At 37.4% G+C, this 118,997-nt stretch overlaps 2 protein-coding genes and 146 non-coding genes across 150 annotated transcripts; all 148 read right to left on the reverse strand.

Annotated features, from left to right (window-relative positions):
• Positions 1–262: 262 nt before the first annotated feature.
• LOC106580566 (prostaglandin E2 receptor EP4 subtype) lies at positions 263–11,711 on the reverse strand. 3 transcript variants are annotated; one of them, XM_082966416.1, is made up of 3 exons: positions 10,578–11,711; positions 8,785–9,193; positions 263–8,752 (listed from the first exon to the last, which is right to left on the reverse strand). In XM_082966416.1, exons 1-3 carry the CDS (start codon positions 11,391–11,393, stop codon positions 8,640–8,642), a joined length of 1,338 nt encoding a protein of 445 aa, XP_082822542.1. In that variant the 5' UTR covers positions 11,394–11,711; the 3' UTR covers positions 263–8,639. The 3 variants fall into 3 exon arrangements, with proteins under 3 accessions (XP_082822542.1, XP_014017237.2, XP_014017236.2); XM_014161762.3 differs by having other exon boundaries at positions 263–9,193; positions 10,635–11,711; XM_014161761.3 differs by having other exon boundaries at positions 263–9,193; positions 10,578–11,710.
• A 2,951-nt stretch (positions 11,712–14,662) lies between these two features.
• Positions 14,663–14,774, reverse strand: trnal-caa (transfer RNA leucine (anticodon CAA)). Its single transcript has 2 exons — positions 14,737–14,774; positions 14,663–14,708 (listed from the first exon to the last, which is right to left on the reverse strand). It is a non-coding gene; the product is annotated as a tRNA-Leu (tRNA).
• Positions 14,775–15,581: 807 nt separating this feature from the next.
• On the reverse strand, positions 15,582–15,693 carry trnal-caa (transfer RNA leucine (anticodon CAA)). Its single transcript has 2 exons — positions 15,656–15,693; positions 15,582–15,627 (listed from the first exon to the last, which is right to left on the reverse strand). It is a non-coding gene; the product is annotated as a tRNA-Leu (tRNA).
• Positions 15,694–16,043: 350 nt separating this feature from the next.
• trnal-caa (transfer RNA leucine (anticodon CAA)) lies at positions 16,044–16,154 on the reverse strand. Its single transcript has 2 exons — positions 16,117–16,154; positions 16,044–16,089 (listed from the first exon to the last, which is right to left on the reverse strand). It is a non-coding gene; the product is annotated as a tRNA-Leu (tRNA).
• Positions 16,155–16,500: 346 nt separating this feature from the next.
• On the reverse strand, positions 16,501–16,612 carry trnal-caa (transfer RNA leucine (anticodon CAA)). Its single transcript has 2 exons — positions 16,575–16,612; positions 16,501–16,546 (listed from the first exon to the last, which is right to left on the reverse strand). It is a non-coding gene; the product is annotated as a tRNA-Leu (tRNA).
• Positions 16,613–17,419: 807 nt separating this feature from the next.
• Positions 17,420–17,530, reverse strand: trnal-caa (transfer RNA leucine (anticodon CAA)). Its single transcript has 2 exons — positions 17,493–17,530; positions 17,420–17,465 (listed from the first exon to the last, which is right to left on the reverse strand). It is a non-coding gene; the product is annotated as a tRNA-Leu (tRNA).
• A 346-nt stretch (positions 17,531–17,876) lies between these two features.
• Positions 17,877–17,988, reverse strand: trnal-caa (transfer RNA leucine (anticodon CAA)). Its single transcript has 2 exons — positions 17,951–17,988; positions 17,877–17,922 (listed from the first exon to the last, which is right to left on the reverse strand). It is a non-coding gene; the product is annotated as a tRNA-Leu (tRNA).
• An 807-nt stretch (positions 17,989–18,795) lies between these two features.
• On the reverse strand, positions 18,796–18,906 carry trnal-caa (transfer RNA leucine (anticodon CAA)). Its single transcript has 2 exons — positions 18,869–18,906; positions 18,796–18,841 (listed from the first exon to the last, which is right to left on the reverse strand). It is a non-coding gene; the product is annotated as a tRNA-Leu (tRNA).
• Positions 18,907–19,252: 346 nt separating this feature from the next.
• trnal-caa (transfer RNA leucine (anticodon CAA)) lies at positions 19,253–19,364 on the reverse strand. The gene is made up of 2 exons: positions 19,327–19,364; positions 19,253–19,298 (listed from the first exon to the last, which is right to left on the reverse strand). It is a non-coding gene; the product is annotated as a tRNA-Leu (tRNA).
• A 350-nt stretch (positions 19,365–19,714) lies between these two features.
• On the reverse strand, positions 19,715–19,826 carry trnal-caa (transfer RNA leucine (anticodon CAA)). Its single transcript has 2 exons — positions 19,789–19,826; positions 19,715–19,760 (listed from the first exon to the last, which is right to left on the reverse strand). It is a non-coding gene; the product is annotated as a tRNA-Leu (tRNA).
• Positions 19,827–20,633: 807 nt separating this feature from the next.
• Positions 20,634–20,744, reverse strand: trnal-uaa (transfer RNA leucine (anticodon UAA)). Its single transcript has 2 exons — positions 20,707–20,744; positions 20,634–20,679 (listed from the first exon to the last, which is right to left on the reverse strand). It is a non-coding gene; the product is annotated as a tRNA-Leu (tRNA).
• A 346-nt stretch (positions 20,745–21,090) lies between these two features.
• On the reverse strand, positions 21,091–21,202 carry trnal-uaa (transfer RNA leucine (anticodon UAA)). Its single transcript has 2 exons — positions 21,165–21,202; positions 21,091–21,136 (listed from the first exon to the last, which is right to left on the reverse strand). It is a non-coding gene; the product is annotated as a tRNA-Leu (tRNA).
• Positions 21,203–22,009: 807 nt separating this feature from the next.
• trnal-caa (transfer RNA leucine (anticodon CAA)) lies at positions 22,010–22,120 on the reverse strand. Its single transcript has 2 exons — positions 22,083–22,120; positions 22,010–22,055 (listed from the first exon to the last, which is right to left on the reverse strand). It is a non-coding gene; the product is annotated as a tRNA-Leu (tRNA).
• Positions 22,121–22,466: 346 nt separating this feature from the next.
• Positions 22,467–22,578, reverse strand: trnal-caa (transfer RNA leucine (anticodon CAA)). The gene is made up of 2 exons: positions 22,541–22,578; positions 22,467–22,512 (listed from the first exon to the last, which is right to left on the reverse strand). It is a non-coding gene; the product is annotated as a tRNA-Leu (tRNA).
• An 807-nt stretch (positions 22,579–23,385) lies between these two features.
• On the reverse strand, positions 23,386–23,497 carry trnal-caa (transfer RNA leucine (anticodon CAA)). The gene is made up of 2 exons: positions 23,460–23,497; positions 23,386–23,431 (listed from the first exon to the last, which is right to left on the reverse strand). It is a non-coding gene; the product is annotated as a tRNA-Leu (tRNA).
• An 807-nt stretch (positions 23,498–24,304) lies between these two features.
• trnal-caa (transfer RNA leucine (anticodon CAA)) lies at positions 24,305–24,416 on the reverse strand. Its single transcript has 2 exons — positions 24,379–24,416; positions 24,305–24,350 (listed from the first exon to the last, which is right to left on the reverse strand). It is a non-coding gene; the product is annotated as a tRNA-Leu (tRNA).
• An 807-nt stretch (positions 24,417–25,223) lies between these two features.
• trnal-caa (transfer RNA leucine (anticodon CAA)) lies at positions 25,224–25,334 on the reverse strand. The gene is made up of 2 exons: positions 25,297–25,334; positions 25,224–25,269 (listed from the first exon to the last, which is right to left on the reverse strand). It is a non-coding gene; the product is annotated as a tRNA-Leu (tRNA).
• Positions 25,335–25,680: 346 nt separating this feature from the next.
• trnal-caa (transfer RNA leucine (anticodon CAA)) lies at positions 25,681–25,792 on the reverse strand. The gene is made up of 2 exons: positions 25,755–25,792; positions 25,681–25,726 (listed from the first exon to the last, which is right to left on the reverse strand). It is a non-coding gene; the product is annotated as a tRNA-Leu (tRNA).
• An 807-nt stretch (positions 25,793–26,599) lies between these two features.
• On the reverse strand, positions 26,600–26,710 carry trnal-caa (transfer RNA leucine (anticodon CAA)). Its single transcript has 2 exons — positions 26,673–26,710; positions 26,600–26,645 (listed from the first exon to the last, which is right to left on the reverse strand). It is a non-coding gene; the product is annotated as a tRNA-Leu (tRNA).
• A 346-nt stretch (positions 26,711–27,056) lies between these two features.
• On the reverse strand, positions 27,057–27,168 carry trnal-caa (transfer RNA leucine (anticodon CAA)). The gene is made up of 2 exons: positions 27,131–27,168; positions 27,057–27,102 (listed from the first exon to the last, which is right to left on the reverse strand). It is a non-coding gene; the product is annotated as a tRNA-Leu (tRNA).
• Positions 27,169–27,518: 350 nt separating this feature from the next.
• trnal-caa (transfer RNA leucine (anticodon CAA)) lies at positions 27,519–27,629 on the reverse strand. Its single transcript has 2 exons — positions 27,592–27,629; positions 27,519–27,564 (listed from the first exon to the last, which is right to left on the reverse strand). It is a non-coding gene; the product is annotated as a tRNA-Leu (tRNA).
• Positions 27,630–27,975: 346 nt separating this feature from the next.
• trnal-caa (transfer RNA leucine (anticodon CAA)) lies at positions 27,976–28,086 on the reverse strand. The gene is made up of 2 exons: positions 28,049–28,086; positions 27,976–28,021 (listed from the first exon to the last, which is right to left on the reverse strand). It is a non-coding gene; the product is annotated as a tRNA-Leu (tRNA).
• A 346-nt stretch (positions 28,087–28,432) lies between these two features.
• Positions 28,433–28,544, reverse strand: trnal-caa (transfer RNA leucine (anticodon CAA)). The gene is made up of 2 exons: positions 28,507–28,544; positions 28,433–28,478 (listed from the first exon to the last, which is right to left on the reverse strand). It is a non-coding gene; the product is annotated as a tRNA-Leu (tRNA).
• A 350-nt stretch (positions 28,545–28,894) lies between these two features.
• Positions 28,895–29,005, reverse strand: trnal-uaa (transfer RNA leucine (anticodon UAA)). Its single transcript has 2 exons — positions 28,968–29,005; positions 28,895–28,940 (listed from the first exon to the last, which is right to left on the reverse strand). It is a non-coding gene; the product is annotated as a tRNA-Leu (tRNA).
• A 346-nt stretch (positions 29,006–29,351) lies between these two features.
• Positions 29,352–29,463, reverse strand: trnal-caa (transfer RNA leucine (anticodon CAA)). Its single transcript has 2 exons — positions 29,426–29,463; positions 29,352–29,397 (listed from the first exon to the last, which is right to left on the reverse strand). It is a non-coding gene; the product is annotated as a tRNA-Leu (tRNA).
• Positions 29,464–29,813: 350 nt separating this feature from the next.
• trnal-caa (transfer RNA leucine (anticodon CAA)) lies at positions 29,814–29,924 on the reverse strand. Its single transcript has 2 exons — positions 29,887–29,924; positions 29,814–29,859 (listed from the first exon to the last, which is right to left on the reverse strand). It is a non-coding gene; the product is annotated as a tRNA-Leu (tRNA).
• Positions 29,925–30,270: 346 nt separating this feature from the next.
• On the reverse strand, positions 30,271–30,381 carry trnal-caa (transfer RNA leucine (anticodon CAA)). The gene is made up of 2 exons: positions 30,344–30,381; positions 30,271–30,316 (listed from the first exon to the last, which is right to left on the reverse strand). It is a non-coding gene; the product is annotated as a tRNA-Leu (tRNA).
• A 346-nt stretch (positions 30,382–30,727) lies between these two features.
• trnal-caa (transfer RNA leucine (anticodon CAA)) lies at positions 30,728–30,839 on the reverse strand. The gene is made up of 2 exons: positions 30,802–30,839; positions 30,728–30,773 (listed from the first exon to the last, which is right to left on the reverse strand). It is a non-coding gene; the product is annotated as a tRNA-Leu (tRNA).
• Positions 30,840–31,177: 338 nt separating this feature from the next.
• On the reverse strand, positions 31,178–31,288 carry trnal-caa (transfer RNA leucine (anticodon CAA)). The gene is made up of 2 exons: positions 31,251–31,288; positions 31,178–31,223 (listed from the first exon to the last, which is right to left on the reverse strand). It is a non-coding gene; the product is annotated as a tRNA-Leu (tRNA).
• Positions 31,289–31,634: 346 nt separating this feature from the next.
• Positions 31,635–31,746, reverse strand: trnal-caa (transfer RNA leucine (anticodon CAA)). Its single transcript has 2 exons — positions 31,709–31,746; positions 31,635–31,680 (listed from the first exon to the last, which is right to left on the reverse strand). It is a non-coding gene; the product is annotated as a tRNA-Leu (tRNA).
• A 347-nt stretch (positions 31,747–32,093) lies between these two features.
• On the reverse strand, positions 32,094–32,204 carry trnal-caa (transfer RNA leucine (anticodon CAA)). Its single transcript has 2 exons — positions 32,167–32,204; positions 32,094–32,139 (listed from the first exon to the last, which is right to left on the reverse strand). It is a non-coding gene; the product is annotated as a tRNA-Leu (tRNA).
• Positions 32,205–32,552: 348 nt separating this feature from the next.
• Positions 32,553–32,663, reverse strand: trnal-caa (transfer RNA leucine (anticodon CAA)). The gene is made up of 2 exons: positions 32,626–32,663; positions 32,553–32,598 (listed from the first exon to the last, which is right to left on the reverse strand). It is a non-coding gene; the product is annotated as a tRNA-Leu (tRNA).
• Positions 32,664–33,009: 346 nt separating this feature from the next.
• Positions 33,010–33,120, reverse strand: trnal-uaa (transfer RNA leucine (anticodon UAA)). Its single transcript has 2 exons — positions 33,083–33,120; positions 33,010–33,055 (listed from the first exon to the last, which is right to left on the reverse strand). It is a non-coding gene; the product is annotated as a tRNA-Leu (tRNA).
• A 347-nt stretch (positions 33,121–33,467) lies between these two features.
• On the reverse strand, positions 33,468–33,579 carry trnal-caa (transfer RNA leucine (anticodon CAA)). Its single transcript has 2 exons — positions 33,542–33,579; positions 33,468–33,513 (listed from the first exon to the last, which is right to left on the reverse strand). It is a non-coding gene; the product is annotated as a tRNA-Leu (tRNA).
• Positions 33,580–33,916: 337 nt separating this feature from the next.
• On the reverse strand, positions 33,917–34,027 carry trnal-caa (transfer RNA leucine (anticodon CAA)). Its single transcript has 2 exons — positions 33,990–34,027; positions 33,917–33,962 (listed from the first exon to the last, which is right to left on the reverse strand). It is a non-coding gene; the product is annotated as a tRNA-Leu (tRNA).
• Positions 34,028–34,373: 346 nt separating this feature from the next.
• Positions 34,374–34,485, reverse strand: trnal-caa (transfer RNA leucine (anticodon CAA)). Its single transcript has 2 exons — positions 34,448–34,485; positions 34,374–34,419 (listed from the first exon to the last, which is right to left on the reverse strand). It is a non-coding gene; the product is annotated as a tRNA-Leu (tRNA).
• A 348-nt stretch (positions 34,486–34,833) lies between these two features.
• On the reverse strand, positions 34,834–34,944 carry trnal-uaa (transfer RNA leucine (anticodon UAA)). Its single transcript has 2 exons — positions 34,907–34,944; positions 34,834–34,879 (listed from the first exon to the last, which is right to left on the reverse strand). It is a non-coding gene; the product is annotated as a tRNA-Leu (tRNA).
• Positions 34,945–35,752: 808 nt separating this feature from the next.
• Positions 35,753–35,864, reverse strand: trnal-caa (transfer RNA leucine (anticodon CAA)). The gene is made up of 2 exons: positions 35,827–35,864; positions 35,753–35,798 (listed from the first exon to the last, which is right to left on the reverse strand). It is a non-coding gene; the product is annotated as a tRNA-Leu (tRNA).
• Positions 35,865–36,201: 337 nt separating this feature from the next.
• On the reverse strand, positions 36,202–36,312 carry trnal-caa (transfer RNA leucine (anticodon CAA)). The gene is made up of 2 exons: positions 36,275–36,312; positions 36,202–36,247 (listed from the first exon to the last, which is right to left on the reverse strand). It is a non-coding gene; the product is annotated as a tRNA-Leu (tRNA).
• A 347-nt stretch (positions 36,313–36,659) lies between these two features.
• trnal-caa (transfer RNA leucine (anticodon CAA)) lies at positions 36,660–36,770 on the reverse strand. The gene is made up of 2 exons: positions 36,733–36,770; positions 36,660–36,705 (listed from the first exon to the last, which is right to left on the reverse strand). It is a non-coding gene; the product is annotated as a tRNA-Leu (tRNA).
• A 346-nt stretch (positions 36,771–37,116) lies between these two features.
• trnal-caa (transfer RNA leucine (anticodon CAA)) lies at positions 37,117–37,228 on the reverse strand. Its single transcript has 2 exons — positions 37,191–37,228; positions 37,117–37,162 (listed from the first exon to the last, which is right to left on the reverse strand). It is a non-coding gene; the product is annotated as a tRNA-Leu (tRNA).
• Positions 37,229–37,578: 350 nt separating this feature from the next.
• trnal-caa (transfer RNA leucine (anticodon CAA)) lies at positions 37,579–37,689 on the reverse strand. Its single transcript has 2 exons — positions 37,652–37,689; positions 37,579–37,613 (listed from the first exon to the last, which is right to left on the reverse strand). It is a non-coding gene; the product is annotated as a tRNA-Leu (tRNA).
• A 347-nt stretch (positions 37,690–38,036) lies between these two features.
• trnal-caa (transfer RNA leucine (anticodon CAA)) lies at positions 38,037–38,147 on the reverse strand. The gene is made up of 2 exons: positions 38,110–38,147; positions 38,037–38,082 (listed from the first exon to the last, which is right to left on the reverse strand). It is a non-coding gene; the product is annotated as a tRNA-Leu (tRNA).
• Positions 38,148–38,493: 346 nt separating this feature from the next.
• On the reverse strand, positions 38,494–38,605 carry trnal-caa (transfer RNA leucine (anticodon CAA)). The gene is made up of 2 exons: positions 38,568–38,605; positions 38,494–38,539 (listed from the first exon to the last, which is right to left on the reverse strand). It is a non-coding gene; the product is annotated as a tRNA-Leu (tRNA).
• Positions 38,606–38,955: 350 nt separating this feature from the next.
• On the reverse strand, positions 38,956–39,066 carry trnal-caa (transfer RNA leucine (anticodon CAA)). Its single transcript has 2 exons — positions 39,029–39,066; positions 38,956–38,990 (listed from the first exon to the last, which is right to left on the reverse strand). It is a non-coding gene; the product is annotated as a tRNA-Leu (tRNA).
• Positions 39,067–39,412: 346 nt separating this feature from the next.
• Positions 39,413–39,524, reverse strand: trnal-caa (transfer RNA leucine (anticodon CAA)). Its single transcript has 2 exons — positions 39,487–39,524; positions 39,413–39,458 (listed from the first exon to the last, which is right to left on the reverse strand). It is a non-coding gene; the product is annotated as a tRNA-Leu (tRNA).
• Positions 39,525–39,874: 350 nt separating this feature from the next.
• trnal-caa (transfer RNA leucine (anticodon CAA)) lies at positions 39,875–39,985 on the reverse strand. Its single transcript has 2 exons — positions 39,948–39,985; positions 39,875–39,909 (listed from the first exon to the last, which is right to left on the reverse strand). It is a non-coding gene; the product is annotated as a tRNA-Leu (tRNA).
• A 347-nt stretch (positions 39,986–40,332) lies between these two features.
• trnal-caa (transfer RNA leucine (anticodon CAA)) lies at positions 40,333–40,443 on the reverse strand. The gene is made up of 2 exons: positions 40,406–40,443; positions 40,333–40,378 (listed from the first exon to the last, which is right to left on the reverse strand). It is a non-coding gene; the product is annotated as a tRNA-Leu (tRNA).
• Positions 40,444–40,789: 346 nt separating this feature from the next.
• On the reverse strand, positions 40,790–40,901 carry trnal-caa (transfer RNA leucine (anticodon CAA)). The gene is made up of 2 exons: positions 40,864–40,901; positions 40,790–40,835 (listed from the first exon to the last, which is right to left on the reverse strand). It is a non-coding gene; the product is annotated as a tRNA-Leu (tRNA).
• A 350-nt stretch (positions 40,902–41,251) lies between these two features.
• On the reverse strand, positions 41,252–41,362 carry trnal-caa (transfer RNA leucine (anticodon CAA)). Its single transcript has 2 exons — positions 41,325–41,362; positions 41,252–41,286 (listed from the first exon to the last, which is right to left on the reverse strand). It is a non-coding gene; the product is annotated as a tRNA-Leu (tRNA).
• A 347-nt stretch (positions 41,363–41,709) lies between these two features.
• trnal-caa (transfer RNA leucine (anticodon CAA)) lies at positions 41,710–41,820 on the reverse strand. The gene is made up of 2 exons: positions 41,783–41,820; positions 41,710–41,755 (listed from the first exon to the last, which is right to left on the reverse strand). It is a non-coding gene; the product is annotated as a tRNA-Leu (tRNA).
• Positions 41,821–42,166: 346 nt separating this feature from the next.
• On the reverse strand, positions 42,167–42,278 carry trnal-caa (transfer RNA leucine (anticodon CAA)). Its single transcript has 2 exons — positions 42,241–42,278; positions 42,167–42,212 (listed from the first exon to the last, which is right to left on the reverse strand). It is a non-coding gene; the product is annotated as a tRNA-Leu (tRNA).
• Positions 42,279–42,628: 350 nt separating this feature from the next.
• On the reverse strand, positions 42,629–42,739 carry trnal-caa (transfer RNA leucine (anticodon CAA)). Its single transcript has 2 exons — positions 42,702–42,739; positions 42,629–42,663 (listed from the first exon to the last, which is right to left on the reverse strand). It is a non-coding gene; the product is annotated as a tRNA-Leu (tRNA).
• A 346-nt stretch (positions 42,740–43,085) lies between these two features.
• On the reverse strand, positions 43,086–43,197 carry trnal-caa (transfer RNA leucine (anticodon CAA)). Its single transcript has 2 exons — positions 43,160–43,197; positions 43,086–43,131 (listed from the first exon to the last, which is right to left on the reverse strand). It is a non-coding gene; the product is annotated as a tRNA-Leu (tRNA).
• Positions 43,198–43,547: 350 nt separating this feature from the next.
• On the reverse strand, positions 43,548–43,658 carry trnal-caa (transfer RNA leucine (anticodon CAA)). The gene is made up of 2 exons: positions 43,621–43,658; positions 43,548–43,582 (listed from the first exon to the last, which is right to left on the reverse strand). It is a non-coding gene; the product is annotated as a tRNA-Leu (tRNA).
• A 347-nt stretch (positions 43,659–44,005) lies between these two features.
• On the reverse strand, positions 44,006–44,116 carry trnal-caa (transfer RNA leucine (anticodon CAA)). The gene is made up of 2 exons: positions 44,079–44,116; positions 44,006–44,051 (listed from the first exon to the last, which is right to left on the reverse strand). It is a non-coding gene; the product is annotated as a tRNA-Leu (tRNA).
• A 346-nt stretch (positions 44,117–44,462) lies between these two features.
• On the reverse strand, positions 44,463–44,574 carry trnal-uaa (transfer RNA leucine (anticodon UAA)). The gene is made up of 2 exons: positions 44,537–44,574; positions 44,463–44,508 (listed from the first exon to the last, which is right to left on the reverse strand). It is a non-coding gene; the product is annotated as a tRNA-Leu (tRNA).
• A 351-nt stretch (positions 44,575–44,925) lies between these two features.
• trnal-caa (transfer RNA leucine (anticodon CAA)) lies at positions 44,926–45,036 on the reverse strand. The gene is made up of 2 exons: positions 44,999–45,036; positions 44,926–44,960 (listed from the first exon to the last, which is right to left on the reverse strand). It is a non-coding gene; the product is annotated as a tRNA-Leu (tRNA).
• A 346-nt stretch (positions 45,037–45,382) lies between these two features.
• trnal-caa (transfer RNA leucine (anticodon CAA)) lies at positions 45,383–45,494 on the reverse strand. The gene is made up of 2 exons: positions 45,457–45,494; positions 45,383–45,428 (listed from the first exon to the last, which is right to left on the reverse strand). It is a non-coding gene; the product is annotated as a tRNA-Leu (tRNA).
• A 350-nt stretch (positions 45,495–45,844) lies between these two features.
• trnal-caa (transfer RNA leucine (anticodon CAA)) lies at positions 45,845–45,955 on the reverse strand. Its single transcript has 2 exons — positions 45,918–45,955; positions 45,845–45,879 (listed from the first exon to the last, which is right to left on the reverse strand). It is a non-coding gene; the product is annotated as a tRNA-Leu (tRNA).
• Positions 45,956–46,302: 347 nt separating this feature from the next.
• trnal-caa (transfer RNA leucine (anticodon CAA)) lies at positions 46,303–46,413 on the reverse strand. The gene is made up of 2 exons: positions 46,376–46,413; positions 46,303–46,348 (listed from the first exon to the last, which is right to left on the reverse strand). It is a non-coding gene; the product is annotated as a tRNA-Leu (tRNA).
• Positions 46,414–46,759: 346 nt separating this feature from the next.
• On the reverse strand, positions 46,760–46,871 carry trnal-caa (transfer RNA leucine (anticodon CAA)). The gene is made up of 2 exons: positions 46,834–46,871; positions 46,760–46,805 (listed from the first exon to the last, which is right to left on the reverse strand). It is a non-coding gene; the product is annotated as a tRNA-Leu (tRNA).
• Positions 46,872–47,222: 351 nt separating this feature from the next.
• trnal-uaa (transfer RNA leucine (anticodon UAA)) lies at positions 47,223–47,333 on the reverse strand. Its single transcript has 2 exons — positions 47,296–47,333; positions 47,223–47,257 (listed from the first exon to the last, which is right to left on the reverse strand). It is a non-coding gene; the product is annotated as a tRNA-Leu (tRNA).
• A 346-nt stretch (positions 47,334–47,679) lies between these two features.
• On the reverse strand, positions 47,680–47,791 carry trnal-caa (transfer RNA leucine (anticodon CAA)). The gene is made up of 2 exons: positions 47,754–47,791; positions 47,680–47,725 (listed from the first exon to the last, which is right to left on the reverse strand). It is a non-coding gene; the product is annotated as a tRNA-Leu (tRNA).
• Positions 47,792–48,141: 350 nt separating this feature from the next.
• trnal-caa (transfer RNA leucine (anticodon CAA)) lies at positions 48,142–48,252 on the reverse strand. Its single transcript has 2 exons — positions 48,215–48,252; positions 48,142–48,187 (listed from the first exon to the last, which is right to left on the reverse strand). It is a non-coding gene; the product is annotated as a tRNA-Leu (tRNA).
• A 346-nt stretch (positions 48,253–48,598) lies between these two features.
• Positions 48,599–48,709, reverse strand: trnal-caa (transfer RNA leucine (anticodon CAA)). Its single transcript has 2 exons — positions 48,672–48,709; positions 48,599–48,644 (listed from the first exon to the last, which is right to left on the reverse strand). It is a non-coding gene; the product is annotated as a tRNA-Leu (tRNA).
• A 346-nt stretch (positions 48,710–49,055) lies between these two features.
• On the reverse strand, positions 49,056–49,166 carry trnal-uaa (transfer RNA leucine (anticodon UAA)). The gene is made up of 2 exons: positions 49,129–49,166; positions 49,056–49,101 (listed from the first exon to the last, which is right to left on the reverse strand). It is a non-coding gene; the product is annotated as a tRNA-Leu (tRNA).
• Positions 49,167–49,503: 337 nt separating this feature from the next.
• On the reverse strand, positions 49,504–49,614 carry trnal-caa (transfer RNA leucine (anticodon CAA)). Its single transcript has 2 exons — positions 49,577–49,614; positions 49,504–49,538 (listed from the first exon to the last, which is right to left on the reverse strand). It is a non-coding gene; the product is annotated as a tRNA-Leu (tRNA).
• A 346-nt stretch (positions 49,615–49,960) lies between these two features.
• trnal-caa (transfer RNA leucine (anticodon CAA)) lies at positions 49,961–50,072 on the reverse strand. Its single transcript has 2 exons — positions 50,035–50,072; positions 49,961–50,006 (listed from the first exon to the last, which is right to left on the reverse strand). It is a non-coding gene; the product is annotated as a tRNA-Leu (tRNA).
• Positions 50,073–50,422: 350 nt separating this feature from the next.
• Positions 50,423–50,533, reverse strand: trnal-caa (transfer RNA leucine (anticodon CAA)). The gene is made up of 2 exons: positions 50,496–50,533; positions 50,423–50,468 (listed from the first exon to the last, which is right to left on the reverse strand). It is a non-coding gene; the product is annotated as a tRNA-Leu (tRNA).
• A 346-nt stretch (positions 50,534–50,879) lies between these two features.
• trnal-caa (transfer RNA leucine (anticodon CAA)) lies at positions 50,880–50,990 on the reverse strand. The gene is made up of 2 exons: positions 50,953–50,990; positions 50,880–50,925 (listed from the first exon to the last, which is right to left on the reverse strand). It is a non-coding gene; the product is annotated as a tRNA-Leu (tRNA).
• Positions 50,991–51,336: 346 nt separating this feature from the next.
• Positions 51,337–51,448, reverse strand: trnal-caa (transfer RNA leucine (anticodon CAA)). The gene is made up of 2 exons: positions 51,411–51,448; positions 51,337–51,382 (listed from the first exon to the last, which is right to left on the reverse strand). It is a non-coding gene; the product is annotated as a tRNA-Leu (tRNA).
• Positions 51,449–51,786: 338 nt separating this feature from the next.
• On the reverse strand, positions 51,787–51,897 carry trnal-caa (transfer RNA leucine (anticodon CAA)). The gene is made up of 2 exons: positions 51,860–51,897; positions 51,787–51,832 (listed from the first exon to the last, which is right to left on the reverse strand). It is a non-coding gene; the product is annotated as a tRNA-Leu (tRNA).
• A 346-nt stretch (positions 51,898–52,243) lies between these two features.
• On the reverse strand, positions 52,244–52,354 carry trnal-caa (transfer RNA leucine (anticodon CAA)). Its single transcript has 2 exons — positions 52,317–52,354; positions 52,244–52,289 (listed from the first exon to the last, which is right to left on the reverse strand). It is a non-coding gene; the product is annotated as a tRNA-Leu (tRNA).
• Positions 52,355–52,700: 346 nt separating this feature from the next.
• trnal-caa (transfer RNA leucine (anticodon CAA)) lies at positions 52,701–52,811 on the reverse strand. The gene is made up of 2 exons: positions 52,774–52,811; positions 52,701–52,746 (listed from the first exon to the last, which is right to left on the reverse strand). It is a non-coding gene; the product is annotated as a tRNA-Leu (tRNA).
• A 346-nt stretch (positions 52,812–53,157) lies between these two features.
• Positions 53,158–53,269, reverse strand: trnal-caa (transfer RNA leucine (anticodon CAA)). Its single transcript has 2 exons — positions 53,232–53,269; positions 53,158–53,203 (listed from the first exon to the last, which is right to left on the reverse strand). It is a non-coding gene; the product is annotated as a tRNA-Leu (tRNA).
• A 338-nt stretch (positions 53,270–53,607) lies between these two features.
• Positions 53,608–53,718, reverse strand: trnal-caa (transfer RNA leucine (anticodon CAA)). Its single transcript has 2 exons — positions 53,681–53,718; positions 53,608–53,653 (listed from the first exon to the last, which is right to left on the reverse strand). It is a non-coding gene; the product is annotated as a tRNA-Leu (tRNA).
• Positions 53,719–54,064: 346 nt separating this feature from the next.
• On the reverse strand, positions 54,065–54,175 carry trnal-caa (transfer RNA leucine (anticodon CAA)). Its single transcript has 2 exons — positions 54,138–54,175; positions 54,065–54,110 (listed from the first exon to the last, which is right to left on the reverse strand). It is a non-coding gene; the product is annotated as a tRNA-Leu (tRNA).
• Positions 54,176–54,521: 346 nt separating this feature from the next.
• On the reverse strand, positions 54,522–54,632 carry trnal-caa (transfer RNA leucine (anticodon CAA)). The gene is made up of 2 exons: positions 54,595–54,632; positions 54,522–54,567 (listed from the first exon to the last, which is right to left on the reverse strand). It is a non-coding gene; the product is annotated as a tRNA-Leu (tRNA).
• A 346-nt stretch (positions 54,633–54,978) lies between these two features.
• trnal-caa (transfer RNA leucine (anticodon CAA)) lies at positions 54,979–55,090 on the reverse strand. The gene is made up of 2 exons: positions 55,053–55,090; positions 54,979–55,024 (listed from the first exon to the last, which is right to left on the reverse strand). It is a non-coding gene; the product is annotated as a tRNA-Leu (tRNA).
• A 338-nt stretch (positions 55,091–55,428) lies between these two features.
• Positions 55,429–55,539, reverse strand: trnal-caa (transfer RNA leucine (anticodon CAA)). Its single transcript has 2 exons — positions 55,502–55,539; positions 55,429–55,474 (listed from the first exon to the last, which is right to left on the reverse strand). It is a non-coding gene; the product is annotated as a tRNA-Leu (tRNA).
• A 337-nt stretch (positions 55,540–55,876) lies between these two features.
• Positions 55,877–55,987, reverse strand: trnal-caa (transfer RNA leucine (anticodon CAA)). Its single transcript has 2 exons — positions 55,950–55,987; positions 55,877–55,922 (listed from the first exon to the last, which is right to left on the reverse strand). It is a non-coding gene; the product is annotated as a tRNA-Leu (tRNA).
• A 346-nt stretch (positions 55,988–56,333) lies between these two features.
• trnal-caa (transfer RNA leucine (anticodon CAA)) lies at positions 56,334–56,445 on the reverse strand. The gene is made up of 2 exons: positions 56,408–56,445; positions 56,334–56,379 (listed from the first exon to the last, which is right to left on the reverse strand). It is a non-coding gene; the product is annotated as a tRNA-Leu (tRNA).
• Positions 56,446–56,783: 338 nt separating this feature from the next.
• On the reverse strand, positions 56,784–56,894 carry trnal-caa (transfer RNA leucine (anticodon CAA)). The gene is made up of 2 exons: positions 56,857–56,894; positions 56,784–56,829 (listed from the first exon to the last, which is right to left on the reverse strand). It is a non-coding gene; the product is annotated as a tRNA-Leu (tRNA).
• A 337-nt stretch (positions 56,895–57,231) lies between these two features.
• On the reverse strand, positions 57,232–57,342 carry trnal-caa (transfer RNA leucine (anticodon CAA)). Its single transcript has 2 exons — positions 57,305–57,342; positions 57,232–57,277 (listed from the first exon to the last, which is right to left on the reverse strand). It is a non-coding gene; the product is annotated as a tRNA-Leu (tRNA).
• Positions 57,343–57,688: 346 nt separating this feature from the next.
• On the reverse strand, positions 57,689–57,800 carry trnal-caa (transfer RNA leucine (anticodon CAA)). The gene is made up of 2 exons: positions 57,763–57,800; positions 57,689–57,734 (listed from the first exon to the last, which is right to left on the reverse strand). It is a non-coding gene; the product is annotated as a tRNA-Leu (tRNA).
• A 338-nt stretch (positions 57,801–58,138) lies between these two features.
• On the reverse strand, positions 58,139–58,249 carry trnal-caa (transfer RNA leucine (anticodon CAA)). The gene is made up of 2 exons: positions 58,212–58,249; positions 58,139–58,184 (listed from the first exon to the last, which is right to left on the reverse strand). It is a non-coding gene; the product is annotated as a tRNA-Leu (tRNA).
• Positions 58,250–58,586: 337 nt separating this feature from the next.
• trnal-caa (transfer RNA leucine (anticodon CAA)) lies at positions 58,587–58,697 on the reverse strand. Its single transcript has 2 exons — positions 58,660–58,697; positions 58,587–58,632 (listed from the first exon to the last, which is right to left on the reverse strand). It is a non-coding gene; the product is annotated as a tRNA-Leu (tRNA).
• Positions 58,698–59,043: 346 nt separating this feature from the next.
• On the reverse strand, positions 59,044–59,155 carry trnal-caa (transfer RNA leucine (anticodon CAA)). The gene is made up of 2 exons: positions 59,118–59,155; positions 59,044–59,089 (listed from the first exon to the last, which is right to left on the reverse strand). It is a non-coding gene; the product is annotated as a tRNA-Leu (tRNA).
• Positions 59,156–59,953: 798 nt separating this feature from the next.
• trnal-caa (transfer RNA leucine (anticodon CAA)) lies at positions 59,954–60,064 on the reverse strand. Its single transcript has 2 exons — positions 60,027–60,064; positions 59,954–59,999 (listed from the first exon to the last, which is right to left on the reverse strand). It is a non-coding gene; the product is annotated as a tRNA-Leu (tRNA).
• A 348-nt stretch (positions 60,065–60,412) lies between these two features.
• On the reverse strand, positions 60,413–60,523 carry trnal-caa (transfer RNA leucine (anticodon CAA)). Its single transcript has 2 exons — positions 60,486–60,523; positions 60,413–60,458 (listed from the first exon to the last, which is right to left on the reverse strand). It is a non-coding gene; the product is annotated as a tRNA-Leu (tRNA).
• Positions 60,524–60,872: 349 nt separating this feature from the next.
• trnal-caa (transfer RNA leucine (anticodon CAA)) lies at positions 60,873–60,983 on the reverse strand. The gene is made up of 2 exons: positions 60,946–60,983; positions 60,873–60,918 (listed from the first exon to the last, which is right to left on the reverse strand). It is a non-coding gene; the product is annotated as a tRNA-Leu (tRNA).
• A 349-nt stretch (positions 60,984–61,332) lies between these two features.
• trnal-caa (transfer RNA leucine (anticodon CAA)) lies at positions 61,333–61,444 on the reverse strand. The gene is made up of 2 exons: positions 61,407–61,444; positions 61,333–61,378 (listed from the first exon to the last, which is right to left on the reverse strand). It is a non-coding gene; the product is annotated as a tRNA-Leu (tRNA).
• A 1,270-nt stretch (positions 61,445–62,714) lies between these two features.
• On the reverse strand, positions 62,715–62,826 carry trnal-caa (transfer RNA leucine (anticodon CAA)). The gene is made up of 2 exons: positions 62,789–62,826; positions 62,715–62,760 (listed from the first exon to the last, which is right to left on the reverse strand). It is a non-coding gene; the product is annotated as a tRNA-Leu (tRNA).
• A 350-nt stretch (positions 62,827–63,176) lies between these two features.
• trnal-caa (transfer RNA leucine (anticodon CAA)) lies at positions 63,177–63,287 on the reverse strand. Its single transcript has 2 exons — positions 63,250–63,287; positions 63,177–63,222 (listed from the first exon to the last, which is right to left on the reverse strand). It is a non-coding gene; the product is annotated as a tRNA-Leu (tRNA).
• A 349-nt stretch (positions 63,288–63,636) lies between these two features.
• trnal-caa (transfer RNA leucine (anticodon CAA)) lies at positions 63,637–63,748 on the reverse strand. Its single transcript has 2 exons — positions 63,711–63,748; positions 63,637–63,682 (listed from the first exon to the last, which is right to left on the reverse strand). It is a non-coding gene; the product is annotated as a tRNA-Leu (tRNA).
• Positions 63,749–64,098: 350 nt separating this feature from the next.
• Positions 64,099–64,209, reverse strand: trnal-caa (transfer RNA leucine (anticodon CAA)). The gene is made up of 2 exons: positions 64,172–64,209; positions 64,099–64,144 (listed from the first exon to the last, which is right to left on the reverse strand). It is a non-coding gene; the product is annotated as a tRNA-Leu (tRNA).
• An 806-nt stretch (positions 64,210–65,015) lies between these two features.
• On the reverse strand, positions 65,016–65,126 carry trnal-caa (transfer RNA leucine (anticodon CAA)). Its single transcript has 2 exons — positions 65,089–65,126; positions 65,016–65,061 (listed from the first exon to the last, which is right to left on the reverse strand). It is a non-coding gene; the product is annotated as a tRNA-Leu (tRNA).
• Positions 65,127–65,472: 346 nt separating this feature from the next.
• Positions 65,473–65,584, reverse strand: trnal-caa (transfer RNA leucine (anticodon CAA)). Its single transcript has 2 exons — positions 65,547–65,584; positions 65,473–65,518 (listed from the first exon to the last, which is right to left on the reverse strand). It is a non-coding gene; the product is annotated as a tRNA-Leu (tRNA).
• A 350-nt stretch (positions 65,585–65,934) lies between these two features.
• trnal-caa (transfer RNA leucine (anticodon CAA)) lies at positions 65,935–66,045 on the reverse strand. Its single transcript has 2 exons — positions 66,008–66,045; positions 65,935–65,980 (listed from the first exon to the last, which is right to left on the reverse strand). It is a non-coding gene; the product is annotated as a tRNA-Leu (tRNA).
• Positions 66,046–66,391: 346 nt separating this feature from the next.
• On the reverse strand, positions 66,392–66,503 carry trnal-caa (transfer RNA leucine (anticodon CAA)). The gene is made up of 2 exons: positions 66,466–66,503; positions 66,392–66,437 (listed from the first exon to the last, which is right to left on the reverse strand). It is a non-coding gene; the product is annotated as a tRNA-Leu (tRNA).
• Positions 66,504–66,853: 350 nt separating this feature from the next.
• Positions 66,854–66,964, reverse strand: trnal-caa (transfer RNA leucine (anticodon CAA)). Its single transcript has 2 exons — positions 66,927–66,964; positions 66,854–66,899 (listed from the first exon to the last, which is right to left on the reverse strand). It is a non-coding gene; the product is annotated as a tRNA-Leu (tRNA).
• Positions 66,965–67,310: 346 nt separating this feature from the next.
• trnal-caa (transfer RNA leucine (anticodon CAA)) lies at positions 67,311–67,422 on the reverse strand. Its single transcript has 2 exons — positions 67,385–67,422; positions 67,311–67,356 (listed from the first exon to the last, which is right to left on the reverse strand). It is a non-coding gene; the product is annotated as a tRNA-Leu (tRNA).
• Positions 67,423–67,772: 350 nt separating this feature from the next.
• Positions 67,773–67,884, reverse strand: trnal-caa (transfer RNA leucine (anticodon CAA)). Its single transcript has 2 exons — positions 67,847–67,884; positions 67,773–67,818 (listed from the first exon to the last, which is right to left on the reverse strand). It is a non-coding gene; the product is annotated as a tRNA-Leu (tRNA).
• A 348-nt stretch (positions 67,885–68,232) lies between these two features.
• Positions 68,233–68,344, reverse strand: trnal-caa (transfer RNA leucine (anticodon CAA)). The gene is made up of 2 exons: positions 68,307–68,344; positions 68,233–68,278 (listed from the first exon to the last, which is right to left on the reverse strand). It is a non-coding gene; the product is annotated as a tRNA-Leu (tRNA).
• A 350-nt stretch (positions 68,345–68,694) lies between these two features.
• Positions 68,695–68,805, reverse strand: trnal-caa (transfer RNA leucine (anticodon CAA)). The gene is made up of 2 exons: positions 68,768–68,805; positions 68,695–68,740 (listed from the first exon to the last, which is right to left on the reverse strand). It is a non-coding gene; the product is annotated as a tRNA-Leu (tRNA).
• A 346-nt stretch (positions 68,806–69,151) lies between these two features.
• Positions 69,152–69,263, reverse strand: trnal-caa (transfer RNA leucine (anticodon CAA)). The gene is made up of 2 exons: positions 69,226–69,263; positions 69,152–69,197 (listed from the first exon to the last, which is right to left on the reverse strand). It is a non-coding gene; the product is annotated as a tRNA-Leu (tRNA).
• A 348-nt stretch (positions 69,264–69,611) lies between these two features.
• Positions 69,612–69,723, reverse strand: trnal-caa (transfer RNA leucine (anticodon CAA)). The gene is made up of 2 exons: positions 69,686–69,723; positions 69,612–69,657 (listed from the first exon to the last, which is right to left on the reverse strand). It is a non-coding gene; the product is annotated as a tRNA-Leu (tRNA).
• Positions 69,724–70,073: 350 nt separating this feature from the next.
• trnal-caa (transfer RNA leucine (anticodon CAA)) lies at positions 70,074–70,184 on the reverse strand. The gene is made up of 2 exons: positions 70,147–70,184; positions 70,074–70,119 (listed from the first exon to the last, which is right to left on the reverse strand). It is a non-coding gene; the product is annotated as a tRNA-Leu (tRNA).
• A 346-nt stretch (positions 70,185–70,530) lies between these two features.
• trnal-caa (transfer RNA leucine (anticodon CAA)) lies at positions 70,531–70,642 on the reverse strand. Its single transcript has 2 exons — positions 70,605–70,642; positions 70,531–70,576 (listed from the first exon to the last, which is right to left on the reverse strand). It is a non-coding gene; the product is annotated as a tRNA-Leu (tRNA).
• A 348-nt stretch (positions 70,643–70,990) lies between these two features.
• Positions 70,991–71,102, reverse strand: trnal-caa (transfer RNA leucine (anticodon CAA)). Its single transcript has 2 exons — positions 71,065–71,102; positions 70,991–71,036 (listed from the first exon to the last, which is right to left on the reverse strand). It is a non-coding gene; the product is annotated as a tRNA-Leu (tRNA).
• Positions 71,103–71,452: 350 nt separating this feature from the next.
• On the reverse strand, positions 71,453–71,563 carry trnal-caa (transfer RNA leucine (anticodon CAA)). The gene is made up of 2 exons: positions 71,526–71,563; positions 71,453–71,498 (listed from the first exon to the last, which is right to left on the reverse strand). It is a non-coding gene; the product is annotated as a tRNA-Leu (tRNA).
• Positions 71,564–71,909: 346 nt separating this feature from the next.
• On the reverse strand, positions 71,910–72,021 carry trnal-caa (transfer RNA leucine (anticodon CAA)). The gene is made up of 2 exons: positions 71,984–72,021; positions 71,910–71,955 (listed from the first exon to the last, which is right to left on the reverse strand). It is a non-coding gene; the product is annotated as a tRNA-Leu (tRNA).
• A 350-nt stretch (positions 72,022–72,371) lies between these two features.
• On the reverse strand, positions 72,372–72,482 carry trnal-caa (transfer RNA leucine (anticodon CAA)). Its single transcript has 2 exons — positions 72,445–72,482; positions 72,372–72,417 (listed from the first exon to the last, which is right to left on the reverse strand). It is a non-coding gene; the product is annotated as a tRNA-Leu (tRNA).
• Positions 72,483–72,828: 346 nt separating this feature from the next.
• Positions 72,829–72,940, reverse strand: trnal-caa (transfer RNA leucine (anticodon CAA)). Its single transcript has 2 exons — positions 72,903–72,940; positions 72,829–72,874 (listed from the first exon to the last, which is right to left on the reverse strand). It is a non-coding gene; the product is annotated as a tRNA-Leu (tRNA).
• Positions 72,941–73,290: 350 nt separating this feature from the next.
• Positions 73,291–73,401, reverse strand: trnal-caa (transfer RNA leucine (anticodon CAA)). Its single transcript has 2 exons — positions 73,364–73,401; positions 73,291–73,336 (listed from the first exon to the last, which is right to left on the reverse strand). It is a non-coding gene; the product is annotated as a tRNA-Leu (tRNA).
• A 346-nt stretch (positions 73,402–73,747) lies between these two features.
• trnal-caa (transfer RNA leucine (anticodon CAA)) lies at positions 73,748–73,859 on the reverse strand. The gene is made up of 2 exons: positions 73,822–73,859; positions 73,748–73,793 (listed from the first exon to the last, which is right to left on the reverse strand). It is a non-coding gene; the product is annotated as a tRNA-Leu (tRNA).
• Positions 73,860–74,207: 348 nt separating this feature from the next.
• On the reverse strand, positions 74,208–74,319 carry trnal-caa (transfer RNA leucine (anticodon CAA)). The gene is made up of 2 exons: positions 74,282–74,319; positions 74,208–74,253 (listed from the first exon to the last, which is right to left on the reverse strand). It is a non-coding gene; the product is annotated as a tRNA-Leu (tRNA).
• Positions 74,320–75,126: 807 nt separating this feature from the next.
• Positions 75,127–75,238, reverse strand: trnal-caa (transfer RNA leucine (anticodon CAA)). Its single transcript has 2 exons — positions 75,201–75,238; positions 75,127–75,172 (listed from the first exon to the last, which is right to left on the reverse strand). It is a non-coding gene; the product is annotated as a tRNA-Leu (tRNA).
• Positions 75,239–75,586: 348 nt separating this feature from the next.
• On the reverse strand, positions 75,587–75,698 carry trnal-caa (transfer RNA leucine (anticodon CAA)). Its single transcript has 2 exons — positions 75,661–75,698; positions 75,587–75,632 (listed from the first exon to the last, which is right to left on the reverse strand). It is a non-coding gene; the product is annotated as a tRNA-Leu (tRNA).
• Positions 75,699–76,048: 350 nt separating this feature from the next.
• trnal-caa (transfer RNA leucine (anticodon CAA)) lies at positions 76,049–76,159 on the reverse strand. Its single transcript has 2 exons — positions 76,122–76,159; positions 76,049–76,094 (listed from the first exon to the last, which is right to left on the reverse strand). It is a non-coding gene; the product is annotated as a tRNA-Leu (tRNA).
• Positions 76,160–76,505: 346 nt separating this feature from the next.
• Positions 76,506–76,617, reverse strand: trnal-caa (transfer RNA leucine (anticodon CAA)). Its single transcript has 2 exons — positions 76,580–76,617; positions 76,506–76,551 (listed from the first exon to the last, which is right to left on the reverse strand). It is a non-coding gene; the product is annotated as a tRNA-Leu (tRNA).
• A 350-nt stretch (positions 76,618–76,967) lies between these two features.
• trnal-caa (transfer RNA leucine (anticodon CAA)) lies at positions 76,968–77,078 on the reverse strand. The gene is made up of 2 exons: positions 77,041–77,078; positions 76,968–77,013 (listed from the first exon to the last, which is right to left on the reverse strand). It is a non-coding gene; the product is annotated as a tRNA-Leu (tRNA).
• A 346-nt stretch (positions 77,079–77,424) lies between these two features.
• Positions 77,425–77,536, reverse strand: trnal-caa (transfer RNA leucine (anticodon CAA)). The gene is made up of 2 exons: positions 77,499–77,536; positions 77,425–77,470 (listed from the first exon to the last, which is right to left on the reverse strand). It is a non-coding gene; the product is annotated as a tRNA-Leu (tRNA).
• Positions 77,537–77,886: 350 nt separating this feature from the next.
• trnal-caa (transfer RNA leucine (anticodon CAA)) lies at positions 77,887–77,997 on the reverse strand. The gene is made up of 2 exons: positions 77,960–77,997; positions 77,887–77,932 (listed from the first exon to the last, which is right to left on the reverse strand). It is a non-coding gene; the product is annotated as a tRNA-Leu (tRNA).
• Positions 77,998–78,343: 346 nt separating this feature from the next.
• Positions 78,344–78,455, reverse strand: trnal-caa (transfer RNA leucine (anticodon CAA)). The gene is made up of 2 exons: positions 78,418–78,455; positions 78,344–78,389 (listed from the first exon to the last, which is right to left on the reverse strand). It is a non-coding gene; the product is annotated as a tRNA-Leu (tRNA).
• A 348-nt stretch (positions 78,456–78,803) lies between these two features.
• trnal-caa (transfer RNA leucine (anticodon CAA)) lies at positions 78,804–78,915 on the reverse strand. The gene is made up of 2 exons: positions 78,878–78,915; positions 78,804–78,849 (listed from the first exon to the last, which is right to left on the reverse strand). It is a non-coding gene; the product is annotated as a tRNA-Leu (tRNA).
• A 350-nt stretch (positions 78,916–79,265) lies between these two features.
• On the reverse strand, positions 79,266–79,376 carry trnal-caa (transfer RNA leucine (anticodon CAA)). The gene is made up of 2 exons: positions 79,339–79,376; positions 79,266–79,311 (listed from the first exon to the last, which is right to left on the reverse strand). It is a non-coding gene; the product is annotated as a tRNA-Leu (tRNA).
• A 346-nt stretch (positions 79,377–79,722) lies between these two features.
• Positions 79,723–79,834, reverse strand: trnal-caa (transfer RNA leucine (anticodon CAA)). The gene is made up of 2 exons: positions 79,797–79,834; positions 79,723–79,768 (listed from the first exon to the last, which is right to left on the reverse strand). It is a non-coding gene; the product is annotated as a tRNA-Leu (tRNA).
• Positions 79,835–80,184: 350 nt separating this feature from the next.
• trnal-caa (transfer RNA leucine (anticodon CAA)) lies at positions 80,185–80,295 on the reverse strand. Its single transcript has 2 exons — positions 80,258–80,295; positions 80,185–80,230 (listed from the first exon to the last, which is right to left on the reverse strand). It is a non-coding gene; the product is annotated as a tRNA-Leu (tRNA).
• Positions 80,296–80,641: 346 nt separating this feature from the next.
• trnal-caa (transfer RNA leucine (anticodon CAA)) lies at positions 80,642–80,753 on the reverse strand. Its single transcript has 2 exons — positions 80,716–80,753; positions 80,642–80,687 (listed from the first exon to the last, which is right to left on the reverse strand). It is a non-coding gene; the product is annotated as a tRNA-Leu (tRNA).
• A 350-nt stretch (positions 80,754–81,103) lies between these two features.
• trnal-caa (transfer RNA leucine (anticodon CAA)) lies at positions 81,104–81,214 on the reverse strand. The gene is made up of 2 exons: positions 81,177–81,214; positions 81,104–81,149 (listed from the first exon to the last, which is right to left on the reverse strand). It is a non-coding gene; the product is annotated as a tRNA-Leu (tRNA).
• Positions 81,215–81,560: 346 nt separating this feature from the next.
• trnal-caa (transfer RNA leucine (anticodon CAA)) lies at positions 81,561–81,672 on the reverse strand. Its single transcript has 2 exons — positions 81,635–81,672; positions 81,561–81,606 (listed from the first exon to the last, which is right to left on the reverse strand). It is a non-coding gene; the product is annotated as a tRNA-Leu (tRNA).
• Positions 81,673–82,022: 350 nt separating this feature from the next.
• trnal-caa (transfer RNA leucine (anticodon CAA)) lies at positions 82,023–82,133 on the reverse strand. The gene is made up of 2 exons: positions 82,096–82,133; positions 82,023–82,068 (listed from the first exon to the last, which is right to left on the reverse strand). It is a non-coding gene; the product is annotated as a tRNA-Leu (tRNA).
• Positions 82,134–82,479: 346 nt separating this feature from the next.
• trnal-caa (transfer RNA leucine (anticodon CAA)) lies at positions 82,480–82,591 on the reverse strand. The gene is made up of 2 exons: positions 82,554–82,591; positions 82,480–82,525 (listed from the first exon to the last, which is right to left on the reverse strand). It is a non-coding gene; the product is annotated as a tRNA-Leu (tRNA).
• A 350-nt stretch (positions 82,592–82,941) lies between these two features.
• trnal-caa (transfer RNA leucine (anticodon CAA)) lies at positions 82,942–83,052 on the reverse strand. Its single transcript has 2 exons — positions 83,015–83,052; positions 82,942–82,987 (listed from the first exon to the last, which is right to left on the reverse strand). It is a non-coding gene; the product is annotated as a tRNA-Leu (tRNA).
• A 346-nt stretch (positions 83,053–83,398) lies between these two features.
• trnal-caa (transfer RNA leucine (anticodon CAA)) lies at positions 83,399–83,510 on the reverse strand. Its single transcript has 2 exons — positions 83,473–83,510; positions 83,399–83,444 (listed from the first exon to the last, which is right to left on the reverse strand). It is a non-coding gene; the product is annotated as a tRNA-Leu (tRNA).
• A 350-nt stretch (positions 83,511–83,860) lies between these two features.
• Positions 83,861–83,971, reverse strand: trnal-caa (transfer RNA leucine (anticodon CAA)). The gene is made up of 2 exons: positions 83,934–83,971; positions 83,861–83,906 (listed from the first exon to the last, which is right to left on the reverse strand). It is a non-coding gene; the product is annotated as a tRNA-Leu (tRNA).
• Positions 83,972–84,317: 346 nt separating this feature from the next.
• Positions 84,318–84,429, reverse strand: trnal-caa (transfer RNA leucine (anticodon CAA)). The gene is made up of 2 exons: positions 84,392–84,429; positions 84,318–84,363 (listed from the first exon to the last, which is right to left on the reverse strand). It is a non-coding gene; the product is annotated as a tRNA-Leu (tRNA).
• A 485-nt stretch (positions 84,430–84,914) lies between these two features.
• On the reverse strand, positions 84,915–85,025 carry trnal-caa (transfer RNA leucine (anticodon CAA)). The gene is made up of 2 exons: positions 84,988–85,025; positions 84,915–84,960 (listed from the first exon to the last, which is right to left on the reverse strand). It is a non-coding gene; the product is annotated as a tRNA-Leu (tRNA).
• An 808-nt stretch (positions 85,026–85,833) lies between these two features.
• Positions 85,834–85,944, reverse strand: trnal-caa (transfer RNA leucine (anticodon CAA)). The gene is made up of 2 exons: positions 85,907–85,944; positions 85,834–85,879 (listed from the first exon to the last, which is right to left on the reverse strand). It is a non-coding gene; the product is annotated as a tRNA-Leu (tRNA).
• Positions 85,945–86,287: 343 nt separating this feature from the next.
• trnal-caa (transfer RNA leucine (anticodon CAA)) lies at positions 86,288–86,399 on the reverse strand. The gene is made up of 2 exons: positions 86,362–86,399; positions 86,288–86,333 (listed from the first exon to the last, which is right to left on the reverse strand). It is a non-coding gene; the product is annotated as a tRNA-Leu (tRNA).
• Positions 86,400–86,749: 350 nt separating this feature from the next.
• Positions 86,750–86,860, reverse strand: trnal-caa (transfer RNA leucine (anticodon CAA)). The gene is made up of 2 exons: positions 86,823–86,860; positions 86,750–86,795 (listed from the first exon to the last, which is right to left on the reverse strand). It is a non-coding gene; the product is annotated as a tRNA-Leu (tRNA).
• Positions 86,861–87,668: 808 nt separating this feature from the next.
• On the reverse strand, positions 87,669–87,779 carry trnal-caa (transfer RNA leucine (anticodon CAA)). The gene is made up of 2 exons: positions 87,742–87,779; positions 87,669–87,714 (listed from the first exon to the last, which is right to left on the reverse strand). It is a non-coding gene; the product is annotated as a tRNA-Leu (tRNA).
• Positions 87,780–88,122: 343 nt separating this feature from the next.
• trnal-caa (transfer RNA leucine (anticodon CAA)) lies at positions 88,123–88,234 on the reverse strand. The gene is made up of 2 exons: positions 88,197–88,234; positions 88,123–88,168 (listed from the first exon to the last, which is right to left on the reverse strand). It is a non-coding gene; the product is annotated as a tRNA-Leu (tRNA).
• A 349-nt stretch (positions 88,235–88,583) lies between these two features.
• Positions 88,584–88,695, reverse strand: trnal-caa (transfer RNA leucine (anticodon CAA)). The gene is made up of 2 exons: positions 88,658–88,695; positions 88,584–88,629 (listed from the first exon to the last, which is right to left on the reverse strand). It is a non-coding gene; the product is annotated as a tRNA-Leu (tRNA).
• A 1,281-nt stretch (positions 88,696–89,976) lies between these two features.
• Positions 89,977–90,088, reverse strand: trnal-caa (transfer RNA leucine (anticodon CAA)). The gene is made up of 2 exons: positions 90,051–90,088; positions 89,977–90,022 (listed from the first exon to the last, which is right to left on the reverse strand). It is a non-coding gene; the product is annotated as a tRNA-Leu (tRNA).
• A 13,794-nt stretch (positions 90,089–103,882) lies between these two features.
• On the reverse strand, positions 103,883–112,029 carry LOC106580596 (small ribosomal subunit protein mS27). Its single transcript, XM_082966417.1, has 11 exons — positions 111,936–112,029; positions 111,538–111,615; positions 111,038–111,108; positions 110,567–110,625; positions 110,069–110,183; positions 107,109–107,187; positions 106,458–106,573; positions 106,037–106,139; positions 105,630–105,772; positions 104,660–104,824; positions 103,883–104,449 (listed from the first exon to the last, which is right to left on the reverse strand). Exons 1-11 carry the CDS (start codon positions 112,009–112,011, stop codon positions 104,207–104,209), a joined length of 1,248 nt encoding a protein of 415 aa, XP_082822543.1. The 5' UTR covers positions 112,012–112,029; the 3' UTR covers positions 103,883–104,206.
• Positions 112,030–118,997: the final 6,968 nt, after the last annotated feature.

Here is a 118,997-nt window from a genome sequence, read left to right on the forward strand (position 1 = left end):
ATGTTCTTCACATCAGCTGAAAGTGAGTTAACTGGTTTGTCTGGTCCCATTGCCTTGTTTGCTCATCACATTCAGGGGGACTTATTGGTAGGTTTATTCATTTGTGTTTCACATCTCAGTGACGGTGAATCCCCTATTAGCACACCTAAGCCCGGCGGATCTAACCTTGTATTTTATAGTGTGTGTAGTACAAGTTTCAGCATGTCCTTGTATGAGACGGTGTAACGTCCGTCGTTCAAGGTAGACCAAGGCGCAGCGTGAGTTGAGTTCATCATCTTTTATTGTAAAGGTGAACCAGCAAAAAACAACACAACGAACGAAAAGCTTCGTAGTGCTAAATACATGCAACCAAACAAAGACAAGATCCCACAACTGACTGGGGGGAAAAGGGCTGCCTAAGTATGATTCCCAATCAGAGACAACGATAGACAGCTGCCTCTGATTGGAAACCATACTAGTCCAATCAAAGGAAAAACCAACAGAATTACAACACACAGAATGCCCACCTCATGTCACACCCTGACCTAACCAAACAGAGAGAAACCGGCTCTCAGGTCAGGGCGTGACAGACGGCAATTTGTTAGATGCCAAAACCTGATCCTCGACCGGTGAATACTCAACAGTAAATCTGTTTAGGGTTCCGGGTGAACAGAGGTCAACTGTAACAGATGTTAAACTGACATCTCAAAGTACATTGCTGAGAAGGTATCTCTGTATTACATGATTAATATAATGATAAAACAATGAAAAACAGCCAAGCACATTGCTTATTCTCTTCTTACAAAGAAGTTATAATTCAGCTATTCTAAGTATAATGAAATATATATCCTTATCATAGCAGCATGACTTCACTGTTCGAATGAAGGGTCAGGTTTCCCTCATTAAGGAGGGTGGATGTAATCCGAGGAGATCTCAGTTCCTGTAAAACTCATTGTGACCACAATCCTGGAAGAGAAGGAGAGAGAGGACACTAATATGACTCCTTTTAAAGGCTCTCCCTCCCCAGAAACCTTTTTGGCATGGCCCTCATTGGAGGACTTCACCCCACATCTGCAGTCCCTTAGATCTTGACGTATTTGCTAGGCCCAGCTCCCTGCTAACACACTTAGAGGCAACATCAGATACAGTGTGTGAATAAGCGCAGTTGTCATCTGTTTCCAACCTCTGGTAAAGCACTTACCATTTGTGTTGATCAACGCCACTTACAATTTGAATCGTTGCCCCAAACAGTGGAAACGAGCTGCATCACATCTGACTTCAGCCATAGACAGATATGCCAGAGATTTATCCAAATTATGACATTTGATCAAATTATTAAATTCATTGTTTCACAATAATACAGTACATTAATGTTTGACGCTTTACTGTACCAAGTTCTGAAATAGCTTGCAAAGAGTACATTAACACACACACACAATAGTTTGATTGTACAATAAGTCCCTGTTCCCATATATATAAAAAAGTCAGAAATGTTTTATTTTGCTTATTGGTAAGTCACTGAGTTCATGTTAACTCGTAAAACATGTCAGGGTGTCTGAAAGCTGATGAATTTATGACCAGTTGTTGTTTTGCCATGTCTTCCAGGGTGACCATTTTACTAGATCCAGTTCCCCATGTTCACTGCTTACTATAAGGTTCCCACGCTTCCCATTGGCTGTAAGACATTTATATCACTCATTCAATCACACACCTGAAGGGAGGGAAGCCATGTTAAATATTATTCCCTAACAAATACTGTTTCACATCAGTTTTCTGAGAACCCGCCATTAAAACAGACACACAGTTGGGAACCAGACTGCAGTCAGTGCTGGCTGGCCCTGGGCATGGCCAGAGTTTGGTATTATGGGTTACTGGGCACTCTCATATAGAGAGCCAGGACACCATGCTAAGATACAACATGGGCACTATATAAACATACAATATGGTCCAGACAACTTCCCAGGCACTTTCAAGAGTTCATATGAAATTTGACCAGAGTAAAGCACCATCCCAGAGTATCTGGAAAGGCTCAGTGGTTAAATTCAATGATTACGTTTGTAATGGGTGATTAGTCGTGGGGAAAATGGGGGAATTCTGCACTCTTTTTGCTAGGTAACGTCTGTGAATAATCATGATGAAAAATGAACCAAAACATACTCAAATTGGGCTCTTGTGAAAGTCTGAAATCGTCTCTGAGTGGAGACCGGAGTTGGCTGGTACACTAGCTTTTAGCTGGGAAATGCTTGTGTGTTTCCAGTACGTTAGTCACATGACTGTATTGCTGTACTTTTCTAGAGGTCTAATATAGCCTTACTTACTCCTCTTTGCTCGCTGTGGTGCATCAGTATGTATGCAATATATTTTCTTTTACATTTTGTCTTGAACAACCGGCAAACCAACAAAGAATGTATACTCTACCTCTAGGGGCTAGGGGGCAGTATTTTCACGGCCGGATGAAAAACGTACCCAATTTAAACAGGTTACTACTCTGGCTCAGAAAATAGAATATGCATATTATTAGTAGATTTGGATAGAAAACACTCTGAAGTTTCTAAAACTGTTTGAATGGTGTCTAAGTATAACAGAACTCATATGGCAGGCAAAAACCTGAGAAAAAATACAAGCAGGAAATGAAAATTTTGTGGCTGTACTATTTTCAAGTCATTGGTAATAAATCACACAGTGACAAAGGATTCATTTTGCACTTCCTTTGGCTTCCACTAGATGTCAACGATTTTTATGAAGTTGTTTGAAGCGTTTATGATGAACTGAGAACGAATGAGAAGGAAGGGAAGTTGATGTCCCTGGGAGGTCGTCACTTCATTATTGTGCGCACATGCGCGTTCATGTGAGGCGAGACATTTTTCAAAACTTGTTTCAAGACACAGGAGAGGTCGGGTTGAAATATTACTGATATTTCACGTTAAAAATGGACCAAAAGATTGATGCAAACAACGTTTGACATGTTTGAACGAACGTAAATAGATTTTTTTTTTAACTTTTCGTCGTGACTTTTCCCTCACATTTTGAGTAGCCTACCGAACGCGCTAACAACACGGAACAGCATGGAGTTATTTGGACATAAATTATGAACTTCATCGAAAAAAACAACATTTGTTGTGGACCTGAGATTCCTGGAAGTGCCTTCTGATGAAGATTATTAAAGGTAAGGGAATATTGCTAATGTTATTCATGGTTTTAGATGATTCCAACATAGCGGCTAGCTGTATAGCCTAGTGTATTTTTCTGACCAGAGTACTCAGATTATTGCAAAGTATGCTTTCCCAGTAAAGTTATTTTGAAATCTGTCAATGCGGTTGCATTCAGAATGCAACCGTTATTCTTTGAATAACAGTTTAATACGTTAACCACGTTTTATAATGAGTATTTTTTGGTAAATTCACTGGCAGTTTTGGGGGAGACATTTTCTCAACGACACACACCGATGTAAAAGGCTGTTTTTGGATATAAATATGAACTTGATAGAACAAAAATGCATGTATTGTCTAACATAATGTCCTAGGAGTGTCATCTGATGAAGATTGTCAAAGGTTAGTGCATAATTTTAGCTGTTTTTCTGCTTTTGGTGACGCCTGTCCTTGAATTGAAAATGGATGTGTGTACTTTTTTGGCTATGTACTCTCCTAACATAATCTAACTTTATGCTTTCGCCGTAAAGCCTCTTTGAAAATCGGACAATGTGGTTCGATTAAGGACATGTTTATCTTTTAAATGGTGTAAAATAGTTGATTGTTTGAGAAATTGAAATTATTAGATTTTTGATGTTTTGAATTTCCCGCCTTGCTAGCAATCCTGTCCGTGGGATTAGGTTACCCTCGATCCTCAACAGGTTAATTATGACCACTGACAGTACTTCCCTAATTTTGGGACAGGGAAGTGGATGTCAGTAATAATAAAGGTTTATCCTTCTACTGAGTGTATTTTTTTGTTTTGTTTTATGCTATGTTGAAATGTTGAACTTAATATTATCCATTGCTTTATTATGTGTCCGCTGAAGAGGTCTGAAGCCTAAGCAGTTAAAAGGTCCGTTATCATGGATTTATATGAACTGCACCTGTTCCCCCTTTCAACTCCATTGACTTCGATAACAAGAATGACACCAATTAATGCATGGCTTTCATCGAAAGGTTTCTACCCTGTCCGTTTTCTGGGGACCTCAACAACAGATGTACATTTTGGCCTTTTGGTTTCTTGGGTTAACAATGACACAAGTGAAGGTGTTTTAATGACACTTCATCTGAACACAATAATGGAAGACCATTTCAAACCAAATCACATTGAAGAGTAAGTGCCAAGTCAAATTTGTTTATTCTTACTGTTGGCCTCAATGTGTGTGTATTCAACTCGATGGGCACTTCTGCACGTTCCCTCTGTTCCCTTGGGTGCATCTCTATTGCTGAATATGTTTTGCTTGTATGGAGGTAAATGCGTTCACATCTTGCGAGATCTTTAGCACATTGTTTTGTTTGAATCATATCTGATGGGCTTTACTTTGTGATTCTATGCAGGTCATCTTGAGCGTCTAAGACTTTGCTATTTGTTTTGGTTGATGTTACACAATGAGGATCAACGTGTAATTAATAACTGGTTTCATGGGAACGGGCTGTGTTTAATACTGTTCTGAACCCCATGAATGAAGCCTGTATTCAGAGTCCTAACTATGTTTGTGTAGGGCTTAACAGAGTCAGAAGGTTGACTAATTCCTGAAGCTTTTTAGATCATCTTCTCCCTCCCTGGTCTGCTAACACTGTATGGCTTCAGCTACAGCACTGATACAGTGCCTCAATTAGTGAAATACTCATTATTTACAGATTTTACGTGCCTAAAATGAATGACACTGTTATACACCATTACCACCTGTTCCATGAGAAAAAAGTGTTGTTTTTACAAGGTTTCAACCATTGCCTGGTCTTTCTCTTTACATTAGATTTGTATTTTCTCCCCACTACCTGAGAAAGACAGCTTATGCACATCACTGAGGGTTTATCATCTCTACCATCCCATAGTTTCTGGTCTCTGTCATGTATAATGCTATAATAACCATGACGTAGTGGTCTACTGTCCTGTTCATCTGTAGCTGACAGCAGATGTGCCATGATGCTGAGCAGTCAGTGTCATAGCCCCCGGGAGACACTGGACAGAGAATTGATGTTGGCGTGCGTCCTGTTGACTTAAAGCAGCTTTATGTTTCCTTGTTACTGTAATGTGATGCACTGCACAGAACGGCTACGTATGTGTAGTTACTGACATTATATGGCCATGTTACAGGAGAATGGACGGGAGTGTGGCCACTAGCTCAAACCAGACCCTGAAACCTAATAGCTTATGAACTTGCTCGCCAACTCTATGCCCATTTTTGTCCATTAAGAGTGTCCATGAGCATCTACTGGCTCTATCTTATGAAAGTGTAGTTTGTGGAAGAGGCATAAACATATTTGGTAAAAGTGTGTGTCACGTAAGGTTGCAATCAGACCTGGGTCAATATACAAGACAATTACTGCAGTGAACAAGCCCTGTTGTCTCTTTGGAAGTACTCCATGCAACAGTGTTTTGATCAATTACAGCCTTTCACAGTTTATCTGCTCTCTCCACCACACATCACATGGCTGTTGTGGTTACTCATGTTGAGGTTGGTTGCTCTCACACACTCTGTGTTGATATCCCATTCTCAGCATATTTGTCAAAGCATTGCTAGTTCAAGCTTAAAGGCCCAATGCAGTCGTTTCTATATCAATATCAAATCATTCAGGGGTACTAAATATGTACCTTACTGTAATAGATTTTCATTAAGGACAAAAATATATTTTTAGCAAAAGACTATTTCTCAAGCAAGAATTTTGCTGTGACTGTCTGGGAGTGGTCTGAGTCAAATCCAATGTTATTTGTCACATGCGCCCAAATACAACAGGTGTAGACCTTACTGTGAAATGCTTACTTACAAGCTTAACCAGCAATGCAGAGTAGGGAGAGGAAAACTGAAGACTAGCTATCATTGGCAGAGAGGTTTGGAACTCTCTTTGTTATTGGTCAATTAACCAATTTGCCGCATAGTAATGTCACCATGGAAAGTCGAAACTCCCGCCCATGCAAACCTGCTGATTAGAAGGTCGTGTAGATTGCATTTTCAACCAGCAACTATCAGTAAATAACACTGATTTTAAAAAATCACAGCTTTTACAGTGTTAATTTCATCAGGTGTTGTACAATATGATATAAGGAAAAACTCTTCTGACTGCACTGGACCTTGAATCATGTTGAATAGGAGCCATAGACATTTGTTGTTTTATGAAAGATGCTGCCTCAGTCAAGTTATGGGAAGTCTGCCTTCTGCTCATCACAATTGTGTGTGTGTGTGTGTGTGTGTGTGCAGTTACTAACTAGTCAAGTTATGGGAAGTCTGCCTTCTGCTCATCACAATAGTGTGTGTGTGTGTGTGTGTGCAGTTACTAACTAGTAGATCTGGGATTCTTTTTGCGTGTTTGAACCTGAATTCATCGTTAACAGCCTTGGACCCAAGTTCGTTAGGGTTTGTTTAGCCAATTATACTTGTGTAAACTTGGAAAGCAGTGGCCTGTACCTTTCAGTATCATCTGTGTACTAACAGGGTCACAATATGACCTCTAAACTCTGTCAGGAATCTGAGTCTGAGAACCTTCCTGCTTACATAAATGATTTCCGTTTGTTCTTAGATGACATGTAGTTTAATGACACACACACACACTGCCTGGCACTAACTCATGTGCGTGATGTTTTGCACATACACACGTTCAGTCTCATAGGTGGTCCAAAGGAAATGGAGTCATGCACAAATCCTTGAAGCCAAAAGGTGGGTCTCAATTACTGTTAATCAATTGAATTCATTTTTAGAATGTATTGCTTAAATTAATATTCTATGGGGTGGACACAACATAAGCATATTGGATTTAAAACGAAAAAGTCTGTCATTTTATGGGGTTTACAGATATGGCAGAACATAATATTTCAAAATTGATAAGGACCTTTCATATTATGCTATTGTAACATTTCATGGCGGGATTGAATAACTTGAAACTTCTCACAGAGAAGAAATTGCATCAACCTGATCTCAGAGCATTTCGTATTATTCTGTACATAAATCCGAGACACTCCATTTAGTATGATATGTTTCGTATGGTATGTATTAATTTGTGGATGTCCATCATCCATTTCATGTGATATGTTACGAATTAAGAAATGTACAATATGTTATGAATTTGCAAAACGTATGAAATGTTACAAATTCCAATTTGTTGTGGCTAACGTTAGGTAGCTGGCTAATGTTAGCTAGGCTAGGGGTTAAGCTTATGAGTTAGGTTAAAGGGTTAAAGTTAGGGTTAGGGGAAAGGTTAACTAACATACTAAGTAGTTGCAAAGTTGCTAATTATCTAAAATGCTAAAGTTGTCCATGATGAGATTCGCACACGCAACCGTTGGGCTGCTAGACGTTCGCGCTAGACGTTTGCGTTACATGCCGACTAACCGCCCTCCTTTCATTTTTCCTTAAGTAACCTTCTGTCTTATGTAATCATACCAAACGTACCATGTAATACGAATCTGGTGTCCCTGATTTATGTATACTAGTATATGAGACCAGGCTGATTTGCGTAAGTCACTAAATAATGACAATGACAATACTTTGGTGAATCTCTGATAAACATTCAAAAACTGGTACCAGAGTAATAGAAATACATATACAGAGTTAGGCAAACTACCCCGCATGTTGGCACAACTCATTCCATGACTAAGGCATTCTAAAAAGCCTTCTAATTCGCAATTTGACATACTCCTCACCTGAAGGACGACACATGGATAATGTTATTACACACAATACTGCACTATACATTAACTCTAAAGCTATTATGTGATGCAAAACAGTCAAGCGAAGTGTATCTCTGAACAGCAAACCTTCTACAGACAAATAGTTTTGTGAGAACTGACTTTTCCTTGGTGTTATCATGGCAGTGTGGCACGTAGTGGCAGGCCCTATACTACATTCCTTTACAATCAATCATAATAACTATTCTGTACTTCTCAATCATTGTAGCTTAAATACTCTAAATACTAACTCACAGTTTGCACAATGATTGAAAGAAGCTAGTGTTTAAACTGTTTAGCTACAGTGTACAGCCAATGCCCCTTTAGGCCATGGAGAAGCTGCTCTGCTCTTACAGCCTTGCTCCCTGACCTGTGCGAAAAGACAGGAAAAACAAACAAACATTGATGTTTCTGGTCGAGGTAGCTTGACATCAAAGTGGAGCAGACATCCTCTCTCTCTCTCTCTCTCTCTCTCACAGTTGTCTCTCTCTTGTTTGTCCTTCCTCCTGTCTGGCTTACCAAAAGCTTTTCAACATTGTTTAAATGTGCCATTTCTCATCTTTAGAGGATGTCAAATGAGTCATCCTGGGAGCCAATCTATTTCTGTTGGCACTAACACTTCCGCTAACCGAATAAGTCCCTTAGGAGAGCAGAAGCTGTCTGAAAAGGCATCTTGGGCAGTCTGAAGGCAGTGCCGTCAATGTATGTGTGGACATCCCTCTGACTCACAGAAACTTCACAATAATATGAGGAGTCTTAGAGAAGCTGTTGAAGTAACTGTTCATGTGATTCCAAATAAACAAGATCTATATGCATTTCTCCTGTACTGTCTCATTACTTAGCAACACATGAAGAGCCTGGTCTTTTCTCCCACACCAGAGTGGTCCCTGGTTAGGTTTATCACCTCTTTCCTCCCATCCTGTGTACTTCTCTGTTCTGACAAATAAGAACTTTGGGGGTCTTGGACAGAGGAATTGCGGAGCCCAACCTGCTCTCCTGTGTGATGACAGCTTCCATCAGGAAGATAGAGGACGACCTGAGAGGTGCTGGACACCTCCTTCAGCTCGCGGGACACCAATGACGGGAACTCTTGTGAAGAGATGATGGAGTGGAGCTGGTGTTCATCAATGCAGTGGCCGTTCTGTGCTCCCTGTCTCTGCTGCCTCCGTGCTCCTATCTTACAGAACAGACACTTGATCTGCTCAGTGAGCTTGAGGAGCACTGCCTTGCGGAGGAGGATGTAGATCCAGGGGTCCAGGATGGGGTTGAAGGAGGCGAAGCGGATCGCCCGTAGATCTGGGTTCTTCTCCAGTCTCAGCTCCACCGGAGTCTTATAAATCTGGTTCAGAAACACTTGCACCTGCAAAGGAGAGGGAATAAATTGAATTTTGTTTTGCCCTGCTGAATTTAATTGACATTGATGCTTATGTTTTTATACAGCTTTTTGACACCTACATCTGCAAGAGAAATTGAATTTAATCTGATTGAATTCTGCCCAAGGGGAACACCAGGTGTGGCACTCAGTAAAAACATACACAACTAACACACACCACACAATTAATGATGCTTATTTGTGTGGCGTGTATGTGTGCGACCGTGTGTGATATTTCACTTTTTAGTCATTTAGAAGACACTCTTAACCAAAGCGACTTACAATTAGTGCATTCGTCTTCAGATAGCTAGGTGAGACAACACATCACATATCTTATCAACTACATTTCCCCTCAACAAAGTATTTATCAGCTAAGTCAGTGCTAGTACACAAAGCAGAATAAAATGAGTGTACAAAACATTAGGAACACCTGATCTTTCCATGACAGACTGACCAGATGAAGCCAGGTGAAAGCTATGATGCCTTGTTGATGTCACTTCAATCAGTGTAGATTTGTATTTGTATTTATTATGGATCCGCATTAGCTGCTGCCTTCTTGGAGCTCAGCAAAATTAAGGCAGTTATACAATTTGTAGATGAAGGGGAGGAGACAGGTTAAAGGATTTTTATGCCTTGAGACAATTGAGACGTGTATGTGTCATTCAGAGGGTGAATGGGCAAGACACAAGATTTAAATGCCTTTGAACGGGGTATGGTAGTAGGTGGCAGGTGCACCGGTCTGTGTAAAGAACTGCAATGCTGCTGGGTTTTTCATGCTCAACAGTTTCCTGTGTGTATCAAGAATGGTCCACCAACCAAAGGACATTCAGCCAACTTGACACAACTGTGGGAAGCATTGAAGTCAACATGAGCCAGCATCCCTGTGGAATGCTTTCGACACCTTGTAGAATGAATGCCTCGACGAATTGAGGCTGTTCTGAGGACAAAAGGGGGTGCAATTCAATATTTGGAAGGTGTCCTTAATGTTTTGTACACTCAGTGTACACAGAGTGTACGAACATTAGGAACACCTTCCTAATATTGAGTTGCACCCCCTTTGTAATCAGAACAGCCTCAATTCGTCGAGGCATGGATTCTACAAGGTGTCGAAAGCATTCCACAGGGATACTGGCCCAGTCTATGTCATGGAAAGATCAGGTGTTCCTATTGTCTTGTACACTCCGAACACGTATTACACTATTATGTACATAAACTATGAGAAAACAACGGACTCTAACTTACATTCACAATGTGCGTAAAATATGAACTCGTGCGTACATTTAAGTCGTGCGCATAAAGTTTTAAAATGGTCTTTCTGCGAATAGGAAAAATAAATCAATAAATGGTTCACAAAGTGAGAAGAGAAACTTACAACAAGTGGAATGGAGCATATAAGCACCACCGCTGAGGTGCAAATGAGTACAATTACCATCTGGATCTCTGCGCCGGCCAGATGCCCGAAGCTGCGTCTCCTTCTCCGGTCAGTGTTTCGTCCAGGGTCTGTCCACAATGACATCTTCCGAACAAACCGCCGGTGCATCCGAATCAGAGCACCGCATACCAGAACGTTACAGATCACTGTGGCTAGAATTAGAATCGAACTGAACCCCGCGTACATATATGAAAAGGCGGCATCGGTACTCACGTTGCTCCGCCACTCTATGAAGCACCAGGTTTGTGGGTACTGCTTTTTGACTTGTCCCAGACCCATGCTAGGTAGAGCGCAGAAAAGCACGTTGGAGATGTAGATAGCCAGAAGCGTCATGCCCGCCAGTCTCTGATCCACATAGTCGTTGTAGAAATACGCGTGGTTTATCGCCAAGTATCTCTCCACGGACATGGCGCATATAATGCTGAGACCCGCTAGAGAGAAGAAAAGCATGATGAATCCAAAATACTGGCACAGTGGTTCCCCTCCTGGCCACGAGCCTTTCACATAGGTTGCGATGGTGACTGGACTGGCCAGTAGTGTCCCCAAAAGGTCGGTAACCGCCAGACCGCATACCAGCGTGTAGAACGTGGTCTCCTTCTGCTCTTTCCTGGACTTGCAGAGCACCACGATGGCAATGACATTTCCCACCACCCCGAAAATAAACATGATGGACGGTATAGTCGGGATCATAATCCTCCCGGCCACAGTGTTGTTACTCATTTTAAACAAATATTTAGTCACATTATAGGCTATCATTAATATTTCCCAATAAGAAATACAGTAGATGCATTAGGCACGGTATCTACACAAATTAAGCGTATCAAACATGATTGAAATCTTCATCCTGAATGTGAGCTGAATCAATATATTCACAACAGAAGTTAGAACGCCTTTAAAAACGGTTGTTTCGGAGTTCAGTTGATTTTGTCCAAGTATCTGTAACCCGCCGACGTCATTGTCTTATCCCCTGTCCATTGGCGTTTACAAATGACTGATCCATGTTTAGGATTCATGTTCACTCGTCTGCCTGTATAATGTACCGTTAGTTCACTGATATGATTGAGTGTGTGTCTGTGTGCTTTTTAAATTCTTCTCTGCATGAGCACTGGCCCGCCCCCTGCTCCAAGCTTCCAGCTGTCAATACCTCTTAGATGTAGTTTGCTGCTTAAACGCACAACGGTTTAGAGTTCCTCACTTTCCATCATTAGGCTATGCCCACAGAACTTCCTGAATGTTCTCTGCATATCTGAGATTGATATAATTTTTTAAATATAATATTTCAGTACAGCTCATCAGTAACATTATTGCAGCAGAAACAGAAATAACACGCTATGTAAGCAAAAGTAAGTGGAGGGAAGGCCCGTTACAGTAGACAGGTATCATTTATATTATTGTGTGGTTTCAATATAATAGGCCTATCAACGGCTTTCTAAAACAGAATCGGTCAGAGGCTCAGCAGGATAGACTGACCTTGCTTTCTCTGACACTGTTTGAGGTTCATCCTGGAAGCTTATGTTTTCTCTGCACACAGAAAGGGTGTTTGCTGAAACATAGTTGTTTGCGTGTAAGTATGTGTGCGTGTGTGTGGGAGGGGGTTGCGACAGTGTGAGCCTCTTTATTCTTCTGAGCCATTTACTTTATATTTGTATTCTTATCTTTCATTATTTCTTACTGTTGATTCATTGTCGAGAAGGAGCCTGCAATTAGGTATTTCATTGGATGGTGTATACCACGTGTATCACTTACATAGACTAATACATTTCAAATATATACATTTTTAACTTTATATATATATATAAGAGTCGCCTACATTAGATTACGGAATAGTCTAAAATATACAACAACAATGGCTCTTCACAGTTGTAAGGATGGCCTAGTTGTCTAAGGCGCTAGACTCAAGGAGTGAATCCTTCCTGGAGATATGGGTTTTCTGTTTTCCAAATGTAGGTCTGGGTTCAAATCCCACTTCTGACAGTGATTTTCCCTAAGGAAGTCGCACTTAAACAATCTACATAGAGGACTGTCCCAAATGGTGAAAAGAAAACAAATGAAACGGGAATAATTGTTTGACACAGGTCATCAATTACCTATAGCTTTGAATGTGCTCACTTATTAAATGTCCTTAAAAAATACCGTTTTTACTTCAGACATACCATATTTACTCATCTGTATATCCTTTTGTCTGTTACAGAGAGTATTGGAGCTGGATGCCCATGTAATTCGCCATGAATTTATTTATGTGGATGAGGTTGGCTTCAACCTCACCAAACCCAGGCGCCGCGGGAAGAAATGTAATAGGACAGAGGGCAATTACCAATGTCCCTGGACAGCGTGGGGGTAATATAACTATGTGTGCTGCCATCACTCAAAACGGGGTCCTCCATCACAATGCCACACTGGGTCCGTACAACACCGGCCATATGCTCACTTTTCTGGATGCAATTTACACAATGCTTGTCCCTGATCCAGATCAGGAGCCTGCTCGATTTGTGTTTTTATGGGACAATGTTAGTTTTCACCGGGCTGTTCTGGTCAAAAACTGCTTTGCCACCCATCCACAATTTGTAGTTTTGTACCAACCCCCATATTCACCTTTTCTAAATCCCATAGAGGAATTCTTCTCAGCCTGGCGCTGGAAAGTGTATGATCGAAAACCCTATGCCCGCATGCCGCTTCTCCAGGCAATGGAGGACACATGTGGGGACATAGAGGTTGCCTCTGTCCAAGGTTGGATACGCCATGCTAGGAGATACTTCCCTTGATGTTTGGCAGGAGAAAACGTATCTTGTGATGTGGACGTAAGTATTGTGGCCAGACCCAGCCCGGAGAAGAGATGAAGCGTAGCTTAGCACTGGTGACTGCCCCCCCCTACCAATTCCTGTACTGCCCCCCCGGGACCCCACACACACACAATTGTGTTCTTTACTGTACTCTAAATAATATACTTTTGGTTTACATATGTTTATGGTTTTGTTGTGTGCTACTGTATACAACAGTAATGTTTGGCCTAATAAATATTTTCTGTTTCTACATTGCATTGGTGTTTACAGTGTACTTGTTACCCCTCCCAGCAGATTACTTTCACTGTAGAACATTGTATTGAAATGTAGATATAAGCCTATGAAAGACCAAAGAGCTTTAGATTTAGAACAACAGTGTCTAGATGGTATATCCAAAAATGTACTATTATGAAAGCAGTGGTTGCCATTTGATGCAAATGCTTCATTCTGACATGTGTTTATGGCATTTTGAATGCAGTGTTACATTTTGAAGGAGATGTGAGGCATTTTGCATTTTGTGTGTGCAGTTTTGGGAATTGTGTGTAGAGTTTTGAAAAAAGGAGAGACAGATTTGAAAACGTGTGTAAGCAGTTGGAAAAAACTGTAAGATACAAAGAACAGAAAACAAAATAATGCTAAAATCGAATGAAAGATAACGTTTCATTTGTTGTCTGTTCTCAAATTATGACATCTATCAAACTATTCATCACTGTTCATGTGTTTTACTTTCTCCATTTGGAGAAATTCTCGGTGCAGATGAAAAGCTACTTTTTTAGGCGAAAATTTAGTCATAAGCTGATTTGAACACTCGGCTCTAATCAGAGACCAGAACACCCCTACAACCAGGAAGGCTTTTCACATTGAGTCTGGCGCCTTAGACCACTCGGCCATCCTGACAACTATGAAACCTTAAAATTCAGATGTTTTTCACGATTCTGTAACATAAGGTTTGATATGTCCGATGAAACATGCAGAACTTAAGATACAAAGAACAGAAAACAAAAAAATGCTAAAATCTAAAGAAAGATATTTTAAAAACATTTTTTTAAAGGAGTTTGCGTAGGTGAGTGAATTATAAGCTGGGCTTATGATGACCTGTATCGAACGATTATTAAAGTTTCATTTGTTTTCTGTTCTCAAATTATGACATCTATCAAACTATTCATCACTGTTCATGTGTTTTACTTTCTCCATTTGGAGAAATTCTTGGTGTAGATGAAAAGCTACATTTGTAGGTAAAATCTCAGTCAGAAGAGGGATTTGAACACTCGCCTCCAATCGGAGACCAGAACACCCCTACAACCAGAAAGTCTTCTCACCTTGAGTCTGGCGCCTTAGACCACTCGGCCATCCTGACAACTATGAAACCTTAAAATTCATATGTTTTTCATGATTCTGTAACATATGGTTTGCTTTGTCCGATGAAACATGCAGAACTTAAGATACAAAGAACAGAAAACAAAAAAATGCTAAAATCTAAAGAAAGATATTGTAAAAACATTTTTTTAAAGGAGTTTGCGTAAGTGAGTGAATTATAAGCTAGGCTAATGATGACCTGTATCGAACGATTATTACAGTTTCATTTGTTTTCTGTTCTCAAATTATGACATCTATACAAATTCATCACTGTTCATGTGTTTTACTTTCTCCATTTGGAGATATTCTTGGTGTAGATGAAAAGCTACATTTGTAGGCAAAATCTCTGTCAGAAGAGTGATTTGAACCCTCGCCTCCAATCGGAGACCAGGACACCCCTACAACTAGGAAGTCTTCTGACCTTGAGTCTGGCGCCTTAGAACACTCAGCCTTCCTGACAACAAGAACACCTTAAAATGTATATGTTTTTCACGATTCTGTTACATAAGGTTTGATATGTCCGATGGAAACATGCAGAACTTAAGATACAAAGAACAGAAAACAAAAAAATGCTAAAATCTAAAGAAAGATATTGTAAAAACATTTTTTTTAAAGGAGTTTGCGTAAGTGAGTGAATTATAAGCTAGGCTTATGATGACCTTTATGAACGATTATTAAAGTTTCATTTGTGTTCTGTTCTCCAATTATGACATCTATCAAACTATTCATCACTGTTCATGTGTTTTACTTTCTCCATATGGAGAAATTCTCGATGTAAATGAAAAGCTACTTTTTTAGGCAAAATCTCTGTCAGAAGAGGGATTTGAACCCTCGCCTCCAATCGGAGACCAGAACTCCCGCACAACCAGGAAGGCTTCTCACCTTGAGTCTGGCGCCTTAGACCACTCAGCCATCCTGACAACTATGAAACCTTAAAATTCAGATGTTTTTCACGATTCTGTAACATAAGGTTTAATATGTCCGATGGAAACATGCAGAACTTAAGATACAAAGAACAGAAAAAAAAAAAATGCTAAAATCTAAAGAAAGATATTGTAAAAACATTTTTTTTAAATTAGTTTACATAAGTGAGTGAATTGTAAGCTAGGCTTATGATGACCTGTAAAGAATGATTATTAACGTTTCATTTGTTTTCTGTTCTCAAATTATGACATATATCAAACTTTTCATCACTGTTAATGTGTTTTACTTTCTCCATTTGGAGAAATTCTTGGTGTAGATGAAAAGCTACATTTGTAGGCAAAATCTTTGTCAGAAGAGGGATTTGAACCCTCGCCTCCAATTGGAGACCAGAACAGCCGACAACCAGGAAGTCTTCTCACTTTGAGTCTGGCACCTTAGACCACTCGGCCATCCTGACAACTGTGAAACCTTAAAATTCATATGTTTTTCACGATTCTCTAACATATGGTTTGCTATGTCCAATGAAACATGCAGAACTTAAGATACAAAGAACAGAAAACAAAAAAATGCTAAAATCTAAAGAAAGATATTGTAAAAACATTTTTTTAAAGGAGTTTGCGTAAGTGAGTGAATTATAAGCTAGGCTTATGATGACCTGTATCAAACGATTATTAACGTTTCATTTGTTTTCTGTTCTCAAATTATGACATCTATACAAATTCATCAGTGTTCATGTGTTTTACTTTCTCCATATGGAGAAATTCTCGATGTAAATGAAAAGCTACATTTGTAGGCAAAATCTTTGTCAGAAGAGGGATTTCAACCCTCGCCTCCAATCAGAGACCAGAACTCCCGCACAACCAGGAAGGCTTCTCACCTTGAGTCTGGCGCCTTAGACCACTCGGCCATCCTGACAACTATGAAACCTTAAAATTCAGATGTTTTTCACGATTCTGTAACATAAGGTTTAATATGTCCGATGGAAACATGCAGAACTTAAGATACAAAGAACAGAAAACAAAAAAATGCTAAAATCTAAAGAAAGATATTGTAAAAACATTTTTTTTTAAATGAGTTTACATAAGTGAGTGAATTGTAAGCTAGGCTTATGATGACCTGTAAAGAATGATTATTAACGTTTCATTTGTTTTCTGTTCTCAAATTATGACATATATCAAACTTTTCATCACTGTTAATGTGTTTTACTTTCTCCATTTGGAGAAATTCTTGGTGTAGATGAAAAGCTACATTTGTAGGCAAAATCTTTGTCAGAAGAGAAATTTGAACGCTCGCCTCCAATTGGAGACCAGAACAGCCGACAACCAGGAAGTCTTCTCACTTTGAGTCTGGCACCTTAGACCACTCGGCCATCCTGACAACTATGAAACCTTAAAATTCATATGTTTTTCACGATTCTCTAACATATGGTTTGCTATGTCCGATGAAACATGCAGAACTTAAGATACAAAGAACAGAAAACAAAAAATGCTAAAATCTAAAGAAAGATATTGTAAAAACATTTTTTTAAAGGAGTTTGCGTAAGTGAGTGAATTATAAGCTAGGCTTATGATGACCTGTATCAAACGATTATTAACGTTTCATTTGTTTTCTGTTCTCAAATTATGACATCTATACAAATTCATCACTGTTCATGTGTTTTACTTTCTCCATATGGAGAAATTCTCGATGTAAATGAAAAGCTACATTTGTAGGCAAAATCTTTGTCAGAAGAGGGATTTGAACCCTCGCCTCCAATTGGAGACCAGAACAGCCGACAACCAGGAAGTCTTCTCACTTTAAGTCTGGCACCTTAGACCACTCGGCCATCCTGACAACTACGAAACCTTAAAATTCATATGTTTTTCACAATTCTGTAACATATGGTTTGCTATGTCCGATGAAACATGCAGAACTTAAGATACAAAGAACAGAAAACAAAAAAATGCTAAAATCTAAAGAAAGATATTGTAAAAACATTTTTTTAAAGGAGTTTGCGTAAGTGAGTGAATTATAAGCTAGGCTTATGATGACCTGTATCAAACGATTATTAACGTTTCATTTGTTTTCTGTTCTCAAATTATGACATCTATACAAATTCATCAGTGTTCATGTGTTTTACTTTCTCCATATGGAGAAATTCTCGATGTAAATGAAAAGCTACTTTTTTAGGCAAAATCTCTGTCAGAAGAGGGATTTGAACCCTCGCCTCCAATCGGAGACCAGAACTCCCGCACAACCAGGAAGGCTTCTCACCTTGAGTCTGGCGCCTTAGACCACTCGGCCATCCTGACAACTATGAAACCTTAAAATTCAGATGTTTTTCACGATTCTGTAACATAAGGTTTAATATGTCCGATGGAAACATGCAGAACTTAAGATACAAAGAACAGAAAACAAAAAAATGCTAAAATCTAAAGAAAGATATTGTAAAAACATTTTTTTTAAATGAGTTTACATAAGTGAGTGAATTGTAAGCTAGGCTTATGATGACCTGTAAAGAATGATTATTAACGTTTCATTTGTTTTCTGTTCTCAAATTATGACATATATCAAACTTTTCATCACTGTTAATGTGTTTTACTTTCTCCATTTGGAGAAATTCTTGGTGTAGATGAAAAGCTACATTTGTAGGCAAAATCTTTGTCAGAAGAGGGATTTGAACCCTCGCCTCCAATTGTAGACCAGAACAGCCGACAACCAGGAAGTCTTCTCACTTTGAGTCTGCCACCTTAGACCACTCGGCCATCCTGACAACTATGAAACCTAAAAATTCATATGTTTTTCACGATTCTGTAACATATGGTTTGCTATGTCCGATGAAACATGCAGAACTTAAGATACAAAGAACAGAAAACAAAAAAATGCTAAAATCTAAAGAAAGATATTGTAAAAACATTTTTTTAAAGGAGTTTGCGTAAGTGAGTGAATTATAAGCTAGGCTTATGATGACCTGTATCAAACGATTATTAACGTTTCATTTGTTTTCTGTTCTCAAATTATGACATCTATACAAATTCATCAGTGTTCATGTGTTTTACTTTCTCCATATGGAGAAATTCTCGATGTAAATGAAAAGCTACATTTGTAGGCAAAATCTTTGTCAGAAGAGGGATTTGAACCCTCGCCTCCAATTGGAGACCAGAACAGCCGACAACCAGAAAGTCTTCTCACGTTAAGTCTGGCACCTTAGACCACTCGGCCATCCTGACAACTACGAAACCTTAAAATTCATATGTCTTTCACAATTCTGTAACATATGGTTTGCTATGTCCGATGAAACATGCAGAACTTAAGATACAAAGAACAGAAAACAAAAAAATGCTAAAATCTAAAGAAAGATATTGTAAAAACATTTTTTTAAAGGAGTTTGCGTAAGTGAGTGAATTATAAGCTAGGCTTATGATGACCTGTATCAAACGATTATTAACGTTTCATTTGTTTTCTGTTCTCAAATTATGACATCTATACAAATTCATCAGTGTTCATGTGTTTTACTTTCTCCATATGGACAAATTCTCGATGTAAATGAAAAGCTACTTTTTTAGGCAAAATCTCTGTCAGAAGAGGGATTTGAACCCTCGCCTCCAATCGGAGACCAGAACTCCCGCACAACCAGGAAGGCTTCTCACCTTGAGTCTGGCGCCTTAGACCACTCGGCCATCCTGACAACTATGAAACCTTAAAATTCAGATGTTTTTCACGATTCTGTAACATAAGGTTTAATATATCCGATGGAAACATGCAGAACTTAAGATACAAAGAACAGAAAACAAAAAAATGCTAAAATCTAAAGAAAGATATTGTAAAAACATTTTTTTTAAATGAGTTTACATAAGTGAGTGAATTGTAAGCTAGGCTTATGATGACCTGTAAAGAATGATTATTAACGTTTCATTTGTTTTCTGTTCTCAAATTATGACATATATCAAACTTTTCATCACTGTTAATGTGTTTTACTTTCTCCATTTGGAGAAATTCTTGGTGTAGATGAAAAGCTACATTTGTAGGCAAAATCTTTGTCAGAAGAGGGATTTCAACCCTCGCCTCCAATCAGAGACCAGAACTCCCGCACAACCAGGAAGGCTTCTCACCTTGAGTCTGGCGCCTTAGACCACTCGGCCATCCTGACAACTATGAAACCTTAAAATTCAGATGTTTTTCACGATTCTGTAACATAAGGTTTAATATGTCCGATGGAAACATGCAGAACTTAAGATACAAAGAACAGAAAACAAAAAAATGCTAAAATCTAAAGAAAGATATTGTAAAAACATTTTTTTTTAAATGAGTTTACATAAGTGAGTGAATTGTAAGCTAGGCTTATGATGACCTGTAAAGAATGATTATTAACGTTTCATTTGTTTTCTGTTCTCAAATTATGACATATATCAAACTTTTCATCACTGTTAATGTGTTTTACTTTCTCCATTTGGAGAAATTCTTGGTGTAGATGAAAAGCTACATTTGTAGGCAAAATCTTTGTCAGAAGAGAAATTTGAACGCTCGCCTCCAATTGGAGACCAGAACAGCCGACAACCAGGAAGTCTTCTCACTTTGAGTCTGGCACCTTAGACCACTCGGCCATCCTGACAACTATGAAACCTTAAAATTCATATGTTTTTCACGATTCTCTAACATATGGTTTGCTATGTCCGATGAAACATGCAGAACTTAAGATACAAAGAACAGAAAACAAAAAATGCTAAAATCTAAAGAAAGATATTGTAAAAACATTTTTTTAAAGGAGTTTGCGTAAGTGAGTGAATTATAAGCTAGGCTTATGATGACCTGTATCAAACGATTATTAACGTTTCATTTGTTTTCTGTTCTCAAATTATGACATCTATACAAATTCATCACTGTTCATGTGTTTTACTTTCTCCATATGGAGAAATTCTCGATGTAAATGAAAAGCTACATTTGTAGGCAAAATCTTTGTCAGAAGAGGGATTTGAACCCTCGCCTCCAATTGGAGACCAGAACAGCCGACAACCAGGAAGTCTTCTCACTTTAAGTCTGGCACCTTAGACCACTCGGCCATCCTGACAACTACGAAACCTTAAAATTCATATGTTTTTCACAATTCTGTAACATATGGTTTGCTATGTCCGATGAAACATGCAGAACTTAAGATACAAAGAACAGAAAACAAAAAAATGCTAAAATCTAAAGAAAGATATTGTAAAAACATTTTTTTAAAGGAGTTTGCGTAAGTGAGTGAATTATAAGCTAGGCTTATGATGACCTGTAAAGAATGATTATTAACGTTTCATTTGTTTTCTGTTCTCAAATTATGACATCTATACAAATTCATCAGTGTTCATGTGTTTTACTTTCTCCATATGGAGAAATTCTCGATGTAAATGAAAAGCTACTTTTTTAGGCAAAATCTCTGTCAGAAGAGGGATTTGAACCCTCGCCTCCAATCGGAGACCAGAACTCCCGCACAACCAGGAAGGCTTCTCACCTTGAGTCTGGCGCCTTAGACCACTCGGCCATCCTGACAACTATGAAACCTTAAAATTCAGATGTTTTTCACGATTCTGTAACATAAGGTTTAATATGTCCGATGGAAACATGCAGAACTTAAGATACAAAGAACAGAAAACAAAAAAATGCTAAAATCTAAAGAAAGATATTGTAAAAACATTTTTTTTAAATGAGTTTACATAAGTGAGTGAATTGTAAGCTAGGCTTATGATGACCTGTAAAGAATGATTATTAACGTTTCATTTGTTTTCTGTTCTCAAATTATGACATATATCAAACTTTTCATCACTGTTAATGTGTTTTACTTTCTCCATTTGGAGAAATTCTTGGTGTAGATGAAAAGCTACATTTGTAGGCAAAATCTTTGTCAGAAGAGGGATTTGAACCCTCGCCTCCAATTGTAGACCAGAACAGCCGACAACCAGGAAGTCTTCTCACTTTGAGTCTGCCACCTTAGACCACTCGGCCATCCTGACAACTATGAAACCTAAAAATTCATATGTTTTTCACGATTCTGTAACATATGGTTTGCTATGTCCGATGAAACATGCAGAACTTAAGATACAAAGAACAGAAAACAAAAAAATGCTAAAATCTAAAGAAAGATATTGTAAAAACATTTTTTTAAAGGAGTTTGCGTAAGTGAGTGAATTATAAGCTAGGCTTATGATGACCTGTATCAAACGATTATTAACGTTTCATTTGTTTTCTGTTCTCAAATTATGACATCTATACAAATTCATCACTGTTCATGTGTTTTACTTTCTCCATATGGAGAAATTCTCGATGTAAATGAAAAGCTACATTTGTAGGCAAAATCTTTGTCAGAAGAGGGATTTGAACCCTCGCCTCCAATTGGAGACCAGAACAGCCGACAACCAGAAAGTCTTCTCACGTTAAGTCTGGCACCTTAGACCACTCGGCCATCCTGACAACTACGAAACCTTAAAATTCATATGTCTTTCACAATTCTGTAACATATGGTTTGCTATGTCCGATGAAACATGCAGAACTTAAGATACAAAGAACAGAAAACAAAAAAATGCTAAAATCTAAAGAAAGATATTGTAAAAACATTTTTTTAAAGGAGTTTGCGTAAGTGAGTGAATTATAAGCTAGGCTTATGATGACCTGTATCAAACGATTATTAACGTTTCATTTGTTTTCTGTTCTCAAATTATGACATCTATACAAATTCATCAGTGTTCATGTGTTTTACTTTCTCCATATGGACAAATTCTCGATGTAAATGAAAAGCTACTTTTTTAGGCAAAATCTCTGTCAGAAGAGGGATTTGAACCCTCGCCTCCAATCGGAGACCAGAACTCCCGCACAACCAGGAAGGCTTCTCACCTTGAGTCTGGCGCCTTAGACCACTCGGCCATCCTGACAACTATGAAACCTTAAAATTCAGATGTTTTTCACGATTCTGTAACATAAGGTTTAATATATCCGATGGAAACATGCAGAACTTAAGATACAAAGAACAGAAAACAAAAAAATGCAAAAATCTAAAGAAAGATATTGTAAAAACATTTTTTTTAAATGAGTTTACATAAGTGAGTGAATTGTAAGCTAGGCTTATGATGACCTGTAAAGAATGATTATTAACGTTTCATTTGTTTTCTGTTCTCAAATTATGACATATATCAAACTTTTCATCACTGTTAATGTGTTTTACTTTCTCCATTTGGAGAAATTCTTGGTGTAGATGAAAAGCTACATTTGTAGGCAAAATCTTTGTCAGAAGAGGGATTTGAACCCTCGCCTCCAATTGTAGACCAGAACAGCCGACAACCAGGAAGTCTTCTCACTTTGAGTCTGCCACCTTAGACCACTCGGCCATCCTGACAACTATGAAACCTAAAAATTCATATGTTTTTCACGATTCTGTAACATATGGTTTGCTATGTCCGATGAAACATGCAGAACTTAAGATACAAAGAACAGAAAACAAAAAAATGCTAAAATCTAAAGAAAGATATTGTAAAAACATTTTTTTAAAGGAGTTTGCGTAAGTGAGTGAATTATAAGCTAGGCTTATGATGACCTGTATCAAACGATTATTAACGTTTCATTTGTTTTCTGTTCTCAAATTATGACATCTATACAAATTCATCAGTGTTCATGTGTTTTACTTTCTCCATATGGAGAAATTCTCGATGTAAATGAAAAGCTACTTTTTTAGGCAAAATCTCTGTCAGAAGAGGGATTTGAACCCTCGCCTCCAATCGGAGACCAGAACTCCCGCACAACCAGGAAGGCTTCTCACCTTGAGTCTGGCGCCTTAGACCACTCGGCCATCCTGACAACTATGAAACCTTAAAATTCAGATGTTTTTCACGATTCTGTAACATAAGGTTTAATATATCCGATGGAAACATGCAGAACTTAAGATACAAAGAACAGAAAACAAAAAAATGCAAAAATCTAAAGAAAGATATTGTAAAAACTTTTTTTTTAAATGAGTTTACATAAGTGAGTGAATTGTAAGCTAGGCTTATGATGACCTGTAAAGAATGATTATTAACGTTTCATTTGTTTTCTGTTCTCAAATTATGACATATATCAAACTTTTCATCACTGTTAATGTGTTTTACTTTCTCCATTTGGAGAAATTCTTGGTGTAGATGAAAAGCTACATTTGTAGGCAGAATCTTTGTCAGAAGAGAAATTTGAACGCTCGCCTCCAATTGGAGACCAGAACAGCCGACAACCAGGAAGTCTTCTCACTTTGAGTCTGGCACCTTAGACCACTCGGCCATCCTGACAACTATGAAACCTTAAAATTCATATGTTTTTCACGATTCTGTAACATATGGTTTGCTATGTCCGATGAAACATGCAGAACTTAAGATACAAAGAACAGAAAACAAAAAAATGCTAAAATCTAAAGAAAGATATTGTAAAAACATTTTTTTAAAGGAGTTTGCGTAAGTGAGTGAATTATAAGCTAGGCTTATGATGACCTGTATCAAACGATTATTAACGTTTCATTTGTTTTCTGTTCTCAAATTATGACATCTATACAAATTCATCACTGTTCATGTGTTTTACTTTCTCCATATGGAGAAATTCTCGATGTAAATGAAAAGCTACTTTTTTAGGCAAAATCTCTGTCAGAAGAGGGATTTGAACCCTCGCCTCCAATCGGAGACCAGAACTCCCGCACAACCAGGAAGGCTTCTCACCTTGAGTCTGGCGCCTTAGACCACTCGGCCATCCTGACAACTATGAAACCTTAAAATTCAAATGTTTTTCACGATTCTGTAACATAAGGTTTAATATGTCCGATGGAAACATGCAGAACTTAAGATACAAAGAACAGAAAACAAAAAAATGCTAAAATCTAAAGAAAGATATTGTAAAAACATTTTTTTTAAATGAGTTTACATAAGTGAGTGAATTGTAAGCTAGGCTTATGATGACCTGTAAAGAATGATTATTAACGTTTCATTTGTTTTCTGTTCTCAAATTATGACATATATCAAACTTTTCATCACTGTTAATGTGTTTTACTTTCTCCATTTGGAGAAATTGTTGGTGTAGATGAAAAGCTACATTTGTAGGCAAGATCTTTGTCAGAAGAGAAATTTGAACGCTCGCCTCCAATTGGAGACCAGAACAGCCGACAACCAGGAAGTCTTCTCACTTTGAGTCTGGCACCTTAGACCACTCGGCCATCCTGACAACTATGAAACCTTAAAATTCATATGTTTTTCACGATTCTGTAACATATGGTTTGCTATGTCCGATGAAACATGCAGAACTTAAGATACAAAGAACAGAAAACAAAAAAATGCTAAAATCTAAAGAAAGATATTGTAAAAACATTTTTTTAAAGGAGTTTGCGTAAGTGAGTGAATTATAAGCTAGGCTTATGATGACCTGTATCAAACGATTATTAACGTTTCATTTGTTTTCTGTTCTCAAATTATGACATCTATACAAATTCATCACTGTTCATGTGTTTTACTTTCTCCATATGGAGAAATTCTCGATGTAAATGAAAAGCTACATTTGTAGGCAAAATCTTTGTCAGAAGAGGGATTTGAACCCTCGCCTCCAATTGGAGACCAGAACAGCCGACAACCAGAAAGTCTTCTCACGTTAAGTCTGGCACCTTAGACCACTCGGCCATCCTGACAACTACGAAACCTTAAAATTCATATGTCTTTCACAATTCTGTAACATATGGTTTGCTATGTCCGATGAAACATGCAGAACTTAAGATACAAAGAACAGAAAACAAAAAAATGCTAAAATCTAAAGAAAGATATTGTAAAAACATTTTTTTAAAGGAGTTTGCGTAAGTGAGTGAATTATAAGCTAGGCTTATGATGACCTGTATCAAACGATTATTAACGTTTCATTTGTTTTCTGTTCTCAAATTATGACATCTATACAAATTCATCAGTGTTCATGTGTTTTACTTTCTCCATATGGAGAAATTCTCGATGTAAATGAAAAGCTACTTTTTTAGGCAAAATCTCTGTCAGAAGAGGGATTTGATCCCTCGCCTCCAATCGGAGACCAGAACTCCCGCACAACCAGGAAGGCTTCTCACCTTGAGTCTGGCGCCTTAGACCACTCGGCCATCCTGACAACTATGAAACCTTAAAATTCAGATGTTTTTCACGATTCTGTAACATAAGGTTTAATATGTCCGATGGAAACATGCAGAACTTAAGATACAAAGAACAGAAAACAAAAAAATGCTAAAATCTAAAGAAAGATATTGTAAAAACATTTTTTTTAAATGAGTTTACATAAGTGAGTGAATTGTAAGCTAGGCTTATGATGACCTGTAAAGAATGATTATTAACGTTTCATTTGTTTTCTGTTCTCAAATTATGACATATATCAAACTTTTCATCACTGTTAATGTGTTTTACTTTCTCCATTTGGAGAAATTGTTGGTGTAGATGAAAAGCTACATTTGTAGGCAAGATCTTTGTCAGAAGAGAAATTTGAACGCTCGCCTCCAATTGGAGACCAGAACAGCCGACAACCAGGAAGTCTTCTCACTTTGAGTCTGGCACCTTAGACCACTCGGCCATCCTGACAACTATGAAACCTTAAAATTCATATGTTTTTCACGATTCTGTAACATATGGTTTGCTATGTCCGATGAAACATGCAGAACTTAAGATACAAAGAACAGAAAACAAAAAAATGCTAAAATCTAAAGAAAGATATTGTAAAAACATTTTTTTAAAGGAGTTTGCGTAAGTGAGTGAATTATAAGCTAGGCTTATGATGACCTGTATCAAACGATTATTAACGTTTCATTTGTTTTCTGTTCTCAAATTATGACATCTATACAAATTCATCACTGTTCATGTGTTTTACTTTCTCCATATGGAGAAATTCTCGATGTAAATGAAAAGCTACATTTGTAGGCAAAATCTTTGTCAGAAGAGGGATTTGAACCCTCGCCTCCAATTGGAGACCAGAACAGCCGACAACCAGAAAGTCTTCTCACGTTAAGTCTGGCACCTTAGACCACTCGGCCATCCTGACAACTACGAAACCTTAAAATTCATATGTCTTTCACAATTCTGTAACATATGGTTTGCTATGTCCGATGAAACATGCAGAACTTAAGATACAAAGAACAGAAAACAAAAAAATGCTAAAATCTAAAGAAAGATATTGTAAAAACATTTTTTTAAAGGAGTTTGCGTAAGTGAATGAATTATAAGCTAGGCTTATGATGACCTGTATCAAACGATTATTAACGTTTCATTTGTTTTCTGTTCTCAAATTATGACATCTATACAAATTCATCAGTGTTCATGTGTTTTACTTTCTCCATATGGAGAAATTCTCGATGTAAATGAAAAGCTACTTTTTTAGGCAAAATCTCTGTCAGAAGAGGGATTTGATCCCTCGCCTCCAATCGGAGACCAGAACTCCCGCACAACCAGGAAGGCTTCTCACCTTGAGTCTGGCGCCTTAGACCACTCGGCCATCCTGACAACTATGAAACCTTAAAATTCAGATGTTTTTCACGATTCTGTAACATAAGGTTTTATATGTCCGATGGAAACATGAAGAACTTAAGATACAAAGAACAGAAAACAAAAAAAGGCTAAAATCTAAAGAAAGATATTGTAAAAACATTTTTTTTAAATGAGTTTACATAAGTGAGTGAATTGTAAGCTAGGCTTATGATGACCTGTAAAGAATGATTATTAACGTTTCATTTGTTTTCTGTTCTCAAATTATGACATATATCAAACTTTTCATCACTGTTAATGTGTTTTACTTTCTCCATTTGGAGAAATTCTTGGTGTAGATGAAAAGCTACATTTGTAGGCAAAATCTTTGTCAGAAGAGGGATTTGAACCCTCGCCTCCAATTGGAGACCAGAACAGCCGACAACCAGGAAGTCTTCTCACTTTGAGTCTGGCACCTTAGACCACTCGGCCATCCTGACAACTATGAAACCTTAAAATTCATATGTTTTTCACGATTCTGTAACATATGGTTTGCTATGTCCGATGAAACATGCAGAACTTAAGATACAAAGAACAGAAAACAAAAAAATGCTAAAATCTAAAGAAAGATATTGTAAAAACATTTTTTTAAAGGAGTTTGCGTAAGTGAGTGAATTATAAGCTAGGCTTATGATGACCTGTATCAAACGATTATTAACGTTTCATTTGTTTTCTGTTCTCAAATTATGACATCTATACAAATTCATCACTGTTCATGTGTTTTACTTTCTCCATATGGAGAAATTCTCGATGTAAATGAAAAGCTACATTTGTAGGCAAAATCTTTGTCAGAAGAGGGATTTGAACCCTCGCCTCCAATTGGAGACCAGAACAGCCGACAACCAGGAAGTCTTCTCACGTTAAGTCTGGCACCTTAGACCACTCGGCCATCCTGACAACTACGAAACCTTAAAATTCATATGTCTTTCACAATTCTGTAACATATGGTTTGCTATGTCCGATGAAACATGCAGAACTTAAGATACAAAGAACAGAAAACAAAAAAATGCTAAAATCTAAAGAAAGATATTGTAAAAACATTTTTTTAAAGGAGTTTGCGTAAGTGAGTGAATTATAAGCTAGGCTTATGATGACCTGTATCAAACGATTATTAACGTTTCATTTGTTTTCTGTTCTCAAATTATGACATCTATACAAATTCATCAGTGTTCATGTGTTTTACTTTCTCCATATGGAGAAATTCTCGATGTAAATGAAAAGCTACTTTTTTAGGCAAAATCTCTGTCAGAAGAGGGATTTGATCCCTCGCCTCCAATCGGAGACCAGAACTCCCGCACAACCAGGAAGGCTTCTCACCTTGAGTCTGGCGCCTTAGACCACTCGGCCATCCTGACAACTATGAAACCTTAAAATTCAGATGTTTTTCACGATTCTGTAACATAAGGTTTTATATGTCCGATGGAAACATAAAGAACTTAAGATACAAAGAACAGAAAACAAAAAAAGGCTAAAATCTAAAGAAAGATATTGTAAAAACATTTTTTTTAAATGAGTTTACATAAGTGAGTGAATTGTAAGCTAGGCTTATGATGACCTGTAAAGAATGATTATTAACGTTTCATTTGTTTTCTGTTCTCAAATTATGACATATATCAAACTTTTCATCACTGTTAATGTGTTTTACTTTCTCCATTTGGAGAAATTGTTGGTGTAGATGAAAAGCTACATTTGTAGGCAAAATCTTTGTCAGAAGAGGGATTTGAACCCTCGCCTCCAATTGGAGACCAGAACAGCCGACAACCAGGAAGTCTTCTCACTTTGAGTCTGGCACCTTAGACCACTCGGCCATCCTGACAACTATGAAAGCTTAAAATTCATATGTTTTTCACGATTCTGTAACATATGGTTTGCTATGTCCGATGAAACATGCAGAACTTAAGATACAAAGAACAGAAAACAAAAAAATGCTAAAATCTAAAGAAAGATATTGTAAAAACATTTTTTTAAAGGAGTTTGCGTAAGTGAGTGAATTATAAGCTAGGCTTATGATGACCTGTATCAAACGATTATTAACGTTTCATTTGTTTTCTGTTCTCAAATTATGACATCTATACAAATTCATCAGTGTTCATGTGTTTTACTTTCTCCATATGGAGAAATTCTCGATGTAAATGAAAAGCTACTTTTTTAGGCAAAATCTCTGTCAGAAGAGGGATTTGATCCCTCGCCTCCAATCGGAGACCAGAACTCCCGCACAACCAGGAAGGCTTCTCACCTTGAGTCTGGCGCCTTAGACCACTCGGCCATCCTGACAACTATGAAACCTTAAAATTCAGATGTTTTTCACGATTCTGTAACATAAGGTTTAATATGTCCGATGGAAACATGCAGAACTTAAGATACAAAGAACAGAAAACCAAAAAATGCTAAAATCTAAAGAAAGATATTGTAAAAACATTTTTTTTAAATGAGTTTACATAAGTGAGTGAATGGTAAGCTAGGCTTATGATGACCTGTAAAGAATGATTATTAACATTTCATTTGTTTTCTGTTCCCAAATTATGACATATATCAAACTTTTCATCACTGTTAATGTGTTTTACTTTCTCCATTTGGAGAAATTCTTGGTGTAGATGAAAAGCTACATTTGTAGGCAAAATCTTTGTCAGAAGAGGGATTTGAACCCTCGCCTCCAATTGGAGACCAGAACAGCCAACAACCAGGAAGTCTTCTCACTTTGAGTCTGCCACCTTAGACCACTCGGCCATCCTGACAACTATGAAACCTTAAAATTCATATGTTTTTCACGATTCTGTAACATATGGTTTGCTATGTCCGATGAAACATGCAGAACTTAAGATACAAAGAACAGAAAACAAAAAAATGCTAAAATCTAAAGAAAGATATTGTAAAAACATTTTTTTAAAGGAGTTTGCGTAAGTGAGTGAATTATAAGCTAGGCTTATGATGACCTGTATCAAACGATTATTAACATTTCATTTGTTTTCTGTTCTCAAATTATGACATCTATACAAATTCATCAGTGTTCATGTGTTTTACTTTCTCCATATGGAGAAATTCTCGATGTAAATGAAAAGCTACTTTTTTAGGCAAAATCTCTGTCAGAAGAGGGATTTGAACCCTCGCCTCCAATCGGAGACCAGAACAGCCGACAACCAGGAAGTCTTCTCACTTTAAGTCTGGCACCTTAGACCACTCGGCCATCCTGACAACTACGAAACCTTAAAATTCATATGTTTTTCACAATTCTGTAACATATGGTTTGCTATGTCCGATGAAACATGCAGAACTTAAGATACAAAGAACAGAAAACAAAAAAATGCTAAAATCTAAAGAAAGATATTGTAAAAACATTTTTTTAAAGGAGTTTGCGTAAGTGAGTGAATTATAAGCTAGGCTTATGATGACCTGTATCAAACGATTATTAACGTTTCATTTGTTTTCTGTTCTCAAATTATGACATCTATACAAATTCATCAGTGTTCATGTGTTTTACTTTCTCCATATGGAGAAATTCTCGATGTAAATGAAAAGCTACTTTTTTAGGCAAAATCTCTGTCAGAAGAGGGATTTGAACCCTCGCCTCCAATCGGAGACCAGAACTCCCGCACAACCAGGAAGGCTTCTCACCTTGAGTCTGGCGCCTTAGACCACTCGGCCATCCTGACAACTATGAAACCTTAAAATTCAGATGTTTTTCACAATTCTGTAACATAAGGTTTAATATGTCCGATGGAAACATGCAGAACTTAAGATACAAAGAACAGAAAACAAAAAAATGCTAAAATCTAAAGAAAGATATTGTAAAAACATTTTTTTTAAATGAGTTTACATAAGTGAGTGAATTGTAAGCTAGGCTTATGATGACCTGTAAAGAATGATTATTAACGTTTCATTTGTTTTCTGTTCTCAAATTATGACATATATCAAACTTTTCATCACTGTTAATGTGTTTTACTTTCTCCATTTGGAGTAGATGAAAAGCTACATTTGTAGGCAAAATCTTTGTCAGAAGAGGGATTTGAACCCTCGCCTCCAATTGGAGACCAGAACAGCCGACAACCAGGAAGTCTTCTCACTTTGAGTGTGGCACCTTAGACCACTCGGCCATCCTGACAACTATGAAAGCTTATAATTCATATGTTTTTCACGATTCTGTAACATATGGTTTGCTATGTCCGATGAAACATGCAGAACTTAAGATACAAAGAACAGAAAACAAAAAAATGCTAAAATCTAAAGAAAGATATTGTAAAAACATTTTTTTAAAGGAGTTTGCGTAAGTGAGTGAATTATAAGCTAGGCTTATGATGACCTGTATCAAACGATTATTATCGTTTCATTTGTTTTCTGTTCTCAAATTATGACATCTATACAAATTCATCAGTGTTCATGTGTTTTACTTTCTCCATATGGAGAAATTCTCGATGTAAATGAAAAGCTACTTTTTTAGGCAAAATCTCTGTCAGAAGAGGGATTTGAACCCTCGCCTCCAATCGGAGACCAGAACTCCCACACAACCAGGAAGGATTCTCACCTTGAGTCTGGCGCCTTAGACCACTCGGCCATCCTGACAACTATGATACCTTAAAATTCAGATGTTTTTCACAATTCTGTAACATAAGGTTTAATATGTCCGATGGAAACATGCAGAACTTAAGATACAAAGAACAGAAAACAAAAAAATGCTAAAATCTAAAGAAAGATATTGTAAAAACATTTTTTTAAATGAGTTTACATAAGTGAGTGAATTGTAAGCTAGGCTTATGATGACCTGTAAAGAATGATTATTAACGTTTCATTTGTTTTCTGTTCTCAAATTATGACATCTATACAAATTCATCAGTGTTCATGTGTTTTACTTTCTCCATATGGAGAAATTCTCGATGTAAATGAAAAGCTACTTTTTTAGGCAAAATCTCTGTCAGAAGAGGGATTTGAACCCTCGCCTCCAATCGGAGACCAGAACAGCCGACAACCAGGAAGTCTTCTCACTTTAAGTCTGGCACCTTAGACCACTCGGACATCCTGACAACTACGAAACCTTAAAATTCATATGTTTTTCACAATTCTGTAACATATGGTTTGCTATGTCCGATGAAACATGCAGAACTTAAGATACAAAGAACAGAAAACAAAAAAATGCTAAAATCTAAAGAAAGATATTGTAAAAACATTTTTTTAAATGAGTTTACATAAGTGAGTGAATTGTAAGCTAGGCTTATGATGACCTGTAAAGAATGATTATTAACGTTTCATTTGTTTTCTGTTCTCAAATTATGACATATATCAAACTTTTCATCACTGTTAATGTGTTTTACTTTCTCCATTTGGAGAAATTCTTGGTGTAGATGAAAAGCTACATTTGTAGGCAAAATCTTTGTCAGAAGAGGGATTTGAACCCTCGCCTCCAATTGGAGACCAGAACAGCCAACAACCAGGAAGTCTTCTCACTTTGAGTCTGCCACCTTAGACCACTCGGCCATCCTGACAACTATGAAACCTTAAAATTCATATGTTTTTCACGATTCTGTAACATATGGTTTGCTATGTCCGATGAAACATGCAGAACTTAAGATACAAAGAACAGAAAACAAAAAAATGCTAAAATCTAAAGAAAGATATTGTAAAAACATTTTTTTAAAGGAGTTTGCGTAAGTGAGTGAATTATAAGCTAGGCTTATGATGACCTGTATCAAACGATTATTAACATTTCATTTGTTTTCTGTTCTCAAATTATGACATCTATAGAAATTCATCAGTGTTCATGTGTTTTACTTTCTCCATATGGAGAAATTCTCGATGTAAATGAAAAGCTACTTTTTTAGGCAAAATCTCTGTCAGAAGAGGGATTTGAACCCTCGCCTCCAATCGGAGACCAGAACAGCCGACAACCAGGAAGTCTTCTCACTTTAAGTCTGGCACCTTAGACCACTCGGCCATCCTGACAACTACGAAACCTTAAAATTCATATGTTTTTCACAATTCTGTAACATATGGTTTGCTATGTCCGATGAAACATGCAGAACTTAAGATACAAAGAACAGAAAACAAAAAAAATGCTAAAATCTAAAGAAAGATATTGTAAAAACATTTTTTTAAAGGAGTTTGCGTAAGTGAGTGAATTATAAGCTAGGCTTATGATGACCTGTATCAAACGTTTATTAACGTTTCATTTGTTTTCTGTTCTCAAATTATGAAATCTATACAAATTCATCAGTGTTCATGTGTTTTACTTTCTCCATATGGAGAAATTCTCGATGTAAATGAAAAGCTACTTTTTTAGGCAAATTCTCTGTCAGAAGAGGGATTTGAACCCTCGCCTCCAATCGGAGACCAGAACTCCCGCACAACCAGGAAGGCTTCTCACCTTGAGTCTGGCGCCTTAGACCACTCGGCCATCCTGACAACTATGAAACCTTAAAATTCAGATGTTTTTCACAATTCTGTAACATAAGGCTTGCTATGTCCGATGAAACATGCAGAACTTAAGATACAAAGAACAGAAAACAAAAAAATGCTAAAATCTAAAGAAAGATATTGTAAAAACATTTTTTTTAAATGAGTTTACATAAGTGAGTGAATTGTAAGCTAGGCTTATGATGACCTGTAAAGAATGATTATTAACGTTTCATTTGTTTTCTGTTCTCAAATTATGACATATATCAAACTTTTCATCACTGTTAATGTGTTTTACTTTCTCCATTTGGAGTAGATGAAAAGCTACATTTGTAGGCAAAATCTTTGTCAGAAGAGGGATTTGAACCCTCGCCTCCAATTGGAGACCAGAACAGCCGACAACCAGGAAGTCTTCTCACTTTGAGTGTGGCACCTTAGACCACTCGGCCATCCTGACAACTATGAAAGCTTATAATTCATATGTTTTTCACGATTCTGTAACATATGGTTTGCTATGTCCGATGAAACATGCAGAACTTAAGATACAAAGAACAGAAAACAAAAAAATGCTAAAATCTAAAGAAAGATATTGTAAAAACATTTTTTTAAAGGAGTTTGCGTAAGTGAGTGAATTATAAGCTAGGCTTATGATGACCTGTATCAAACGATTATTATCGTTTCATTTGTTTTCTGTTCTCAAATTATGACATCTATACAAATTCATCAGTGTTCATGTGTTTTACTTTCTCCATATGGAGAAATTCTCGATGTAAATGAAAAGCTACTTTTTTAGGCAAAATCTCTGTCAGAAGAGGGATTTGAACCCTCGCCTCCAATCGGAGACCAGAACTCCCACACAACCAGGAAGGATTCTCACCTTGAGTCTGGCGCCTTAGACCACTCGGCCATCCTGACAACTATGATACCTTAAAATTCAGATGTTTTTCACAATTCTGTAACATAAGGTTTAATATGTCCGATGGAAACATGCAGAACTTAAGATACAAAGAACAGAAAACAAAAAAATGCTAAAATATAAAGAAAGATATTGTAAAAACATTTTTTTTAAATGAGTTTACATAAGTGAGTGAATTGTAAGCTAGGCTTATGATGACCTGTAAAGAATGATTATTAACGTTTCATTTGTTTTCTGTTCTCAAATTATGACATCTATACAAATTCATCAGTGTTCATGTGTTTTACTTTCTCCATATGGAGAAATTCTCGATGTAAATGAAAAGCTACTTTTTTAGGCAAAATCTCTGTCAGAAGAGGGATTTGAACCCTCGCCTCCAATCGGAGACCAGAACAGCCGACAACCAGGAAGTCTTCTCACTTTAAGTCTGGCACCTTAGACCACTCGGCCATCCTGACAACTACGAAACCTTAAAATTCATATGTTTTTCACAATTCTGTAACATATGGTTTGCTATGTCCGATGAAACATGCAGAACTTAAGATACAAAGAACAGAAAACAAAAAAATGCTAAAATCTAAAGAAAGATATTGTAAAAACATTTTTTTAAATGAGTTTACATAAGTGAGTGAATTGTAAGCTAGGCTTATGATGACCTGTAAAGAATGATTATTAACGTTTCATTTGTTTTCTGTTCTCAAATTATGACATATATCAAACTTTTCATCACTGTTAATGTGTTTTACTTTCTCCATTTGGAGAAATTCTTGGTGTAGATGAAAAGCTACATTTGTAGGCAAAATCTTTGTCAGAAGAGAAATTTGAACGCTCGCCTCCAATTGGAGACCAGAACAGCCGACAACCAGGAAGTCTTCTCACTTTGAGTCTGGCACCTTAGACCACTCGGCCATCCTGACAACTATGAAAGCTTAAAATTCATATGTTTTTCACGATTCTGTAACATATGGTTTGCTATGTCCGATGAAACATGCAGAACTTAAGATACAAAGAACAGAAAACAAAAAAATGCTAAAATCTAAAGAAAGACATTGTAAAAACATTTTTTTTAAATGAGTTTACATAAGTGAGTGAATTGTAAGCTAGGCTTATGATGACCTGTAAAGAATGATTATTAACGTTTCATTTGTTTTCTGTTCTCAAATTATGACATATATCAAACTTTTCATCAGTGTTCATGTGTTTTACTTTCTCCATATGGAGAAATTCTCGATGTAAATGAAAAGCTACTTTTTTAGGCAAAATCTCTGTCAGAAGAGGGATTTGAACCCTCGCCTCCAATCGGAGACCAGAACTCCCGCACAACCAGGAAGGCTTCTCACATTGAGTCTGGTGCCTTAGACCACTCGGCCATCCTGACAACTATGAAACCTTAAAATTCAGATGTTTTTCACAATTCTGTAACATAAGGTTTAATATGTCCGATGGAAACATGCAGAACTTAAGATACAAAGAACAGAAAACAAAAAATGCTAAAATCTAAAGAAAGATATTGTAAAAACATTTTTTTTAAATGAGTTTACATAAGTGAGTGAATTGTAAGCTAGGCTTATGATGACCTGTAAAGAATGATTATTAACGTTTCATTTGTTTTCTGTTCTCAAATTATGACATATATCAAACTTTTCATCACTGTTAATGTGTTTTACTTTCTCCATTTGGAGTAGATGAAAAGCTACATTTGTATGCAAAATCTTTGTCAGAAGAGGGATTTGAACCCTCACCTCCAATTGGAGACCAGAACAGCCGACAACCAGGAAGTCTTCTCACTTTGAGTCTGGCACCTTAGACCACTCGGCCATCCTGACAACTATGAAAGCTTAAAATTCATTTGTTTTTCACGATTCTGTAACATATGGTTTGCTATGTCCGATGAAACATGCAGAACTTAAGATACAAAGAACAGAAAACAAAAAAATGCTAAAATCTAAAGAAAGATATTGTAAAAACATTTTTTTAAAGGAGTTTGCGTAAGTGAGTGAATTGTAAGCTAGGCTTATGATGACCTGTAAAGAATGATTATTAACGTTTCATTTGTTTTCTGTTCTCAAATTATGACATATATCAAACTTTTCATCACTGTTAATGTGTTTTACTTTCTCCATTTGGAGAAATTCTTGGTGTAGATGAAAAGCTACATTTGTAGGCAAATCTTTGTCAGAAGAGGGATTTGAACCCTCGCCTCCAATTGGAGACCAGAACAGCCGACAACCAGGAAGTCTTCTCACTTTGAGTCTGGCACCTTAGACCACTCGGCCATCCTGACAACTATGAAAGCTTAAAATTCATTTGTTTTTCACGATTCTGTAACATATGGTTTGCTATGTCCGATGAAACATGCAGAACTTAAGATACAAAGAACAGAAAACAAAAAAATGCTAAAATCTAAAGAAAGATATTGTAAAAACATTTTTTTAAAGGAGTTTGCGTAAGTGAGTGAATTATAAGCTAGGCTTATGATGACCTGTATCAAACGATTATTAACGTTTCATTTGTTTTCTGTTCTCAAATTATGACATCTATACAAATTCATCAGTGTTCATGTGTTTTACTTTCTCCATATGGAGAAATTCTCGATGTAAATGAAAAGCTACTTTTTTAGGCAAAATCTCTGTCAGAAGAGGGATTTGATCCCTCGCCTCCAATCGGAGACCAGAACTCCCGCACAACCAGGAAGGCTTCTCACCTTGAGTCTGGCGCCTTAGACCACTCGGCCATCCTGACAACTATGAAACCTTAAAATTCAGATGTTTTTCACGATTCTGTAACATAAGGTTTAATATGTCCGATGGAAACATGCAGAACTTAAGATACAAAGAACAGAAAACAAAAAAATGCTAAAATCTAAAGAAAGATATTGTAAAAATATTTTTTTTAAATGAGTTTACATAAGTGAGTGAATTGTAAGCTAGGCTTATGATGACCTGTAAAGAATGATTATTAACGTTTCATTTGTTTTCTGTTCTCAAATTATGACATATATCAAACTTTTCATCACTGTTAATGTGTTTTACTTTCTCCATTTGGAGAAATTCTTGGTGTAGATGAAAAGCTACATTTGTAGGCCAAAACTTTGTCAGAAGAGGGATTTGAACCCTCGTCTCCAGTTGTAGACCAACACAGCCGACAACCAGGAAGTCTTCTCACTTTGAGTCTGGCACCTTAGACCACTCGGCCATCCTGACAACTATGAAAGCTTAAAATTCATATGTTTTTCACGATTCTGTAACATATGGTTTGCTATGTCCGATGAAACATGCAGAACTTAAGATACAAAGAACAGAAAACAAAAAAATGCTAAAATCTAAAGAAAGATATTGTAAAAACATTTTTTTAAAGGAGTTTGCGTAAGTGAGTGAATTGTAAGCTAGGCTTATGATGACCTGTAAAGAATGATTATTAACGTTTCATTTGTTTTCTGTTCTCAAATTATGACATATATCAAACTTTTCATCACTGTTAATGTGTTTTACTTTCTCCATTTGGAGAAATTCTTGGTGTAGATGAAAAGCTACATTTGTAGGCAAATCTTTGTCAGAAGAGGGATTTGAACCCTCGCCTCCAATTGGAGACCAGAACAGCCGACAACCAGGAAGTCTTCTCACTTTGAGTCTGGCACCTTAGACCACTCGGCCATCCTGACAACTATGAAAGCTTAAAATTCATTTGTTTTTCACGATTCTGTAACATATGGTTTGCTATGTCCGATGAAACATGCAGAACTTAAGATACAAAGAACAGAAAACAAAAAAATGCTAAAATCTAAAGAAAGATATTGTAAAAACATTTTTTTAAAGGAGTTTGCGTAAGTGAGTGAATTATAAGCTAGGCTTATGATGACCTGTATCAAACGATTATTAACGTTTCATTTGTTTTCTGTTCTCAAATTATGACATCTATACAAATTCATCAGTGTTCATGTGTTTTACTTTCTCCATATGGAGAAATTCTCGATGTAAATGAAAAGCTACTTTTTTAGGCAAAATCTCTGTCAGAAGAGGGATTTGATCCCTCGCCTCCAATCGGAGACCAGAACTCCCGCACAACCAGGAAGGCTTCTCACCTTGAGTCTGGCGCCTTAGACCACTCGGCCATCCTGACAACTATGAAACCTTAAAATTCAGATGTTTTTCACGATTCTGTAACATAAGGTTTAATATGTCCGATGGAAACATGCAGAACTTAAGATACAAAGAACAGAAAACAAAAAAATGCTAAAATCTAAAGAAAGATATTGTAAAAACATTTTTTTTAAATGAGTTTACATAAGTGAGTGAATTGTAAGCTAGGCTTATGATGACCTGTAAAGAATGATTATTAACGTTTCATTTGTTTTCTGTTCTCAAATTATGACATATATCAAACTTTTCATCACTGTTAATGTGTTTTACTTTCTCCATTTGGAGAAATTCTTGGTGTAGATGAAAAGCTACATTTGTAGGCCAAAACTTTGTCAGAAGAGGGATTTGAACCCTCGTCTCCAATTGTAGACCAACACAGCCGACAACCAGGAAGTCTTCTCACTTTGAGTCTGGCACCTTAGACCACTCGGCCATCCTGACAACTACGAAAGCTTAAAATTCATATGTTTTTCACGATTCTGTAACATATGGTTTGCTATGTCCGATGAAACATGCAGAACTTAAGATACAAAGAACAGAAAACAAAAAAATGCTAAAATCTAAAGAAAGATATTGTAAAAACATTTTTTTAAAGGAGTTTGCGTAAGTGAGTGAATTATAAGCTAGGCTTATGATGACCTGTATCAAACGATTATTAACGTTTCATTTGTTTTCTGTTCTCAAATTATGACATCTATACAAATTCATCAGTGTTCATGTGTTTTACTTTCTCCATATGGAGAAATTCTCGATGTAAATGAAAAGCTACTTTTTTAGGCAAAATCTCTGTCAGAAGAGGGATTTGATCCCTCGCCTCCAATCGGAGACCAGAACTCCCGCACAACCAGGAAGGCTTCTCACCTTGAGTCTGGCGCCTTATACCACTCGGCCATCCTGACAACTATGAAACCTTAAAATTCAGATGTTTTTCACAATTCTGTAACATAAGGTTTAATATGTCCGATGGAAACATGCAGAACTTAAGATACAAAGAACAGAAAACAAAAAAATGCTAAAATCTAAAGAAAGATATTGTAAAAACATTTTTTTTAAATGAGTTTACATAAGTGAGTGAATTGTAAGCTAGGCTTATGATGACCTGTAAAGAATGATTATTAACGTTTCATTTGTTTTCTGTTCCCAAATTATGACATATATCAAACTTTTCATCACTGTTAATGTGTTTTACTTTCTCCATTTGGAGAAATTCTTGGTGTAGATGAAAAGCTACATTTGTAGGCCAAAACTTTGTCAGAAGAGGGATTTGAACCCTCGTCTCCAATTGTAGACCAACACAGCCGACAACCAGGAAGTCTTCTCACTTTGAGTCTGGCACCTTAGACCACTCGGCCATCCTGACAACTATGAAAGCTTAAAATTCATATGTTTTTCACGATTCTGTAACATATGGTTTGCTATGTCCGATGAAACATGCAGAACTTAAGATACAAAGAACAGAAAACAAAAAAATGCTAAAATCTAAAGAAAGATATTGTAAAAACATTTTTTTAAAGGAGTTTGCGTAAGTGAGTGAATTGTAAGCTAGGCTTATGATGACCTGTAAAGAATGATTATTAACGTTTCATTTGTTTTCTGTTCTCAAATTATGACATATATCAAACTTTTCATCACTGTTAATGTGTTTTACTTTCTCCATTTGGAGAAATTCTTGGTGTAGATGAAAAGCTACATTTGTAGGCAAATCTTTGTCAGAAGAGGGATTTGAACCCTCGCCTCCAATTGGAGACCAGAACAGCCGACAACCAGGAAGTCTTCTCACTTTGAGTCTGGCACCTTAGACCACTCGGCCATCCTGACAACTATGAAAGCTTAAAATTCATTTGTTTTTCACGATTCTGTAACATATGGTTTGCTATGTCCGATGAAACATGCAGAACTTAAGATACAAAGAACAGAAAACAAAAAAATGCTAAAATCTAAAGAAAGATATTGTAAAAACATTTTTTTAAAGGAGTTTGCGTAAGTGAGTGAATTATAAGCTAGGCTTATGATGACCTGTATCAAACGATTATTAACGTTTCATTTGTTTTCTGTTCTCAAATTATGACATCTATACAAATTCATCAGTGTTCATGTGTTTTACTTTCTCCATATGGAGAAATTCTCGATGTAAATGAAAAGCTACTTTTTTAGGCAAAATCTCTGTCAGAAGAGGGATTTGATCCCTCGCCTCCAATCGGAGACCAGAACTCCCGCACAACCAGGAAGGCTTCTCACCTTGAGTCTGGCGCCTTAGACCACTCGGCCATCCTGACAACTATGAAACCTTAAAATTCAGATGTTTTTCACGATTCTGTAACATAAGGTTTAATATGTCCGATGGAAACATGCAGAACTTAAGATACAAAGAACAGAAAACAAAAAAATGCTAAAATCTAAAGAAAGATATTGTAAAAATATTTTTTTTAAATGAGTTTACATAAGTGAGTGAATTGTAAGCTAGGCTTATGATGACCTGTAAAGAATGATTATTAACGTTTCATTTGTTTTCTGTTCTCAAATTATGACATATATCAAACTTTTCATCACTGTTAATGTGTTTTACTTTCTCCATTTGGAGAAATTCTTGGTGTAGATGAAAAGCTACATTTGTAGGCCAAAACTTTGTCAGAAGAGGGATTTGAACCCTCGTCTCCAGTTGTAGACCAACACAGCCGACAACCAGGAAGTCTTCTCACTTTGAGTCTGGCACCTTAGACCACTCGGCCATCCTGACAACTATGAAAGCTTAAAATTCATATGTTTTTCACGATTCTGTAACATATGGTTTGCTATGTCCGATGAAACATGCAGAACTTAAGATACAAAGAACAGAAAACAAAAAAATGCTAAAATCTAAAGAAAGATATTGTAAAAACATTTTTTTAAAGGAGTTTGCGTAAGTGAGTGAATTGTAAGCTAGGCTTATGATGACCTGTAAAGAATGATTATTAACGTTTCATTTGTTTTCTGTTCTCAAATTATGACATATATCAAACTTTTCATCACTGTTAATGTGTTTTACTTTCTCCATTTGGAGAAATTCTTGGTGTAGATGAAAAGCTACATTTGTAGGCAAATCTTTGTCAGAAGAGGGATTTGAACCCTCGCCTCCAATTGGAGACCAGAACAGCCGACAACCAGGAAGTCTTCTCACTTTGAGTCTGGCACCTTAGACCACTCGGCCATCCTGACAACTATGAAAGCTTAAAATTCATTTGTTTTTCACGATTCTGTAACATATGGTTTGCTATGTCCGATGAAACATGCAGAACTTAAGATACAAAGAACAGAAAACAAAAAAATGCTAAAATCTAAAGAAAGATATTGTAAAAACATTTTTTTAAAGGAGTTTGCGTAAGTGAGTGAATTATAAGCTAGGCTTATGATGACCTGTATCAAACGATTATTAACGTTTCATTTGTTTTCTGTTCTCAAATTATGACATCTATACAAATTCATCAGTGTTCATGTGTTTTACTTTCTCCATATGGAGAAATTCTCGATGTAAATGAAAAGCTACTTTTTTAGGCAAAATCTCTGTCAGAAGAGGGATTTGATCCCTCGCCTCCAATCGGAGACCAGAACTCCCGCACAACCAGGAAGGCTTCTCACCTTGAGTCTGGCGCCTTAGACCACTCGGCCATCCTGACAACTATGAAACCTTAAAATTCAGATGTTTTTCACGATTCTGTAACATAAGGTTTAATATGTCCGATGGAAACATGCAGAACTTAAGATACAAAGAACAGAAAACAAAAAAATGCTAAAATCTAAAGAAAGATATTGTAAAAACATTTTTTTTAAATGAGTTTACATAAGTGAGTGAATTGTAAGCTAGGCTTATGATGACCTGTAAAGAATGATTATTAACGTTTCATTTGTTTTCTGTTCTCAAATTATGACATATATCAAACTTTTCATCACTGTTAATGTGTTTTACTTTCTCCATTTGGAGAAATTCTTGGTGTAGATGAAAAGCTACATTTGTAGGCCAAAACTTTGTCAGAAGAGGGATTTGAACCCTCGTCTCCAATTGTAGACCAACACAGCCGACAACCAGGAAGTCTTCTCACTTTGAGTCTGGCACCTTAGACCACTCGGCCATCCTGACAACTACGAAAGCTTAAAATTCATATGTTTTTCACGATTCTGTAACATATGGTTTGCTATGTCCGATGAAACATGCAGAACTTAAGATACAAAGAACAGAAAACAAAAAAATGCTAAAATCTAAAGAAAGATATTGTAAAAACATTTTTTTAAAGGAGTTTGCGTAAGTGAGTGAATTATAAGCTAGGCTTATGATGACCTGTATCAAACGATTATTAACGTTTCATTTGTTTTCTGTTCTCAAATTATGACATCTATACAAATTCATCAGTGTTCATGTGTTTTACTTTCTCCATATGGAGAAATTCTCGATGTAAATGAAAAGCTACTTTTTTAGGCAAAATCTCTGTCAGAAGAGGGATTTGATCCCTCGCCTCCAATCGGAGACCAGAACTCCCGCACAACCAGGAAGGCTTCTCACCTTGAGTCTGGCGCCTTATACCACTCGGCCATCCTGACAACTATGAAACCTTAAAATTCAGATGTTTTTCACAATTCTGTAACATAAGGTTTAATATGTCCGATGGAAACATGCAGAACTTAAGATACAAAGAACAGAAAACAAAAAAATGCTAAAATCTAAAGAAAGATATTGTAAAAACATTTTTTTTAAATGAGTTTACATAAGTGAGTGAATTGTAAGCTAGGCTTATGATGACCTGTAAAGAATGATTATTAACGTTTCATTTGTTTTCTGTTCCCAAATTATGACATATATCAAACTTTTCATCACTGTTAATGTGTTTTACTTTCTCCATTTGGAGAAATTCTTGGTGTAGATGAAAAGCTACATTTGTAGGCCAAAACTTTGTCAGAAGAGGGATTTGAACCCTCGTCTCCAATTGTAGACCAACACAGCCGACAACCAGGAAGTCTTCTCACTTTGAGTCTGGCACCTTAGACCACTCGGCCATCCTGACAACTATGAAAGCTTAAAATTCATATGTTTTTCACGATTCTGTAACATATGGTTTGCTATGTCCGATGAAACATGCAGAACTTAAGATACAAAGAACAGAAAACAAAAAAATGCTAAAATCTAAAGAAAGATATTGTAAAAACATTTTTTTAAAGGAGTTTGCGTAAGTGAGTGAATTGTAAGCTAGGCTTATGATGACGTGTAAAGAATGATTATTAACGTTTCATTTGTTTTCTGTTCTCAAATTATGACATATATCAAACTTTTCATCACTGTTAATGTGTTTTACTTTCTCCATTTGGAGAAATTCTTGGTGTAGATGAAAAGCTACATTTGTAGGCAAATCTTTGTCAGAAGAGGGATTTGAACCCTCGCCTCCAATTGGAGACCAGAACAGCCGACAACCAGGAAGTCTTCTCACTTTGAGTCTGGCACCTTAGACCACTCGGCCATCCTGACAACTATGAAAGCTTAAAATTCATTTGTTTTTCACGATTCTGTAACATATGGTTTGCTATGTCCGATGAAACATGCAGAACTTAAGATACAAAGAACAGAAAACAAAAAAATGCTAAAATCTAAAGAAAGATATTGTAAAAACATTTTTTTAAAGGAGTTTGCGTAAGTGAGTGAATTATAAGCTAGGCTTATGATGACCTGTATCAAACGATTATTAACGTTTCATTTGTTTTCTGTTCTCAAATTATGACATCTATACAAATTCATCAGTGTTCATGTGTTTTACTTTCTCCATATGGAGAAATTCTCGATGTAAATGAAAAGCTACTTTTTTAGGCAAAATCTCTGTCAGAAGAGGGATTTGATCCCTCGCCTCCAATCGGAGACCAGAACTCCCGCACAACCAGGAAGGCTTCTCACCTTGAGTCTGGCGCCTTAGACCACTCGGCCATCCTGACAACTATGAAACCTTAAAATTCAGATGTTTTTCACGATTCTGTAACATAAGGTTTAATATGTCCGATGGAAACATGCAGAACTTAAGATACAAAGAACAGAAAACAAAAAAATGCTAAAATCTAAAGAAAGATATTGTAAAAACATTTTTTTTTAAATGAGTTTACATAAGTGAGTGAATTGTAAGCTAGGCTTATGATGACCTGTAAAGAATGATTATTAACGTTTCATTTGTTTTCTGTTCTCAAATTATGACATATATCAAACTTTTCATCACTGTTAATGTGTTTTACTTTCTCCATTTGGAGAAATTCTTGGTGTAGATGAAAAGCTACATTTGTAGGCCAAAACTTTGTCAGAAGAGGGATTTGAACCCTCGTCTCCAATTGTAGACCAACACAGCCGACAACCAGGAAGTCTTCTCACTTTGAGTCTGGCACCTTAGACCACTCGGCCATCCTGACAACTACGAAAGCTTAAAATTCATATGTTTTTCACGATTCTGTAACATATGGTTTGCTATGTCCGATGAAACATGCAGAACTTAAGATACAAAGAACAGAAAACAAAAAAATGCTAAAATCTAAAGAAAGATATTGTAAAAACATTTTTTTAAAGGAGTTTGCGTAAGTGAGTGAATTATAAGCTAGGCTTATGATGACCTGTATCAAACGATTATTAACGTTTCATTTGTTTTCTGTTCTCAAATTATGACATCTATACAAATTCATCAGTGTTCATGTGTTTTACTTTCTCCATATGGAGAAATTCTCGATGTAAATGAAAAGCTACTTTTTTAGGCAAAATCTCTGTCAGAAGAGGGATTTGATCCCTCGCCTCCAATCGGAGACCAGAACTCCCGCACAACCAGGAAGGCTTCTCACCTTGAGTCTGGCGCCTTATACCACTCGGCCATCCTGACAACTATGAAACCTTAAAATTCAGATGTTTTTCACAATTCTGTAACATAAGGTTTAATATGTCCGATGGAAACATGCAGAACTTAAGATACAAAGAACAGAAAACAAAAAAATGCTAAAATCTAAAGAAAGATATTGTAAAAACATTTTTTTTAAATGAGTTTACATAAGTGAGTGAATTGTAAGCTAGGCTTATGATGACCTGTAAAGAATGATTATTAACGTTTCATTTGTTTTCTGTTCCCAAATTATGACATATATCAAACTTTTCATCACTGTTAATGTGTTTTACTTTCTCCATTTGGAGAAATTCTTGGTGTAGATGAAAAGCTACATTTGTAGGCCAAAACTTTGTCAGAAGAGGGATTTGAACCCTCGTCTCCAATTGTAGACCAACACAGCCGACAACCAGGAAGTCTTCTCACTTTGAGTCTGGCACCTTAGACCACTCGGCCATCCTGACAACTATGAAAGCTTAAAATTCATATGTTTTTCACGATTCTGTAACATATGGTTTGCTATGTCCGATGAAACATGCAGAACTTAAGATACAAAGAACAGAAAACAAAAAAATGCTAAAATCTAAAGAAAGATATTGTAAAAACATTTTTTTAAAGGAGTTTGCGTAAGTGAGTGAATTGTAAGCTAGGCTTATGATGACCTGTAAAGAATGATTATTAACGTTTCATTTGTTTTCTGTTCTCAAATTATGACATATATCAAACTTTTCATCACTGTTAATGTGTTTTACTTTCTCCATTTGGAGAAATTCTTGGTGTAGATGAAAAGCTACATTTGTAGGCAAATCTTTGTCAGAAGAGGGATTTGAACCCTCGCCTCCAATTGGAGACCAGAACAGCCGACAACCAGGAAGTCTTCTCACTTTGAGTCTGGCACCTTAGACCACTCGGCCATCCTGACAACTATGAAAGCTTAAAATTCATTTGTTTTTCACGATTCTGTAACATATGGTTTGCTATGTCCGATGAAACATGCAGAACTTAAGATACAAAGAACAGAAAACAAAAAAATGCTAAAATCTAAAGAAAGATATTGTAAAAACATTTTTTTAAAGGAGTTTGCGTAAGTGAGTGAATTATAAGCTAGGCTTATGATGACCTGTATCAAACGATTATTAACGTTTCATTTGTTTTCTGTTCTCAAATTATGACATCTATACAAATTCATCAGTGTTCATGTGTTTTACTTTCTCCATATGGAGAAATTCTCGATGTAAATGAAAAGCTACTTTTTTAGGCAAAATCTCTGTCAGAAGAGGGATTTGATCCCTCGCCTCCAATCGGAGACCAGAACTCCCGCACAACCAGGAAGGCTTCTCACCTTGAGTCTGGCGCCTTAGACCACTCGGCCATCCTGACAACTATGAAACCTTAAAATTCAGATGTTTTTCACGATTCTGTAACATAAGGTTTAATATGTCCGATGGAAACATGCAGAACTTAAGATACAAAGAACAGAAAACAAAAAAATGCTAAAATCTAAAGAAAGATATTGTAAAAACATTTTTTTTTAAATGAGTTTACATAAGTGAGTGAATTGTAAGCTAGGCTTATGATGACCTGTAAAGAATGATTATTAACGTTTCATTTGTTTTCTGTTCTCAAATTATGACATATATCAAACTTTTCATCACTGTTAATGTGTTTTACTTTCTCCATTTGGAGAAATTCTTGGTGTAGATGAAAAGCTACATTTGTAGGCCAAAACTTTGTCAGAAGAGGGATTTGAACCCTCGTCTCCAATTGTAGACCAACACAGCCGACAACCAGGAAGTCTTCTCACTTTGAGTCTGGCACCTTAGACCACTCGGCCATCCTGACAACTACGAAAGCTTAAAATTCATATGTTTTTCACGATTCTGTAACATATGGTTTGCTATGTCCGATGAAACATGCAGAACTTAAGATACAAAGAACAGAAAACAAAAAAATGCTAAAATCTAAAGAAAGATATTGTAAAAACATTTTTTTAAAGGAGTTTGCGTAAGTGAGTGAATTATAAGCTAGGCTTATGATGACCTGTATCAAACGATTATTAACGTTTCATTTGTTTTCTGTTCTCAAATTATGACATCTATACAAATTCATCAGTGTTCATGTGTTTTACTTTCTCCATATGGAGAAATTCTCGATGTAAATGAAAAGCTACTTTTTTAGGCAAAATCTCTGTCAGAAGAGGGATTTGATCCCTCGCCTCCAATCGGAGACCAGAACTCCCGCACAACCAGGAAGGCTTCTCACCTTGAGTCTGGCGCCTTATACCACTCGGCCATCCTGACAACTATGAAACCTTAAAATTCAGATGTTTTTCACAATTCTGTAACATAAGGTTTAATATGTCCGATGGAAACATGCAGAACTTAAGATACAAAGAACAGAAAACAAAAAAATGCTAAAATCTAAAGAAAGATATTGTAAAAACATTTTTTTTAAATGAGTTTACATAAGTGAGTGAATTGTAAGCTAGGCTTATGATGACCTGTAAAGAATGATTATTAACGTTTCATTTGTTTTCTGTTCCCAAATTATGACATATATCAAACTTTTCATCACTGTTAATGTGTTTTACTTTCTCCATTTGGAGAAATTCTTGGTGTAGATGAAAAGCTACATTTGTAGGCAAAATCTTTGTCAGAAGAGGGATTTGAACCCTCGCCTCCAATTGGAGAACAGAACAGCCAACAACCAGGAAGTCTTCTCACTTTGAGTCTGCCACCTTAGACCACTCGGCCATCCTGACAACTATGAAACCTTAAAATTCATATGTTTTTCACGATTCTGTAACATATGGTTTGCTATGTCCGATGAAACATGCAGAACTTAAGATACAAAGAACAGAAAACAAAAAAATGCTAAAATCTAAAGAAAGATATTGTAAAAACATTTTTTTAAAGGAGTTTGCGTAAGTGAGTGAATTATAAGCTAGGCTTATGATGACCTGTATCAAACGATTATTAACATTTCATTTGTTTTCTGTTCTCAAATTATGACATCTATACAAATTCATCAGTGTTCATGTGTTTTACTTTCTCCATATGGAGAAATTCTCGATGTAAATGAAAAGCTACTTTTTTAGGCAAAATCTCTGTCAGAAGAGGGATTTGAACCCTCGCCTCCAATCGGAGACCAGAACAGCCGACAACCAGGAAGTCTTCTCACTTTAAGTCTGGCACCTTAGACCACTCGGCCATCCTGACAACTACGAAACCTTAAAATTCATATGTTTTTCACAATTCTGTAACATATGGTTTGCTATGTCCGATGAAACATGCAGAACTTAAGATACAAAGAACAGAAAACAAAAAAATGCTAAAATCTAAAGAAAGATATTGTAAAAACATTTTTTTAAAGGAGTTTGCGTAAGTGAGTGAATTATAAGCTAGGCTTATGATGACCTGTATCAAACGATTATTAAGCTTTCATTTGTTTTCTGTTCTCAAATTATGACATCTATACAAATTCATCAGTGTTCATGTGTTTTACTTTCTCCATATGGAGAAATTCTCGATGTAAATGAAAAGCTACTTTTTTAGGCAAAATCTCTGTCAGAAGAGGGATTTGAACCCTCGCCTCCAATTGGAGACCAGAACAGCCGACAACCAGGAAGTCTTCTCACTTTGAGTCTGGCACCTTAGACCACTCGGCCATCCTGACAACTATGAAAGCTTAAAATTCATTTGTTTTTCACGATTCTGTAACATATGGTTTGCTATGTCCGATGAAACATGCAGAACTTAAGATACAAAGAACAGAAAACAAAAAAATGCTAAAATCTAAAGAAAGATATTGTAAAAACATTTTTTTTAAATGAGTTTACATAAGTGAGTGAATTGTAAGCTAGGCTTATGATGACCTGTAAAGAATGATTATTAACGTTTCATTTGTTTTCTGTTCTCAAATTATGACATATATCAAACTTTTCATCACTGTTAATGTGTTTTACTTTCTCCATTTGGAGTAGATGAAAAGCTACATTTGTAGGCAAAATCTTTGTCAGAAGAGGGATTTGAACCCTCGCCTCCAATTTTAGACCTGAACAGCTGACAACCAGGAAGTCTTCTCACTTTGAGTCTGGCACCTTAGACCACTCGGCCATCCTGACAACTATGAAAGCTTAAAATTCATTTGTTTTTCACGATTCTGTAACATATGGTTTGCTATGTCCGATGAAACATGCAGAACTTAAGATACAAAGAACAGAAAACAAAAAAATGCTAAAATCTAAAGAAAGATATTGTAAAAACATTTTTTTAAAGGAGTTTGCGTAAGTGAGTGAATTATAAGCTAGGCTTATGATGACCTGTATCAAACGATTATTATCGTTTCATTTGTTTTCTGTTCTCAAATTATGACATCTATACAAATTCATCAGTGTTCATGTGTTTTACTTTCTCCATATGGAGAAATTCTCGATGTAAATGAAAAGCTACTTTTTTAGGCAAAATCTGTGTCAGAAGAGGGATTTGAACCCTCGCCTCCAATCGGAGACCAGAACTCCCGCACAACCAGGAAGGCTTCTCACCTTGAGTCTGGCGACTTAGACCACTCGGCCATCCTGACAACTATGAAACCTTAAAATTCAGATGTTTTTCACAATTCTGTAACATAAGGTTTAATATGTCCGATGGAAACATGCAGAACTTAAGATACAAAGAACAGAAAACAAAAAAATGCTAAAATCTAAAGAAAGATATTGTAAAAACATTTTTTTTAAATGAGTTTACATAAGTGAGTGAATTGTAAGCTAGGCTTATGATGACCTGTAAAGAATTATTATTAACGTTTCATTTGTTTTCTGTTCTCAAATTATGACATATATCAAACTTTTCATCACTGTTAATGTGTTTTACTTTCTCCATTTGGAGAAATTCTTGGTGTAGATGAAAAGCTACATTTGTAGGCAAAATCTTTGTCAGAAGAGGGATTTGAACCCTCGCCTCCAATTGGAGACCAGAACAGCCGACAACCAGGAAGTCTTCTCACTTTGAGTCTGGCACCTTAGACCACTCGGCCATCCTGACAACTATGAAACCTTAAAATTCATATGTTTCTCACGATTCTGTAACATATGGTTTGCTATGTCCGATGAAACACGCAGAACTTAAGATACAAAGAACAGAAAACAAAAAAATGCTAAAATCTAAAGAAAGATATTGTAAAAACATTTTTTTAAAGGAGTTTGCGTAAGTGAGTGAATTATAAGCTAGGCTTATGATGACCTGTATCAAACGATTATTAACGTTTCATTTGTTTTCTGTTCTCAAATTATGACATCTATACAAATTCATGAGTGTTCATGTGTTTTACTTTCTCCATATGGAGAAATTCTCGATGTAAATGAAAAGCTACTTTTTTAGGCAAAATCTCTGTCAGAAGAGGGATTTGAACCCTCGCCTCCAATCGGAGACCAGAACAGCCGACAACCAGGAAGTCTTCTCACTTTAAGTCTGGCACCTTAGACCACTCGGCCATCCTGACAACTACGAAACCTTAAAATTCATATGTTTTTCACAATTCTGTAACATATGGTTTGCTATGTCCGATGAAACATGCAGAACTTAAGATACAAAGAACAGAAAACAAAAAAATGCTAAAATCTAAAGAAAGATATTGTAAAAACATTTTTTTAAAGGAGTTTGCGTAAGTGAGTGAATTATAAGCTAGGCTTATGATGACCTGTATCAAACGATTATTAACCTTTCATTTGTTTTCTGTTCTCAAATTATGACATCTATACAAATTCATCAGTGTTCATGTGTTTTACTTTCTCCATATGGAGAAATTCTCGATGTAAATGAAAAGCTACTTTTTTAGGCAAAATCTCTGTCAGAAGAGGGATTTGAACCCTCGCCTCCAATCGGAGACCAGAACTCCCGCACAACCAGGAAGGCTTCTCACCTTGAGTCTGGCGCCTTAGACCACTCGGCCATCCTGACAACTATGAAACCTTAAAATTCAGATGTTTTTCACAATTCTGTAACATAAGGTTTAATATGTCCGATGGAAACATGCAGAACTTAAGATACAAAGAACAGAAAACAAAAAAATGCTAAAATCTAAAGAAAGATATTGTAAAAACATTTTTTTTAAATGAGTTTACATAAGTGAGTGAATTGTAAGCTAGGCTTATGATGACCTGTAAAGAATGATTATTAACGTTTCATTTGTTTTCTGTTCTCAAATTATGACATATATCAAACTTTTCATCACTGTTAATGTGTTTTACTTTCTCCATTTGGAGTAGATGAAAAGCTACATTTGTAGGCAAAATCTTTGTCAGAAGAGGGATTTGAACCCTCGCCTCCAACTGGAGACCAGAACAGCCGACAACCAGGAAGTCTTCTCACTTTGAGTCTGGCACCTTAGACCACTCGGCCATCCTGACAACTATGAAAGCTTAAAATTCATATGTTTTTCACGATTCTGTAACATATGGTTTGCTATGTCCGATGAAACATGCAGAACTTAAGATACAAAGAACAGAAAACAAAAAAATGCTAAAATCTAAAGAAAGATATTGTAAAAACATTTTTTTAAAGGAGTTTGCGTAAGTGAGTGAATTATAAGCTAGGCTTATGATGACCTGTATCAAACGATTATTAAAGTTTCATTTGTTTTCTGTTCTCAAATTATGACATCTATACAAATTCATCAGTGTTCATGTGTTTTACTTTCTCCATATGGAGAAATTCTCGATGTAAATGAAAAGCTACTTTTTTAGGCAAAATCTCTGTCAGAAGAGGGATTTGATCCCTCGCCTCCAATTGGAGACCAGAACAGCCAACAACCAGGAAGTCTTCTCACTTTGAGTCTGCCACCTTAGACCACTCGGCCATCCTGACAACTATGAAACCTTAAAATTCATATGTTTTTCACGATTCTGTAACATATGGTTTGCTATGTCCGATGAAACATGCAGAACTTAAGATACAAAGAACAGAAAACAAAAAAATGCTAAAATCTAAAGAAAGATATTGTAAAAACATTTTTTTAAAGGAGTTTGCGTAAGTGAGTGAATTATAAGCTAGGCTTATGATGACCTGTATCAAACGATTATTAACATTTCATTTGTTTTCTGTTCTCAAATTATGACATCTATACAAATTCATCAGTGTTCATGTGTTTTACTTTCTCCATATGGAGAAATTCTCGATGTAAATGAAAAGCTACTTTTTTAGGCAAAATCTCTGTCAGAAGAGGGATTTGAACCCTCGCCTCCAATCGGAGACCAGAACAGCCGAAAACCAGGAAGTCTTCTCACTTTAAGTCTGGCACCTTAGACCACTCGGCCATCCTGACAACTACGAAACCTTAAAATTCATATGTTTTTCACAATTCTGTAACATATGGTTTGCTATGTCCGATGAAACATGCAGAACTTAAGATACAAAGAACAGAAAACAAAAAAATGCTAAAATCTAAAGAAAGATATTGTAAAAACATTTTTTTAAAGGAGTTTGCGTAAGTGAGTGAATTATAAGCTAGGCTTATGATGACCTGTATCAAACATTTATTAACGTTTCATTTGTTTTCTGTTCTCAAATTATGACATCTATACAAATTCATCAGTGTTCATGTGTTTTACTTTCTCCATATGGAGAAATTCTCGATGTAAATGAAAAGCTACTTTTTTAGGCAAAATCTCTGTCAGAAGAGGGATTTGAACCCTCGCCTCCAATCGGAGACCAGAACTCCTGCACAACCAGGAAGGCTTCTCACCTTGAGTCTGGCGCCTTAGACCACTCGGCCATCCTGACAGCTATGAAACCTTAAAATTCAGATGTTTTTCACGATTCTGTAACATAAGGTTTAATATGTCCGATGGAAACATGCAGAACTTAAGATACAAAGAACAGAAAACAAAAAAATGCTAAAATCTAAAGAAAGATATTGTAAAAACAATTTTTTTAAATGAGTTTACATAAGTGAGTGAATTGTAAGCTAGGCTTATGATGACCTGTAAAGAATGATTATTAACGTTTCATTTGTTTTCTGTTCTCAAATTATGACATATATCAAACTTTTCATCACTGTTAATGTGTTTTACTTTCTCCATTTGGAGTAGATGAAAAGCTACATTTGTAGGCAAAATCTTTGTCAGAAGAGGGATTTGAACCCTCGCCTCCAATTGGAGACCAGAACAGCCGACAACCAGGAAGTCTTCTCACTTTGAGTCTGGCACCTTAGACCACTCGGCCATCCTGACAACTATGAAAGCTTAAAATTCATATGTTTTTCACGATTCTGTAACATATGGTTTGCTATGTCCGATGAAACATGCAGAACTTAAGATACAAAGAACAGAAAACAAAAAAATGCTAAAATCTAAAGAAAGATATTGTAAAAACATTTTTTTAAAGGAGTTTGCGTAAGTGAGTGAATTATAAGCTAGGCTTATGATGACCTGTATCAAACGATTATTAAAGTTTCATTTGTTTTCTGTTCTCAAATTATGACATCTATACAAATTCATCAGTGTTCATGTGTTTTACTTTCTCCATATGGAGAAATTCTCGATGTAAATGAAAAGCTACTTTTTTAGGCAAAATCTCTGTCAGAAGAGGGATTTGATCCCTCGCCTCCAATTGGAGACCAGAACAGCCAACAACCAGGAAGTCTTCTCACTTTGAGTCTGCCACCTTAGACCACTCGGCCATCCTGACAACTATGAAACCTTAAAATTCATATGTTTTTCACGATTCTGTAACATATGGTTTGCTATGTCCGATGAAACATGCAGAACTTAAGATACAAAGAACAGAAAACAAAAAAATGCTAAAATCTAAAGAAAGATATTGTAAAAACATTTTTTTAAAGGAGTTTGCGTAAGTGAGTGAATTATAAGCTAGGCTTATGATGACCTGTATCAAACGATTATTAACATTTCATTTGTTTTCTGTTCTCAAATTATGACATCTATACAAATTCATCAGTGTTCATGTGTTTTACTTTCTCCATATGGAGAAATTCTCGATGTAAATGAAAAGCTACTTTTTTAGGCAAAATCTCTGTCAGAAGAGGGATTTGAACCCTCGCCTCCAATCGGAGACCAGAACAGCCGACAACCAGGAAGTCTTCTCACTTTAAGTCTGGCACCTTAGACCACTCGGCCATCCTGACAACTACGAAACCTTAAAATTCATATGTTTTTCACAATTCTGTAACATATGGTTTGCTATGTCCGATGAAACATGCAGAACTTAAGATACAAAGAACAGAAAACAAAAAAATGCTAAAATCTAAAGAAAGATATTGTAAAAACATTTTTTTAAAGGAGTTTGCGTAAGTGAGTGAATTATAAGCTAGGCTTATGATGACCTGTATCAAACATTTATTAACGTTTCATTTGTTTTCTGTTCTCAAATTATGACATCTATACAAATTCATCAGTGTTCATGTGTTTTACTTTCTCCATATGGAGAAATTCTCGATGTAAATGAAAAGCTACTTTTTTAGGCAAAATCTCTGTCAGAAGAGGGATTTGAACCCTCGCCTCCAATCGGAGACCAGAACTCCTGCACAACCAGGAAGGCTTCTCACCTTGAGTCTGGCGCCTTAGACCACTCGGCCATCCTGACAGCTATGAAACCTTAAAATTCAGATGTTTTTCACAATTCTGTAACATAAGGTTTAATATGTCCGATGGAAACATGCAGAACTTAAGATACAAAGAACAGAAAACAAAAAAATGCTAAAATCTAAAGAAAGATATTGTAAAAACAATTTTTTTAAATGAGTTTACATAAGTGAGTGAATTGTAAGCTAGGCTTATGATGACCTGTAAAGAATGATTATTAACGTTTCATTTGTTTTCTGTTCTCAAATTATGACATATATCAAACTTTTCATCACTGTTAATGTGTTTTACTTTCTCCATTTGGAGTAGATGAAAAGCTACATTTGTAGGCAAAATCTTTGTCAGAAGAGGGATTTGAACCCTCGCCTCCAATTGGAGACCAGAACAGCCGACAACCAGGAAGTCTTCTCACTTTGAGTCTGGCACCTTAGACCACTCGGCCATCCTGACAACTATGAAAGCTTAAAATTCATTTGTTTTTCACGATTCTGTAACATATGGTTTGCTATGTCCGATGAAACATGCAGAACTTAAGATACAAAGAACAGAAAACAAAAAAATGCTAAAATCTAAAGAAAGATATTGTAAAAACATTTTTTTAAAATGAGTTTACATAAGTGAGTGAATTGTAAGCTAGGCTTATGATGACCTGTAAAGAATGATTATTAACGTTTCATTTGTTTTCTGTTCTCAAATTATGACATATATCAAACTTTTCATCACTGTTAATGTGTTTTACTTTCTCCATTTGGAGTAGATGAAAAGCTACATTTGTAGGCAAAATCTTTGTCAGAAGAGGGATTTGAACCCTCGCCTCCAATTGGAGACCAGAACAGCCGACAACCAGGAAGTCTTCTCACTTTGAGTCTGGCACCTTAGACCACTCGGCCATCCTGACAACTATGAAAGCTTAAAATTCATTTGTTTTTCACGATTCTGTAACATATGGTTTGCTATGTCCGATGAAACATGCAGAACTTAAGATACAAAGAACAGAAAACAAAAAAATGCTAAAATCTAAAGAAAGATATTGTAAAAACATTTTTTTAAAGGAGTTTGCGTAAGTGAGTGAATTATAAGCTAGGCTTATGATGACCTGTATCAAACGATTATTATCGTTTCATTTGTTTTCTGTTCTCAAATTATGACATCTATACAAATTCATCAGTGTTCATGTGTTTTACTTTCTCCATATGGAGAAATTCTCGATGTAAATGAAAAGCTACTTTTTTAGGCAAAATCTCTGTCAGAAGAGGGATTTGAACCCTCGCCTCCAATCGGAGACCAGAACTCCCGCACAACCAGGAAGGATTCTCACCTTGAGTCTGGCGCCTTAGACCACTCGGCCATCCTGACAACTATGAAACCTTAAAATTCAGATGTTTTTCACAATTCTGTAACATAAGGTTTAATATGTCCGATGGAAACATGCAGAACTTAAGATACAAAGAACAGAAAACAAAAAAATGCTAAAATCTAAAGAAAGATATTGTAAAAACATTTTTTTTAAATGAGTTTACATAAGTGAGTGAATTGTAAGCTAGGCTTATGATGACCTGTAAAGAATGATTATTAACGTTTCATTTGTTTTCTGTTCTCAAATTATGACATATATCAAACTTTTCATCACTGTTAATGTGTTTTACTTTCTCCATTTGGAGTAGATGAAAAGCTACATTTGTAGGCAAAATCTTTGTCAGAAGAGGGATTTGAACCCTCGCCTCCAATTGGAGACCAGAACAGCCGACAACCAGGAAGTCTTCTCACTTTGAGTCTGGCACCTTAGACCACTCGGCCATCCTGACAACTATGAAAGCTTAAAATTCATTTGTTTTTCACGATTCTGTAACATATGGTTTGCTATGTCCGATGAAACATGCAGAACTTAAGATACAAAGAACAGAAAACAAAAAAATGCTAAAATCTAAAGAAAGATATTGTAAAAACATTTTTTTTAAATGAGTTTACATAAGTGAGTGAATTGTAAGCTAGGCTTATGATGACCTGTAAAGAATGATTATTAACGTTTCATTTGTTTTCTGTTCTCAAATTATGACATATATCAAACTTTTCATCACTGTTAATGTGTTTTACTTTCTCCATTTGGAGTAGATGAAAAGCTACATTTGTAGGCAAAATCTTTGTCAGAAGAGGGATTTGAACCCTCGCCTCCAATTGGAGACCAGAACAGCCGACAACCAGGAAGTCTTCTCACTTTGAGTCTGGCACCTTAGACCACTCGGCCATCCTGACAACTATGAAAGCTTAAAATTCATTTGTTTTTCACGATTCTGTAACATATGGTTTGCTATGTCCGATGAAACATGCAGAACTTAAGATACAAAGAACAGAAAACAAAAAAATGCTAAAATCTAAAGAAAGATATTGTAAAAACATTTTTTTAAAGGAGTTTGCGTAAGTGAGTGAATTATAAGCTAGGCTTATGATGACCTGTATCAAACGATTATTATCGTTTCATTTGTTTTCTGTTCTCAAATTATGACATCTATACAAATTCATCAGTGTTCATGTGTTTTACTTTCTCCATATGGAGAAATTCTCGATGTAAATGAAAAGCTACTTTTTTAGGCAAAATCTCTGTCAGAAGAGGGATTTGAACCCTCGCCTCCAATCGGAGACCAGAACTCCCGCACAACCAGGAAGGATTCTCACCTTGAGTCTGGCGCCTTAGACCACTCGGCCATCCTGACAACTATGAAACCTTAAAATTCAGATGTTTTTCACAATTCTGTAACATAAGGTTTAATATGTCCGATGGAAACATGCAGAACTTAAGATACAAAGAACAGAAAACAAAAAAATGCTAAAATCTAAAGAAAGATATTGTAAAAACATTTTTTTTAAATGAGTTTACATAAGTGAGTGAATTGTAAGCTAGGCTTATGATGACCTGTAAAGAATGATTATTAACGTTTCATTTGTTTTCTGTTCTCAAATTATGACATATATCAAACTTTTCATCACTGTTAATGTGTTTTACTTTCTCCATTTGGAGTAGATGAAAAGCTACATTTGTAGGCAAAATCTTTGTCAGAAGAGGGATTTGAACCCTCGCCTCCAATTGGAGACCAGAACAGCCGACAACCAGGAAGTCTTCTCACTTTGAGTCTGGCACCTTAGACCACTCGGCCATCCTGACAACTATGAAAGCTTAAAATTCATTTGTTTTTCACGATTCTGTAACATATGGTTTGCTATGTCCGATGAAACATGCAGAACTTAAGATACAAAGAACAGAAAACAAAAAAATGCTAAAATCTAAAGAAAGATATTGTAAAAACATTTTTTTTAAATGAGTTTACATAAGTGAGTGAATTGTAAGCTAGGCTTATGATGACCTGTAAAGAATGATTATTAACGTTTCATTTGTTTTCTGTTCTCAAATTATGACATATATCAAACTTTTCATCACTGTTAATGTGTTTTACTTTCTCCATTTGGAGTAGATGAAAAGCTACATTTGTAGGCAAAATCTTTGTCAGAAGAGGGATTTGAACCCTCGCCTCCAATTGGAGACCAGAACAGCCGACAACCAGGAAGTCTTCTCACTTTGAGTCTGGCACCTTAGACCACTCGGCCATCCTGACAACTATGAAAGCTTAAAATTCATTTGTTTTTCACGATTCTGTAACATATGGTTTGCTATGTCCGATGAAACATGCAGAACTTAAGATACAAAGAACAGAAAACAAAAAAATGCTAAAATCTAAAGAAAGATATTGTAAAAACATTTTTTTAAAGGAGTTTGCGTAAGTGAGTGAATTATAAGCTAGGCTTATGATGACCTGTATCAAACGATTATTATCGTTTCATTTGTTTTCTGTTCTCAAATTATGACATCTATACAAATTCATCAGTGTTCATGTGTTTTACTTTCTCCATATGGAGAAATTCTCGATGTAAATGAAAAGCTACTTTTTTAGGCAAAATCTCTGTCAGAAGAGGGATTTGAACCCTCGCCTCCAATCGGAGACCAGAACTCCCGCACAACCAGGAAGGATTCTCACCTTGAGTCTGGCGCCTTAGACCACTCGGCCATCCTGACAACTATGAAACCTTAAAATTCAGATGTTTTTCACAATTCTGTAACATAAGGTTTAATATGTCCGATGGAAACATGCAGAACTTAAGATACAAAGAACAGAAAACAAAAAAATGCTAAAATCTAAAGAAAGATATTGTAAAAACATTTTTTTTAAATGAGTTTACATAAGTGAGTGAATTGTAAGCTAGGCTTATGATGACCTGTAAAGAATGATTATTAACGTTTCATTTGTTTTCTGTTCTCAAATTATGACATATATCAAACTTTTCATCACTGTTAATGTGTTTTACTTTCTCCATTTGGAGAAATTCTTGGTGTAGATGAAAAGCTACATTTGTAGGCAAAATCTTTGTCAGAAGAGAAATTTGAACGCTCGCCTCCAATTGGAGACCAGAACAGCCGACAACCAGGAAGTCTTCTCCCTTTGAGTCTGGCACCTTAGACCACTCGGCCATCCTGACAACTATGAAACCTTAAAATTCATATGTTTTTCACGATTCTGTAACATATGGTTTAATATGTCCGATGGAAACATGCAGAACTTAAGATACAAAGAACAGAAAACAAAAAATGCTAAAATCTAAAGAAAGATATTGTAAAAACATTTTTTTTAAATGAGTTTACATAAGTGAGTGAATTGTAAGCTAGGCTTATGATGACCTGTAAAGAATGATTATTAACGTTTCATTTGTTTTCTGTTCTCAAATTATGACATATATCAAACTTTTCATCACTGTTAATGTGTTTTACTTTCTCCATTTGGAGTAGATGAAAAGCTACATTTGTAGGCAAAATCTTTGTCAGAAGAGGGATTTGAACCCTCGCCTCCAATTGGAGACCAGAACAGCCGACAACCAGGAAGTCTTCTCACTTTGAGTCTGGCACCTTAGACCACTCGACCATCCTGACAACTATGAAAGCTTAAAATTCATTTGTTTTTCACGATTCTGTAACATATGGTTTGCTATGTCCGATGAAACATGCAGAACTTAAGATACAAAGAACAGAAAACAAAAAAATGCTAAAATCTAAAGAAAGATATTGTAAAAACATTTTTTTAAAGGAGTTTGCGTAAGTGAGTGAATTGTAAGCTAGGCTTATGATGACCTGTAAAGAATGATTATTAACGTTTCATTTGTTTTCTGTTCTCAAATTATGACATATATCAAACTTTTCATCACTGTTAATGTGTTTTACTTTCTCCATTTGGAGAAATTCTTGGTGTAGATGAAAAGCTACATTTGTAGGCAAAATCTTTGTCAGAAGAGGGATTTGAACCCTCGCCTCCAATTGGAGACCAGAACAGCCGACAACCAGGAAGTCTTCTCACATTGAGTCTGGCACCTTAGACCACTCGGCCATCCTGACAACTATGAAAGCTTAAAATTCATATGTTTTTCACGATTCTGTAACATATGGTTTGCTATGTCCGATGAAACATGCAGAACTTAAGATACAAAGAACAGAAAACAAAAAAATGCTAAAATCTAAAGAAAGATATTGTAAAAACTTTTTTTTTAAATGAGTTTACATAAGTGAGTGAATTGTAAGCTAGGCTTATGATGACCTGTAAAGAATGATTATTAACGTTTCATTTGTTTTCTGTTCTCAAATTATGACATATATCAAACTTTTCATCACTGTTAATGTGTTTTACTTTCTCCATTTGGAGAAATTCTTGGTGTAGATGAAAAGCTACATTTGTAGGCAAAATCTTTGTCAGAAGAGGGATTTGAACCCTCGCCTCCAATTGGAGACCAGAACAGCTGACAACCAGGAAGTCTTCTCACTTTGAGTCTGGCACCTTAGACCACTCGGCCATCCTGACAACTATGAAAGCTTAAAATTCATATGTTTTTCACGATTCTGTAACATATGGTTTGCTATGTCCGATGAAACATGCAGAACTTAAGATACAAAGAACAGAAAACAAAAAAATGCTAAAATCTAAAGAAAGATATTGTAAAAACTTTTTTTTTAAATGAGTTTACATAAGTGAGTGAATTGTAAGCTAGGCTTATGATGACCTGTAAAGAATGATTATTAACGTTTCATTTGTTTTCTGTTCTCAAATTATGACATATATCAAACTTTTCATCAGTGTTCATGTGTTTTACTTTCTCCATATGGAGAAATTCTCGATGTAAATGAAAAGCTACTTTTTTAGGCAAAATCTCTGTCAGAAGAGGGATTTGAACCCTCGCCTCCAATCGGAGACCAGAACTCCCACACAACCAGGAAGGCTTCTCACCTTGAGTCTGGCGCCTTAGACCACTCGGCCATCCTGACAACTATGAAACCTTAAAATTCAGATGTTTTTCACGATTCTGTAACATAAGGTTTAATATGTCCGATGGAAACATGCAGAACTTAAGATACAAAGAACAGAAAACAAAAAAATGCTAAAATCTAAAGAAAGATATTGTAAAAACATTTTTTTTAAATGAGTTTACATAAGTGAGTGAATTGTAAGCTAGGCTTATGATGACCTGTAAAGAATGATTATTAACGTTTCATTTGTTTTCTGTTCTCAAATTATGACATATATCAAACTTTTCATCACTGTTAATGTGTTTTACTTTCTCCATTTGGAGAAATTGTTGGTGTAGATGAAAAGCTACATTTGTAGGCAAAATCTTTGTCAGAAGAGGGATTTGAAACCTCCCCTCCAATTGGAGACCAGAACAGCCGACAACCAGGAAGTCTTCTCACTTTGAGTCTAGCACCTTAGACCACTCGGCCATCCTGACAACTATGAAAGCTTAAAATTCATATGTTTTTCACGATTCTGTAACATATGGTTTGCTATGTCCGATGAAACATGCAGAACTTAAGATACAAAGAACAGAAAACAAAAAAATGCTAAAATCTAAAGAAAGATATTGTAAAAACTTTTTTTTTAAATGAGTTTACATAAGTGAGTGAATTGTAAGCTAGGCTTATGATGACCTGTAAAGAATGATTATTAACGTTTCATTTGTTTTCTGTTCTCAAATTATGACATATATCAAACTTTTCATCACTGTTAATGTGTTTTACTTTCTCCATTTGGAGAAATTCTTGGTGTAGATGAAAAGCTACATTTGTAGGCAAAATCTTTGTCAGAAGAGAAATTTGAACGCTCACCTCCAATTGGAGACCAGAACAGCCGACAACCAGGAAGTCTTCTCACTTTGAGTCTGGCACCTTAGACCACTCAGCCATCCTGACAACTATGAAACCTTAAAATTCATATGTTTTTCACGATTCTGTAACATATGGTTTGCTATGTCCGATGAAACATGCAGAACTTAAGATACAAAGAACAGAAAACAAAAAAATGCTAAAATCTAAAGAAAGACAGTGTAAAAACATTTTTTTTAAATGAGTTTACATAAGTGAGTGAATTGTAAGCTAGGCTTATGATGACCTGTAAAGAATGATTATTAACGTTTCATTTGTTTTCTGTTCTCAAATTATGACATATATCAAACTTTTCATCAGTGTTCATGTGTTTTACTTTCTCCATATGGAGAAATTCTCGATGTAAATGAAAAGCTACTTTTTTAGGCAAAATCTCTGTCAGAAGAGGGATTTGAACCCTCGCCTCCAATCGGAGACCAGAACTCCCACACAACCAGGAAGGCTTCTCACCTTGAGTCTGGCGCCTTAGACCACTCGGCCATCCTGACAACTATGAAACCTTAAAATTCAGATGTTTTTCACGATTCTGTAACATAAGGTTTAATATGTCCGATGGAAACATGCAGAACTTAAGATACAAAGAACAGAAAACAAAAAAATGCTAAAATCTAAAGAAAGATATTGTAAAAACATTTTTTTTAAATGAGTTTACATAAGTGAGTGAATTGTAAGCTAGGCTTATGATGACCTGTAAAGAATGATTATTAACGTTTCATTTGTTTTCTGTTCTCAAATTATGACATATATCAAACTTTTCATCACTGTTAATGTGTTTTACTTTCTCCATTTGGAGAAATTCTTGGTGTAGATGAAAAGCTACATTTGTAGGCAAAATCTTTGTCAGAAGAGGGATTTGAACCCTCGCCTCCAATTGGAGACCAGAACAGCTGACAACCAGGAAGTCTTCTCACTTTGAGTCTGGCACCTTAGACCACTCGGCCATCCTGACAACTATGAAAGCTTAAAATTCATATGTTTTTCACGATTCTGTAACATATGGTTTGCTATGTCCGATGAAACATGCAGAACTTAAGATACAAAGAACAGAAAACAAAAAAATGCTAAAATCTAAAGAAAGATATTGTAAAAACTTTTTTTTTAAATGAGTTTACATAAGTGAGTGAATTGTAAGCTAGGCTTATGATGACCTGTAAAGAATGATTATTAACGTTTCATTTGTTTTCTGTTCTCAAATTATGACATATATCAAACTTTTCATCAGTGTTCATGTGTTTTACTTTCTCCATATGGAGAAATTCTCGATGTAAATGAAAAGCTACTTTTTTAGGCAAAATCTCTGTCAGAAGAGGGATTTGAACCCTCGCCTCCAATCGGAGACCAGAACTCCCACACAACCAGGAAGGCTTCTCACCTTGAGTCTGGCGCCTTAGACCACTCGGCCATCCTGACAACTATGAAACCTTAAAATTCAGATGTTTTTCACGATTCTGTAACATAAGGTTTAATATGTCCGATGGAAACATGCAGAACTTAAGATACAAAGAACAGAAAACAAAAAAATGCTAAAATCTAAAGAAAGATATTGTAAAAACATTTTTTTTAAATGAGTTTACATAAGTGAGTGAATTGTAAGCTAGGCTTATGATGACCTGTAAAGAATGATTATTAACGTTTCATTTGTTTTCTGTTCTCAAATTATGACATATATCAAACTTTTCATCACTGTTAATGTGTTTTACTTTCTCCATTTGGAGAAATTGTTGGTGTAGATGAAAAGCTACATTTGTAGGCAAAATCTTTGTCAGAAGAGGGATTTGAACCCTCGCCTCCAATTGGAGACCAGAACAGCCAACAACCAGGAAGTCTTCTCACTTTGAGTCTAGCACCTTAGACCACTCGGCCATCCTGACAACTATGAAAGCTTAAAATTCATATGTTTTTCACGATTCTGTAACATATGGTTTGCTATGTCCGATGAAACATGCAGAACTTAAGATACAAAGAACAGAAAACAAAAAAATGCTAAAATCTAAAGAAAGATATTGTAAAAACTTTTTTTTTAAATGAGTTTACATAAGTGAGTGAATTGTAAGCTAGGCTTATGATGACCTGTAAAGAATGATTATTAACGTTTCATTTGTTTTCTGTTCTCAAATTATGACATATATCAAACTTTTCATCACTGTTAATGTGTTTTACTTTCTCCATTTGGAGAAATTCTTGGTGTAGATGAAAAGCTACATTTGTAGGCAAAATCTTTGTCAGAAGAGAAATTTGAACGCTCACCTCCAATTGGAGACCAGAACAGCCGACAACCAGGAAGTCTTCTCACTTTGAGTCTGGCACCTTAGACCACTCAGCCATCCTGACAACTATGAAACCTTAAAATTCATATGTTTTTCACGATTCTGTAACATATGGTTTGCTATGTCCGATGAAACATGCAGAACTTAAGATACAAAGAACAGAAAACAAAAAAATGCTAAAATCTAAAGAAAGATATTGTAAAAACATTTTTTTAAAGGAGTTTGCGTAAGTGAGTGAATTATAAGCTAGGCTTATGATGACCTGTATCAAACGATTATTAACGTTTCATTTGTTTTCTGTTCTCAAATTATGACATCTATACAAATTCATTACTGTTCATGTGTTTTACTTTCTCCATATGGAGAAATTCTCGATGTAAATGAAAAGCTACATTTGTAGGCAAAATCTTTGTCAGAAGAGGGATTTGAACACTCGCCTCCAATTGGACACCAGAACAGCCTTCAACCAGGAAGTCTTCTCACTTTGAGTCTGGCGCCTTAGACCACTCGGCCATCCTGACAACTATGAAACCTTAAAATTCATATGTTTTTCACGATTCTGTAACATATGGTTTTCTATGTCCGATGAAACATGCAGAACTTAAGATACAAAGAACAGAAAACAAAAAAATGCTAAAATCTAAAGAAAGATATTGTAAAAACATTTTTTTAAATGAGTTTGCGTAAGTGAGTGAATTATAAGCTAGGCTTATGATGACCTGTAAAGAATGATTATTAACGTTTCATTTGTTTTCTGTTCTCAAATTATGACATCTATACAAATTCATCAGTGTTCATGTGTTTTACTTTCTCCATATGGAGAAATTCTCGATGTAAATGAAAAGCTACTTTTTCAGGCAAAATCTTTGTCAGAAGAGGGATTTGAACCCTCGCCTCCAATCGGAAACCAGAACTCCCGCACAACCAGGTAGGCTTCTCACCTTGAGTCTGGCGCCTTAGACCACTCGGCCATCCTGACAACTATGAAACCTTAAAATTCAGATGTTTTTCACAATTCTGTAACATAAGGTTTAATATGTCCGATGGAAACATGCAGAACTTAAGATACAAAGAACAGAAAACAAAAAAATGCTAAAATCTAAAGAAAGATATTGTAAAAACATTTTTTTTAAATGAGTTTACATAAGTGAGTGAATTGTAAGCTAGGCTTATGATGACCTGTAAAGAATGATTATTAACGTTTCATTTGTTTTCTGTTCCCAAATTATGACATATATCAAACTTTTCATCACTGTTAATGTGTTTTACTTTCTCCATTTGGAGAAATTCTTGGTGTAGATGAAAAGCTACATTTGTAGGCAAAATCTTTGTCAGAAGAGGGATTTGAACCCTCGCCTCCAATTGGAGACCAGAACAGCCAACAACCAGGAAGTCTTCTCACTTTGAGTCTGCCACCTTAGACCACTCGGCCATCCTGACAACTAAGAAAGCTTAAAATTCATATGTTTTTCACGATTCTGTAACATATGGTTTGCTATGTCCGATGAAACATGCAGAACTTAAGATACAAAGAACAGAAAACAAAAAAATGCTAAAATCTAAAGAAAGATATTGTAAAAACATTTTTTTAAAGGAGTTTGCGTAAGTGAGTGAATTATAAGCTAGGCTTATGATGACCTGTAAAGAATGATTATTAACGTTTCATTTGTTTTCTGTTGTCAAATTATGACATCTATACAAATTCATCAGTGTTCATGTGTTTTACTTTCTCCATATGGAGAAATTCTCGATGTAAATGAAAAGCTACTTTTTTAGGCAAAATCTCTGTCAGAAGAGGGATTTGAACCCTCGCCTCCAATCGGAGACCAGAACTCCCACACAACCAGGAAGGCTTCTCACCTTGAGTCTGGCGCCTTAGACCACTCGGCCATCCTGACAACTATGAAACCTTAAAATTCAGATGTTTTTCACGATTCTGTAACATAAGGTTTAATATGTCCGATGGAAACATGCAGAACTTAAGATACAAAGAACAGAAAACAAAAAAATGCTAAAATCTAAAGAAAGATATTGTAAAAACATTTTTTTTAAATGAGTTTACATAAGTGAGTGAATTGTAAGCTAGGCTTATGATGACCTGTAAAGAATGATTATTAACGTTTCATTTGTTTTCTGTTCCCAAATTATGACATATATCAAACTTTTCATCACTGTTAATGTGTTTTACTTTCTCCATTTGGAGAAATTCTTGGTGTAGATGAAAAGCTACATTTGTAGGCAAAATCTTTGTCAGAAGAGGGATTTGAACCCTCGCCTCCAATTGGAGACCAGAACAGCCAACAACCAGGAAGTCTTCTCACTTTGAGTCTGCCACCTTAGACCACTCTGCCATCCTGACAACTATGAAACCTTAAAATTCATATGTTTTTCACGATTCTGTAACATATGGTTTGCTATGTCCGATGAAACATGCAGAACTTAAGATACAAAGAACAGAAAACAAAAAAATGCTAAAATCTAAAGAAAGATATTGTAAAAAATTTTTTTTAAAGGAGTTTGCGTAAGTGAGTGAATTATAAGCTAGGCTTATGATGACCTGTATCAAACGATTATTAACGTTTCATTTGTTTTCTGTTCTCAAATTATGACATCTATACAAATTCATCAGTGTTCATGTGTTTTACTTTCTCCATATGGAGAAATTCTCGATGTAAATGAAAAGCTACTTTTTTAGGCAAAATCTCTGTCAGAAGAGGGATTTGAACCCTCGCCTCCAATCGGAGACCAGAACTCCCGCACAACCAGGAAGGCTTCTCACCTTGAGTCTGGCGCCTTAGACCACTCGGCCATCCTGACAACTATGAAACCTTAAAATTCAGATGTTTTTCACGATTCTGTAACATAAGGTTTAATATGTCCGATGGAAACATGCAGAACTTAAGATACAAAGAACAGAAAACAAAAAAATGCTAAAATCTAAAGAAAGATATTGTAAAAACATTTTTTTTAAATGAGTTTACATAAGTGAGTGAATTGTAAGCTAGGCTTATGATGACCTGTAAAGAATGATTATTAACGTTTCATTTGTTTTCTGTTCCCAAATTATGACATATATCAAACTTTTCATCACTGTTAATGTGTTTTACTTTCTCCATATGGAGAAATTCTCGATGTAAATGAAAAGCTACTTTTTTAGGCAAAATCTCTGTCAGAAGAGGGATTTGAACCCTCGCCTCCAATCGGAGACCAGAACTCCCGCACAACCAGGAAGGCTTCTCACCTTGAGTCTGGCGCCTTAGACCACTCGGCCATCCTGACAACTATGAAACCTTAAAATTCAGATGTTTTTCACGATTCTGTAACATAAGGTTTAATATGTCCGATGGAAACATGCAGAACTTAAGATACAAAGAACAGAAAACAAAAAAATGCTAAAATCTAAAGAAAGATATTGTAAAAACATTTTTTTTAAATGAGTTTACATAAGTGAGTGAATTGTAAGCTAGGCTTATGATGACCTGTAAAGAATGATTATTAACGTTTCATTTGTTTTCTGTTCTCAAATTATGACATCTATACAAATTCATCAGTGTTCATGTGTTTTACTTTCTCCATATGGAGAAATTCTCGATGTAAATGAAAAGCTACTTTTTTAGGCAAAATCTCTGTCAGAAGAGGGATTTGAACCCTCGCCTCCAATCGGAGACCAGAACTCCCGCACAACCAGGTAGGCTTCTCACCTTGAGTCTGGCGCCTTAGACCACTCGGCCATCCTGACAACTATGAAACCTTAAAATTCAGATGTTTTTCACGATTCTGTAACATAAGGTTTAATATGTCCGATGGAAACATGCAGAACTTAAGATACAAAGAACAGAAAACAAAAAAATGCTAAAATCTAAAGAAAGATATTGTAAAAACATTTTTTTTAAATGAGTTTAGATAAGTGAGTGAATTGTAAGCTAGGCTTATGATGACCTGTAAAGAATGATTATTAACGTTTCATTTGTTTTCTGTTCCCAAATTATGACATATATCAAACTTTTCATCACTGTTAATGTGTTTTACTTTCTCCATTTGGAGAAATTCTTGGTGTAGATGAAAAGCTACATTTGTAGGCAAAATCTTTGTCAGAAGAGGGATTTGAACCCTCGCCTCCAATTGGAGACCAGAACAGCCAACAACCAGGAAGTCTTCTCACTTTGAGTCTGCCACCTTAGACCACTCGGCCATCCTGACAACTATGAAAGCTTAAAATTCATATGTTTTTCACGATTCTGTAACATATGGTTTGCTATGTCCGATGAAACATGCAGAACTTAAGATACAAAGAACAGAAAACAAAAAAATGCTAAAATCTAAAGAAAGATATTGTAAAAACATTTTTTTAAAGGAGTTTGCGTAAGTGAGTGAATTATAAGCTAGGCTTATGATGACCTGTATCAAACGATTATTAACGTTTCATTTGTTTTCTGTTCTCAAATTATGACATCTATACAAATTCATCAGTGTTCATGTGTTTTACTTTCTCCATATGGAGAAATTCTCGATGTAAATGAAAAGCTACTTTTTTAGGCAAAATCTCTGTCAGAAGAGGGATTTGAACCCTCGCCTCCAATCGGAGACCAGAACTCCCGCACAACCAGGAAGGCTTCTCACCTTGAGTCTGGCGCCTTAGACCACTCGGCCATCCTGACAACTATGAAACCTTAAAATTCAGATGTTTTTCACGATTCTGTAACATAAGGTTTAATATGTCCGATGGAAACATGCAGAACTTAAGATACAAAGAACAGAAAACAAAAAAATGCTAAAATCTAAAGAAAGATATTGTAAAAACATTTTTTTTAAATGAGTTTACATAAGTGAGTGAATTGTAAGCTAGGCTTATGATGACCTGTAAAGAATGATTATTAACGTTTCATTTGTTTTCTGTTCTCAAATTATGACATCTATACAAATTCATCAGTGTTCATGTGTTTTACTTTCTCCATATGGAGAAATTCTCGATGTAAATGAAAAGCTACTTTTTTAGGCAAAATCTCTGTCAGAAGAGGGATTTGAACCCTCCCCTCCAATCGGAGACCAGAACTCCCGCACAACCAGGTAGGCTTCTCACCTTGAGTCTGGCGCCTTAGACCACTCGGCCATCCTGACAACTATGAAACCTTAAAATTCAGATGTTTTTCACGATTCTGTAACATAAGGTTTAATATGTCCGATGGAAACATGCAGAACTTAAGATACAAAGAACAGAAAACAAAAAAATGCTAAAATCTAAAGAAAGATATTGTAAAAACATTTTTTTTAAATGAGTTTACATAAGTGAGTGAATTGTAAGCTAGGCTTATGATGACCTGTAAAGAATGATTATTAACGTTTCATTTGTTTTCTGTTCCCAAATTATGACATATATCAAACTTTTCATCACTGTTAATGTGTTTTACTTTCTCCATTTGGAGAAATTCTTGGTGTAGATGAAAAGCTACATTTGTAGGCAAAATCTTTGTCAGAAGAGGGATTTGAACCCTCGCCTCCAATTGGAGACCAGAACAGCCAACAACCAGGAAGTCTTCTCACTTTGAGTCTGCCACCTTAGACCACTCGGCCATCCTGACAACTATGAAAGCTTAAAATTCATATGTTTTTCACGATTCTGTAACATATGGTTTGCTATGTCCGATGAAACATGCAGAACTTAAGATACAAAGAACAGAAAACAAAAAAATGCTAAAATCTAAAGAAAGATATTGTAAAAACATTTTTTTAAAGGAGTTTGCGTAAGTGAGTGAATTATAAGCTAGGCTTATGATGACCTGTATCAAACGATTATTAACGTTTCATTTGTTTTCTGTTCTCAAATTATGACATCTATACAAATTCATCAGTGTTCATGTGTTTTACTTTCTCCATATGGAGAAATTCTCGATGTAAATGAAAAGCTACTTTTTTAGGCAAAATCTCTGTCAGAAGAGGGATTTGAACCCTCGCCTCCAATCGGAGACCAGAACTCCCGCACAACCAGGAAGGCTTCTCACCTTGAGTCTGGCGCCTTAGACCACTCGGCCATCCTGACAACTATGAAACCTTAAAATTCAGATGTTTTTCACGATTCTGTAACATAAGGTTTAATATGTCCGATGGAAACATGCAGAACTTAAGATACAAAGAACAGAAAACAAAAAAATGCTAAAATCTAAAGAAAGATATTGTAAAAACATTTTTTTTAAATGAGTTTACATAAGTGAGTGAATTGTAAGCTAGGCTTATGATGACCTGTAAAGAATGATTATTAACGTTTCATTTGTTTTCTGTTCTCAAATTATGACATCTATACAAATTCATCAGTGTTCATGTGTTTTACTTTCTCCATATGGAGAAATTCTCGATGTAAATGAAAAGCTACTTTTTTAGGCAAAATCTCTGTCAGAAGAGGGATTTGAACCCTCGCCTCCAATCGGAGACCAGAACTCCCGCACAACCAGGTAGGCTTCTCACCTTGAGTCTGGCGCCTTAGACCACTCGGCCATCCTGACAACTATGAAACCTTAAAATTCAGATGTTTTTCACGATTCTGTAACATAAGGTTTAATATGTCCGATGGAAACATGCAGAACTTAAGATACAAAGAACAGAAAACAAAAAAATGCTAAAATCTAAAGAAAGATATTGTAAAAACATTTTTTTTAAATGAGTTTACATAAGTGAGTGAATTGTAAGCTAGGCTTATGATGACCTGTAAAGAATGATTATTAACGTTTCATTTGTTTTCTGTTCCCAAATTATGACATATATCAAACTTTTCATCACTGTTAATGTGTTTTACTTTCTCCATTTGGAGAAATTCTTGGTGTAGATGAAAAGCTACATTTGTAGGCAAAATCTTTGTCAGAAGAGGGATTTGAACCCTCGCCTCCAATTGGAGACCAGAACAGCCAACAACCAGGAAGTCTTCTCACTTTGAGTCTGCCACCTTAGACCACTCGGCCATCCTGACAACTATGAAAGCTTAAAATTCATATGTTTTTCACGATTCTGTAACATATGGTTTGCTATGTCCGATGAAACATGCAGAACTTAAGATACAAAGAACAGAAAACAAAAAAATGCTAAAATCTAAAGAAAGATATTGTAAAAACATTTTTTTAAAGGAGTTTGCGTAAGTGAGTGAATTATAAGCTAGGCTTATGATGACCTGTAAAGAATGATTATTAACGTTTCATTTGTTTTCTGTTCTCAAATTATGACATCTATACAAATTCATCAGTGTTCATGTGTTTTACTTTCTCCATATGGAGAAATTCTCGATGTAAATGAAAAGCTACTTTTTTAGGCAAAATCTCTGTCAGAAGAGGGATTTGAACCCTCGCCTCCAATCGGAGACCAGAACTCCCACACAACCAGGAAGGCTTCTCACCTTGAGTCTGGCGCCTTAGACCACTCGGCCATCCTGACAACTATGAAACCTTAAAATTCAGATGTTTTTCACGATTCTGTAACATAAGGTTTAATATGTCCGATGGAAACATGCAGAACTTAAGATACAAAGAACAGAAAACAAAAAAATGCTAAAATCTAAAGAAAGATATTGTAAAAACATTTTTTTTAAATGAGTTTACATAAGTGAGTGAATTGTAAGCTAGGCTTATGATGACCTGTAAAGAATGATTATTAACGTTTCATTTGTTTTCTGTTCCCAAATTATGACATATATCAAACTTTTCATCACTGTTAATGTGTTTTACTTTCTCCATTTGGAGAAATTCTTGGTGTAGATGAAAAGCTACATTTGTAGGCAAAATCTTTGTCAGAAGAGGGATTTGAACCCTCGCCTCCAATTGGAGACCAGAACAGCCAACAACCAGGAAGTCTTCTCACTTTGAGTCTGCCACCTTAGACCACTCGGCCATCCTGACAACTATGAAAGCTTAAAATTCATATGTTTTTCACGATTCTGTAACATATGGTTTGCTATGTCCGATGAAACATGCAGAACTTAAGATACAAAGAACAGAAAACAAAAAAATGCTAAAATCTAAAGAAAGATATTGTAAAAACATTTTTTTAAAGGAGTTTGCGTAAGTGAGTGAATTATAAGCTAGGCTTATGATGACCTGTAAAGAATGATTATTAACGTTTCATTTGTTTTCTGTTCTCAAATTATGACATCTATACAAATTCATCAGTGTTCATGTGTTTTACTTTCTCCATATGGAGAAATTCTCGATGTAAATGAAAAGCTACTTTTTTAGGCAAAATCTCTGTCAGAAGAGGGATTTGAACCCTCGCCTCCAATCGGAGACCAGAACTCCCACACAACCAGGAAGGCTTCTCACCTTGAGTCTGGCGCCTTAGACCACTCGGCCATCCTGACAACTATGAAACCTTAAAATTCAGATGTTTTTCACGATTCTGTAACATAAGGTTTAATATGTCCGATGGAAACATGCAGAACTTAAGATACAAAGAACAGAAAACAAAAAAATGCTAAAATCTAAAGAAAGATATTGTAAAAACATTTTTTTTAAATGAGTTTACATAAGTGAGTGAATTGTAAGCTAGGCTTATGATGACCTGTAAAGAATGATTATTAACGTTTCATTTGTTTTCTGTTCCCAAATTATGACATATATCAAACTTTTCATCACTGTTAATGTGTTTTACTTTCTCCATTTGGAGAAATTCTTGGTGTAGATGAAAAGCTACATTTGTAGGCAAAATCTTTGTCAGAAGAGGGATTTGAACCCTCGCCTCCAATTGGAGACCAGAACAGCCAACAACCAGGAAGTCTTCTCACTTTGAGTCTGCCACCTTAGACCACTCTGCCATCCTGACAACTATGAAACCTTAAAATTCATATGTTTTTCACGATTCTGTAACATATGGTTTGCTATGTCCGATGAAACATGCAGAACTTAAGATACAAAGAACAGAAAACAAAAAAATGCTAAAATCTAAAGAAAGATATTGTAAAAAAAATTTTTTAAAGGAGTTTGCGTAAGTGAGTGAATTATAAGCTAGGCTTATGATGACCTGTATCAAACGATTATTAACGTTTCATTTGTTTTCTGTTCTCAAATTATGACATCTATACAAATTCATCAGTGTTCATGTGTTTTACTTTCTCCATATGGAGAAATTCTCGATGTAAATGAAAAGCTACTTTTTTAGGCAAAATCTCTGTCAGAAGAGGGATTTGAACCCTCGCCTCCAATCGGAGACCAGAACTCCCGCACAACCAGGAAGGCTTCTCACCTTGAGTCTGGCGCCTTAGACCACTCGGCCATCCTGACAACTATGAAACCTTAAAATTCAGATGTTTTTCACGATTCTGTAACATAAGGTTTAATATGTCCGATGGAAACATGCAGAACTTAAGATACAAAGAACAGAAAACAAAAAAATGCTAAAATCTAAAGAAAGATATTGTAAAAACATTTTTTTTAAATGAGTTTACATAAGTGAGTGAATTGTAAGCTAGGCTTATGATGACCTGTAAAGAATGATTATTAACGTTTCATTTGTTTTCTGTTCTCAAATTATGACATCTATACAAATTCATCAGTGTTCATGTGTTTTACTTTCTCCATATGGAGAAATTCTCGATGTAAATGAAAAGCTACTTTTTTAGGCAAAATCTCTGTCAGAAGAGGGATTTGAACCCTCCCCTCCAATCGGAGACCAGAACTCCCGCACAACCAGGTAGGCTTCTCACCTTGAGTCTGGCGCCTTAGACCACTCGGCCATCCTGACAACTATGAAACCTTAAAATTCAGATGTTTTTCACGATTCTGTAACATAAGGTTTAATATGTCCGATGGAAACATGCAGAACTTAAGATACAAAGAACAGAAAACAAAAAAATGCTAAAATCTAAAGAAAGATATTGTAAAAACATTTTTTTTAAATGAGTTTACATAAGTGAGTGAATTGTAAGCTAGGCTTATGATGACCTGTAAAGAATGATTATTAACGTTTCATTTGTTTTCTGTTCCCAAATTATGACATATATCAAACTTTTCATCACTGTTAATGTGTTTTACTTTCTCCATTTGGAGAAATTCTTGGTGTAGATGAAAAGCTACATTTGTAGGCAAAATCTTTGTCAGAAGAGGGATTTGAACGCTCGCCTCCAATTGGAGACCAGAACAGCCAACAACCAGGAAGTCTTCTCACTTTGAGTCTGCCACCTTAGACCACTCGGCCATCCTGACAACTATGAAAGCTTAAAATTCATATGTTTTTCACGATTCTGTAACATATGGTTTGCTATGTCCGATGAAACATGCAGAACTTAAGATACAAAGAACAGAAAACAAAAAAATGCTAAAATCTAAAGAAAGATATTGTAAAAACATTTTTTTAAAGGAGTTTGCGTAAGTGAGTGAATTATAAGCTAGGCTTATGATGACCTGTATCAAACGATTATTAACGTTTCATTTGTTTTCTGTTCTCAAATTATGACATCTATACAAATTCATCAGTGTTCATGTGTTTTACTTTCTCCATATGGAGAAATTCTCGATGTAAATGAAAAGCTACTTTTTTAGGCAAAATCTCTGTCAGAAGAGGGATTTGAACCCTCGCCTCCAATCGGAGACCAGAACTCCCGCACAACCAGGAAGGCTTCTCACCTTGAGTCTGGCGCCTTAGACCACTCGGCCATCCTGACAACTATGAAACCTTAAAATTCAGATGTTTTTCACGATTCTGTAACATAAGGTTTAATATGTCCGATGGAAACATGCAGAACTTAAGATACAAAGAACAGAAAACAAAAAAATGCTAAAATCTAAAGAAAGATATTGTAAAAACATTTTTTTTAAATGAGTTTACATAAGTGAGTGAATTGTAAGCTAGGCTTATGATGACCTGTAAAGAATGATTATTAACGTTTCATTTGTTTTCTGTTCTCAAATTATGACATCTATACAAATTCATCAGTGTTCATGTGTTTTACTTTCTCCATATGGAGAAATTCTCGATGTAAATGAAAAGCTACTTTTTTAGGCAAAATCTCTGTCAGAAGAGGGATTTGAACCCTCGCCTCCAATCGGAGACCAGAACTCCCGCACAACCAGGTAGGCTTCTCACCTTGAGTCTGGCGCCTTAGACCACTCGGCCATCCTGACAACTATGAAACCTTAAAATTCAGATGTTTTTCACGATTCTGTAACATAAGGTTTAATATGTCCGATGGAAACATGCAGAACTTAAGATACAAAGAACAGAAAACAAAAAAATGCTAAAATCTAAAGAAAGATATTGTAAAAACATTTTTTTTAAATGAGTTTACATAAGTGAGTGAATTGTAAGCTAGGCTTATGATGACCTGTAAAGAATGATTATTAACGTTTCATTTGTTTTCTGTTCCCAAATTATGACATATATCAAACTTTTCATCACTGTTAATGTGTTTTACTTTCTCCATTTGGAGAAATTCTTGGTGTAGATGAAAAGCTACATTTGTAGGCAAAATCTTTGTCAGAAGAGGGATTTGAACCCTCGCCTCCAATTGGAGACCAGAACAGCCAACAACCAGGAAGTCTTCTCACTTTGAGTCTGCCACCTTAGACCACTCGGCCATCCTGACAACTATGAAAGCTTAAAATTCATATGTTTTTCACGATTCTGTAACATATGGTTTGCTATGTCCGATGAAACATGCAGAACTTAAGATACAAAGAACAGAAAACAAAAAAATGCTAAAATCTAAAGAAAGATATTGTAAAAACATTTTTTTAAAGGAGTTTGCGTAAGTGAGTGAATTATAAGCTAGGCTTATGATGACCTGTAAAGAATGATTATTAACGTTTCATTTGTTTTCTGTTCTCAAATTATGACATCTATACAAATTCATCAGTGTTCATGTGTTTTACTTTCTCCATATGGAGAAATTCTCGATGTAAATGAAAAGCTACTTTTTTAGGCAAAATCTCTGTCAGAAGAGGGATTTGAACCCTCGCCTCCAATCGGAGACCAGAACTCCCACACAACCAGGAAGGCTTCTCACCTTGAGTCTGGCGCCTTAGACCACTCGGCCATCCTGACAACTATGAAACCTTAAAATTCAGATGTTTTTCACGATTCTGTAACATAAGGTTTAATATGTCCGATGGAAACATGCAGAACTTAAGATACAAAGAACAGAAAACAAAAAAATGCTAAAATCTAAAGAAAGATATTGTAAAAACATTTTTTTTAAATGAGTTTACATAAGTGAGTGAATTGTAAGCTAGGCTTATGATGACCTGTAAAGAATGATTATTAACGTTTCATTTGTTTTCTGTTCCCAAATTATGACATATATCAAACTTTTCATCACTGTTAATGTGTTTTACTTTCTCCATTTGGAGAAATTCTTGGTGTAGATGAAAAGCTACATTTGTAGGCAAAATCTTTGTCAGAAGAGGGATTTGAACCCTCGCCTCCAATTGGAGACCAGAACAGCCAACAACCAGGAAGTCTTCTCACTTTGAGTCTGCCACCTTAGACCACTCGGCCATCCTGACAACTATGAAAGCTTAAAATTCATATGTTTTTCACGATTCTGTAACATATGGTTTGCTATGTCCGATGAAACATGCAGAACTTAAGATACAAAGAACAGAAAACAAAAAAATGCTAAAATCTAAAGAAAGATATTGTAAAAACATTTTTTTAAAGGAGTTTGCGTAAGTGAGTGAATTATAAGCTAGGCTTATGATGACCTGTAAAGAATGATTATTAACGTTTCATTTGTTTTCTGTTCTCAAATTATGACATCTATACAAATTCATCAGTGTTCATGTGTTTTACTTTCTCCATATGGAGAAATTCTCGATGTAAATGAAAAGCTACTTTTTTAGGCAAAATCTCTGTCAGAAGAGGGATTTGAACCCTCGCCTCCAATCGGAGACCAGAACTCCCACACAACCAGGAAGGCTTCTCACCTTGAGTCTGGCGCCTTAGACCACTCGGCCATCCTGACAACTATGAAACCTTAAAATTCAGATGTTTTTCACGATTCTGTAACATAAGGTTTAATATGTCCGATGGAAACATGCAGAACTTAAGATACAAAGAACAGAAAACAAAAAAATGCTAAAATCTAAAGAAAGATATTGTAAAAACATTTTTTTTAAATGAGTTTACATAAGTGAGTGAATTGTAAGCTAGGCTTATGATGACCTGTAAAGAATGATTATTAACGTTTCATTTGTTTTCTGTTCCCAAATTATGACATATATCAAACTTTTCATCACTGTTAATGTGTTTTACTTTCTCCATTTGGAGAAATTCTTGGTGTAGATGAAAAGCTACATTTGTAGGCAAAATCTTTGTCAGAAGAGGGATTTGAACCCTCGCCTCCAATTGGAGACCAGAACAGCCAACAACCAGGAAGTCTTCTCACTTTGAGTCTGCCACCTTAGACCACTCTGCCATCCTGACAACTATGAAACCTTAAAATTCATATGTTTTTCACGATTCTGTAACATATGGTTTGCTATGTCCGATGAAACATGCAGAACTTAAGATACAAAGAACAGAAAACAAAAAAATGCTAAAATCTAAAGAAAGATATTGTAAAAAAAATTTTTTAAAGGAGTTTGCGTAAGTGAGTGAATTATAAGCTAGGCTTATGATGACCTGTATCAAACCATTATTAACGTTTCATTTGTTTTCTGTTCTCAAATTATGACATCTATACAAATTCATCAGTGTTCATGTGTTTTACTTTCTCCATATGGAGAAATTCTCGATGTAAATGAAAAGCTACTTTTTTAGGCAAAATCTCTGTCAGAAGAGGGATTTGAACCCTCGCCTCCAATCGGAGACCAGAACTCCCGCACAACCAGGAAGGCTTCTCACCTTGAGTCTGGCGCCTTAGACCACTCGGCCATCCTGACAACTATGAAACCTTAAAATTCAGATGTTTTTCACGATTCTGTAACATAAGGTTTAATATGTCCGATGGAAACATGCAGAACTTAAGATACAAAGAACAGAAAACAAAAAAATGCTAAAATCTAAAGAAAGATATTGTAAAAACATTTTTTTTAAATGAGTTTACATAAGTGAGTGAATTGTAAGCTAGGCTTATGATGACCTGTAAAGAATGATTATTAACGTTTCATTTGTTTTCTGTTCTCAAATTATGACATCTATACAAATTCATCAGTGTTCATGTGTTTTACTTTCTCCATATGGAGAAATTCTCGATGTAAATGAAAAGCTACTTTTTTAGGCAAAATCTCTGTCAGAAGAGGGATTTGAACGCTCGCCTCCAATCGGAGACCAGAACTCCCGCACAACCAGGTAGGCTTCTCACCTTGAGTCTGGCGCCTTAGACCACTCGGCCATCCTGACAACTATGAAACCTTAAAATTCAGATGTTTTTCACGATTCTGTAACATAAGGTTTAATATGTCCGATGGAAACATGCAGAACTTAAGATACAAAGAACAGAAAACAAAAAAATGCTAAAATCTAAAGAAAGATATTGTAAAAACATTTTTTTTAAATGAGTTTACATAAGTGAGTGAATTGTAAGCTAGGCTTATGATGACCTGTAAAGAATGATTATTCACGTTTCATTTGTTTTCTGTTCCCAAATTATGACATATATCAAACTTTTCATCACTGTTAATGTGTTTTACTTTCTCCATTTGGAGAAATTCTTGGTGTAGATGAAAAGCTACATTTGTAGGCAAAATCTTTGTCAGAAGAGGGATTTGAACCCTCGCCTCCAATTGGAGACCAGAACAGCCAACAACCAGGAAGTCTTCTCACTTTGAGTCTGCCACCTTAGACCACTCGGCCATCCTGACAACTATGAAAGCTTAAAATTCATATGTTTTTCACGATTCTGTAACATATGGTTTGCTATGTCCGATGAAACATGCAGAACTTAAGATACAAAGAACAGAAAACAAAAAAATGCTAAAATCTAAAGAAAGATATTGTAAAAACATTTTTTTAAAGGAGTTTGCGTAAGTGAGTGAATTATAAGCTAGGCTTATGATGACCTGTAAAGAATGATTATTAACGTTTCATTTGTTTTCTGTTCTCAAATTATGACATCTATACAAATTCATCAGTGTTCATGTGTTTTACTTTCTCCATATGGAGAAATTCTCGATGTAAATGAAAAGCTACTTTTTTAGGCAAAATCTCTGTCAGAAGAGGGATTTGAACCCTCGCCTCCAATCGGAGACCAGAACTCCCACACAACCAGGAAGGCTTCTCACCTTGAGTCTGGCGCCTTAGACCACTCGGCCATCCTGACAACTATGAAACCTTAAAATTCAGATGTTTTTCACGATTCTGTAACATAAGGTTTAATATGTCCGATGGAAACATGCAGAACTTAAGATACAAAGAACAGAAAACAAAAAAATGCTAAAATCTAAAGAAAGATATTGTAAAAACATTTTTTTTAAATGAGTTTACATAAGTGAGTGAATTGTAAGCTAGGCTTATGATGACCTGTAAAGAATGATTATTAACGTTTCATTTGTTTTCTGTTCCCAAATTATGACATATATCAAACTTTTCATCACTGTTAATGTGTTTTACTTTCTCCATTTGGAGAAATTCTTGGTGTAGATGAAAAGCTACATTTGTAGGCAAAATCTTTGTCAGAAGAGGGATTTGAACCCTCGCCTCCAATTGGAGACCAGAACAGCCAACAACCAGGAAGTCTTCTCACTTTGAGTCTGCCACCTTAGACCACTCTGCCATCCTGACAACTATGAAACCTTAAAATTCATATGTTTTTCACGATTCTGTAACATATGGTTTGCTATGTCCGATGAAACATGCAGAACTTAAGATACAAAGAACAGAAAACAAAAAAATGCTAAAATCTAAAGAAAGATATTGTAAAAAAAATTTTTTAAAGGAGTTTGCGTAAGTGAGTGAATTATAAGCTAGGCTTATGATGACCTGTATCAAACCATTATTAACGTTTCATTTGTTTTCTGTTCTCAAATTATGACATCTATACAAATTCATCAGTGTTCATGTGTTTTACTTTCTCCATATGGAGAAATTCTCGATGTAAATGAAAAGCTACTTTTTTAGGCAAAATCTCTGTCAGAAGAGGGATTTGAACCCTCGCCTCCAATCGGAGACCAGAACTCCCGCACAACCAGGAAGGCTTCTCACCTTGAGTCTGGCGCCTTAGACCACTCGGCCATCCTGACAACTATGAAACCTTAAAATTCAGATGTTTTTCACGATTCTGTAACATAAGGTTTAATATGTCCGATGGAAACATGCAGAACTTAAGATACAAAGAACAGAAAACAAAAAAATGCTAAAATCTAAAGAAAGATATTGTAAAAACATTTTTTTTAAATGAGTTTACATAAGTGAGTGAATTGTAAGCTAGGCTTATGATGACCTGTAAAGAATGATTATTAACGTTTCATTTGTTTTCTGTTCCCAAATTATGACATATATCAAACTTTTCATCACTGTTAATGTGTTTTACTTTCTCCATTTGGAGAAATTCTTGGTGTAGATGAAAAGCTACATTTGTAGGCAAAATCTTTGTCAGAAGAGGGATTTGAACCCTCGCCTCCAATTGGAGACCAGAACAGCCAACAACCAGGAAGTCTTCTCACTTTGAGTCTGCCACCTTAGACCACTCGGCCATCCTGACAACTATGAAACCTTAAAATTCATATGTTTTTCACGATTCTGTAACATATGGTTTGCTATGTCCGATGAAACATGCAGAACTTAAGATACAAAGAACAGAAAACAAAAAAATGCTAAAATCTAAAGAAAGATATTGTAAAAAAATTTTTTTAAAGGAGTTTGCGTAAGTGAGTGAATTATAAGCTAGGCTTATGATGACCTGTAAAGAATGATTATTAACGTTTCATTTGTTTTCTGTTCTCAAATTATGACATCTATACAAATTCATCAGTGTTCATGTGTTTTACTTTCTCCATATGGAGAAATTCTCGATGTAAATGAAAAGCTACTTTTTTAGGCAAAATCTCTGTCAGAAGAGGGATTTGAACGCTCGCCTCCAATCGGAGACCAGAACTCCCGCACAACCAGGTAGGCTTCTCACCTTGAGTCTGGCGCCTTAGACCACTCGGCCATCCTGACAACTATGAAACCTTAAAATTCAGATGTTTTTCACGATTCTGTAACATAAGGTTTAATATGTCCGATGGAAACATGCAGAACTTAAGATACAAAGAACAGAAAACAAAAAAATGCTAAAATCTAAAGAAAGATATTGTAAAAACATTTTTTTTAAATGAGTTTACATAAGTGAGTGAATTGTAAGCTAGGCTTATGATGACCTGTAAAGAATGATTATTAACGTTTCATTTGTTTTCTGTTCCCAAATTATGACATATATCAAACTTTTCATCACTGTTAATGTGTTTTACTTTCTCCATTTGGAGAAATTCTTGGTGTAGATGAAAAGCTACATTTGTAGGCAAAATCTTTGTCAGAAGAGGGATTTGAACCCTCGCCTCCAATTGGAGACCAGAACAGCCAACAACCAGGAAGTCTTCTCACTTTGAGTCTGCCACCTTAGACCACTCGGCCATCCTGACAACTATGAAAGCTTAAAATTCATATGTTTTTCACGATTCTGTAACATATGGTTTGCTATGTCCGATGAAACATGCAGAACTTAAGATACAAAGAACAGAAAACAAAAAAATGCTAAAATCTAAAGAAAGATATTGTAAAAACATTTTTTTAAAGGAGTTTGCGTAAGTGAGTGAATTATAAGCTAGGCTTATGATGACCTGTAAAGAATGATTATTAACGTTTCATTTGTTTTCTGTTCTCAAATTATGACATCTATACAAATTCATCAGTGTTCATGTGTTTTACTTTCTCCATATGGAGAAATTCTCGATGTAAATGAAAAGCTACTTTTTTAGGCAAAATCTCTGTCAGAAGAGGGATTTGAACCCTCGCCTCCAATCGGAGACCAGAACTCCCACACAACCAGGAAGGCTTCTCACCTTGAGTCTGGCGCCTTAGACCACTCGGCCATCCTGACAACTATGAAACCTTAAAATTCAGATGTTTTTCACGATTCTGTAACATAAGGTTTAATATGTCCGATGGAAACATGCAGAACTTAAGATACAAAGAACAGAAAACAAAAAAATGCTAAAATCTAAAGAAAGATATTGTAAAAACATTTTTTTTAAATGAGTTTACATAAGTGAGTGAATTGTAAGCTAGGCTTATGATGACCTGTAAAGAATGATTATTAACGTTTCATTTGTTTTCTGTTCCCAAATTATGACATATATCAAACTTTTCATCACTGTTAATGTGTTTTACTTTCTCCATTTGGAGAAATTCTTGGTGTAGATGAAAAGCTACATTTGTAGGCAAAATCTTTGTCAGAAGAGGGATTTGAACCCTCGCCTCCAATTGGAGACCAGAACAGCCAACAACCAGGAAGTCTTCTCACTTTGAGTCTGCCACCTTAGACCACTCTGCCATCCTGACAACTATGAATCCTTAAAATTCATATGTTTTTCACGATTCTGTAACATATGGTTTGCTATGTCCGATGAAACATGCAGAACTTAAGATACAAAGAACAGAAAACAAAAAAATGCTAAAATCTAAAGAAAGATATTGTAAAAAATTTTTTTTAAAGGAGTTTGCGTAAGTGAGTGAATTATAAGCTAGGCTTATGATGACCTGTATCAAACCATTATTAACGTTTCATTTGTTTTCTGTTCTCAAATTATGACATCTATACAAATTCATCAGTGTTCATGTGTTTTACTTTCTCCATATGGAGAAATTCTCGATGTAAATGAAAAGCTACTTTTTTAGGCAAAATCTCTGTCAGAAGAGGGATTTGAACCCTCGCCTCCAATCGGAGACCAGAACTCCCGCACAACCAGGAAGGCTTCTCACCTTGAGTCTGGCGCCTTAGACCACTCGGCCATCCTGACAACTATGAACCCTTAAAATTCAGATGTTTTTCACGATTCTGTAACATAAGGTTTAATATGTCCGATGGAAACATGCAGAACTTAAGATACAAAGAACAGAAAACAAAAAAATGCTAAAATCTAAAGAAAGATATTGTAAAAACATTTTTTTTAAATGAGTTTACATAAGTGAGTGAATTGTAAGCTAGGCTTATGATGACCTGTAAAGAATGATTATTAACGTTTCATTTGTTTTCTGTTCCCAAATTATGACATATATCAAACTTTTCATCACTGTTAATGTGTTTTACTTTCTCCATTTGGAGAAATTCTTGGTGTAGATGAAAAGCTACATTTGTAGGCAAAATCTTTGTCAGAAGAGGGATTTGAACCCTCGCCTCCAATTGGAGACCAGAACAGCCAACAACCAGGAAGTCTTCTCACTTTGAGTCTGCCACCTTAGACCACTCGGCCATCCTGACAACTATGAAACCTTAAAATTCATATGTTTTTCACGATTCTGTAACATATGGTTTGCTATGTCCGATGAAACATGCAGAACTTAAGATACAAAGAACAGAAAACAAAAAAATGCTAAAATCTAAAGAAAGATATTGTAAAAAAATTTTTTTAAAGGAGTTTGCGTAAGTGAGTGAATTATAAGCTAGGCTTATGATGACCTGTATCAAACCATTATTAACGTTTCATTTGTTTTCTGTTCTCAAATTATGACATCTATACAAATTCATCAGTGTTCATGTGTTTTACTTTCTCCATATGGAGAAATTCTCGATGTAAATGAAAAGCTACTTTTTTAGGCAAAATCTCTGTCAGAAGAGGGATTTGAACCCTCGCCTCCAATCGGAGACCAGAACTCCCGCACAACCAGGAAGGCTTCTCACCTTGAGTCTGGCGCCTTAGACCACTCGGCCATCCTGACAACTATGAAACCTTAAAATTCAGATGTTTTTCACGATTCTGTAACATAAGGTTTAATCGGAGACCAGAACTCCCGCACAACCAGGTAGGCTTCTCACCTTGAGTCTGGCGCCTTAGACCACTCGGCCATCGTGACAACTATGAAACCTTAAAATTCAGATGTTTTTCACGATTCTGTAACATAAGGTTTAATATGTCCGATGGAAACATGCAGAACTTAAGATACAAAGAACAGAAAACAAAAAAATGCTAAAATCTAAAGAAAGATATTGTAAAAACATTTTTTTTAAATGAGTTTACATAAGTGAGTGAATTGTAAGCTAGGCTTATGATGACCTGTAAAGAATGATTATTAACGTTTCATTTGTTTTCTGTTCCCAAATTATGACATATATCAAACTTTTCATCACTGTTAATGTGTTTTACTTTCTCCATTTGGAGAAATTCTTGGTGTAGATGAAAAGCTACATTTGTAGGCAAAATCTTTGTCAGAAGAGGGATTTGAACCCTCGCCTCCAATTGGAGACCAGAACAGCCAACAACCAGGAAGTCTTCTCACGTTGAGTCTGCCACCTTAGACCACTCGGCCATCCTGACAACTATGAAAGCCTAAAATTCATATGTTTTTCACGATTCTGTAACATATGGTTTGCTATGTCCGATGAAACATGCAGAACTTAAGATACAAAGAACAGAAAACAAAAAAATGCTAAAATCTAAAGAAAGATATTGTAAAAACATTTTTTTAAAGGAGTTTGCGTAAGTGAGTGAATTATAAGCTAGGCTTATGATGACCTGTATCAAACGATTATTAACGTTTCATTTGTTTTCTGTTCTCAAATTATGACATCTATACAAATTCATCAGTGTTCATGTGTTTTACTTTCTCCATATGGAGAAATTCTCGATGTAAATGAAAAGCTACTTTTTTAGGCAAAATATCTGTCAGAAGAGGGATTTGAACCCTCGCCTCCAATCAGAGACCAGAACTCCCACACAACCAGGAAGGCTTCTCACCTTGAGTCTGGCGCCTTAGACCACTCCGCCATCCTGAGAACTATGAAACCTTAAAATTCAGATGTTTTTCACAATTCTGTAACATAAGGTTTAATATGTCCGATGGAAACATGCAGAACTTAAGATACAAAGAACAGAAAACAAAAAAATGCTAAAATCTAAAGAAAGATATTGTAAAAACATTTTTTTTAAATGAGTTTACATAAGTGAGTGAATTGTAAGCTAGGCTTATGATGACCTGTAAAGAATGATTATTAACGTTTCATTTGTTTTCTGTTCTCAAATTATGACATATATCAAACTTTTCATCACTGTTAATGTGTTTTACTTTCTCCATTTGGAGAAATTCTTGGTGTAGATGAAAAGCTACATTTGTAGGCAAAATCTTTGTCAGAAGAGGGATTTGAACCCTCGCCTCCAATTGGAGACCAGAACAGCCGACAACCAGGATGTCTTCTCACTTTGAGTCTGGCACCTTAGACCACTCGGCCATCCTGACAACTATGAAAGCTAAAAATTCATATGTTTTTCACGATTCTGTAACATATGGTTTGCTATGTCCGATGAAACATGCAGAACTTAAGATACAAAGAACAGAAAACAAAAAAATGCTAAAATCTAAAGAAAGATATTGTAAAAACATTTTTTTAAAGGAGTTTGCGTAAGTGAGTGAATTATAAGCTAGGCTTATGATGACCTGTTCAAACGATTATTAACGTTTCATTTGTTTTCTGTTCTCAAATTATGACATCTATACAAATTCATCTCTGTTCGTGTTTTACTTTCTCCATATGGAGAAATTCTCGATGTAAATGAAAAGCTACTTTTTTAGGCAAAAGCTCTGTCTGAAGAGGGATTTGAACCCTCGCCTCCAATTGGAGACCAGAACACCCCGACAACCAGGAAGTCTTCTCACCTTGAGTCTGGCGCCTTAGACCACTCGGCCATCCTGACAACAAGAAAACCCTAAAATGTATATGTTTTTCAAGATTCTGTAACATAAGGTTTGATATGTCCGATGGAAACGTGCAGAACTTAAGATACAAAGAACAGAAAACAAAAAAATGCTAAAATCTAAAGAAAGATATTGTAAAAACATTTTTTTTAAATGAGTTTACATAAGTGAGTGAATTGTAAGCTAGGCTTATGATGACCTGTAAAGAATGATTATTAACGTTTCATTTGTTTTCTGTTCCCAAATTATGACATATATCAAACTTTTCATCACTGTTAATGTGTTTTACTTTCTCCATTTGGAGAAATTCTTGGTGTAGATGAAAAGCTACATTTGTAGGCAAAATCTTTGTCAGAAGAGGGATTTGAACCCTCGCCTCCAATTGGAGACCAGAACAGCCAACAACCAGGAAGTCTTCTCACTTTGAGTCTGCCACCTTAGACCACTCGGCCATCCTGACAACTATGAAAGCCTAAAATTCATATGTTTTTCACGATTCTGTAACATATGGTTTGCTATGTCCGATGAAACATGCAGAACTTAAGATACAAAGAACAGAAAACAAAAAAATGCTAAAATCTAAAGAAAGATATTGTAAAAACATTTTTTTAAAGGAGTTTGCGTAAGTGAGTGAATTATAAGCTAGGCTTATGATGACCTGTATCAAACGATTATTAACGTTTCATTTGTTTTCTGTTCTCAAATTATGACATCTATACAAATTCATCAGTGTTCATGTGTTTTACTTTCTCCATATGGAGAAATTCTCGATGTAAATGAAAAGCTACTTTTTTAGGCAAAATATCTGTCAGAAGAGGGATTTGAACCCTCGCCTCCAATCAGAGACCAGAACTCCCACACAACCAGGAAGGCTTCTCACCTTGAGTCTGGCGCCTTAGACCACTCCGCCATCCTGAGAACTATGAAACCTTAAAATTCAGATGTTTTTCACAATTCTGTAACATAAGGTTTAATATGTCCGATGGAAACATGCAGAACTTAAGATACAAAGAACAGAAAACAAAAAAATGCTAAAATCTAAAGAAAGATATTGTAAAAACATTTTTTTTAAATGAGTTTACATAAGTGAGTGAATTGTAAGCTAGGCTTATGATGACCTGTAAAGAATGATTATTAACGTTTCATTTGTTTTCTGTTCTCAAATTATGACATATATCAAACTTTTCATCACTGTTAATGTGTTTTACTTTCTCCATTTGGAGAAATTCTTGGTGTAGATGAAAAGCTACATTTGTAGGCAAAATCTTTGTCAGAAGAGGGATTTGAACCCTCGCCTCCAATTGGAGACCAGAACAGCCGACAACCAGGATGTCTTCTCACTTTGAGTCTGGCACCTTAGACCACTCGGCCATCCTGACAACTATGAAAGCTAAAAATTCATATGTTTTTCACGATTCTGTAACATATGGTTTGCTATGTCCGATGAAACATGCAGAACTTAAGATACAAAGAACAGAAAACAAAAAAATGCTAAAATCTAAAGAAAGATATTGTAAAAACATTTTTTTAAAGGAGTTTGCGTAAGTGAGTGAATTATAAGCTAGGCTTATGATGACCTGTTCAAACGATTATTAACGTTTCATTTGTTTTCTGTTCTCAAATTATGACATCTATACAAATTCATCTCTGTTCGTGTTTTACTTTCTCCATATGGAGAAATTCTCGATGTAAATGAAAAGCTACTTTTTTAGGCAAAGGCTCTGTCTGAAGAGGGATTTGAACCCTCGCCTCCAATTGGAGACCAGAACACCCCGACAACCAGGAAGTCTTCTCACCTTGAGTCTGGCGCCTTAGACCACTCGGCCATCCTGACAACAAGAAAACCCTAAAATGTATATGTTTTTCAAGATTCTGTAACATAAGGTTTGATATGTCCGATGGAAACGTGCAGAACTTAAGATACAAAGAACAGAAAACAAAAAAATGCTAAAATCTAAAGAAAGATATTGTAAAAACATTTTTTTAAAGGAGTTTGCGTAAGTGAGTGAATTATAAGTTGAGCTTATGATGACCTGCACCGAACGATTATTAATGTTTCATTTGTTTTCTGTTCTCAAATTATGACATCTATCAAACTATTCATCACTGTTCATGTGTTTTACTTTCTCCATTTGGAGAAATTCTTGGTGTAGATGAAAAGCTACATTTGTAGGCAAAATCTCTGTCAGAAGAGGCATTTGAACCCTCGCCTCCAATTGGAGACTAGAACACCCCGACAACCAGGAAGGCTTCTCACCTTGAGTCTGGCGCCTTAGACCACTCGGCCATCCTGACAACTATGAAACCTTAAAATTCATATGTTTTTCAAGATTCTGTAACATAAGGTTTAATATGTCCGATGGAAACGTGCAGAACTTAAGATACAAAGAACAGAAAACAAAAAAAGGCTAAAATCTAAAGAAAGATATTGTAAAAACATTTTTTTAAAGGAGTTTGCGTAAGTGAGTGAATTATAAGCTAGGCTTATGTTGACCTGTATCGAACGATTATTAACGTTTCATTTGTTTTCTGTTGTCAAATTATGACATCTATACAAATTCATCACTGTTCATGTGTTTTACTTTCTCCATATGGAGAAATTCTCGATGTAAATGAAAAGCTACATTTGTAGGCAAAATCTCTGTGAGGAGAGGGATTTGAAGCCTCGCCTCCAATCAGAGAGCAGAACACCCCTAGAACCAGGAAGTATTTGTAGGCAAAATCTTTGTCACTTCTCACCTTGAGTCTGGTGCCTTAAACCACTCGGTCATCCTGACAACTACAAAACCTTAAAATTCATACGTTTTTCACGATTCTGTAACATAAGTTTTGATATGTCCGATGGAAACATGCAGAACTTAAGATACAAAGAACAGAAAACAAAAAAAGGCTAAAATCTAATGAAAGATATTGTAAAAACATTTTTTAAAGGCATTTGCGTAAGTGTGTGAATTATAAGCTTGGCTTACGATGACCTCTATCAAACGATTATTAACGTTTCATTTGTTTTCTGTTGTTAAATTATGACATCTATCAAAGTATTCATCACTGTTCATGTGTTTTACTTTCTCCATTTGGAGAAATTCTTGGTGTAGATGAAAAGCTACATTTGTAGGCAAAATCTCAGTCAGATGAGGGATTTGAACCCTCGCCTCCAATCGGAGTTCCGAACAACCAGGAAGTCTTCTCACCTTGAGTCTGGCGCCATAGACCACTCGGCCATCCTGACAACTACAAAACCTTAAAATTCATGTTTTTCATAATTCTGTAACATAAGGTTTAATATGTCCGATGGAAACATGCAGAACTTAAGATACAAAGAACAGAAAACAAAACAATGCTAAAATCTAAAGAAAGATATTGTAAAAACATTTTTTTGAAGGAGTTTGCGTAAGTGAGTGAATTATAAATTGAGATTATGATGACCTGCATCGAACGATTATTAACGTTTCATTTGTTTTCTGTTCTCAAATGATGACATCTATCAAACTATTCATCACTGTTCATGTGTTTTACTTTCTCCATTGGGAGAAATTATTGGTGTAGCTGAAAAGCTACATTTGTAGGCAAGATTTCTGTCAGAAGAGGGATTTGAACCCTCGCCTCCAATCGGAGATCAGAACACCCCTAGAACAATGAAGTCTTCTCACCTTGAGTCTGGTGCCTTAGACCACTGGGCCATCCTGACAACAAGAAAAACTTAAAATGTATATGTTTTTCACGATTCTGTAACATAAGGTTTGATATGTCCGATGGAAACATGCAGAACTTAAGATACAAAGAACAGAAAACCAAAAAATGCTAAAATCTAAAGAAAGATGTTGTAAAAACATTTTTTTAAAGCAGTTTGCGTAAGTGAGTGAATTACAAGCTAGGCTTATGATGACCTGTATCGAACGATTATTGTTTCATTTGTTGTCTGTTCTCAAATTATGACATCTATCAAACTATTCATCACTGTTCATGTGTTTTACTTTCTCCATTTGGAGAAATTCTTGGTGTAGATGAAAAGCTACATTTGTAGGCAAAATCGCAGTCAGAAGAGGGATTTGAACCCTCGCCTCCAATCAGAGACCGGAACACCCCTACAAACAGGAAGTCTTCTCACCTTGAGCCTGGCGCCTTAGACCACTCGGCCATCCTGACAACTACAAAAGCTTAAAATGTATATGTTTTCACGATTCTGTAACATAAGGTTTGATATGTCCGATGGAAATATGCAGAACTTAAGCTACAAAGAACAGAAAACAAAAAACGGCTAAAATCTAATGAAAGATATTGTAAAAACATTTTTTTAAAGGAGTTGGCGTGAGTGAATTATAAGCTGGGTTTACGATGACCTGTATCGAACGATTATTAACGTTTCATTTGTTTTCTATTCTCTGATGGTAACATGCAGAACTTTAGATACAAAGAATGGAAAACAAAAAATCTTAATAGCTAATGAAAGATATAGTAAATATTTTTTTTTAAAGGAATTTGTGTAATTTAGTGAATTCAAATCTAGGTATATGATGACCTGTATCAAAAGATTTTTTCAGTTTAATGTTTTTTCCATTCTCAAATTACGACATCTATCAATCTATTCATCACTGTTCAATTGTTTTACTTTCTCCATTTGGAGAAATTCTTGGTGTAGATGAAAAACTACTTTTTTAGGCAAAATCTCTGTCAGAAGAGGGAGTTGAACCCTCTCCTCCAATCGGACACCAGAATACCCCTATCACCAGGAAAACTTATCTTCTTGAGGCTGGCGCCTTAGACTACTCAGGCGTCCTAACAACAGCAAGCCCTTCAAAAATATTTTTTTTTTGTAAGGAAATTGCGTACGTGAGTGAATTCTAACCTAGGCATATGATGAACTGAATCGAAAGATTTTTCCCGTTTCATGTGTTTTCTGTTCTCAAATTACGACCTCCTCCAATCGGACACCAGAGTACCGCTGTAACCAGGAAGGATCCCCACCTTGAGTCTGGCGCATTAGATCACTCGGCCGTCCTGACAACTATAAATTCTTAAAATTCTTAAAATTCTTATATTTTTCACTATTCTGTAAAATAAAGTCTGATCTGTAGGTAGAATGCAGGCAGGATTTAAGCTAGAAAGAACTGAAAACAAAAAATGCTGAAACCTAATACAACACATAGTAAAAACTTTTTTTTAAGGAAAGTACATAAGTGAGTGAATTCTAATCTAGGCAAATGATGACCTGTATCAAACGATTATTCCTGCAATTGATGACGTGTCTGAAACTACGAATCACTGTTCATGTTATTTCCTTTCACCATTTGGAGAAATTCTCTGTGTATATTACCAGCTATTTTTATAGTCACGATGGCAGAGTTAACCTATAGGTTCCATTCACACGGTTGTCACACAATGTCCTACAGTGATAGTGGCTCTGCACTCTAGTTATTCACAGGTAACTCAGACTCTTGTAAATTATGCACTGACGTCCATGGGAGATTTACATTAACATTTTAGTTTCACATGGGCATCTCAAGCTAGGATCCAGCCACCTTGTTTATATTCTGAGGAATGAGCAGCCTTTTCTGTGAATCATTAAACATGTAAACAAGTGCATGAAGCGTAATTATTCACATAGTCGTGCCCAAGGTCCTTGGACAGCCATCAGGAACATTTATGTCTCACTTTCCAGACCACTTACTGGCACACAGTGGAAACAGGTGCTTGTGGTATCAACCTGAGGAGGCATATATTTAGTTGAGTTTTTTAGGAACCAATGTATAACATACTGAATTTGTCTCTGAAGTTGATGTTTAGGTGTTACTGGAAAACAGATGATATGGCCTAATTTTAGGGGTTTTATATTGTGAATAATCACATTTTATTTGTCATATGCGCCGGATAGTCGAGGTAATTGACGTAATATGTACATGTAGGTAGAGTTAACGTGACTATGCGTAGATAATAAACAGAGAGTAGCAGAAGCGTAAAAGAGGGGACTGGGTAGGCATTTGATTAGCTGTTCAGGAGTCTTATGGCTTGGGGGTAGACGCTTTTAAGAAGCCTTTTGAACCTAGACCCGGCGCTCCGGTAACGCTTGACGTTTGGTAGCAGAGAGAATAGTCTATGACTAGTCTTAGACAAATTTTAGGACCTTCCTCTGACACCGCCTGGTATAGAGGTCCTGGATGGCAGGAAGCTTGGTCCCAGTGATGTACTGGACTGTATGCACTATCCTAAGTAGTGCCTTGCAGTTGGAGGCTGAGCAGTTGCCATACCAAGCAGTGATGCAACCAGTCAGGATGCTTTCGATGGTGCAGCTGTGGAACCTTTTGAGGATCTGAGGACCCATGACAAGTATTTTCAGTCTCCTGAGGGGGAATAGGTTTTGTCGTGCCCTCTTCACGACTGTCTTAGCGTGTTTGGACCATGACAGTTTGTTGGTGATGTGGACACCAAGGAACTTGAAGCTCTCAACCTGCTCCACTGCAGCCCCGTCGATGAGAATGGGGGCGTGCTCGATGCTCCTTATTCATGTTGAGGGAGAAGTTGTTGTCCTGGCACCACACGGCCAGGTCTCTGACCTCCTCCCTATAGGCTGTCTCATCATTGTTGGTGATCAGGCCTACCACTGTTGTGTCATCGGCAAAACTTGATGATGGTGTTGGAGTACAGGAGGGGACTAGAGTACAGGAGGGGACTGAGCACGTACCCCTGAGGGGCCCCCGTGTTGAGGATCAGCGTGGCGGATGTGTTTGTTACCTACCCTCACCACCTGGGGCGGCCCGTCAGGAAGTCCAGGATCCAGTTGCAGAGGGAGGTGTTTAGTCCCAGGGTCCTTAGCTTAGTAATGAGTTTTGAGGGCACTATGGTGTTAAACGCTGAGCTGTAGTCAATGAATAGCATTCTCACATAGGTGTTCCTTTTGTCCAGGTGGGAAAGGGCCATGTGGAGTGCAATAGAGAGTGCATCATCTGTGGATCTGTTGGGGCGGTATGCAAATTGGAGTGGGTCTAGGATTTCTGGGATAATGGTGTTGATGTGAGCCATGACCAGCCTTTCAAAGCACTTCATGGCTACAGACGTGAGTGCTACGGGTCAGTAGTCATTTAGGCAGGTTAACTTAGTGTTTAGGGACTATGGTGGTCGGCTTGAAACATGTTGGTATTACAGACTCAGTCAGGGACAGGTTGAAAATGTCAGTGAAGACACTTGCCAGTTGGTCAGCGCATGCTCGGAATACATGTCCTGGGAATCCGTCTAGCCCTGCGGCCTTGTGAATGTTGACATGTTTAAAGGTATTTCTCTCATCGGCTACGGAGAGCGTGATCACACAGTCGTCCGGAACAGCTGACGCTCTAATGCATGTGTTGCTCTACTCGAAGTGCTCATAAAAGTAATTTAGCTGTGCTTCCCTTTTTAGTCTGTAATAGTTTGCAAGCCCTGCCACATCCGACGAGTGTCGCAGCCAGTGTAGTACGATTCGATCTCAGTCCTGTATTGATGCTTTGCCTGTTTGATGGTTCGTCGGAGGGCATAGAGGGATTTCTTATAAGCTTCCGGGTTAGAGTCCCGCTCCTTGAAAGCGGCAGCTCTACTCTTTAGCTCAGTGCGGATGTTGCCTGTAATTCATGGCTTCTGGTTGGGGTATGTACGTACAGTTTCTGTGGGGACGATGTCATCGATGCACTTATTGATGAAGCCAGTGACTGATGTGGTGTACTCCTCAATGCCATTGGAAGAATCCCGGAACATATTCCCAGTCTGTGTTAGCCATACAGTCCTGTAGCTTAGCATCTGCTTCATTTGACTACTTTCTTAATGACAGAGCCAATGGTGCTTCCTGCTTTAGTTTTTGCTTGTAAGCAGGAATCAGGAGGATAGAATTATGGTCAGATTTGCCAAATGGAGGGCGAGGGAGAGCTTTTTACATGTCTCTGTGTGTGGAGTAAAAGTGGTCTATAAATCATTTTATGATTATTTCATCTAACTATATTTGCTAGTTCCACTCTTAGTTAGGTTGAGTGTTGTGATTGTACTCTACTTCATCAAACGTAAAAAGGTTCATTTGTTTACATACTGCTACGGTACTGTAGCCCTACCTCTCTCAATGTTGCCCAGTGAGAGTGTGCAAAGCTGTCATCAAGGCAAAGTGTAGCTACTTTGAAGAATCTGAAATATAAAATATATTTTGATTTGTTTAATACTTTTTTGGTTACTACATGGTGCCATATGTGTTATTTCATAGTTTTGATGTCTTCACTATTTTTATAAAATGTAGGAAATAGTAAAAATAAAGAAAAAAAACTGTAATCAGTAGGTGTGTACAAACCTTTGACTGGTACTGTATATCATGACCACGTCAGGAGGGCAGTAGAATTGCTGTGTCCCCAGAGTATGAGGGCAGCGGAGGCTCCCTCGTAACTCATACTTACTGTAGGGTCACTCAGACAGTATCTACATCAAAGCTCTCTCTTCACAACCTTCAAACCATTGTTTGTATATCCAGTTATTAAAGCTGTAGCTATACAGGCTTAGAAGTAGTAGGTTATTCATTGGTTCAAACTGAATGACTTCAAAGGTATGTGTTTAATTTCAAGCCATGTCTGGAGGCTGAAGGAACTTCTGTCAGATGCTACTACCAGTCAGAAGATACTGTTTATGTAGGCTACTGTTTTTGGAAGAAGGGAAATACAGAGAGAAATTAGAGAGCAATGAGAGTAATCTCATATGTAAATGCAGATTTTATGTTTTCACGTTTGCCATGTTTGTGCAATATTCTGTAAAAACATAACACGTCTGCAAACCCTCAAAACAAATCAGTTTGAGCTTATTTGCTCTCATGAATCTTTTAGCAGGCTTTAAATGATTAAATATGCAGCATTTCTCTTGATGAATTACTTTAGATTAATAAACACTTCTCTCCAGAGACACCAGTGCTGCGAGTTGCTGAGCCAACAAAAACATACCCTTGCAGCATCTTATCCTATAATATGTTTTAAAGTATTTACAGACACAGCGCACACAGGGGGGATGCTGTCATGTCACAAGCTGAAGAAAATGTTATTTTACCATTACATCTGGACCCAAAGAAGAGTAGCTGCTGCCAAGTCAGCTAATGTGGATCCTTAATAAATACAAATACAAATCTGTACGTCACATGTAAAAATCAAGAGAGAAAAGAGTTCTGGGAACTTCAACTTGTAATTCCAGAAAACAAGCAGCACAGCGGAGGAATAGAATAACATGAGCATTTGTTGATCAAGCATTTTTGAGGACCCGCACTACAGTCGTTTGAGGGAACACTGAGTTTTCTACAGGGGTGATGGAACACTCTTCTGAAGTCAAGAGGTTTTCTCACAGTTTCTAAATAGCCATCACTCATTAATGTGTAATATCAGAAAACATATTTAACTTGTTATGGATAGGGGGCAGTATTTTCACGGCCGGATAAAAAACGTACCCGATTTAATCTGGTTATTACTCCTGCCCAGAAACTAGAATATGCATATAATTAGTAGTCTTGGATAGAAAACACTCCAAAGTTTCTAAAACTGTTTGAATGGTGTCTGTGAGTATAACAGAACTCAAATGGCAGGCCAAAACCTGAGAAGATTCTGTACAGGAAGTACCCTGTCTGACCATTTCTTGGCCTTCTTTGTCATCTCTATCCAAAACAAAGGATCTCTGCTGTAACGTGACACTTTCTAAGGCTCCCATAGGCTCTCAGAAGGCGCCAGAACGTTGAATGATGACTCTGCAGTTACTGGCTGAAAAACAGTAGCGCATTTGGATAGTGGTCGATCTGAGAACAATGAGACGGGCGTGCGCATGCACATGAAGAGTCCATTTTACTTTTTCAGTCTTTGAACGAAAACAACGACTCCCGGTAGGAATATTATCGCTATTTTACGAGAAAGATTGCATAAAAATTGATTTTAAACAGCGTTTGACATGCTTCGAAGTATGGTAATGGAATATTTTGAAATTTTTTGTCACGATACACGTCCGTGCGTCACCCTTCGTTACCCTTCGGATAGTGTCTTGAACGCACAATCAAAACGCCGCTATTTGGATATAACTATGGATTATTTGGAACCAAACCAACATTTGTTGTTGAAGTAGAAGTCCTGGGAGTGCATTCTGACGAAGAACAGCAAAGGTAATCCGTGATGGCGAGCTATCTACTCAGAATATTGCAAAATGTGCTTTCACCGAAAAGCTATTTTAAAATCGGACACCGCGATTGCATAAAGGAGTTCTGTATCTATAATTCTTAAAATAATTGTTATGTTTTTTGTGAACGTTTATCGTGAGTAATTTAGTAAATTCACCGGAAGTGTTCGGTGGGAATGCTAGTTCTGAACGTCACATGCTAATGTAAAAAGCTGGTTTTTGATATAAATATGTAGTTGATTGAACAAAACATGCATGTATTGTATCACATAATGTCCTAGGAGTGTCATCTGATGAAGATCATCAAAGGTTAGTGCTGCATTTAGCTGTGGTTTTGGTTTTTGTGACATTATATGCTAGCTTGAAAAATGGGTGTCTGATTATTTCTGGCTGGGTACTCTGCTGACATAATCTAAGGTTTTGCTTTCGTTGTAAAGCCTTTTTGAAATCGGACAGTGTGGTTAGATAAAGGAGAGTCTTGTCTTTAAAATGGTGTAAAATAGTCATATGTTTGAAAAATGGAAGTTTTCGGATTTTCGAGGAGTTTGTATTTCGCGCCACGCCTAATCATTGGATATTGGAGTGGTGTTCCGCTAGCGGAACGTCTAGATGTAAGAGTTAAACAGGATGACATACAACATTCCTTTAGACAAGCAGTTAATGTACAGTATGTTTTATAATGTATATTAGTTCAGATACAGTAGAAATATATTTAATAGAACATTGATGATCTTATGTTGTGTGCTATAGAGCATTTTGACACCTAATTTATTACATTTCTATCTGCATTGTTCTAAAACCCCACTGGAAATACAGTACCAGTCAAAGGTTTGGACACACCTACTCATTCAAGGGCTTTTCTTTATTTTTACAATTTTCTACATTCTAGAATAGTAGTGAAGACATCGAAACTATGAAATAACACATATGGAATCATGTAGTATCCAAAAAAGTGTTAAACAAACAAAAAATATATTTTCTATTTTAGATTCTTCAAAGTAGCCATACTTTGCCTTGATGACAGCTTTGAAAACTCTTGGCATTCTCTCAACCAGCTTCACCTAGAATGCTTTTCCAACAGTCTTGAAGGAGTTCCCACATATGCTGAGCACTTATTGGCTGCTTTTCCTTCACTCTGCGGTCCAACTCATCACAAACCATCTCAATTGGGTTGAGGTCGGGTGATTGAGGAGGCGAGGTCATCTGATGCAGCACTACATCACTCTTCTTTTTGGTCAAATAGCCTTAACACAGCCTGGAGGTGTGTTGGGTCATTGTCCTGTCGAAAACCAAATGATAGTCCCACTAAGTGCAAACCAGATGGGATGGAGTATCGCAAGTCAGTTAAGAACAAATTCTTATTTACAATGACAGCCTACCCCGGCAAAACCCGGACGATGCTAGGCCAATTGTGCACCGCCCTGTGGGACTCCCAATCACAGCCTGATGTGATGCAGCCTGGATTCAAACCAGGGACTGCAGTGATGCTTCTTGCACTGAGATGCAGTGCCTTAGATCGCTGCGCAACTTGGGAGCCCAGGGTGGTGAATGATGTGAGTGCTGTGGTAGCCATGCTGGTTATGTGTGCCTTGAAATCTAAGTAAATTACAAACAGTGTCACCAGCAAAGCACCCCCCCACAACATCACACCTCCTCCATGCTTCACGGTGGGAACCACACATGCGGAGATCATCCATTCACCTACTCTGCGTCTCACAAAGACAAGGTGGTTGGAACCAAAAATCAGACCAAAGGACAGATATCCACCAGTCTAATTTCCATTTCTCGTGTTTCTTGGCCTAAGCAAGTCTCTTCCTCTTTTTGTGTCCTTTAGTAGTGGTTTCTTTGCAGCAATTTGACCATGAAGGCCTGATTCACGCAGTCTCTTCTGAACAGTTGATGTTGAGATGTGTCTGTTACTTGAACTCTGTGTAGCATTTATTTGGGCTGCAATTTCTGAGGCTGGTAACTCTCATGAACGTATAGTCTGCAGCAGAGGTAACTCTGGGTCTTCCTTTCCTGTGGTGGTCCTCATGAGAGCCAGATTCATCATATCGCTTGATGGTTTTTGCGACTGCACTTGAAGAAACCTTGAAAGTTCTTGAAATGTTTCAGATTGACTGACCTTCATGTCTTAAAAGTAATGATGGACTGTCATTTCTCTTTGCTTATTTGAGCCATTCATGACATAATATGGACTTGGTTATTTACCAAATAGGGCTATCTTCTGTATACCACCTCTACCTTGTCACAACACAACTGATTGTTTCAAACGCATTAAGAATGAAAACAATTCCACAAATGAACTTTTAACAAGGCACACCTGTTAATTGAAATGCATTCCAGGTGACTATCTCATGAAGTTGGTTAAGAGAATGCCAAGAGTGTGTCAAGGTCCATCCCTGGATGGGAGACCAGATGCTGCTGGAAGTGGTGTTGGAGGGCCAGTAGGAGGCACTCTTTCCTCTGGTCTAAAAAATATCCCAATTCCACTGCCCTGTGTAGGGTGCCATCTTTCGGATGGGACGTTAAACGGGTGTCCTGTCTCTCTAAGGTCATTAAAGATCCCATTGCACTTATCGTAAGAGTAGGGGTGTTAACCCCGGTGTCCTGGCTAAATTCCCAATCTGGCCCTCATACCATCACAGCCACCTAATCATCCCCAGCTTACAATTGGCTCATTCATCCCCCTCCTCTCCCCTGAAACTATTCCCCAGGTCGTTGCTGTGAATGAGAATGTGTTCTCAGTCAACTTACCTGGTAAAATAACGGTAAAATAAAATAAATAAATAAATAAATAAAAGGTAAAGGGTGTCTACTTTGAAGAATCTAAAATTACTTTAGTTTGTTTAACACTTTAAATTCCTTATTTTACCAGGCAAGTCATTTAAGATCAAATTCATATTTACAATGACGGGCTATCCAGGGCCCATGGTGATACAGCCTGGACTCGAACCAAGGTCTGTAATGATGCTTCTAGCACTACGATGCAGTGCCTTAGACCACCGCGCCACTCAGGAGAACTTCATGATTACTACATGATTTCACATGTGCTTTTTCATAATTTTGATGTCTTCACAATTTTTCTACAATGTAGAAAATAGTAAAAACAAAGAAAAATCCTTGAATGAGCAGGTGTGTCCAAACTTTTGACTGGTACTGTAAATCAGCGCCACACTTCAAACATGGAACATTATTGATGGTTACTCCTTCCTAGGCAATCCTCTCTACTTAATTTGCTGTTAGTGATCTCAAACAGACCATGACAGAGTTTGAGCCACGTACGGCCTGTTATTTGGGACTACATTACCGTTCCAAATTAGACACAACCCCAAACCTGAGGCTTTTAGTGCACTTTAACCATCGCAGTCAGAGCTTCCAATAACCAGTGACCTGAATAAGAAACTTCCTGACTATCAGACATGCTGATTGGCTTCATTTCACTCGCTGCTTGCACACCTGGTGGAAGGACAGTCCGAGACCCAAATGTCACATTTATTTTGGAAATTGTGTTTGACAAGTATAGTTTAAAAATTTGTTTTTCCATAGTAGGCCTATACTTTGAGCCAAAATGCTTTAAAAAAAATACAAAAGAGATAGAAAAGACTTCTAAATAGAAATGACGGATGTTCCCAAAAGGAGTCTTGTGTAGGCCTTAGGTTAGGGAAAAATGGTATCATTGTGAGATAAGATAAGCTATGATAGAATATTAGTCATCCTCACGAAAATATACTGCTCAAAAAAATTAAGGGAACACTAAAATAACACATCCTAGATCTGAATGAATTAAATAAACGTATTAATTACTTTTTTCTTTACATAGTTGAATGTGCTGACAACAAAATCACACAGAAATAATCAATGGAAATCCAATTTATCAACCCATGGAGGTCTGGATTTGGAGTCACACTCAAAATTAAAGTGGAAAGCCACACTACAGGCTGATCCAACTTTGATGTAATGTCCTTAAAACAAGTCAAAATGAGGCTCGGTAGTGTGTGTGGCCTCCATGTGCCTGTATGACCTCCCTACAGCGCCTGGGCATGCTCCTGATGAGCTGGCGGATGGTCTCCTGAGGGATCTCCTCCCAGACCTGGACTAAAGCATCCGCCAAGTCCTGGACAGTCTGTGGTGCAACGTGGCGTTGGTGGATGGAGCTAGACATGATGTCCCAGATGTGCTCAATTGGATTCAGGTCTGGGGAACGGGCGGGCCAGTCCATAGCATCAATGCCTTCCTCTTGCAGGAACTGCTGACACACTCCAGCCACATGAGGTCTAGCATTGTCTTGCATTAGGAGGAACCCAGGGCCAACCGCACCAGCATATGGTCTCACAAGGGGTCTGAGGATCTCATCTCGGTACCTAATGGCAGTCAGGCTACCTCTGGCGAGCACATGGAGGGCTGTGCGGCCCCCCAAAGTAATGCCACCCCACACCATGACTGACCCACCGCCAAACCGGTCATGCTGGAGGATGTTGCAGGCAGCAGAACGTTCTCCACGGCGTCTCCAGACTCTGTCACGTCTGTCACATGTGCTCAGTGTGAACCTGCTTTCATCTGTGAAGAGCACAGGGCGCCAGTGGCGAATTTGCCAATCTTGGTGTTCTCTGGCAAATGCCAAACGTCCTGCACGGTGTTGGGCTGTAAGCACAACCCGCACCTGTGGACGTCGGGCCCTCATACCACCCTCATGGAGTCTGTTTCTGACCATTTGAGCAGACACATGCACATTTGGGTTCTGCTGGAGGTCATTTTGCAGGCCTCTGGCAGTGCTCCTCCTGCTCCTCCTTGCACAAAGGCGGAGGTAGCGGTCCTGCTGCTGGGTTGTTGCCCTCCTACGGCCTCCTCCACGTCTCCTGATGTACTGGCCTGTCTCCTGGTAGCGCCTCCATGCTCTGGACACTACGCTGACAGACACAGCAAACCTTCTCGCCACAGCTCGCATTGATGTGCCATCCTGGATGAGCTGCACTACCTGAGCCACTTGTGTGGGTTGTAGACTCTGTCTCATGCTACCACTAGAGTGAAAGCATCGCCAGCATTCAAAAGTGACCAAAACATCAGCCAGGAAGCATAGGAACTGAGAAGTGGTCTGTGGTCACCACCTGCAGAACCACTCCTTTATTGGGGGTGTCTTGCTAATTGCCTATAATTTCCACCTGTTGTCTATTCCATTTGCACAACAGCATGTGACATTTATTGTCAATCAGTGTTGGTTCCTAAGTGGACAGTTTGATTTCACAGAAGTGTGATTGACTTGGAGTTACATTGTGTTGTTTAAGTGTTCCCTTTATTTTTTTGAGCAGTGTATAATGAACCATCAACTAATCATGATGACCTGGCCATAATTTCCCTCTAAAGTAATGATGATCAAAGCAGAAATTGTACATTGCCAGGAGATCAGTGAGGTCTCTATTCTCACTGTACTGACTATGCCTAACCCTATCACATGAAGACAGGGTTATCTGGCCATTTCAACATTAGATGTAACACTGTTTTTGTGAAAAGGGCTAAATGTGAAAGCAAATATTGCACGTAGGAAGTGTGAAATCTAAAGATCAATATTTACTCTGATAGAGATGAGGGATGCTTGGGACAAGGTTTACATTCATGGGTGATCTATTTGGCGTATATGAGAAAGTGCAGATTTGTATTTTTCGTAAGATATATCTCCTTATCTCAGCTCACTGGTCACCATAGCAGCACCCACTCGTAGCATGCGCTCCAGCAGGTATATCTCACTGGTCACCCCCAAAGCCAATTCCTCCTTTGGTCATCTTTCCTTCCAGTTCTCTGTTGCCAATGACTGGAACGAACTGCAAAAATCTCTGAAGCTGGAGCCTCATATCTCCCTCACTAGCTTTAAGCACCAGCTGTCAGAGCAGCTCACAGATCACTGCACCTGTACATAGCCCATCTATCTATCTATCTCATCCCCATACTGTATTTATTTATCTTGCTCCTTTGCACCCCAGTATCTCTACTTGTACATTCATCTTCTGCACATCTACCATTCTAGTGTTTAATTGCTATATTGTAATTACTTCGCCACCATGGCCTATTTATTGCCTTAACTTACCTCATTTGCACTCACTGTATATAGACTTATTTTCTTTTGTTCTACTGTATTATTGACTGTATGTTTTGTTTATTCCATGTGTAGCTCTGTGTTGTTGTATGTGTCAAATTGCTATGCTTTATCTTGGCCAGGTCGCAAATGAGAACTTGTTCTCAACTAGCCTACCTTGTTAAATAAAGGTGAACATTTTTTTTAAACCTAGTAGAATATTTAGTATACAGTGATCTTCTTAGCTCTCAATAAAAGCAAGCATGCTTTCTACGTTTTTTAACTTAAATTGAACAGATACGTAGAATATAACTCTTTTTAGCAAATAAAGATCATTCTAACTAGACATTCCAACTCTCAGGGAGTTAATGTGGAGCCTCAAGACAACAGGCTCAAGACAACAATGGCTCTTGTTTGTGACAAACTATTTGTGCCTTATATTCATCTTAGTCTGCATAGCAGGCAGTTTCCCAAGCCCATGCCATGAATGGGCAATAGCATAATGTGGAATGAACACATTGTGAGCAACATATTTTTCCTCATTGATTACTTATCTCCCTCAAACAAATATAACAGGGAGAGCCTAGCCTGAGATATTTACACCTGTGGTATTTGAGTAGCCTGTTGCAGTTAGTTGACGTCTATTAAAGTTTACTAAGATACTTTAGTCTTCTTACTTTACTGTTATGCCACTGTTGATACTGTCGATTTCCAGACGACACATAAAGACCTGTCAACTTCTAAACAAGGGCCAAGCAATTCACCTCCGATCTGGATCTGTGATGGTGTTTTTCTTTGTGGCAATGGCCGACAGGATAAGGCTAAGAAATTCAACTGTATTCATGCCTGTGTAAAGAACAAACTTTGTTTCCCCTAGATCAGTCATCAGCTCCCCTAAGATTGTATAAGACCCCCCCCCCCCCACACACACACACACACCCAACGGTCTACATGTGCTCTCACAAACACCTCATTCTGAGAGAAGAGAGGAAAGGGAGTGGGAGGATGTGAAGCCATGATTTCCCCCGCTTTCCTCCTTTTCTGCTTACATGAGGTCATAGTGGCCATAAGGCTTAACAATCACTAGACTGGAGCTAGACCAAAAACATCAAGTTGCTGTCCACAACAGGAAATACAACATATTTTCGAAGAAAACGAAGCTAAGGATGAAATAGAGGTTATGAGTCTTATGTGTAACAATGCATGTAACTACAAACCAAGCTCTCTGATTTGTTCATATTTAAGTATAAAGCAAGTCAAGAATCATCATTATTTGTTGATCATGATAATTTAATACAGACAAACTTCTATCATGGGGAGTTGACATGTTGTTCACGGTACACTGCTAAACTGTGAATGGCATTTGTACAAAAGACACAAACAAAAAGGTTACATGAAATAAACTGATTTCAGGAGACAACAGATTATATAATATATTTCAAAAACGACCCTCACTTTTCATGCATGTTTCACTGCAGAAGATGTAGGGACCCCACAGGTTATGAAAAAGTACCAGTAATATGTATTGATGCTTTGTGGTGGTATACACTGCAAGGAATGCACCATGAACACCCTCCAGCTGTGTGTTCAGCGCTATTGTGCGGCTGCCTTGGCTGCCTGACGGGCCTGTCTCTCTTCCTCAGCCCTCTCCCTCATCTCCTTCTCTCTTCTGATGAGCTGCTGCCTCTCTGCCTCCCACTCCCCTACCTTCCTCTGGTACTGCTCCATGTCAGGGCCCTCTGCTGAGGCCAGGCCCTGCTGGACCAGGCTGGAGACCAGCACCTGCAGAGGACTAGGGTCCACCTTACCCCCAGACTGGAGCTGCCCACTCAGCTCCTACACACGGTCAGAGGAGAGGTGGTGGTTAGAAATGGGGTGTAGGGAAAAGGAGCGATTAAGTGTAACTGTTGTTATAGACTAAGAGTGCTTAATAGCAATTTATTCACCTTCTCAAAATGAGAAATCTGTAATCATAACACAACATACATATACTGCACATACACACTCTTTCCCTGTTTGACTGATTGATCTTTGCCCAGTCTCTACCTTGAACCTGCTGGCATAGAGCGGTAGTTTTTCTCTCTCTGCCTGGACGTCTTCATCCTCCTCCTCCTTCATCCCCTCCTCCTCTCCTCCTAACTCGTCCTCAGAGGAGGACTTGGAGTCCAAGGCAGAGGAGAGGTCCTGTAGCAGGCCCTCCAGGTAATCAACCTAAGAGAAACACACCACACACACACACACACACACACACACACACACACACACACACACACACACACACACACACACACACACACACACACACAGACAGAGATGTAAGGAAAAACACAACTGGGACCGCCGGACATGCACTCACACAGACACAATAACTTGCGAAGCGAAGCCACACTGGAGCATCCTCTCAGAAGTCCATCAGGACAAAAGACAGACATGAAAACAAACAGACAATGACACAGAATTAATAGGTCCTGTCCGTCCTGACCTACACAGAGTCATCAGGTCTGACACTGTCCTGCTTTCTAGCAAACCTGGTTTGGTGCCCAAAGGACAGATTCTTACAGATTTCCCCTGGGCTCCAGACTCCCATCAGAGTTGAACTATTTAACGAGACAGGGCTAGAAGAGTGCTGCACCAGGGTGCACTGACGTGTGTCAGGGTATAAATAACACAGATATGACAGTGTTGCTCCATCTCAACACTAAGTCCTGCAGAGAACGACTCAGACTGCGTCATACATCGTACCTGGACAGTAACAGCTTTCTACTGCCACCAGGTTTGTGTCATATAGTAACTGTGTTATTTGATGAGTTAACTGAAATTGCTAACAATAAGCTATGTAGCAGTATAAACTGCATGCTTCTTACTCATGGTGCACGCTTTACAAAGAGTTACTATTATATGTGTGTAATGTGTTACTAACAATGTTGTTAGTGTGAGACAGTAATTGGACAATTGCAGAAAGTACAGCACTGAGACATGTATTACTGAGACATGTATTGGTAAGTAGACAACGTACGGCGTCCTTTGATAGTTTTCTTTCTCCAGGAGCGGCAGCTACTCTCTCCATAATGGCCAGGGCCTGGCCCAGATACCCTGGGGTCCACATCAGAGGCATGCCCCTGAACACAGCATGGATCCCAGCCACCATCTCCACCTTACCTAGAGACAGACAAAGAGAGAGGAGCAGGGAGAGGAAACTATCAGAGACTTGATCAGCACAACATGACAACCAGGGCAAAGACCATGTGGCATGGAGAGAGAGAGAGAGGTTGATTTCAATGATGTTTGACAAGAAGATGAAGAGAAGGGATTCTTGAGAAATGGAGAGAAAACCTCCTCCTTCTGCCATCACCAAAGGGTTTGGAACATGAGGAAGGGCTTGATTTAGGCCCAGGTCTGTGGTATGACTGGAGGAACACATACCTAACAGAGCACAACCCAACAGTTGAGCGCTGAGGCCTGTAGAGTTGTCCTGCTTCAGACCACATATCAGCAGTGCTGCTCCCAGAGCCCTCTGCTCTGACACCTGTAGTGAACCAACACACACACACACACTTCAGACAGCACTAGCACAACGTTTACAAAAAGCATAAAAACTAATTTATACAGAAAAAACTGTGGCTGCTGAATTCAAACTCCGGCATACGCATATTTGTTTTAATGGGAATGATGTTGTGCTGGGATCAGACTTAACTTCTCTACACAAATAGGATTATGTCCCCAAGTTTCCAACAATCGTTCAGTTCTACACAATCCAGACATTCCAAATATACTTTGGCACGATAACTTCTCCAAACATGTTGGTACACACACAGTACCAAGCAGTGAATGCTACTTTACTTACGCTGAGCTCTGGTTTGGTTGCTAGGTAACCGCTCAGCGCATACATGGACAAGATCTGTGTTGATGGTAGATCAAAAGACTCCTGAAGCATCACCTCTTCCACGACAGAACAGGCACCTACAGAAGAGGACCAACCTTTTTAGGTTTTAAGGTACATATTATGTGTGGGAGTATAGAATATACACTACCGTTCAAAAGTTTGGGGTCACTTATTGCATCTTTAATCAGCACCACAGTTTTCAGCTGAGCTAACATCATTGCAAAAGGGTTTTCTAATGATCAATTAGCCTTTTAAAATTATAAACTTGGATTAGCTAACACAGCATGCCATTGGAACACAGGAGTGACGGTTGCTGATAATGGGCCTCTGTAAGCCTATGTAGATATTCCATGAAAAATCCGCCGTTTCCAGCTACAAGTCATTTACAACATCAACAATGTCTATACTGTACTTCTGATCAATTTGATGTTATTTTAATGGACAAAAAAATAGTTGTCTTTCAAAAACAATGACATTTCTAAGTGACCCCAAACTTTTCAACGCTAGTGTACATTATTGGTTTCGTTGAGTTTAACTGAGTTTTTCCAAAGGACCCCTGGGATAACTTAACAGTTTGACAAATAATAATTTCAGACGTCATAGACTCTTCACCTTTGAAGTCTTCATCTTTAATGAAGGAATCTATCAGCCGGTTGAACGTGAAACCATCTGGGAACATTCCATACTGCACCTAAATAAACAGAGAAAGGTAATTTAAAAAAAATAAAAAAATACAGCACTATTATAGTCAACCTCAGAAATGGAGGTTGTCAAACTCTTTAACATGTAGGTTTTCAACAGGCACCATGTATTGGACAATACAACTGTAGTTAGAATGCAAATGATTTTATGTTCATTAATGCGTTTAATCACCATTTTATCTCTGCAGGCTATATATTTGAATGTATTTCAAAGCCAGCTCTTTAAAAGTGTAGTTTGGATGTTGATGGTGAAAATCTATTGAATGATAATGAAAAAGCTGGGCAGGAGTTTTCTTTTAGGAAATTCACTGATAATGAAGTCCTGGATGCTTCGCTAACACTAGACAAAAAAAAAAAATCCACAGCGGCTGATCATTTGAAGCATGGTCTGCTTAAGTGTGCAGCTCCCTTTATTGCTGGCTCAGTAGCCCACATGTTTTATTTAACATTGTTATCAGGAAGTATTCCAAAAGCATGGAAATCCGCATATGTCCTGCCACTCCATACGGGTGGGGATACAAATGATCTTGACAACTATCACCCCATTTCAAGACTACTTTCTTTAGCTAAGATTCTTGAATCCTTGGTTAATGTACAACTTCGTTCCTTTTTATCTGATAATTGTATTTTTAATATAAACCATTCAGGGTTTAGGCCTGGACATAGTACTACCACAGCAAACACACTAGTTGTCACTGATCTTGTCAATGCATTGGATGATTAAAAACAGATGTGCTGCCTTGTTTACTGATCTGTCAAAGGCGTTCAACACTGTTGATCATTCGGTTTTGCTGAAAAAGTTATCAAAAATAGACCTGGGATATACAACCTGTTCATGGTTTCAAAATTATCTTAGCGACCGAACCCAGGCTATCTTGACAGATGTGGTTAAATCTGAATTTCTTGAGATTCAAAAAGGTGTAACTCAGGGTTCGATTTTGGGTCCATTATTGTTCACCTTGTATATTAATGACATAGGAAACACTTAATACTTGTAACATTCATCTCTATGCAGATGACACCGTTTTGTGGTCCTGTGCCACCTTGGTGCAGCAGGCCATTCGTGAACTTCAGCATGGCTTTGATTCAATTCAGAAATCACTTACAGATCTTAAATTAGTGTTAAATACAAGTAAAATCAAGCTCATGCTGTTCTCTAGGTCACGAAATGTTGACCCTGAGGACCGGCATATTTGCGCAACAAATGGAGCACAAATTGGCTCTAACCCAAAGTACCTGGGTGTCTGGATTGATGACAAGTTGTCCTTGGTAACGCATATAGAAAATCTGACTACGAAGCTTAGATCCAAGATTGTTTTTTTATATATAAATAAATCACGCCTCAGTATTGAAAATAAGAGAAAGATTGTTCAAACAACGCTTCTTCCTGTATTGGATTTTGGTGATATTGTTTACATGCATGCGGCAACCTCTGTTTTGCAACCCTTGGACGACATCTACCATTCCGCAATACGTTTTATCACAGGGGACAATTTTAGGACTCATCATTTTAGTCTGTATAAAAATGTCTATAAGAAGTGAGCATCAATGTCTTATTTATTTACAAATCAATCTTACAGAAACTGCCTCCATATATTTTTTTTAATTTAACCTTTATTTAACTAGGCAAGTCAGTTAAGAACAAATTCTTATTTACAACGACGGCCTAGGAACAGTGCTAACTGCCTTGTTCAGGGGCAGAACGACAGATTTTTACCATGTCAGCTCAGGGATTCAATCTAGCAACCTTTCGGTCACTAGTCCAACGCTCTAACCACTAGGCTACACTAGGCTACAGCCAATCAACTTTCACCCACTTCCTAGCTCTCTGTAACTCTGCATACATGGCTGCCTCTCTGCTGAGTATGACCAGAAATAGATTACAGAGGAAAGGGCAGACTGGGTCCTCTCACTGGTCTGATGTTCAACACTTACAAGTCACACTGCAGGGATCCCTTCAGTCGCCACAGATTCGGGAAAATCTGCATTTTGTTTTTTTGCCCCTAAATTGTGGAACAATCTGCAGAGTTCACTGCTCAATAGTGCACACGGTAGCAAAATGTTTTTCAACCCCCAAACATATGTAACGTCCTTAATTAAGTTAAGATTCATAAGTTACCAAACCCGTTCTCAGAAATGGACAACAACAGAGATCCCTTCAGTCGCCACAGATTCGGGAAAATCTGCATTTTCTTTTTTTGCCCCTAAATTGTGGAACAATCTGCAGAGTTCACTGCAGTTACATGTGCTGGTGTCACTCAGGCAGTTTACATTATTTATTATGTAGTTGAATGTGATTGCTTTTATTAAATATGTTTATTTTGTTATTGTGTGCTGAATTACATTGTTTTATACATTGTTCTACATTGTTCTACTTGCACATCTATCACTCCAGTGTTAATGCTAAATTGTAATTATTTCACCTCTATGGCCTATTTATTGCCTACCTCCCTACTCTTCTACATTTGCACACACTGTACATAGATTTTTCTATTGTGTTATTGACCGTACGTTTGTTTATGTGTAACTCTGTGTTGTTCTTTTTGTCGCACTGCTTTGCTTTATCTTGGCCAGGTCGCAGTTGTAAATTATATCTTGTTCTCAACTGGCCTATCTGATTAAATAAAGGTGAAATAAAAAATAAATACACATATTGAAGTGTATGTTTTATTATTCTGTTTTTATTGTAATGTATACAGGGCTGTCTTGTAAAATAGATTTTTAATCTCAATGTTACTCCCTGTTTAAATAAAGGCTAAATAAAAAATGAATAAAAAAGAATAGTATGGCCATGGAAGGTTGTGTGCCAAAATGGAGGACAGTTTGTGGACCCTTGTTTCTATGGCTCTGCTCGGCATAATGTAGAACTACCTTGTTCTTGAGGGTGTGTAAGGCCTTGTCTCTGGCCCCGTATCTGAGACACTGTCTCACCCAGCTGTGGACGGTCCAGTCTCTGAGGTACCAACAGTTTGGGCTGTGGCGAAATCTACAGAAGAGAAATGTTCAAACATTAAAAAACAACAACATACAAGACATGAATGTTTATGACTTCTGTTAGGTAATTATTATGATGCCTTTATGATAGATGAGTCAAGTCAAGTGTAATCGCTTCTTAATTTATAGGCTTGCAACACAATATTCATGTAAATCTTTTAATCGCATAAGAAACAGATTCCAGAGAAGGGGGAAAACAGGAAAGCTCTAACACAGCACAGAACAAAGAAACATGCATGTGACTGAACATAAACACGCCAAAAAAGACTAGGAGAAAACAGAGGTCTGAACATAGAGGATTAGCCAGCAACTTAGACCAGGAAGTGAACACCCTAACAAAGAAATAATATTACAGGGGGTGAAAATGAGGCTTACTTATAAAGATAGTACTCTGCTTGATCAACCTCTTCTCTTGACGATATGTTGTCAACAAACTGAAAAAGAAAATACACAGAGAAATGATGGATTAATATTTCTCTAATTTGACTACAGGTTGATCAGAACATAAATCACATTAGCTAGGGTGCCCATTGGATTCTGTTTTGGCTAGGGTTGCACAATTCCAGGAACTTTCAATAAATTGTTTTTCCAGAAATTCTAGTTGGAGGATTTCAGATTTCTTTGTTATTCCCCCTTATTCCAGGAATCCTCCAACCGGGATTTCGGGAAAACGACGGAATTTATTGAAAGTTTCTGAAATTTTGCAACCCTAGTTTTAGCCAACATATCGGATTCTGTTTAGCCTAAATGTACCAGATACGACAATGAAGCAGTTTTCTAAAGGAGAAACAGGCTGACATCTGGGCTAGAAGGGTGTAATCTCTCTGCACTCTAACATGCTCTTACCCGTGATATTGTCAGCGAGCTGACAGGGAAGTTTCGGTCATAAATCCTGTCCATCAAGGCGGCCATCAATGCTGTAGAATGGCATACTCACATTAAGCTTTACTTTCACAACAACTAGTCCAAGCTCAAACTCTCTGCCATTTAAAAATATGATTTCAACCCTTGAAGAATTTTACAGCATGAATGACACAGTATAGTAACTGTCAATATGTAGCTAGCTAACACTGCCCTCCTGTGTTCATTTGGTGCAGACACGCACAGACATTGTCATCGACTTACAGTTGTCTTCGGGTACTTATGCACAGAATGTCTATTCTATATTCACATGGGTTTCAGAAAACTAAAACGCAACTGATGTCATGTCCACTTACTTGACAGCTAATGTGTGACAGCTGTGTTTGAGATCCACTATTTATTAGTTGTGTTGGGTAGTGACAAAGGGGATAGTTAGTAATGAACAATACATCATTGGTAATGAGTGTATTGGGTGGATAGCTTACCCAGATTCTGATGATCTTTCTCTCTCTCCTCCCATAATTTGGTGTCTGTGTATGCTGCTGAAAGTAGACATCTTCTGTCTGTAGGATATAAACAATAATGATTACAAGTTACATTGGGTAGACAATGCTGGAACTGAAGGTAACATGCACAATGCAATTAATTGCGATTTCAGTACAAGCAAATACTAAGGTCAATCATTGAACAAACGAGAGAAGATGCATCTTATTTAGACAGTTATGAGTTAGGTCAGAATGGATTAATTTTAGGAAGCCATATGGCTAGCCTGCTAGCTACTCGCGTGGAAAAATAAAAATAGTTCAGAAAAAAAAGTGAATCAATCAACGATAGCAAATGTTACTGATTTATATACTTATATTTTACATATACAAATATGTACCTATAAAACTGTAAGTCCCACATTTGTGGATACATTTGACAGCTCCTAAACAGCGTTGCAACAGGGAGGCTGCCATCTTGGGACGATACCACTATGACAGAGGGGTGCAACAATTTTGAGTGAGAGAAAGAGCCGTGCTCAAATACATTTGTAATGCGGACCGTAACACCATGAAAAACTGAATATATAATAATGAAATAGAAACTACGTTAATATTTCTAAATACTGTAATTATGTACGTTTCATTTAAGATATCAAACATAACATTTGAATGAACCCCTTTCTATGTCTTGGTACGGCCTCAAGCGCCTGTTGTGGTGAACATCCAATGTCAATTGCCCCAGTGGCTAATTCATTGGTAATATCAAGTGTGGTACCTTCCATTGTTTGGGCCAGAATATTTTCTCACTGCAGTTAGTGCCTTCTGCCTACTAATCTTTTTCTTCACACATAGTCGTCAACCTGTGTCTTTTGTTCTTCTATGCTCTTGTATGTTTATGGCAATTGTTCTATCCCCCTCCTCCTCTTATTGGAAAGTCCAATGAAGCTGATCAATGCCTATGGGGAAACTGATGACATCGGGTACCATGCCAAAAGAAGGGGTACCAAGGAGGTGAACCTGCTCAAGTTCATGCCCAGATACAGGCTCCTGGACATCAACTATCTGGAATTTGTTGGGGAGAATGTAAGAATGACCTCACACACATGATGTCCTGTAAAATGATCATGTTGTCCCTCTAGGTCAGCCACAGCAGGACTTTTAGTTTGAAGTAAAGTACTGTATTTTACTTTACTCTTGGGCAGGAACGGGTCAAACATGATTGAATGAATTGGATTTGATATTGGTATCGGGAGGTAGTATCCTTAGCTAACAACATGTCACTGGAACAGTATGGACTGGCAACACAGTTTTAACACAGTACTTCCTCTTCCATTGCCAGTTACTGTCCCTGTCGAACATACTGTACACACTACAACTGCAAGGTCACAAAGGTGCCAAAGCTCAACAGGAAAAATCACATAATTTGTGTAAATTACCCCTCTTTCACTTCATGGTCTAAGCACTTTCATTTTATAGTCTAAGCATTTTATCCATAAAGCTTTCTGACATCTCTTACCTTTCCCTGCTCCTTCCCATGTCTCCCTCTCTCTCTATCGATCTCAGATTGAGCCGATGATTGAGCACCTGGACCTGGTCCACCACATGCTGGTCTATGGCTGCTCCTTGTCTTTGAACCAGACCTACGTGCAGAAATGCTTCACGGGGGGACCAGCGGATGAATGCTTCAGAGTGGTGTTTGCCTGGGGTGTGGGAGGAGGGGTAAGAGACTGCCCCGTTCTGGGGACATTAATACATACACCCATGCATGCATAAACACACATCAACACGCATGTTGTCTGAGCTCTGTCTCTACAGTGTCTTCTCCATTCCAGGCTTTCGATCTTCCAGAAATTCGCTGGCATCCCTATTGGAGGACAGGATTATGATGACTTCTACAGGCTGGAAATTTACTACAGATACCCAGCCCAACAACCCTTTTCACTAGCTACTAGCTGGTAGTAAGAACAATTTTCCAAGCCACTGATATAGGATCATCGGTCTTACCCTGCTCCAATCTTCATGATTAGGTTCAGGGCCGGTTCTAGCCTTTTGGAGGCCCTATGTGAGATTTGGGTGCCCCACCTCGCGGCAAAACATTTTAGTGGCCCTCCTCTTCATGGTGGATAGAATTATTTTTAGTTTTAAAGTTCATTTCCTGCGATATAATAATTTTTACATGGGGGTGTAGAGAAAATGTTGCCTTTTAAAGCAAGTTTTCTGCAATTCTACACATTTTCCATTGGGGTTAAGAGAAATGTTTGCTATTTTAAAGTTAATTTCCTGCAATTCTACACATTTTGTAATGACTTATGCCATGTTGATATGATATCTGAGTGAGAATGACTAAGAAAATCAATGGGGGCCCCCTGGAGGTCAGGGCCCCTGGGCACATACCGGTCGGTATTCGGTATTTAGATACAGTGCCTTTAGAAAGTATTCACACCCCTTGACTTTTTCTATATTTTGTTGCGTTACAGCCTGAATTTAAAATTGATTAAATTTACATTTTGTTTTGTCACTGGCCAACACACAATACCCCATAATGTCAAAGTGGAAATACGTTTTCATTTTTTTTTTTTAAGAAAACATGTTGGAAAAAAGATCAAAATTGGGGTGCCTGCGTAAAAGCAGCCAAGGATGTCCAGAAAGGAAGGCTGTTGCTGGGCTGAGCTGTGTTCCCTGCAAGCTTGATCTGATCAATGTTAAAGTTAGACTAATTTATGTTAATTATCTTGTATTGTTCCTTGTGTAAACCTGCCTGATTTAAAAGCATTTGCAGAAACCTAGAACTGTCAACATTCTTATGTTAAATAATGTAGGTACTTGAAAATAAACATAAGCTGCATAATCCTATCCAAGATGGCGTAGCAGTCAGACGTCTTTGTCCTGTCGTGCCCCTTGTATATATCTTTTTACATCTTTTTCTTCGCATATCTTTTAAGTATTTCTATTTACTTCGGATCTGGAATCCCTCAACTGAAGCTAGCCAGCTAACTACCTACCAGCTATCAGTCAGCAAACCATTGCTAGTGGTCATCAGCTAACCTTTAGCTCGGAAAGCTCTCGCCAGTTCGAACAACGTGACTCAAACCAGAGCATAATGGACCAATTTTTTTTTTCTCTCCATATCCCCGGATTCCTATCGCAAACTCTGAACATTTTCATCTGGATCTTCGCAACTAGCAAACCGCAATCCCGGGTGACTACTCCTGGCTAGCCTTTCCATCCCGGAGCAAGCACCAATTAGCCTGAAGCTATCCCGGCTAGGGCTCCTGTGCTACCACCGAACAATATCCGGACCCCTTCTACTGCCGGTACGGGGCACGGAACCCCGCTGATCCTCTATGCCTGGAATACCGACATAATCTGACCGAGGATTCCAACAGGCCCCTCAGGTGTGACGTCCGCTGAAGGCCCATTCTGCTAACCGCGGCCTGCTAGCTACCTAAAGCTACTTGGAACCCTACTAATCCACGACTGGTCTATCGACGTCACCACACGAAGAGAAAAAACAGACTTACCTCCAACGCGACGTCCCCCAAAGGCCCTTCTGATAACCTGCTAGCCCCGGTCTGCTAACTGCTAGCTTGCTTGCCCTGGTCTGCTAACTGCTAGCTTGCTTGCCCCGGTCTGCTAACTGCTAGCTTGCTAGCCCCGGTCTGCTAACTGCTTGCTAACCTGGACTGCTAACTGCTAGCTTGCTAGCCCCGGTCTGCTAACTGCTAGCTTGTTTAGCCCCGGCCTACTAGCTGTTAGCTTGTTAGCATCGGCCTGCTAACTGTCTGAATTGCCGTGTCCCCAGTCAGCCCAACCACTTACTGGACCCATATGATCACTTGGCTATGCATGCCTCTCTCTAATATCAATATGCCTCGTCCATTACTGTCCTGCTTAGTGATTACTGTCTTATTTCACTGTAGAGCCTCAACCCTGCTCAATATTCCTTAACCAACCATGTTGTTCCACCTCCTACATATGCGACGACATCACCTGGTTTAAACGTCTCTAGAGACTATATCTCTCTCATCATTACTCAATGCCTAGGTTTACCTCCAATGTACTCACATCCTACCTTACCTGTCTGTACACTATGCCTTGAATCTATGCTATCGTTCCCAGAAACCTGCTCCTTTTACTCTCTGTTCTGAACGTGCTAGACGGCCAGTTCGAAGAGCCTTTTTCCGGACCCTTATCCTACTTCTCCTCTGTTCCTCTGGTGATGTAGAGGTTAATCCAGGTCCTGCAGTGCCTAGCTCCACTCCCACTCCCCAGGTGCTCTCATTTGTTGACTTCTGTAACCGAAAAAGCCTTGGTTTCATGCATGTTAACAGAAGCCTACTCCCTAAGTTTGTTTTACTTACTGCTTTAGCACCCTCTGCCAACCCGGATGTCTTTGCCGTGTCTGAATCCTGGCTTAGGAAAACCACCAAAAACCCTGAAATCTCCATCCCAAACTATAACATTTTCCGCCAAGATAGAACTGCCAAACGGGGCGGTGTTGCAATCTACTGCAAAGATAGCCTGCAGAGTTCTGTATTACTATCCAAGTCTGTACCCAAACAATTCGAGCTTCTACTTCTAAACACTCACCTTTCCAGAAACAAGTCTCTCACTGTTGCCGCTTGCAATAGACCACCCTCTGCCCCCAGCTGTGCCCTCGACACCATATGTGAATTGATTGCCCCCCATCTATCTTCTGAGCTCGTGCTACTAGGTGACCTAAACTGGGACATGCTTAACACGCCGGCCATCCTACAATATAAGCTTGATGCCCTCAATCTCACACAAATGATCAATGAACCTACCAGGTACAACCCCAAATCCGTAAACACGGGCACCCTCATAGAAATCATCCTAATTAACTCGCCCTCCAAATACACCTCTGCTGTTTTCAATCATAATCTCAGCGATGAATGCCTCATTGCCTGCATCCGTAATGGGTCTGCGACCAAACGACCACCCCTCATCACTGTCAAACGCTCTCTAAAACACTTCTGCGAGCAGGCCTTTCTAATCGACCTGGAATGACATTGACCTCATCCCGTCAGTAGATGATGTCTGGTTATTCTTTAAAAGTGCCTACCTCACCAACTTAAATAAGCATGCCCCATTCAAAAAATGTAGAACTAGGAATAGATATAGCCCGTGGTTCACTCCAGACCTGTCAAATCAAATGTATTTATATAGCCCTTCTTACATCAGCTGATATCTCAAAGTGCTGTACAGAAACCCAGCCTAAAACCCCAAACAGCAAGTAATGCAGGTGTAGAAGCACGGTGGCTAGGAAAAACTCCCTAGAAAGGCCAAGCCCTAGGAAGAAACCTAGAGAGGAACCAGGCTATGAGGGGTGGCCAGTCCTCTTATGGCTGTGCCGGGTGGAGATTATAACAGAACATGGCCAAGATGTTCAAATGTTCATAAATGACCAGCATGGTCAAATAATAATAATCACAGTAGTTGTCGAGCGTGCAACAAGTCAGCACCTCAAGAGTAAATGTCAGTTGGCTTTTCATAGCCGATCATTGAGAGTATCTCTACCGCTCCTGCTGTCTCTAGAGAGTTGCAAACAGCAAGTCTGGGACAGGTAGCACATCCGGTGAACAGGTCAGGGTTCCATAGCCGCAGGCAGAACAGTTGAAACTGGAGCAGCAGCACGGCCAGGTGGACTGGGGACAGCAAGGAGTCATCATGCCAGGTAGTCCTGAGGCATGGTCCTAGGGCTCAGGTCCTCCGAGAGAGAGAAAGAAAGAAAGAAAGAGAGAAAGAGAGAATTAGAGAGAGCATACTTAAATTCACACAGGACACTGGATAAGACAGGAGAAATACTCCAAATATAACAGACTGACCCTAGCCCCCCGACACAACTACTGCAGCATAAATACTGGAGGCTGAGACAGGAGGGGTCAGGAGACACTGTGGCCCCATCCGATGATACCCCCGGACAGGGCCAAACAGGCAGGATATAACTCCACCCACTTTGCCAAAGCACAGCCCCCACACCACTAGAGGGATAACTGTCTGCCCTTGACCAGCACAAAAACATCCTGTGGCGTTCTGCATTAGCATCGAATAGCCCCAGTGATATGCAACTTTTCAGGGAAGTTAGGAACAAATATACACAGGCATTTAGGAAAGCTAAGGCTAGCTTTTTCAAACAGAAATTTCCATCCTGTAGTACAAACTCAAAAAAGTTCTGGGACACTAAAGTCCATGGAGAATAAGAGTACCTCCTCCCAGCTGCCCACTGCTCTGAGGCTAGGAAACACTGTTACCACCGATAAATCCACTATAATTGAGAATTTCAATAAGCATCTCTCTACGGCTGGCCATGCTTTCCACCTGGCTACCCTTACCCCGGTCAACTGCCCGGCACCCTCCACAGCAACCCGCCAAAGCCCCCACCATTTCTCCTTCAGCCAAATCCAGATAGCTGATGTTCTGAAAGAGCTGCAAAATCTGGACCCCTACAAATCAGCCGGGCTAGAAAATCTGGACCCTCTCTTTCTAAAATTATCTGCCGAAATTGTTGCAACCCCTTTTACCAGCCTGTTCAGCCCCTCTTTCGAATCGTCTGAGATTCCCAAAGATTGGAAAGCTGCCGTGGTCATCCCCCTCTTCAAAGGGGATGACACTCTAGACCCAAACTACTACAGACCTATATCTATCCTACCCTGTCTTTCTAAGGCCTTCGAAAGCCAAGTTAACAAACAGATTACCCACCATTTCGAATCCCACCGTACCTTCTCCGCTATGCAATCTGGTTTCAGAGCTGGACATGGGTGCACCTCAGGCACGCTCAAGGTCCTAAACGACATCATAACCGCCATCGATAAGAGACGTTACTGTGCAGCCGTATTCATCGACCTGGCCAGGGCTTGCGACTCTGTCACTCACCACATTCTTATTGGCAGACTCGACAGCCTTGGTTTCTCAAATGATTTCCTCGCCTGGTTTACCAACTACTTCTCTGATAGAGTTCAGTGTGTCAAATCGGAGGGCCTGTTGTCCATACTTCTGGCAGTCTATCGGGGTGCCACAGGGTTCAATTCTCGGGCCGACTCTCTTCTCTGTATACATCAATGATGTCGCTCTTGCTGCTGGTGATTCTCTGATCCACCTCTACGCAGACGACACCATTCTGTATACTTCTGGCCCCTCTTTGGACACTTAACTAACCTCCAGACGAGCTTCAATGCCATACAACTCTCCTTCCGTGGCCTCCAACTGCTCTTAAATGCAAGTAAAACTAAATGCATGCTATTCAATCGATCACTGCCCGCACCTGCCCGCCCGTCCAGCGTCACTACTCTGGATGGCTCTGACTTAGAATACGTGGACAACTACAAATACCGAGGTGTCTGGTTAGACTGTAAACTCTCCTTCCAGACTGACATTAAGCATCTCCAATCCAAAATTAAATCTAGAATCGGCTTCCAATATCGCAACAAAGCATCCTTCAC

Source organism: Salmo salar, chromosome 20 (assembly GCF_965601325.2).
Source record: "Salmo salar chromosome 20, fSalSal1, whole genome shotgun sequence".
NCBI lineage: Eukaryota > Metazoa > Chordata > Actinopteri > Salmoniformes > Salmonidae > Salmo > Salmo salar.

Coding starts and splice junctions, on each gene's coding strand:
- LOC106580566 (XM_082966416.1), bottom strand. CDS start 11,393: ATGATAGCCTATAATGTGACTAAATATTTGTTTAAAATGAGTAACAAC. Junction 9,194..10,577: donor TATGCTCCATTCCACTTGTT/GTAAGTTTCTCT, acceptor TCTCCTTTGCAG/GTGCAAGTGTTTCTGAACCA. Junction 8,753..8,784: donor CTCTGTCCAAGACCCCCAAA/GTTCTTATTTGT, acceptor AGAAGTACACAG/GATGGGAGGAAAGAGGTGAT.
- LOC106580596 (XM_082966417.1), bottom strand. CDS start 112,011: ATGGCAGCCTCCCTGTTGCAACGCTGTTTAGGAGCTGTCAAATGTATC. Junction 105,773..106,036: donor GTTGGGTTGTGCTCTGTTAG/GTATGTGTTCCT, acceptor GTCTGTCTCTAG/GTAAGGTGGAGATGGTGGCT. Junction 104,825..105,629: donor GAAAACTATCAAAGGACGCC/GTACGTTGTCTA, acceptor TGTTTCTCTTAG/GTTGATTACCTGGAGGGCCT.